Source organism: Toxorhynchites rutilus, chromosome 1 (assembly GCF_029784135.1).
Source record: "Toxorhynchites rutilus septentrionalis strain SRP chromosome 1, ASM2978413v1, whole genome shotgun sequence".
NCBI classification, from domain to species: Eukaryota; Metazoa; Arthropoda; class Insecta; order Diptera; family Culicidae; genus Toxorhynchites; species Toxorhynchites rutilus.
In genome coordinates, this window is record NC_073744.1 from 76,627,620 (window position 1) to 76,733,437 (window position 105,818).

At 42.0% G+C, this 105,818-nt stretch overlaps 2 protein-coding genes and 1 non-coding gene across 14 annotated transcripts; 2 read left to right on the forward strand and 1 right to left on the reverse strand.

Moving 5' to 3' along the window:
- The first annotated feature begins 6,513 nt into the window (after nucleotides 1–6,513).
- LOC129763898 (U4 spliceosomal RNA) lies at nucleotides 6,514–6,648 on the forward strand. The gene has a single exon (XR_008741067.1). It is a non-coding gene; the product is annotated as a U4 spliceosomal RNA (small nuclear RNA).
- Nucleotides 6,649–7,175: 527 nt separating this feature from the next.
- On the forward strand, nucleotides 7,176–87,030 carry LOC129762887 (soluble guanylate cyclase 89Db-like). Of its 12 annotated transcripts, XM_055761466.1 has the most exons (9): nucleotides 7,176–7,858; nucleotides 46,496–46,971; nucleotides 60,873–61,119; nucleotides 84,640–84,717; nucleotides 84,840–85,322; nucleotides 85,396–85,653; nucleotides 85,712–85,926; nucleotides 85,979–86,750; nucleotides 86,809–87,030. In XM_055761466.1, exons 3-9 carry the CDS (start codon nucleotides 61,078–61,080, stop codon nucleotides 86,884–86,886), a joined length of 1,926 nt encoding a protein of 641 aa, XP_055617441.1. In that variant the 5' UTR covers nucleotides 7,176–7,858; nucleotides 46,496–46,971; nucleotides 60,873–61,077; the 3' UTR covers nucleotides 86,887–87,030. The 12 variants fall into 12 exon arrangements, with proteins under 12 accessions (XP_055617441.1, XP_055617436.1, XP_055617448.1 ...); XM_055761461.1 differs by lacking the exon at nucleotides 60,873–61,119; XM_055761473.1 differs by lacking the exon at nucleotides 46,496–46,971.
- A 46-nt stretch (nucleotides 87,031–87,076) lies between these two features.
- Nucleotides 87,077–105,402, reverse strand: LOC129761083 (mucin-2-like). The gene is made up of 7 exons (XM_055758786.1): nucleotides 104,989–105,402; nucleotides 97,392–97,521; nucleotides 96,574–97,329; nucleotides 91,807–91,981; nucleotides 91,488–91,734; nucleotides 87,323–91,429; nucleotides 87,077–87,260 (listed from the first exon to the last, which is right to left on the reverse strand). Exons 1-7 carry the CDS (start codon nucleotides 105,070–105,072, stop codon nucleotides 87,078–87,080), a joined length of 5,682 nt encoding a protein of 1,893 aa, XP_055614761.1. The 5' UTR covers nucleotides 105,073–105,402; the 3' UTR covers nucleotide 87,077.
- Nucleotides 105,403–105,818: the final 416 nt, after the last annotated feature.

The following is a 105,818-nucleotide window of genomic DNA, read 5'->3' on the forward strand; positions in this document are numbered from 1 at the left end:
AAAAAACAAAAGAACAAACTAATTATACTAGAAAACCTTTTCGCAGCACATGGCTTACATTCAGAAGCACACCGCGACGCGACAAACAAAATACGCGCACTCTTGCCTCTTCCACGAATCAGGTCGGAATGGACGAGCAAAAGTCCTCAGTTCCTCAGAACACAATCATTGCCCGATCTTTGCCCCCGGGAGAACAATATTTGCTAAAGCAAATAATGTTCTTTTCAAATCCGCGAACTTTCCCCAGCCCACGGTTCGAAATAGAGCAAAGAAACGATTGTCCGCTCTCATGAGTCAGGTTGAGTCAGCCTTCTCGCGAGTTTCAGAATCGCCTCTCGAAACCTGACTCGGAACTCTCGCTAAGCCGCGCATAAGTGACCCAATTGCGAGGCACTTCGTCCACTCAACCTTGAAAGGTGTATGTGTGACGGAACATGATTGCTGCGCTTGCGTCCAACCACACAACGATTGCGTACAACTTATGCACATCGTGGTGTGCAAGATGTGCTAGATAGCAGTCCGTTATATTTGGACTGCTACCCTCCGAAAATATTTCTAACTTGTAGCACGACTGCTACACTCCTTCGCTGTGGGGTGGAGCTTACAATATGAAAAAATCATCAAGTTGCTTGACAGTGCTGCTGCTGTGAATCAACAGTCTTGAATCATTTTTGTTGTAGACTTAATAAACGTAAGATTTAAAGGAAATTTGTTCCTATAAATTATCTTTCATCGCCATCCGAAATTAGTCCATTTTTTGAATACGCCAAATGGCATACGTTAACACTAAAATCGATGAAAAATGAATTGGAATTTTCGAGCAATCGAGCATTCGGTAATTTGAAGAAAATTGTAGAATTTGAATCGCGCTTGCCAGGCGTAAATGCTCTGATTGAGCGAATGATTTTCGGGCGTAAACAAAATCTAAACCACCGAAAAATCACAACTGACATACATACATACTTTAACTTTTCACGTCAAGTACACAAGTTTTAATGTCAAATCACGACGCCGGCGGTTATGAATTGGCTACCTGAGAAGGTAACCAAACAGACTCCGAGAGAGAGAACTAAAGAATTGAAGAATTAAAGTATCAAACATTTATGAATTCAAGAATTTAAAATTGAACAATTATAGACTGTCAATAATGCGTGTTTGAGAAAGATTAATAAAAATAAAACATATCTAACGCCACTGCACGCTCGGCCCATCCATGTTATAATTTTTTGGTTGATTCATTCACGCCAATTATCTACGCCCTCCACCCGGCAACATTTATAGGTTCTCTTACGCTCTCGTCCACTTCCTCTGTCTAGACTCGAAAACAACTATATTGTTCAGGCTTTCGAACATCTGCAATCCCTACATGGAAAAGTTGACAAACACACAATGACGATTGAGGAATGCAAGCCCGTTGGGAACAGATCTGTTGCACTTCTATCTCAGGTCAATGCAAAGCTAGATATTCTGGCTAATCAAGTCAACATTAAACTTGACGCCTTTGTCTTGCAGCATTCACAGCAAGTTGAAGTGATGTAGGGTAACACGGGGTGAGTTGGACATACGGGGTGATTTGGACCACCCCATTATCTCAAAAAGTACGACTCAACTTGGATTTCTTATAATGTCATTTTCTCTTATTATTGAACCGTTATAACTAATGTAAAAAAACTTTGGTAAAATTCGGCAGATGGAAGAAAACGGTAGCATGAACACACTTCACTTTGATTGTCAAAAAATGTGAGTTTTCCGTTCGTGGTTTTAAGGTTTTTCCCGCTGATTAAACAAACTTTTCGTGTATTGTGTAGTAAAGTTCTGTTCGCCTACAGAAGAGGAGCAATTTGATACAACGAAACTGTATGTTTGATAACAATAGATGAAATTAATTGCATTTTAATTTTTGCATGTTGTGTGGGGTGACATGGACACGTTTCTGTGGGGTCAATTGGTCCTACAGGTTTGAGGCTTTTCTTTGATCTAATTAATTCCAGATGTCACGGAATTACAAAAAGAGAATGGGCAGACAACGTTGGAAGAAGGAGGAGCTTGAAAGAACCGATTTTCTTTGACCAACAACGAAAGTGTTTGAAAATGCTCGAACAACAATGAAAGATTCATGCAGAATTGGTGTCAATCCAATTTTTCTGGTCTGGAATCTGGCCAAGACACCTGCTATCTATCCCCAAACACTGTTACTGGTTGTAACATTATCCCAAAATACTTTACATAAACATAAGTATGTTTTTTTTCGATGAAACAAACACTGGACCAAATCACCCCACAGACGGTCCAAATCACCCTGAATCAAATTTCAATTGGTTGCGCGTTCGCTTAGTAAGCGATCGATCGTGAGTTCAAAACTCAGGGCCCTCATTGACCATCTTTGTGTTGTTACAGAATAGCTACGTCCACGCAACAATTATCAGCGATGTAGATCGATCCACGGTCGAATAAAGATCGATTCGTCCATACAATTGCTCTGCTCTGCAAGAAACATCGGGCTGCTGTTCTATAAATAACTCAACAATGATCAACAACTGTCTCCGCTGTCCGGTCTAACTGGATAATGGAAGAACAGATAGAAAACTCTTACGCCTAAATGGCTACTGTGTAAATGTGTACCATATGCAATGGTATAGTAGGGAATAGTCTAACGCCGAAAAATGGCAACTGTGCAATGTGCTAATTATAGATATGATAAACATGTGACATGTACACGATTAAAATTCGGCTCTGTTACAGTTAAAATGCTAATGAGCCTAAAAATAAACAAAAGGGATAAAAAAAAATAATTTCAATGTCCAATAATCATCTCTTTTATTTTATGATATATTTGGTAGTTTCAAGCTTGTTATAATGATTAAACATTTTTGATTGAGAGAAAACAAGTGTACCTCAGTATACAATGTGACATTTTTGATTTAGACCGTATTGGGTTGGAAATATTAGGTGATTTGCTTAGGTGGTCCAAATTCCCCCTTTTCCCCTACATGAAAACAAAAAGCGTTCCGTTGAAAAAGTGCAATGACTGGAGTATGAAGAACCGGATGAGATGGACATTACTCAGAGTGAAACTGTTAGTGTTATTGTTGTTATTGTTGATCTTCTCGAGTGATTTCTTATGTCTAATAGCTCTACTGAGTCCGTATTCTCACGGATATTTAATGCAAAACTCTGTGTTTCCATATAATGATATATTTTATTTCAATGAAATCACGAATTTTTGCAGTAAATTTCAAATAGCAATTTCTCAAGCTTGTGGAACAAGATTCAGATATTTCTGGCAGCACTGGATAGCTTATACTGTTAAGTGTCAGATGTAAACAAACAGTGTTGAGTAAACGTAAAGATGTCGAAACAAGAGAGTAATTGGTCAGCCGTCGTCGTTTTATTGCGCTCCGGGGCAAGCGTCGTTGAAAGTGTCGGAAAGAACAGTTTATTATATAAAGAAGGCTTGGGAAAGTAATAAACTATCATACGCACCTACCCGGAAGAAGTACAAGTGCCGTTTCAATACCACAGAACGAAGCAGGGTAAAAAAGTAGAAAAAATGACTAAAAAGAATCCTGCGAGATCAATGAGGTCCATGGCTCGGGACCTATGAGTCGGCTGTGAGTCGTATGCGTTACGCAGAGGTCAATTCATGAACGCTACGACCTAATCACGACGGTTGGAGAAAGTTAAAAAACTCTTGAGTCCTGAATCGAAAGATCAACAGGTGACTTGCATCAAATCGTAGTCAGGTTCATGTCAACGAAGTTTCTGACCTATGTGATGGTTTTAGGCGTAGTCTCCAGCGAGGGGGTGTAATGCCCCCGTATTTAATTGATCAAGGACTAAAGGTAACATCCGATGTATAGTTGAAGGTTCTGCAGGATGTTGTTGTCCCGTGGATGAAGAAGAACGGCAACTGGCCGTCATTTCATCTTTCAACAAGACAGAGCACCTGCTTTGGCCCCCTAGCAGTTCCGATATAATTCCTTTGGATTATTTTGTGTGGGGTGTGTGGGGTCGAGCGGGATACCAATAGAACGCCTGACACCACACATAGGTCGCTGAAAGCTAATATCATGGAGGTGATGACATCTATGGATCGACATATGGTAAAACGTGCATGCGGCAGTTTCCGGAAGCGTCTATCAACATTCATCGAAAAGGGAGGAGTTTTTTTTTAATGAAATAATTTACAATTCTCATATGTTACGAAAAAAACCACGAAACATTCATCGCATATGTCAAAGACTGGTGTAAATTTTATAAAACATGTCGTTTACTGCAAAAATTCGTCATGCACCCTGTATGGTAACCAGTCCCAGATAAACATGTCCACACTGCTGTTCGCAGTTTTGTGTTTGAATACAAACATGATTTTTTCGTACCTATGTTTGAAAATGTGACATGTTTGTATTCGTAGTATGTTTGGACATACGATGTTTAATCCTAATGTTTCACATGATGTCCGAACATGGCCTACAGTTTCTCTTGCATTTTCACTCCATGCACCGGCAGTGCAAAGAGTAGAAGAATCGAATTGGACACCACACCACCACCACTCAACATGTGGTGTGTTGGTATGTTGACATGGAAAAAATGCTTTCCTATCATGACAAAGGTTGCTTCGACTAAAATTTTGGGCTAATAAAATAAACCTCTTTATCTGTTCTGAACAAAATAAACGTCGATTAATATCAGAGTTCTTTACAATTGATATCATTATTAAGTGCACACATCAATTTATATATTGAATTCATGTAACATTCGCTATTATTAGCTTTTTGAACAAGTACTAAAATTGAATAGAGCGTGGCAGAGATGTTTAGTTACCCACAACAAATTTTGATTACAATATTTCTATAATTTTAATCGAATATGAAGTACTAGAATTATTCAGCAGTGACATGTAAGGCGTGACGCTAACCACTCGACCACGGGAACTACAATTTTGACTGGATTTTTGAATGTTTACAAATGGCTAACATTGCTTGTTCACGATGAACGCGACCCGAGCGAAGAAGAGGAGAAGAAAAGGTGATGCAATGGCATACACACATAGCATATGTGGTGTAGTATAAGTGTAGCTTTTAGTTTTTTCCTTCATTCAGTTTGTGGTAACATTGAGAAATTAATGGCTTGCTACGGTGACTGATATGTCTCTATGTGCAATATACCTGTCATTGAAGCTAATCTTTCCTCCAACAATGGTATAAATATATTAGGGAGAATATCGAGATACAGAACATAGATTAAAGGAGGGTTGATTGTAATTCTTTCACAAATCGTCATCGCAAAAGCAATTTTCCCATAATAATTTTGCAGGTGACAATTGGTTTCAACTCAACTAATTTTATGCTTTTGATACAGAATTTTTTCAGAAACATTACCCTGCAAAATGAATTGTTCGGAATTGGTTTTTTGAACGCCCTAACTTGGACCGCCCTAATCAAACTTTCATGAAAAAGGCTCCTTCTATTCAGAGAATGTTTTCTTTGCACGAAACCAAGGACTGTCTAATCAGACTTGTAAAATGTGTATGAACTCATAGCCTCTTAGTTCATGCCATTTTTATAATGCGAACTAAATTTCAAGTTCGTTTCTGTGAAAAAGTATTCTATGAAGAAATGTTTTAGGATGAATAATTTCTTTCCGTGCATGGAAAGAAACGAAACGAAAGCAATGAATACTGCGACATCGGGTGATATGTTTGTACATGATGTTCTTGAATTATAAGCATCGTGTTTGTTTACATGTTCAGGTTTGTGTATCATTGTTCGTGTTTCGGATAGACATCCAACACTAGCGAAAATCATGTTCGAGTTCAAACGAAAACATGGAATTTTCACATCGCGTGGACATGTGTAAGTGTTTTTCGGAAGACTGATGGTAACAATAAATGCGCATATAATGCTCACATTAAGAGGGTATTCAAGTCTAGAAATTTGAAAAAAATAAAAAAAATCTTATTATTTCTGTAGTTCAGACATTCAAGAATATATCCTAGAAAGGACTTGAAAGGATATGAATACAATCTGTATGTATCTCTCTATCGCATGAACCTATAAAAATTCTTAAATTCTCAACTTTAAATTTTTTTTAAATAGGCGAACTTGAAAAAATGTTTTGTACAGTATTTTTTTCCTTTAATCGGCCGCCATTTTTTCAAAAAATATGTTTTTGACCTGTCCGAGGCTCATACGATAGCAGCATCATCACAGAATCTGTTCGATTTTTTGTTTCAGATAACCTGAAGAACTGGAATAGTGTACGCCATGGCACAACCCCCTCACTTCATCAGCTTGTAACTATTCTAATTGTGAATATTTTTTTGCGTTATATTTTTGTTTTATTGTTCAAAGATTATGAACAAATAATGATATAATGGATAGTAAAAATATTCTTTGTTTTATTTTTTCGGAGCTCGAAAAAAACGTTAGAAATTTGTGTCTCTACACTAGACTACTCCCTTAATGCTCATTTTCATCAATGTTAATATGCATTAATAATGTTGAAATAATAAGCTTTGCGCAGTGGCGATATCGTAACCAATGAGGTTTTACCGAGGTGCGATTATTGCTAGTTGAAAAAAAAAATGTTGAAATAAGGCCTATAAGCGGAAATTCTGCCATTTGGCATTAGAGATGCTGAATTAGTGCTACAATAGATCTAAACGTGAATGCTTATGTTTCCATTTGAATAATGACACTATTTTATTCGAAAAGCTGTTTAGTTTAACCTTCGGTTAATCATTGTGGTTTCCGACTAGAGACACTACAAAAATAGTTAACGCTTGATATCGTGTCAATGGACAGCTCATCAGTTTGTGAACGAAACACAGGAGGCCAATTACCCCTATCAGTTAATCAATTTGATAGTTTTTCAAGAAAACGCAGGACTTATTCTCGAGCAGTATCCTGGGGCACCCATTCCTGTGTCCATTTAAAGCTCTCCGCCCAATGGTCAACCCATCATGTGCAATCAAGATAGAACCTCGGGATGGTGGAGAACGGAGAAGGACAAACTCATCCTCATCGTGCATGCACGGTGGAAGTGGGAGGGTTTCGTGCAGTCCTTCTGCTGCTGCTGCTGCTATCATCGGTGACCGAAACACGCACACCGAGTGCGATATGAAAGCAAACGGTCTCACCGAAGGATGCGAGTGCTTCAGTTGGCTGTGAGCGGCCGACGCGAACGGTCGTGAAGGGTTTTGCCTGCCAGAATTCGTGCTTATCGTGCGTTTTTTTTCTTTCGATTCTCGTTCGCGATTGTGGGTGGTGCTGCTGGTGATGAGAATATCTCTTCTATCCCCACGGGTGGTGCTATGTGTAGGGTGAAATGGTGCTTGAGCTTTATGGGAACGATGAATAGCCTACTGCTGCTGGTTGGTTTCGTTTCGGATGCTGTCGAAAGGTTTAGAATGTAGAGAGGTGTGGTAAACGACAGCTTTGTGCTGAGTGAGAAAAATCCATCACCAGATGAAATAGCTACCAAAGGTGGAAGGTGTTTGAGTTTCTCTTCTGTTTTGAAATCAAGCGCGAAGCTGGCGGTTGTTGCTGTGAAATCATTTGGCGAAACACATTCGCGAAGCAATTTTTTTACTCCAAATGGGAACCGGGCTGAGTAGGGAGAATTTATGACGTGTGATAAGGTTCTGCAGTGAAAATGCTTTTACTGGCTAATTTGGTTAAGTAAATCAGGATGTGGAAGTTGTTAGTTCAGCTCTCACAGTATAGTTGAACATCCCCTTCCGAATAAAAACCTGCATCCATTTTACCTTTGGTTCACACGTTTGCTTCGACAACGATTAACATTATTCTAATGTTATAGCATGTAGAATTCATGCATAACCGTAACTTCAGGAAAGGTAAGGCAACGATTTTCTAAAGTATTTTCAAGATCTCAATATGTTTTACAACAAGGTATCGATATCAAAAGAGCGATATCCGTTTCTGAATTTCTCAGATCTGGTACATTCTTGCACGGGAATGCTTGTCGCGTTCGATTCTACAATGATTGAATTCAAGGAAGAGAATATCTTAGATTTGGTTGTTTTATTTGCATTCTTGCATTCAGCTCCGTTTCAAGTTGATCCCCTAAGACACCATCCGTTTAGTCGATGAGCATGGCATACCATATTATACTGTGTGTAAGTGCAAACATTTCACATGACTAACTGGTTGCTGATCCATCCAACTTGTTGATGAACTGATATTATTTTGAAAATTATCCTTATAAATATAGAACTGCAGTAATTCAATATCTATAACTTCACATAGGTTCTCGTCGAGAACTAATGCGTACGCTTATCTCAACGTAAAGTTGACAAATAAAAAATCATTTGTTAAAAAAGTTGAAGTGTCTGAGCCCCTAGGCTCGGAAAAGTTGTTTTTTAACACGTTATTCTTTTCATTGCTCAGAAATCTGTTATTTTAATTCTTTTGAAACTCCAAATGGTGGTCCTGAAAAAAGGACGTTTGTTGTATGTAGTCATAACCAACGATAACAAATAAAATTAACCTCTGGCAGAAGGTTTAACTCTCTGTCTGAAAATGATCAATGAATAGCAGTGTGACACATAACAGAGTGGAACGGTAGACGAAATATATGAGAACCAGTAAACAAAAAAAAAATTCATTGAATACATTGAATATGAAGTTTATGGGGAAGATACAAAGAGACATTGAAAATACTTACGATTTCGTGATATTTTGCGGAAAAATACACATGAAATCATGAAGCTTTTTAATGGATAGCTATGGTATTGTGATCTTTTTCCATTGTCTTATTCCTATTATTAGTCTTATTCTGAGTCATCGAGAGTAGTAGCTTTATCGGTAAACTAGAACGAAGATTGCAGGTTCGGGTCCTGTCACGGGCGCTATATGGTGATATCTTGTAATGAATATGCGAGCAATGTGGTCTTGAGATTGACTAACAAGAGTCCTATGACTATTCTTTGTTTATTCTAAAGGCGTGGTCAGACGCATTCTTCAAAAAGAAAAGAGAAGGAACATCTTCTTCAGATGTAGAAGTAAATAGGAAAAGGAAGTAAGAGCTAGCATGTTGCCGAAGCGCAACATGTGTTTAACATTCATTGCCGCTAGCCAAACTAACACACAACTTCACTTGGTGGGCATCGGGTTACGCAACCATAAATAATAAGCAGACACTTGGTCCAGTTCGGGGCTTCGGTGTCGTATGGCACTTTATGATTGTGTTGCCCGGTGCCCTCGTGGGAGAAATATTGCCTTAGGGGCATTGACTATTGGAGAGCTAAGCCATGTGTGCGATCTCGAGTAATCATATTACTGTATGTTCGTTTGCAGACTATATTTAACGTCACACACACTGACACTGTGGGCCATGACAATATCGTTGAAATAATGATTTGCTGAAATAATGATTTTCTATGGTATTGCAGCCATTTTACTATCTACCAATGCTACCAATCTATAGTCATTTTCTACCGTACAAATTATTGGTATATTCTTGTATTCGTCCGACATTCATTTTACATACGGATGGTAATATAGGGTTGGAGAAAAAGAAATGTCGTATTTCTGATCGAAATTTGACGCTTTATTTAACATACTTAAAATTATCCAATTCAAGTCAAAAATGCGCCGTTTTGTTCGCAAACTTGTTGCCATTTAGGAGGCAACTTCATTATCCTCCCCTTATAACCCCCCTCCCCTCTCCTTATTCCAAACGGTTTTATGGTCTATACCCAGTTCCTGGCCAATCGAGCGAGTGCTCACAGCCGGTCTACTTGGATGATTTCAACGATTTTATCGGTTTCCACGACGATTGGCCTACCAGTACGGGGTGTATCTTCGACAGCCACTACACTTGATTTGGTAAACAATCTGACCAGTCCAAAATCTTAAGCTCCTATTCATTGAACCTTGCCATGACCTTCCAGAGTTTTTGAATTTATGCCAAATTTCCCAATTATCACATTGTTTTTGATGCAAAAACAGGAAAAACAGTAAATGATTCTGACGTACTTCGTTGCACTGTTCATTCGTGTTGATGGTAAGATATCTAAACCAGGCCCTTTTGCGAAAATTCTTCCCAAATTATAAAAATCCTATCTCCAAAGTTGCGGATCCAAAAATTAATGTGGAAGCTAATCCCATGGACACCGCTATTTCAGGAGAACTTCTCTGACTGAGAAAATTCAACTTGAATAGAATTTCTTCATACTGGAAGGATTCACCGAACATGTCATTTGATTTTTCAATTCGTAACTTTGCAGGCGACAGTTGATGGTTTGGGGAGAATTTTCTCAAAAGGGTATAATTGGGTAATTTGGCATCAATTCAAAAAATCTGGAAGGTCATGGCATGGTTTAATGAATAGGAGCTTCAGATTTTGGACTGGTCAGCTTGTTTACCAAATCAAAATCCTGTCAGGAACTTATGAGGATTGATCGGACGAATAGTAGATGCAGGTTACAAGCAGTATGAGTGATTTGAAGAGCTTAAACGAGTAGTATCCTCTGCGTAGAACGAAATACCCACTATAACATGGCGCAGCTTTGTCGCCACAACAACAATAAAGTTCAAATGATGCTTAAAAGGAGGAGGTTTTATGCCCATTTAAGAAAAAATGAGCCATGAGCCACACTCAAATGGGCTTTTCCCTCACTCCAAATAAATAAATAAAATAAACCACCCCGAATGGGTTATTCGAATTGATTGTGAACTAAAGATGACCTACGAATTAAAAACTCATGGTAATTTATGTTAAATTGGCGTTTATTTTGTAAAGAAGTGAAAGTTTTTCCATCTGGTTTTTTTAGCACTGGAATTTTAGTTTTTTAAATGTTTCGCGCCTGAACACAACAATAAAGTTCAAATGGCCAGTCTTATAAATGAAGATAGTTATTGTACTCTACATTATATACTTCAATTCATCCGACTTCTTACATATCTCTGGAAACTCAGAAAAAATGAGTGGTTTTATAGTTGTGAAACGCAGTGTATTCTGACAAACACTCAATTGTGCCTGATTTTTCAGAAATGATCCTTATTTCACCTGATTTTTGTACTTTTTACTTTATCAGAAGAAAACATATTAGTAAAAAACTATACGGAACACCAGTGAAAGTTTTCCCGGTTGGGAATGGGAACTGCCATTATAGCTTTCCGGTCCGCACGTGTATTAATGACATTAAATTAAATTCTCCTGATACAAAGCTGTAGCAAACATTCTTTATGTATAATCGTTGTAAATCGACTGAATGAGCTTTTCCAGAGTGAAAATCTCGAATTATTCTCAATGCGCACAAATATTTCGGCTTTCCAAAACAGTGCTAGATTATTAATATGTATGTATGAGTAGCCGCAGAGTTATTAATGAAGAAATACGTTCCAGGGTGTAATATTACTCATGAGAAACTTCAAAACTCAAAGCCAATATAATAAGATATTCTATAACAATTGCGCGACAAATTCAAATTAGAATCATCTTTAATAGAGAAACTATAATAAATATTTCTATAATCGAATCAAATAACATCAAAATAAAAAAAAAATGAAAAAATCATCCATCATGCTTGCCTCATTCAATGAGTAAAAATTCATTCCAAACTGTGGACGAACAATTCAAATAAATTTTGAATATTAATTTCTCTGCAATTTAATGTAATGATGTTGCTCACTTGTTTTACCTAATTCCACTGTTGATGTTTGTGAGAAAAAACTGCTGTAGAAATTTGTCGTTTCATAGTATATATTGTAACATATATCGTAAGAACGTAATATGCATTTGAATTCTCTTAATTGTTCTTTACATTTCTCATAGAGCAACCCCTCATCTTTCATTTTTTCGGCGAAGGCTAGCTAATTGGCTTTACTTTGATATCTCGATCATCTGAATCGGTCGAGCGGTTGAAAAGTTATGAATTTTTGAAAAAAGTCATTTTGGAAAAGAACGGGGAAAAGTTGTTTTTTCGGGCAACCCGAAAATGGGAATGCGTTGCCTAATAAAAAAATTAAAAAAATACGAGTCTAATATTTTACGATAAAGAGCAAAACTAGTCCTACGTCAAAATTTATTCCACATTAAACAAATCCGAATCGTTTTGGCTCTCAGTTCCATTTAAATCCATCGCTGTTATCTAGAGTTGTTCCAAATTGAAAAAAACAGCATTAATCAAGTTTTTTTTTGTTGTTATTAATCTGGGAGTCACTGATTCCGTTTAAATTCACAAGCTCTATTCCGGAGTGAGAGTTTTTCGCGCTCGTCAGTTATGAAAGTTTATGGTGATGGAGCTGTTGGAAATGACATAAGGCCGATAGCGATAGAAAGCCATCCTTCACTGCCACTGGAACCAGACTGTCCAAAAAATTTATAAGCGTGTTCAAGTGCTAGCGAGAAAACTTCAAAGACCACGGTAATACCCGGAAAATTACTTTCCAGATTAGTTTTCACGGTGGCTGCTGTAGCGCTTGGCGGTGTGAAGGAAATGGTCCAAACATAATCTATAAGTTTGTTCATCAAATTTATCGTTTTGTGACACCAAGAGAGCTGAAGAGTGGCGTGATTTCGATGCATCTAGTTTGTAAGATGGATGTTTTTCAGAACGGACATAACAAATTTTCAGTTCTAATGTTTCCCTAAAAATAAAAAAAAACAAGCTCCATGTGGGTGTTGTTTTTCTATGAATATGAATACATAGTATAAAAAATCCCCCGGTCGTATCTCCATCCCCTTTAAAGACAATCCTGAGTGTTGTTCCGGATAAGGCACTTTTGGATTGTTTGTCAACCAAAACTTTGGCTTGAGTGAGGTCGGACTAGGCGGCAGTAAATCAGTTCGTTAGCGGAATGGGAAAACGCGGGAATCTGTGAAAGTTTCAAGCGCCCAACTTGTTGCTTGTTTGTTCAAACTCGAGACTCGCTGCAGCTGTAAAATGCTTGTTTTCCTTCGCGGAAGTGTGAACTCGTGCTTGGGAATATAAGTTGGGTGTTTTCGGAGGCGAATAGCGAATTTCAACGGTGAGCGTCAGACACCAAGAAGCTAGCAACTTATTTGTCATAAAATTTATTGAAATACAACGTGAGAAGACACCACCTCCCTAGCGCTCGTGCTGCATACATCCCATATCCGATCACTGGTGTTTGTCTGCTGTGTTTTGATCGCATTTCCTGTCATCGGCGTACTTCCAATCATGCTTTGTAACACGACGGAAAACAGACGACACTCGGGGGAATGGAACTTGATATAAGTAGGTCTCCGCATTTGCATTCGTGGGGCACCATAGAATCGTATCTAAGAAGGCCAAAGACTGGGGGTGGGGAAAATATGTCAATTGAAACGTTCATGCAGAAGAATTGGCCATACAGTAAATAATGCTTGTCAGTTAGTCGTCGGTCGAGGTTAGACGAAGTCAGAACTTTTTTTGAGGTTGTTTAATTTCTAATAAAGAGTCGAATTTAATTTTTTTTTTCTCGATTTGCCTTTTAGGTTCACTGACCTCCAAGAAAGATCTGATTCTTCTGGAATAATAGTTAAGTTAACCTTCTCTGTGGAGCCTGTAGGTTATGTAGTTTTTTGTTGATTCTTCTCATTCCCAATAAGCTTAAGAACACGGAGTCCCAAATGTTAAAAGTCTACGTAGCGCCTCTTATAAATGACGGCTCTATATTTTTTATCCGAATAACATTCACTCAAAACTCATATACTCAAATGCTGTTCATCCGAATATTTGCCCGAATATAATATAAATCTGAGAGTAAAGGGTGTGTCACATCAAATAGCATCACGGAAAAAACGTTGTAGAAATTCGCCCAGTAGACCGATCCTTTTGAAAATTTTAGACAGTAAAATAAAAACTATTAAACAACTTTTGGCATTTTCTTTTTATTCATACTTCGAGCCCAAGCCTGTATGCTCGCACCTTCCTCTTTACCCCGTCCATAAGGTTTTGTACAACGTCAGGTTGTAGTTTTTTTTGAACAGAAATCCATTTTCTCTTGAAGTCCGCCTCCGATTTGACAACTTTTGGGTTCTTCCGGAGGGCCTGCTTCATAATCGCCCAATATTTCTCTATTGGGCGAAGCTCCGGCGCGTTCATTTCTTTTGGCACGAAGGTGACCCCGTTGGCTTCGTACCACTCCAACACGTCCTTCGAATAGTGGCAGGAACGAGATCCGGCCAGAAGATGGTCGGGCCCTCGTGCTGCTTCAATAGTGGTAGTAAGCGCTACTGTAGGCACTCCTTAAGGTAAACCTGCCCGTTTACCGTGCCGGTCGTTACGAAGGGGGCGCTCCGCTTTCCGCAAGAGCAGATCGCTTGCCACACCATGTACTTTTTGGCAAACTTGGATAGTTTCTGCTTGCGAATCTCCTCCGGAACGCTGAATTTGTCCTCTGCGGAGAAGAAGAACAGGCCCGGCAGCTGACGAAAGTCCGCTTTGACGTAGGTTTCGTCGTCCATTACCAGGCAATGCGGCTTCGTCAGCATTTCGGTGTACAGCTTCCGGGCTCGCGTCTTCCCCACCATTTTTTGCCTTTCGTCGCGGTTAGGAGCCTTCTGAACCTTGTATGTACGCAGGCCCTCCCGCTGCTTGGTCCGCTGGACGAATGAACTTGACAAATTCAGCTTATTGGCGACATCCCGGACCGAACTTCTCGGATCACGTCTAAACTGCTTAACTACGCGCTTGTGATCTTTTTCACTGACGGAGCATCCATTTTTGCCGTTCTTCACCTTCCGGTCGATGGTTAGGTGCTCGAAGTATTGTTTTAGTACTCTGCTGACCGTGGATTGGACGATTCCCAGCATCTTACCAATGTCCCGATGTGACAACTCCGGATTCTCGAAATGAGTGCGCAGGATTAATTCACGACGCTCTTTTTCGTTCGACGACATTTTTCTAAATTTACGAAAAATTGACAGTGAAGCATGGCTGATCTATACACTCTTATCTGATTATAAGCGAAAGCTGAAGATATAATTCCTAAAAATTAAATTTCTACAGAGTTTTTTCCGTGATGCAATTTGATGTGACACACCCTTTAATGCCAACAATAAACATTGGATTCAAATTTTTGTCAAATCTTTCGATAATAAATATGAATAATTCAATACAATGTCAAAGAACTACAAGCATACGAAGTAAAATAAAAAAATGTACTGAAGAAATTCAAAGGTAATTGTTCCTGTAAGAGAATGAAACGGAACAAATAGTACACTTTTCATTCTTTTCTTTGAATTTCTCGAGACACTTATGGACGCGATTTATACATTATCGTCGCCGAAAAATTTCATTGTGAACAACAAAAAAAATAATTAAATGATGAATATTGAGGCAGGAAATTTGAAAAAAAAGTCAGATTTTGTTTGAAATCATTCCACATAAGCTGCTTTTTCACGTGGCATAGAATTGTTTTTTAAACGGTTTTATTTAGCTTGTTTGTATGTTTGTATGTTTGTATGTTTGTATGTTTGTATGTTTGTATGTTTGTATGTTTGTATATTTGTATGTTTGTATGTTTGTATGTTTGTATGTTTGTATGTTTGTATGTTTGTATGTTTGTATGTTTGTATGTTTGTATGTTTGTATGTTTGTATGTTTGTATGTTTGTATGTTTGTATGTTTGTATGTTTGTATGTTTGTATGTTTGTATGTTTGTATGTTTGTATGTTTGTATGTTTGTTTTTTTTTTTTTTTTTTTTTTTGTAGAAGGTGGAAATCTTGCATAGACACCCAGTCGCCATGTTGACCAGATAGTGTGAGATTCCTACTCACCAAAAACCACCTCCTTCTTCATGCCGTTTCTCTCCCGGAACCACCGTTTGGTATTACTTCGGGAGGAGGCTGTGCTTATGCACTCATTGCTCTGTGTTTCCTACGCTCATTCTTTGGTCTGCTCTCCATTTTCGTTGGAGTTCCGTCATTATTGTGACTATGACACAATTCACTGCGTTCCACGAGTTCTCGCTTTTACACATTTCGTGTACGATGTTATCGGCATTCAAATTGAGTCCGCATGCAGCGATCAACTCTCTTCTCTGCTGGACAAATCGAGGACATTCGAAGACCACGTGTTCCGCTGTTTCTTCTACTTGACCACACTCAGGACAGGATGGTGAGTTCGCGTGTCCGAACCTGTTCAAGTACCGCCTAAAACATCCATGACCAGACAGAAATTGCGTCAAGTGGAAATTTACTTCTCCATGCTTGCGCCCAATCCACTTCGTGATATTCGGAATTAGTCGGTGGGTCCATCGACCGTTAGGTGTGTTGTTCCACACCTGTTGCCACTTCCGTATTGACTCTAGTCGTGATCTTTTTCGCAGTTCTCTGTTATTTTGCACGTCCGTTGTTTTTTCCTCGTAGCGTACGCTATCTTCAACCAGGATAATGTCGATGGGAATCATTCCCGCTATCACGCATACCGCTTCTGCAGATATCGTTCGATATGCACTCGATACTCTCATCGCCATTACTCTGAGCGTTCTGTTTAGCAGCGTCCGATTTTGTCTTACTTCGAGCGCTGCCACCCAGACCGGACCACCGTAACGGAGTATCGATGTGGATACGCTGGCCAGAAGGCGCCTCTTGCTACTACATGACCCTGCGTTGTTCGGCATAATTCTAGCCATCCCTGTTGCGACCTTTGCTGCTTTCTCACATGCATATCTCACGTGGCTCTTGAAATTGAGTCGATCGTCAAGGATAACACCCAGGTACTTCAGTTCCCGTTTGGAACAGATACTGTGTTCCCCAACGGTGATTTTCGCTTGCTCCACAACTTTGCAGTTGCTGACCAACACCATCTCGGTTTTCTGGTGTGCTATCTGCAATTTAGAGTCGTTCATCCATTCTTCAACGGTTTTGATTGCCTCTGTACCCAACATTTCGACTTCTTCTCGGGATTCTCCGATCACCGTCAATAAAACATCATCAGCAAAACCAGTGATTTGTACGCCCCTGGGAAGCTTCAACAACAACACACCATCGTACATCGCGTTCCACAGTGTTGGGCCCAGAATGGAGCCTTGTGGAACCCCCGCTGTAATTTTATACGATTTCTGCCCTGTCACTGTATCATAAACTAAGACTCGGTTCTGGAAGTAGCTTTTCAGAATTTTACATACGTAGTCCGGGACTAGTAACCTATGTAGCGCTATCGCGATAGCTTCCCAACTGGCACTGTTGAATGCGTTTTTCACATCGATCGTGATTACGGCACAATAACGATTTCCGCGTCTTTTTTGCTTCAATGCTTTGCCGGCTGTCTCGGTTACTGACATGATAGCATCCATTGTCGATCTTTTTTTCCGGAACCCAAACTGCATTTTAGAGAGTCCGTATTCACCTTCACGTTCTGTGCACTTCATCAATCTGTTGAGAATGATCTTTTCCAGCAGCTTCCCGAGTGTGTCCAGAAGGCAGATGGGACGGTACGACGATGGATCCCCTGGAGGTTTCCCTGGTTTTGGTAGCAGTACCAGTCTTTGTCTTTTCCAGGTATCCGGAAAGTATCCATCATCGAGGCATTTCTGCAGCGTTGCCCTAAATATATCCGGGTACGCTTGAACCGCAGCTTTGACAGCCACGTTGGGGATTCCGTCTGGGCCTGGCGCTTTTTTAATTTTTAATTTTTTAACTGCCGCTATCAGCTCCTCTGTAGTAACTCTCTCGACAGAATCTTCGTTATGGTCGTATGGTGTAGGTGGCCAGCTCATAGGATCATGCTGCGGGAAAAGCCCTTCAATAATACTGTTCAGCTTGTCCGGGCAGGTCTCTTGGGGCGTCGAGGGACCTTTAAGTTTTGACATCACCACTCTATAGGCATTGCCCCAAGGATTCGCATCAACGTCGCGGCACAGTTCTTTGAAGCAGTTCTTTCTGCTGATTCTTATTTCGCTCTTGAGCGCGGATCTCGCCGCTCTGAACACTTCCCTGCACTCTGTTCTTTCGGTGTCAATCCTAGCCCTTTGCATTCTCCGTCTGGCTCGGAGACAGCTTATCCGCAGTGTGTTAATTGTCTCGTTCCACCAATATACTGGACGGCGTTCGTTTTTTGGCGTTGATTTCCGCGTCATGGTGACGTCACATGCTCTCGTTACAACCTCTGTCAGTTCGACTGCATTTAAAGTAGAAGTTGTTCGATCCACCTGGAGTGCTTCGATGAAGAGGTTCTTGTCAAACTCCTTCAGCTTCCACTTCTTACACTTTGTTCTCGTCCCTCTCCTTGTTAATGGCGACTGAGTACTGACGGTGTAGCGAATCGCTTGGTGATCACTGTTGGTATAATCCTCGCACACTCTCCAGTTTATGTTCGATGCTAACGACGGGCTGCAGAAGGTTACATCAATAATTGACTCTCTCCCATCCCTGCGAAAAGTGCTAGTAGAGCCCTCATTAACTAGTCTTATATTCAGCTTTGACAGTCCTTCGAGCAGACTAAACCCCCTCGCATTGGTAAATCTGCTCCCCCACTCTACTGCCCAGGCGTTGAAGTCCCCGCCGATGACTATGGGATGCCGTCCGATGAGCTCTTCCGTTATATTGTGGAGCATCTGGTCGAACTGCTCAATCGTCCATCTCGGGGGTGCATAGCAGCTGCATACAAAGATGTCGTTAATTTTGACAATCACGAACCCTTCATATTCACTGGATACAACTTCCTGGAAGGGGTATTTTCCCAACGTCGTAATTGCGGCTATTTTAGCTTTATCGGTTACCCAATTTCCGTTGTCTGGGGGTACCTGATACGGCTCTGCTATGATCGCCACATCGCATTTGATTTCATATGCGGCTTGCCATAGCAATTGTTGTGCCGTGTCGCAGTGGTTGAGATTTATTTGTGTTACCTCCATTTACTTGTTGCTGCCAGCGCTCTTTTAAAGAATGGGCATCTCGAGCCTCCGGTGACGTGATCGTTATCTACCTCCGTCGTACAGAGCATGCATCTTGGAGGCTTAGTACACATTTTCGCTAAGTGCCCCTTATTACCGCATCTTAAGCAAGAGTCCGATCTATCAGGTCCATTGCAGTTTCTAGATTGGTGGCCAAAGTCCATGCATTTAAAGCATCTCATCATTTGCTGAATAGCCCTTAGAGGGCACACCGTCCATCCAACTTTTATCTTGCCAGTCTCTAGCAGTTTTCTTGCTGCGATTCTTGGCAGTTTTATCACTGCTGTTTGTGTACCTCCAAATGCTTTCCTCAGTCGAATTGTTAAGGAGACATCGCTAAGTTCGAACTGTTCGTTCAGGGCTTCTCTCAGCTCGTCGTCTGTTGTGATCTCATCCAGATTTCTACATTCGATCGCTATCTCTTGGGAAAGAGCCCTAACTTTCGCCGTTTCTCCCAGAGATTTTTCGACTAGCTCTCTATATGTCGAACTTTTAATCGTTGGGTTCTTCTTCAATTCAAACAACATTTCTCCATTCTGTGTTCGTCTTATCCTGGCCACGTTTTCCCCAAGATTCTGTAAGGACGGATCTTCTTTTACCTTCCGCAGGATCTCGGCATAGGTCGCAACCCCCGCTGCGCTCACAATAAGAGCTTCTGGTTTCTGCCTCTCCATCTTAGGCTTAGTTTTTCCTTTCTTTTTGTTTTCTTTTTTCTTCCTTTCGACTGTATGCCACCCGTTCGGATCTTCATTGTTTTGCTTATTTTCACCCCTAGCACCTTCACTGCCATCTTTGTGTTTTTTCGTTTCCTTCTTTTCTTCTGGAGTTTGTCTTCTCCTCTTTGCGGTTAGTGGGGTAGAGTCTACCGTCGGTGTCAAGATCACTTCCTTTGCCTTACTCTGCACAGCTTCTTTCAGAGCATTCTCCGCTTTTTCTGCTCTTGCCCGCCAGGTCTGCTGTTCACGTTCAGCTATCGCAAGCGCGGATCTTATTTTTACGGTAAGAGTTCTTATCACCGCATGAACATTACTACGAGGTTTGATGTATTCGTAGAGTTCTTCACTTGCCTTCATGGCTTCGCTCAGCTTAGTTCTCACATGCAGGCTTGGCTGCTCGTCCGCGGTTTTGCTGTTGTTGGATTTTGGTACCTGATATTGGTTCAAAATCGGTGATCTCATCACCTGTCCCCTTCTTGCGAAGATGTTTACGTCTTCTTGTTCGCTCTCGATTTCGATTGTATTTTGTGTGTATTCCATATGTAAGTGGGTCCCACCTTCAGGCCGCTATCTCCACTCGGAATGTGCAGTCGCTTAAGTGATCCCATGGTTGTCTATGCAAGCAGGGAGGCCATGCAAAGGGTTGGCACGATCCTTCATGGGGTACCGTGCTCAGAGCCGGATCAGCGCAAGACAGGAATGCAACATCTGAGCCCACACGATCAACGAGTTTTGAACGTACCTGAAGGCCTGCCAGGTTTTTAACGGGACGGAGGCAGTCACGCCATTAACCCGCTAGCCGTTTCAAGAAGGTGTCACCCTGCTCTACTAAAGTAACGGAATAGCGCGGCTGTCAGCCCTATAGCGTCTCTTCCAAATCATTCCAAATCAGTCATGCGTCGTTATTACCAGTATGCCGTAATTAGAATCTCACTGGCGTCGATCCTAATATGCCCGTTGGCATTCCTTCCTTCACTGTGTGTCGCGGTATTTCCCCCGCGCTAGCTCCCTAGGGCTTTACCGCGCCCTTACTCGCGTTGTCACCCGATTAGTCGCCTCTTACGACAGGGACAGGGACCAAAAACCCGGAACGCTATTCTAGGCCGGCAGCTCCACGGCCATGTTTGTATGTTTGTATGTTTGTATGTTTGTATGTTTGTATGTTTGTATGTTTGTATGTTTCTATGTTTCTATGTTTGTATGTTTGTATGTTTGTATGTTTGTATGTTTGTATGTTTGTATGTTTGTATGTTTGTATGTTTGTATGTTTGTATGTTTGTATGTTTGTATGTTTGTATGTTTGTATGTTTGTATGTTTCTATGTTTGTATGTTTGTATGTTTGTATGTTTGTATGTTTGTTTTTTTTTTTTTTTTTTTTTTTTTTTTTTTTTTTTTATAGAGGTGAGGAACGCTCTTCCAGCCTTATCTGGGAAGGGATAACCCAGACGTCGAGTGGGGATCGCACCCACAAAAACCAAGCCCTCTACTCGTAGCCTCATTCCCCCCGGGACCACATCTAGGCGACTACTTCAGGGGGCGGCTGTGCTCATGCACTTCACGAGTTTTCAACGCTAACTAGCGTTGATCCTTCCCTTTTTCTCTATACATCTCATTTACGTTTCCGTTGTACTCCGCCACGCACATCCGCAGCACAGGCTTCCTTTTACCCGTCGAGACGTGTACCGATTAGGAATTGCCCTCCAACTTGACGCGCAACCCGTCACAGTCACCCTCGCGGGGTTTCTCACCTGTCGAGACGTGAACCGATTAGGAAGCGCCCTCCATCTTGACGCGCGCCCCGTCACAGCCACCCTCGCAGGATTTCTCTTCCCAACGGAGCGCCGATTAGGCAGTGCCCTCCAACATAACGCGCACTCCGTCACAGCAACTCTCGTGGGGGTACCCACCGATTTGATGATGCTCTCCTAGGCTCTCGCTCCGCCGAAACGACCCTCGCAATGTTCCTCTCTCAATCCACCAACAGGCATTGCCAGCATTTTCTTGACCCTGCTCTCCAGATTCCGCTTATCCGTCGAGACGTGTACCGATTAGGAATTGCCCTCCAGCTTGACGCGCAACCCGTCACAGTCACCCTCGCGGGGTTTCTCACCTGTCGAGACGTGAACCGATTAGGAAGCGCCCTCCAACTTGACGCGCGCCCCGTCACAGCCACCCTCGCAGGATTTCTCTTCCCAACGGAGCGCCGATTAGGCAGTGCCCTCCAACATAACGCGCACTCCGTCACAACGATTCTCGTGGGGTACTACACTTTGCAACAGCCCTCGCATTTGTTCCTCTTCTATGGTCAGGGGTTATTACTACGCTGGTCGGCCCTCCACTTCCGCTGTAGCTCGGACATGATGTGTATGATTACACTGTTCACAGCGTTCCAGGTGCCCTCGTCGCGACACATTTTCTCTACTATGTTCCCGGCATGAAGGGCAGGCAGCCCCTCGCGTCTTGCGGTGAACCTGGGACACACAAATACCACGTGTTCTGGTGTTTCCTCCACATCTTCACACTCCGGACAGAGTGGCGACGTTGCGTGCCCGAACCGGTGCAAATATTGCCTGAAGCAGCCATGTCCAGACAGGAACTGTGTCAGATGAAAATTCACCTCCCCGTGCTTCCTGTTCAGCCAGGTCGATAGTACCGGTATGAGCCCATACGTCCACCTGCCTTTCTCCGCCGTGTCCCATTCCTGCTGCCACTTCAAGAGTGATTCTACTCTCGCTGTTTTCCGGATACCCCTGATTTCCTTTCGTCTGTAGCACTCTCTGTCTTCCGCCAGAGTGATGCCAATAGGGATCATGCCGGCGATAACGCAGACTGCCTCCAACGAGATCGTCCTATACGCGCTCGCAACTCTCATCGCCATGAGCCGAAACGTACGGTCCAGTTTTCTACGATTCCGGTGGGTTTCGAGAGCCGCCGACCAGGCTGGTGCTCCGTACCGCAGTATGGACGAGGATACAGCAGCCAGGAGACGCCTTTTGCTACTGCAAGGTCCTGCGTTATTCGGCATTATTCTCGCTATCGCGCTAATGGACTTCTCTGCTTTCTCGCAGACGTAGTCGACGTGGTTGTTGAAATTCAGCCGGTCGTCGATCATAACTCCCAAGTATTTCAACCTACGCTTAGAAGTTATCACGTGTTCCCCGACTGTGATTTCCGCTCGCTGCACGGCTTTGCAGTTACTCACCAACAATACTTCCGTTTTATTATGAGCAATCTGCAGTTTCGCTGCTTGCATCCAGTTCTCTACTGAGACGATGGACTCGATTGCAAGCATCTTCACCTCTTCGAGTGTCTCGCCTGCCACTGTGAGAGCGATATCATCCGCGAAGCCCACGATCTCCACGCCTTTGGGAAGCTTCAGATTCAGTACTCCGTTATACATTACGTTCCAGAGCGTTGGGCCCAGGATAGAGCCTTGTGGTACTCCGGCCGTTATATTCAACGTTGTCTGCCCCGTGCTCGTCTCGTAGACTAGGACGCGGTTCTGGAAGTAGCTTCCTAGAATTCTGCACAGGTACCCAGGAACCTTCATACGGTGTAGGGACTCGGCAATGGCTTCCCAGCTAGCGCTGTTGAAAGCATTCCTCACGTCGATCGTTACTATAGCACAATGTCGGTCGCCCCTCCGCTTTTGCTGTGACGCCTTCTCTGCCTTTTCAACCACTGTCCGGATAGCATCAACGGTGGACCTACCTTTCCGGAATCCAAACTGCATCTTTGACAGACCATGGTCACTCTCCGTACATTTCGTCAGTCTGTTGAGGATAATCCTTTCCAAGAGTTTCCCAAGAGTATCCAGCAGGCATATAGGCCTATAGGATGTTGGTACCCCCGGGGGCTTTCCTGGTTTTGGCAGCAACACTAACTTTTGGATCTTCCATTTCTTAGGAAAGTGACCATCATCCAAGCATTTCTGTAGCACTATCCTGAAAATGTCCGGGAACGCCTGAATCGCCGTTTTCAAGGCCGCGTTGGGGATTCCGTCGGGGCCGGGCGCTTTGTTTACCTGCAGTCTCTTCGCCACTGCTACCAGTTCTTCACTGGAAACTTGAGAACGTTCGGTAGCTATTTCGGCGTACGGTGTCGGTGGCCATATCGTAGGATCATGCATCGGAAATAAACCCTCCACAATGACCTTCAGCTTCTCGGGACACGATTCGACGGGCGTCACAGGTCCTCTGATCTTCGCCATCACGACTCGATACGCGTTGCCCCATGGGTTGGCATCTGCATCTCGGCACAGCTTCTTGAAACAGTTCTCTTTGCTCAGTGTAATTCCCCGTTTCAAGGCGGCTCTAGCTGCTCGGTACACCGTATTTCGTTCCTCTCTATCAGCGCTATTTCGTGCTCTCTGAACGCGTCTTCTGGCTTGAAGACAGCTAGCGCGAAGGTTGCGAAGAGAGTCGTTCCACCAGTAAGCTGGGCGTCTTCCATTTTTTGGTACAACTTTCCTCGGCATGGTAGTGTCGCATGCTCTCACCAGTAGATCTGTCAACTTTTCTGCGTTCCAATCTGAAGCTCCGCCAGCTAGACGAAGTGCTTCGACGAAAAGGTCATTGTCGAAAGCATTCGTCTTCCACTTCCGCTCACCGCTTGTTGTCCTCCGAACTAGCACGTGGTTTCGTTGACCGATTCTGTACCGGATCGCCTGGTGATCACTGTGCGTATACGACTCGCACACTTTCCACTCCGTACTCGCCAACAGCGACGGACTGCAAAAAGTAACGTCGATGATGGATTCGCGCCCATCTTTCCGGAAAGTGCTAGTGGTACCTTCGTTTAGTAACGTTACTTCCAGCTTTGCTAGAGCTTCCAGTAGACTGTACCCTCTGATGTTGGTGCATCTACTTCCCCACTCCACCGCCCACGCGTTGAAGTCGCCTCCAATGACGATCGGTGTTCTACCGATTAGTTCCTCGGTCATTGCGTCTAGCATCTGGTGGAATTGCTCAGTTGTCCATCTCGGGGGTGCGTAGCAACTACACATGAAGATTCCATTAATTTTGGCGATTACGAAACCTTCATGTGAACCTCCAACCACTTCCTGGATAGGATATCTGCCCATCACCTGTATTGCAGCAATCCCTAAGCTATCCGTCGCCCAGCTGCCATTATCACGGGGTACTCGGTACGGCTCCGCTATGATTGCAACGTCGCATTTTGTCTCTGTTGTCGACTGCCACAACAGTTGCTGAGCTGTGTTGCAATGGTTCAGATTGATCTGAATTATCTCCGTTACTGCGATTCTGCTAACGCCTTCTTATACGAGGGACACTTGAAGCTTCCTGTCGCATGGTCGCTGCCGTTCTCTGGTTTGCAGAGCAAGCATTTCGGTTGCTTCGTGCAGTCTCTCGCAACATGCCCTTTCTCACCGCATCTCCTGCACAGTTCAGACCTGTCGGGGCCTGTGCAGCTTCTTGCCTGATGTCCAAAGCCCATGCACTGGAAGCATCTCTCCATCCGCTTGGCCACCCGGGGCACCATCTTCAGCGAGCAAACCGACCAGCCAACTTTTATTTTGGTCGTTTCTACCATCTTATTGGCTGCGACTGTTGAGAGCCGTATCGACGCCGTCTGCGTGCCACCATACGCCTTCCTCATACGGATCGTCATTGGTGTATTGTCCAGCTTACACTGTTCTATTAACTCGCGCCTTAACTCCTCGTCTGTCGTGATTTCGTCGAGATTTCTGCATTCGACCACTGATTCCTGGGATAGAGCCCTCACCTTCGCCTCCTCACCGAGCGACTTCGCAACCAGTTCCTTGAAGGCTGAACTTTTGACCGCCGGATCCCTCTTGAGCTCGAAGAGCATCTCTCCTTTCTGGGTGCGCCTGGTTTTCACCACATTCTCTCCCAGTTCTTTCAACTCCGGATCGTCTCTCACTTTCCGCAGGAGTGATGCGTAAGTCACTCCTTCCTTCACCTCGACGATCAGAGCATCTCCCTTACTTCGCTCGCGTCTGGGCCTGGTTTTTTTTGTCTCCTGCACACCTTTCTTCTTTTCTTCTTTCTTCTTCCGTTTCTCCGTCTGTTTTTCGACAGTTCGCCATCCACTGCCTTCACCTTCCTTTTTGTTTTCCAGGTTGTCATTTTTAACCTTCTTCAGGTCTTCTTCATCCCCTGGGGTATCCCTCTTCCTTTTGTCCGATCGTGGGTTTCGTGGCGTCTTAGGCGTCTCCTGTATCTCGACGGACATCTTCTCCCTTGCTTCAGCGAGTGCTTTTTCAACAACCTCTGCTCGCGTGATCATCTCCTTCTGTTCGCGGTCAGCAGCCGTAACGGCGGATTTGATGCTTGTGACTAAATGTTTGATCTTAGTATGGACATTGTTTTTGTCCTTAATGAACTCGTAGAGCTCGTTCACTTTTTTCTTGACCTCCATCAAGCTTGACCTCCCGACCTGCAGCCCTTCTAAAGAAGTGGTGGTGTTGGCTTTATGCACTTGTATCAGGCTAGTCTCTCCTTGTTGTGGATGCTGTTGGTGTCCTATAGGATTCGCTATGGTTGTCTGGTTGCGAATTGGTGATCTCTGGAGCTTACCGCTCCTTGCGAACACGCTCGCCTCTCCCGTTGGTGTGTCTTCATTACCGTCGTTTCGTCTGTTGAATTGTTCGATGATATTCATGTCTGTTGGGTCCCAACTTCGGGCCGCTATCTCCGCTCGTTGTACATAGTCGCTATCAGTGATCCCATGGTTGTCTATGCAAGCAGTGAGGCCATGCAGGGGTTGACACGGTCCTTCATAGGGACCGTGTTCAGAGCCAGATCAGCGCAAGTCAGGAATGTGACATCTGACGCCTAGTACCTAGTGCCTGAGCCTAGACGAGCATTGAACGTACCCGAAGACTTGCCAAGTTATTACCGGGACGGGGGCAATCGCACTATTAGCCTACACGCCGTTTCAGGAAGGTGTCACCCTTCCTTACTCAGGGAACAGGATAGCATGACTGTCAGCCTTTAGCGTCGTGTTGAAATCGTTTCCGTATCGTGTCCGTTTTCTATGTCGTAGCCAGTATGTCGTAATCAGGATCTTACTGGCGTCAATCCTGATGTGCTTGGCACTCCTTTCGTGGCTCCTGTACACGGTATTTCCCCCGTGCAATCTCCAATAGGCTTTACCGCGCCCTTACTCGCGTTGTCACCCGATTAGTCGCCTCATACGACAGGGACAGGGACCAAGACCCGAAGTGCTATTCTAGGCCGGCAACTCCACGGTGTATGTTTGTATGTTTGTATGTTTGTATGTTTGTATGTTTGTATGTTTGTATGTTTGTATGTTTGTTTTTTCTTTTTTTTTTTATAGAGGTGAGGAACGCTCTTCCAGCCTTATCTGGGAAGGGATAACCCAGACGTCGAGTGGGGATCGCACCCACAAAAACCAAGCCCTCTACTCGTAGCCTCATTCCCCCCGGGACCACATCTAGGCGACTACTTCAGGGGGCGGCTGTGGTCATGCACTTCACGAGTTTTCAACGCTAACTAGCGTTGATCCTTCCCTTTTTCTCTATACATCTCATTTACGTTTCCGTTGTACTCCGCCACGCAAATCCGCAGCACAGGCTTCCTTTTACCCGTCGAGACGTGTACCGATTAGGAATTGCCCTCCAACATGACGCGCAACCCGTCACAGTCACCCTCGCGGGGTTTCTCACCTGTCGAGACGTGAACCGATTAGGAAGCGCCCTCCATCTTGACGTGCGCCCCGTCACAGCCACCCTCGCAGGATTTCTCTTCCCAACGGAGCGCCGATTAGGCAGTGCCCTCCAACATAACGCGCACTCCGTCACAGACCCTCTCCTAGGCTCTCGCTTCGCCGAAACGACCCTCGCAATGTTCCTCTCTCAATCCACCAACAGGCATTGCCAGCATTTTCTTGACCCTGCTCTCCAGATACCGCTTACCCGTCGAGACGTGTACCGATTAGGAATTGCCCTCCAGCTTGACGCGCAACCCGTCACAGTCACCCTCGCGGGGTTTCTCACCTGTCGAGACGTGAACCGATTAGGAAGCGCCCTCCAACTTGACGCGCGCCCCGTCACAGCCACCCTCGCAGGATTTCTCTTCCCAACGGAGCGCCGATTAGGCAGTGCCCTCCAACATAACGCGCACTCCGTCACAACGACTCTCGTGGGGTACTACACTTTGCAACAGCCCTCGCATTAGTTCCTCTTCTATGGTCAGGGGTTATTACTACGCTGGTCGGCCCTCCACTTCCGCTGTAGCTCGGACATGATGTGTATGATTACACTGTTCACAGCGTTCCAGGTGCCCTCGTCGCGACACATTTTCTCTACTATGTTCCCGGCATGAAGGGGAGGCAGCCCCTCGCGTCTTGCGGTGAACCTGGGACACTCGAATACCACGTGTTCTGGTGTTTCCTCCACATCTTCACACTCCGGACAGAGTGGCGACGTTGCGTGCCCGAACCGGTGCAAATATTGCCTGAAGCAGCCATGTCCAGACAGGAACTGTGTCAGATGAAAATTCACCTCCCCGTGCTTCCTGTTCAGCCAGGTCGATAGTACCGGTATGAGCCCATACGTCCACCTGCCTTTCTCCGCCATGTCCCATTCCTGCTGCCACTTCAAGAGTGATTCTACTCTCGCTGTTTTCCGGATACCCCTGATTTCCTTTCGTCTGTAGCACTCTCTGTCTTCCGCCAGAGTGATGCCAATAGGGATCATGCCGGCGATAACGCAGACTGCCTCCAACGAGATCGTCCTATACGCGCTCGCAACTCGCATCGCCATGAGCCGAAACGTACGGTCCAGTTTTCTACGATTCCGGTGGGTTTCGAGAGCCGCCGACCAGGCTGGTGCTCCGTACCGCAGTATGGACGAGGATACAGCAGCCAGGAGACGCCTTTTGCTACTGCAAGGTCCTGCGTTATTCGGCATTATTCGCGCTATCGCGCTAATGGACTTCTCTGCTTTCTCGAAGACGTAGTCGACGTGGTTGTTGAAATTCAGCCGGTCGTCGATCATAACTCCCAAGTATTTCAACCTACGCTTAGAAGTTATCACGTGTTCCCCGACTGTGATTTCCGCTCGCTGCACGGCTTTGCAGTTACTCACCAACAATACTTCCGTTTTATTATGAGTAATCTGCAGTTTCGCTGCTTGCATCCAGTTCCCTACTGAGACGATGGACTCGGTTGCAAGCATCTTCACCTCTTCGAGTGTCTCGCCTGCCACTGTGAGAGCGATATCATCCGCGAAGCCCACGATCTCCACGCCTTTGGGAAGCTTCAGATTCAGTACTCCGTTATACATTACGTTCCAGAGCGTTGGGCCCAGGATAGAGCCTTGTGGTACTCCGGCCGTTATATTCAACGTTGTCTGCCCCGTGCTCGTCTCGTAGACTAGGACGCGGTTCTGGAAGTAGCTTCCTAGAATTCTGCACAGGTACCCAGGAACCTTCATACGATGTAGGGACTCGGCAATGGCTTCCCAGCTAGCGCTGTTGAAAGCATTCCTCACGTCGATCGTTACTACAGCACAGTGTCGGTCGCCCCTCCGCTTTTGCTGTGATGCCTTCTCTGCTTTTTCAACCACTGTCCGGATAGCATCAACGGTGGACCTGCCTTTCCGGAATCCAAACTGCATCTTTGACAGACCATGGTCACTCTCCGTACATTTCGTCAGTCTGTTGAGGATAATCCTTTCCAAGAGTTTCCCAAGAGTATCCAGCAGGCATATAGGCCTATAGGATGTTGGTACTCCCGGGGGCTTTCCTGGTTTTGGCAGCAGCACTAACTTTTGGATCTTCCATTTCTTAGGAAAGTGACCATCATCCAGGCATTTCTGTAGCACTATTCTGAAAATGTCCGGGAACGCCTGAATCGCCGTTTTCAAGGCCGCGTTGGGGATTCCGTCGGGGCCGGGCGCTTTGTTTACCTGCAGTCTCTTCGCCACTGCTACCAGTTCTTCACTGGAAACTTGAGAACGTTCGGTAGCTATTTCGGCGTACGGCATCGGAAATAAACCCTCCACAATGACCTTCAGCTTCTCGGGACACGATTCGACGGGCGTCACAGGTCCTCTGATCTTCGCCATCACGACTCGATACGCGTTGCCCCATGGGTTGGCATCTGCATCTCGGCACAGCTCCTTGAAACAGTTCGCTTTGCTCAGTGTAATTCCCCGTTTCAAGGCGGCTCTAGCTGCTCGGTACACCGTTTTACGTTCCTCTCTATCAGCGCTATTTCGTGCTCTCTGAACGCGTCTTCTGGCTTGAAGACAACTAGCGCGAAGGTTGCGAAGAGAGTCGTTCCACCAGTAAGCTGGGCGTCTTCCATTTTTTGGTACAACTTTCCTCGGCATGGTAGTGTCGCATGCTCTCACCAGTAGATCTGTCAACTTTTCTGCGTTCCAATCTGAAGCTCCGCTAGCTAGACGAAGTGCTTCGACGAAAAGGTCATTGTCGAAAGCATTCGTCTTCCACTTCCGCTCACCGCTTGTTGTCCTCCGAACTAGCACGTGGTTTCGTTGACCGATTCTGTACCGGATCGCCTGGTGATCACTGTGCGTATACGACTCGCACACTTTCCACTCCGTACTCGTCAACAGCGACGGACTGCAAAAAGTAACGTCGATGATGGATTCGCGCCCATCTTTCCGGAAAGTGCTGGTGGTACCTTCGTTCAGTAACGTTACATCTAGCTTTACTAGAGCTTCCAGTAGACTGTACCCTCTGATGTTGGTGCATCTACTTCCCCACTCCACCGCCCAGGCGTTGAAGTCTCCTCCAATGACGATCGGTGTTCTACCGATTAGTTCCTCGGTCATTGCGTCTAGCATCTGGTGGAATTGCTCAGTTGTCCATCTCGGGGGTGCGTAGCAACTACACATGAAGATTCCATTAATTTTGGCGATTACGAAACCTTCATGTGAACCTCCAACCACTTCCTGGATAGGATATCTGCCCATCACCTGTATTGCAGCAATCCCTAAGCTATCCGTCGCCCAGCTGCCATTATCACGGGGTACTCGGTACGGCTCCGCTATGATTGCAACGTCGCATTTTGTCTCTGTTGTCGACTGCCACAACAGTTGCTGAGCTGTGTTGCAATGGTTCAGATTGATCTGATCCACTGCCTTCACCTTCCTTTTTGTTTCCCAGGTTGTCATTTTTAACCTTCTTCAGGTCTTCTTCATCCCCTGGGGTATCCTTCTTCCTTTTGTCCGATCGTGGGTTTCGTGGCGTCTTAGGCGTCTCCTGTATCTCGACGGACATCTTCTCCCTTGCTTCAGCGAGTGCTTTTTCAACAACCTCTGCTCGCGTGATCATCTCCTTCTGTTCGCGGTCAGCAGCCGTAACGGCGGATTTGATGCTTGTGACTAAATGTTTGATCTTAGTATGGACATTGTTTTTGTCCTTAATGAACTCGTAGAGCTCGTTCACTTTTTTCTTGACCTCCATCAAGCTTGACCTCCCGACCTGCAGCCCTTCTAAAGAAGTGGTGGTGTTGGCTTTATGCGTTAGCACTTGTATCAGGCTAGTCTCTCCTTGTTGTGGATGCTGTTGGTGTCCTATAGGATTCGCTATGGCTGTCTGGTTGCGAATTGGTGATCTCTGGAGCTTACCGCTCCTTGCGAACACGCTCGCCGCTCCCGTTGGTGTGTCTTCATTACCGTCGTTTCGTCTGTTAAATTGTTCGATGGTATTCATGTCTGTTGGGTCCCAACTTCGGACCGCTATCTCCGCTCGTTGTACATAGTCGCTATCAGTGATCCCATGGTTGTCTATGCAAGCAGTGAGGCCATGCAGGGGTTGACACGGTCCTTCATAGGGACCGTGTTCAGAGCCAGATCAGCGCAAGTCAGGAATGTGACATCTGACGCCTAGTACCTAGTGCCTGAGCCTAGACGAGCATCGAACGTACCCGAAGACTTGCCAAGTTATTACCGGGGCGGGGGCAATCGCACTATTAGCCTACACGCCGTTTCAGGAAGGTGTCACCCTTCCTTACTCAGGGAACAGGATAGTACGACTGTCAGCCTTTAGCGTCGTGTTGAAATCGTTTCCGTATCGTGTCCGTTTTCTATGTCGTAACCAGTATGTCGTAATCAGGATCTTACTGGCGTCAATCCTGATGTGCTTGGCACTCCTTTCGTGGCTCATGTACACGGTATTTCCCCCGTGCAATCTCCAATAGGCTTTACCGCGCCCTTACTCGCGTTGTCACCCGATTAGTCGCCTCATACGACAGGGACAGGGACCAAGACCCGAAGTGCTATTCTAGGCCGGCAACTCCACGGTGTATGTTTGTATGTTTGTATGTTTGTATGTTTGTATGTTTGTATGTTTGTATGTTTGTATGTTTGTATGTTTGTATGTTTGTATGTTTGTTTTGGCAGACTTATCTCACTTCTTAACTAGGCGAACCTAGCCAGAATTTTCACCTGCCCCCGGGCTTCTGAATGCCAAAGGGGGACTAGGCTCTGCGGAATGCACGTATCTGCATGCTCGTGCTGTTTTAGTCCTGACCGAGGAATTGTCGGACAATCGCGCAGGTGCTAAGGATGACCGACTTTTGGATGCCGGCCAATTCCTTCTCGATGTTCAACACCTTTAGCGCTTCCAGAAGTGTCTTCGGGATAATTCCAGTTCCAGAGAGAACGACTGGAACAATTCTTGGGACCTCCCTTAGCCCCCACAGTTCCTTGAGCTCCACGGCCAATGGTCGGTACTTGCAGATTTTGCGACCGTGGGTCTCCTCCAGATTCTGGTTCAGTGGAATAGCGACATCGATGATGGTGACTTTGCGGTCGCTCTTGTCGTAAACCATTATATCTGGGCGGTTGTGGTGGATCGAGAGGTCGGTCAGAACAGTGCGATCCCAGTACAGCTTGAAACGGTCATTTTCCAGGACAGGTGCAGGCAGGTACCGGTAGTTTGGTACGTTGTCTTCCAGTAGAGTACATTGGAGCGCCAGTTGTCGATGAACAATACGGGCCACGTTGTTGTGGCGCTCGGTGTAGGCTGCGTTGGCCAAAACGGGACAGCCTCCCATAATGTGCTCTATGTTTTCACCTGGTTGATGGCACATCCGGCAAATGTCATCAACGTCTTGATGCCAGACGTACCGCCTGCAGTTTCTCTCCCGGATAGTGTGAGATTCCTACTCACCAAAAACCACCTCCTTCTTCATGCCGTTTCTCTCCCGGAACCACCGTTTGGTATTACTTCGGGAGGAGGCTGTGCTTATGCACTCATTGCTCTGTGTTTCCTACGCTCATTCTTTGGTCTGCTCTCCATTTTCGTTGGAGTTCCGTCATTATTGTGACTATGACACAATTCACTGCGTTCCACGAGTTCTCGCTTTTACACATTTCGTGTACGATGTTATCGGCATTCAAATTGAGTCCGCATGCAGCGATCAACTCTCTTCTCTGCTGGACAAATCGAGGACATTCGAAGACCACGTGTTCCGCTGTTTCTTCTACTTGACCACACTCAGGACAGGATGGTGAGTTCGCGTGTCCGAACCTGTTCAAGTACCGCCTAAAACATCCATGACCAGACAGAAATTGGGTCAAGTGGAAATTTACTTCTCCATGCTTGCGCCCAATCCACTTCGTGATATTCGGAATTAGTCGGTGGGTCCATCGACCGTTAGGTGTGTTGTTCCACACCTGTTGCCACTTCCGTATTGACTCTAGTCGTGATCTTTTTCGCAGTTCTCTGTTATTTTGCACGTCCGTTGTTTTTTCCTCGTAGCGTACGCTGTCTTCAACCAGGATAATGTCGATGGGAATCATTCCCGCTATCACGCATACCGCTTCTGCAGATATCGTTCGATATGCACTCGATACTCTCATCGCCATTACTCTGAGCGTTCTGTTTAGCAGCGTCCGATTTTGTCTTACTTCGAGCGCTGCCACCCAGACCGGACCACCGTAACGGAGTATCGATGTGGATACGCTGGCCAGAAGGCGCCTCTTGCTACTACATGACCCTGCGTTGTTCGGCATAATTCTAGCCATCCCTGTTGCGACCTTTGCTGCTTTCTCACATGCATATCTCACGTGGCTCTTGAAATTGAGTCGATCGTCAAGGATAACACCCAGGTACTTCAGTTCCCGTTTGGAACAGATACTGTGTTCCCCAACGGTGATTTTCGCTTGCTCCACAACTTTGCAGTTGCTGACCAACACCATCTCGGTTTTCTGGTGTGCTATCTGCAATTTAGAGTCGTTCATCCATTCTTCAACGGTTTTGATTGCCTCTGTACCCAACATTTCGACTTCTTCTCGGGATTCTCCGATAACCGTCAATAAAGCATCATCAGCAAAACCAGTGATTTGTACGCCCCTGGGAAGCTTCAACAACAACACACCATCGTACATCGCGTTCCACAGTGTTGGGCCCAGAATGGAGCCTTGTGGAACCCCCGCTGTAATTTTATACGATTTCTGCCCTGTCACTGTATCATAAACTAAGACTCGGTTCTGGAAGTAGCTTTTCAGAATTTTACATACGTAGTCCGGGACTAGTAACCTATGTAGCGCTATCGCGATAGCTTCCCAACTGGCACTGTTGAATGCGTTTTTCACATCGATCGTGATTACGGCACAATAACGATTTCCGCGTCTTTTTTGCTTCAATGCTTTGCCGGCTGTCTCGGTTACTGACATGATAGCATCCATTGTCGATCTTTTTTTCCGGAACCCAAACTGCATTTTAGAGAGTCCGTATTCACCTTCACGTTCTGTGCACTTCATCAATCTGTTGAGAATGATCTTTTCCAACAGCTTCCCGAGTGTGTCCAGAAGGCAGATGGGACGGTACGACGATGGATCCCCTGGAGGTTTCCCTGGTTTTGGTAGCAGTACCAGTCTTTGTCTTTTCCAGGTATCCGGAAAGTATCCATCATCGAGGCATTTCTGCAGCGTTGCCCTAAATATATCCGGGTACGCTTGAACCGCAGCTTTGACAGCCACGTTGGGGATTCCGTCTGGGCCTGGCGCTTTTTTAATTTTTAATTTTTTAACTGCCGCTATCAGCTCCTCTGTAGTAACTCTCTCGACAGAATCTTCGTTATGGTCGTATGGTGTAGGTGGCCAGCTCATAGGATCATGCTGCGGGAAAAGCCCTTCAATAATACTGTTCAGCTTGTCCGGGCAGGTCTCTTGGGGCGTCGAGGGACCTTTAAGTTTTGACATCACCACTCTATAGGCATTGCCCCAAGGATTCGCATCAACGTCGCGGCACAGTTCTTTGAAGCAGTTCTTTCTGCTGATTCTTATTTCGCTCTTGAGCGCGGCTCTCGCCGCTCTAAACACTTCCCTGCACTCTGTTCTTTCGGTGTCAATCCTAGCCCTTTGCATTCTCCGTCTGGCTCGGAGACAGCTTATCCGCAGTGTGTTAATTGTCTCGTTCCACCAATATACTGGACGGCGATCGTTTTTTGGCGTTGATTTCCGCATCATGGTGACGTCACATGCTCTCGTTACAACCTCTGTCAGTTCGACTGCATTTAAAGTAGAAGTTGTTCGATCCACCTGGAGTGCTTCGATGAAGAGGTTCTTGTCAAACTCCTTCAGCTTCCACTTCTTACACTTTGTTCTCGTCCATCTCCTTGTTAATGGCGACTGAGTACTGACGGTGTAGCGAATCGCTTGGTGATCACTGTTGGTATAATCCTCGCACACTCTCCAGTTTATGTTCGATGCTAACGACGGGCTGCAGAAGGTTACATCAATAATTGACTCTCTCCCATCCCTGCGAAAAGTGCTAGTAGAGCCCTCATTAACTAGTCTTATATTCAGCTTTGACAGTCCTTCGAGCGACTAAACCCCCTCGCATTGGTAAATCTGCTCCCCCACTCTACTGCCCAGGCGTTGAAGTCCCCGCCGATGACTATGGGATGCCGTCCGATGAGCTCTTCCGTTATATTGTGGAGCATCTGGTCGAACTGCTCAATCGTCCATCTCGGGGGTGCATAGCAGCTGCATACAAAGATGTCGTTAATTTTGACTATCACGAACCCTTCATATTCACTGGATACAACTTCCTGGAAGGGGTATTTTCCCAACGTCGTAATTGCGGCTATTTTAGCTTTATCGGTTACCCAATTTCCGTTGTCTGGGGGTACCTGATACGGCTCTGCTATGATCGCCACATCGCATTTGATTTCATATGCGGCTTGCCATAGCAATTGTTGTGCCGTGTCGCAGTGGTTGAGATTTATTTGTGTTACCTCCATTTACTTGTTGCTGCCAGCGCTCTTTTAAAGAATGGGCATCTCGAGCCTCCGGTGACGTGATCGTTATCTACCTCCGTCGTACAGAGCATGCATCTTGGAGGCTTAGTACACATTTTCGCTAAGTGCCCCTTATTACCGCATCTTAAGCAAGAGTCCGATCTATCAGGTCCATTGCAGTTTCTAGATTGGTGGCCAAAGTCCATGCATTTAAAGCATCTCATCATTTGCTGAATAGCCCTTAGAGGGCACACCGTCCATCCAACTTTTATCTTGCCAGTCTCTAGCAGTTTTCTTGCTGCGATTCTTGGCAGTTTTATCACTGCTGTTTGTGTACCTCCAAATGCTTTCCTCAGTCGAATTGTTAAGGAGACATCGCTAAGTTCGAACTGTTCGTTCAGGGCTTCTCTCAGCTCGTCGTCTGTTGTGATCTCATCCAGATTTCTACATTCGATCGCTATCTCTTGGGAAAGAGCCCTAACTTTCGCCGTTTCTCCCAGAGATTTTTCGACTAGCTCTCTATATGTCGAACTTTTAATCGTTGGGTTCTTCTTCAATTCAAACAACATTTCTCCATTCTGTGTTCGTCTTATCCTGGCCACGTTTTCCCCAAGATTCTGTAAGGAGGGATCTTCTTTCACCTTCCGCAGGATCTCGGCATAGGTCGCAACCCCCGCTGCGCTCACAATAAGAGCTTCTGGTTTCTGCCTCTTATTTTCACCCCTAGCACCTTCACTGCCATCTTTGTGTTTTTTCGTCTCCTTCTTTTCTTCTGGAGTTTGTCTTCTCCTCTTTGCGGTTAGTGGGGTAGAGTCTACCGTCGGTGTCAAGATCACTTCCTTTGCCTTACTCTGCACAGCTTCTTTCAGAGCATTCTCCGCTTTTTCTGCTCTTGCCCGCCAGGTCTGCTGTTCACGTTCAGCTATCGCAAGCGCGGATCTTATTTTTACGGTAAGAGTTCTTATCACCGCATGAACATTACTACGAGGTTTGATGTATTCGTAGAGTTCTTCACTTGCCTTCATGGCTTCGCTCAGCTTAGTTCTCACATGCAGGCTTGGCTGCTCGTCCGCGGTTTTGCTGTTGTTGGATTTTGGTACCTGATATTGGTTCAAAATCGGTGATCTCATCACCTGTCCCCTTCTTGCGAAGATGTTTACGTCTTCTTGTTCGCTCTCGATTTCGATTGTATTTTGTGTGTACTCCATATGTAAGTGGGTCCCACCTTCAGGCCGCTATCTCCACTCGGAATGTGCAGTCGCTTAAGTGATCCCATGGTTGTCTATGCAAGCAGGGAGGCCATGCAAAGGGTTGGCACGATCCTTCATGGGGTACCGTGCTCAGAGCCGGATCAGCGCAAGACAGGAATGCAACATCTGAGCCCACACGATCAACGAGTTTTGAACGTACCTGAAGGCCTGCCAGGTTTTTAACGGGACGGAGGCAGTCACGCCATTAACCCGCTAGCCGTTTCAAGAAGGTGTCACCCTGCTCTACTAAAGTAACGGAATAGCGCGGCTGTCAGCCCTATAGCGTCTCTTCCAAATCATTCCAAATCAGTCATGCGTCGTTATTACCAGTATGCCGTAATTAGAATCTCACTGGCGTCGATCCTAATATGCCCGTTGGCATTCCTTCCTTCACTGTGTGTCGCGGTATTTCCCCCGCGCTAGCTCCCTAGGGCTTTACCGCGCCCTTACTCGCGTTGTCACCCGATTAGTCGCCTCTTACGACAGGGACAGGGACCAAAAACCCGGAACGCTATTCTAGGCCGGCAGCTCCACGGCAATGTTTGTATGTTTGTATGTTTGTATGTTTGTATGTTTGTATGTTTGTATGTTTGTATGTTTGTATGTTTGTATGTTTGTATGTTTGTATGTTTGTATGTTTGTATGTTTGTATGTTTGTATGTTTGTATGTTTGTATGTTTGTATGTTTGTATGTTTGTATGTTTGTATGTTTGTATGTTTGTATGTTTGTATGTTTGTATGTTTGTATGTTTGTATGTTTGTATGTTTGTATGTTTGTATGTTTGTATGTTTGTATGTTTGTATGTTTGTATGTTTGTATGTTTGTATGTTTGTATGTTTGTATGTTTGTATGTTTGTATGTTTGTAACATGTTTGTCTGTAGCGCTGACCCACATTAATAGAAATTTGACCCTCTTCCTGTTGACCGATTGATCTGAAATCTGGAACACACCTTTATCTTTGTAGTCATTAGAAAACTGCGTATTTCATGAACTTGAAAATCCAAGATGGCGGCCGGTATAAAATGGCGGATAACATATTTTCTCAAAACTTCATCGATATGGGGTTTCCAAAACCCCATCAATATGGGTGTCAAATGAAACGGCTTCACTAGTAGAACACAGTTATTTATGAAAAATGCAAATCCAAGATGGCTGCCACTACAAAATGGCGGTCTATATATTTTCTTAAACCTCATCAATATGGGTTTTCCAAAACCCCATCAATATGGGTATCAAATGAAAGGGATTGACTAGTAGAACGCGGTTATTTATGAAAAATGTAAATCCATCAAAATACTACCAAATGGCGGACTACATATTGTGTCAAAACCCCATTAATATGGGTATCAAATGAAATGGCTTGACTAGTAGAACACCGTTATTTATGAAAAATGCAAATCTATTTTTTTTTTTTTATTTAAATCGTTTATTTTTACAGGCTCAGTTACATAGGTTTAAAGGAGCCGAACTCCTTACTGTATTGTTACTAGTATATAAACATTTTTCCTTAATTCTAATGTTAATAATATAGGAAACCGATTACTCGCGGTCAACTCGAGTTTAGAAGGGTGACATATTTTCTTCAGGAAAAGGAGGGGATATGAGGATATGTTGACAATGATCACACTCACACTCTCAATCACACTCATCACACTCAATTCTTAAACCTATCTTATATCTAATATGTATTTACATTTCATCTTATTTTTAAGAAGGGATCCGATCTCTCACAAAGAAATGCAAATCTATGATGGCTGTCACTATCAAATAGCGGGCTGCATATTTTCTCAAAACCCGATTAATATGAGTAGCAGTTATCACACCTCTCCTTTATTAGTCTAGGGCATTGATAAGACTAAAATAAAATCGTGGGGCACGTTGGATTTCCATTATCCACAATTGGCGACTTCATCATATGCCCCACGATTTTATTTTAGTCTTATCAATGCCCTAGACTAATGAAGGAGAGGTGTGATAACTGCTAACTGCTACTTGCCTAATTATTTTCGAGCTTTTAGTACATTATTATGTTTAATCACAATTAAACCGTTTAACTTAAAAGTTTTTTTTAATCAGAATACCATACCAAGTCTCTATTATCCGCGGAATCGAGTGCGAAAGTCATCCCGTGGTGATAACGCACAAGACTAAAAATATTGCGGGCACGAAAAAAAAATTTTAACAAAAAAAATGTATTTTACATTTCCCACTGAAATTATTATTATTTTACGTAGTTCTCGAACAGCGAAAGTTCATTCACCCCTAGTATCTGAAATGAAGATTTTTCTAGGCTTCTCAGTTTAAAAGTACGTTTTAAGTAGAGATGGGCAAACCGTTCATGAAGTGATCAAAAGAACTAGTTCCCCAAAAAGAGTGAACGAACTGCCGTTCTTTTTTGCTGGGCAACAGTTCATATGAACTGTATACCCAGTTCAGAACGAACTATGTACGGTGAACGATGAACTGATAATACAGTTCAGAACGAACTGACCGCTGGCTGAACTGTGTATACAGTTCAGAACGAACTGTGTACGGTAAGCGGTGTATAAGAGGAAAGAAAACGAACGAGTGATAGATGAATGGTGCTGCAAGGTAAATAGTGCTCAAATTAACGAATGGAAACAAACGATAGCCCTATGAAACAACAAAAATAATATGTCGGTATTTTGACAAAGCGGATTCCCCAGGCACATTGATTTTGAAGTCCGTGTTAGGGAAACACAGCTTGGTGGGAACAAAAATACCCCCGACTTGCATGTACATTTGCAAAGCGGATTTCCACAGGTACATCGATTTTGGAGAAACCGTAAATCGGCCCAATCAACACTTGGCAGTTGGGGCTTTTAGATAATGCTTGACATTTTACAGTTATTCAATTGTTCATCTAATGAAAAATTATATTTTATTGTGATAGACGCGTAGAAATATTTCCTATCAATTGATGCACGCATCTTTCCGATCTGTTAAGAAATGTTCGAGTTATAAGCATTCGAAATACGGGTAGGGTTAGCACACAAATCTAATAAAGCTAATCATCAAACGGTATGCGTAGAAGTTCAGTGAGCTGACGATATGAAGGGATATAACGCAATTTCAATGCATGTTGAATAACGGAGCCAAAGCAACAAATCGTGTCATTGTTTTGAATGAGTTTTTTTTTATTATTTACTGAAAATGTCAACGAAGAAAGTAACAAAACGCGAAGATCAAAGAAAATTGAAGCTCTGCGTCCTCGATAGCATTTGCGAACAAAAAGGCATATTGTTTGGGCATTTTTTTCGCTACACAAACAAAAAAGGTACGTAACAAGGCGTGGTCGAGCACAGGTGGATATGCAAAATCAATTGTAGCTCATCCAAGCGGCAGAAAAAGCATTCATTGTTTTTGCAATAATTTTTTATATCAGGAAAATTCAATTGCAAAACATACTTCTACCTTCAGTTCTACGTCGTCTAACAATCCTAAAAATTTATGATTGAGCTCTAGCACGACCTTCAAAGATCTTTATGCCAAAGATTGGCGTAAATGACGGAGAAACGAATGATGATATTTAATGTTTGGACATGAATAATGAATTATAATGAAAATACATTTGAAATGCAAAAACTTGTAATTCCATTACATATATTTAGCTAATCATATTCCAATAAGATTTGACTGGCTATTATATTTTATATACCTGTATTAAACATATTAAAGAAGAATCTACAAGTTACAAGACTTATCTTATTAATGAAATTCCGACTATGCAATAGGCCTCAGGTGGCAGGGTAATTGCATGAAATATTACTATTAACAGTTTTGAACTTTATTTCTTATATATCTTCCATTGAGCCGTTCAAATGAACTGATTCGTTTTATCGAATACATGGCTGCTCAGGAGATTGAATCGTTTTGCATATTTCTAATTCAAAGATAGAAAGGAAGCCTAAAGCGAGGGACAGCCCTCGTAAAATGAAGGAGGAGATGGATGGATTTTGCTGTACAGGCTCTGCAAGGATATGTCACAAGATTCACAGATAATTCAATCACCAATCATCTCCCCAACCATCATGTTTAAAAAAAAAAAAAAAATTCTGAATTTTGGTTCGAATCCAGTCTTCGAAATGATTATTGGCTATGTCAACGCGGTCGATGTTTTGCATGGATATCACTAGCACCAGTGCTCTGTATTTTGTGGAATCGAATGAATGTCATGCAGTATGAACTGCGGATCCTGGGTCGTAATATCAATGGGGATTTTCAAAAACAATAAATGATTCTTTCGATAAACGTATACGAATATGTGACTGGATGCGAGGTCGTAATATTCTATCATGATAACGTTCAACTCCATGGTGCTAGATCAGATCTGCTCTTGAACTTCGTTCACGAATATTTAGGACGTAGAGTATAATAGAAAATATCAATGAAAAAGTTTCGTTTTGTTAGATTCTTTATCACCACCACCTAGAAGAACACTTATTAAACATGTCATAAATATTTGAAATTTGTTCATTGTACTTTATTATCCGGATGCTCTTATTTACACTTCCTGCTTGTGTATTCCCTAGACTCACGCTATACCCAGGAGGAATATGAAATCAAATCAAACCACGGTATGGTTCTAAAATATCCGTTCAATCGTTGGAAGCAATATTAAAAATGCAAACTAGCTAGCCGCTAGTTTGCACATTGCCAGCCGCTCATTAACCAAGTCAGCTTCTATCTTTTTTTCCAAAATTAATTTTTTTATTTAGTTAGGAAAATATGTTTTGAAAAATAGATCGTTTTTCATTAGGAAAAATCGGCTTCTGGGCTATTTTTTCCCATCTTCAAAAAATCCTGACAAAACATCAACGTTCGTGTGCCACAACCCTCTGTCATTCTAATATAAACGACTGAGATGCTATGAAATTTAAAACGCAACCTCTAAAGGGTGGTTCTTAATGATGACATGCACAATTTTATCATGTAGTAAATTCCAAGGAGTTCAACAGGATTTCGCGAAGCTTGTTCTCGAAAAAGAACAACTCAAACAAGCATGGGTGTGGGAGGAAAAAAGACGGGTGGGTAATGTCGGGGACATAACCGGAGTGACGTAGGACTATACAAAGGGGACAGCTTTTGTTAAATATATATTTTAAATATATTGTTTTATTTTGAATTCGTGAATACCTACCTGTCTACCTGAAAAATGGATTAGTTTACTGTTTACTCTTTATGAATATGTTGATGGTTCTGAAAAGAACCTTTGGTGTTGTGTTTTTGTTATCACTCGATATTCCCATCTTGTTCGGTTAAACCTTCCTGTTTAGCTATTGCGTTTGCCACTCGCCACAGCTTTCACAGTTGGAAAATTTCTTCCCATCCAGCTTGTGACATGTTGTTCAGTAAATTACATTTAATGCGACGTGCCGGAGAAACACTTTGCCACTCACTGAAACTAATTGTTGCCTTGATGAGCGCCGAACCGCTCTGCTCTGTTCTTGATGCGGGTTTTCTGATTGTCGTGAGCAGCTTTGCAAGCCAACTCGAGCACTCCGACGGCCGAAACTCTATAATCGCTGTTAGGTATACTGGTGCTCCGGCACCAATCCGTTCGGCCTAGTTACCCTTGCGGAGCAATCAGTGAATGTGACCAACAGGGAACTGGAGACCTGCACGGTTCGAGTGAGACTTTGCCTTTCCCTTAACTTGTCCTCCTTTGTTACGTCCACGATGCCGATGCCGTACAACCACACGGGTTTACGGTTTGAAAGAAAATAAGATATTTTTTTGGGGTCCGCGTGTTTTATACTCTAGCGGTACACACTCACAGGATAGAGACAAATCGGCAGACTCAGCCAAAGGGGCGAGTCCAACGAGACGAACGAATGAGCGTTAAAAGGGAGCGATGGCAAAAAAATACAATAGAGGCGAATGAACTGCAAAGTTTAAAGCCTCTTAAAAACAAAGAAAGAAGAAGAAAAATACAATCATTACGATTTGTTCGCTCGTTGGATTCACATGCAGGCTAAAAAGGGTCCTTTTCAGGATCACAAAATTATCTTCAATCTAAAGAGTTTATTGTTTTGTTATCACTCGATATCCCCATATTGTTCGGCTAAACCTTTCTGTTTAGCGATTGCATTTGCCACTCGCCACAGCTTTCACAGTTGGAAAATTTCTTCCCATCCAGCTTGTGACATATTTTACAGTAAATTACATTCAATGCGACGTGCCGAAGCGCCACTCAGTGTCGCATTGGAGGCGATTTCAACCTGTAATTGAACATTTACGATGACAGTGGTACAGTGTCGACTTTCAATGTGGGGTCATAATTTGGATCTCTATGTTTACAAAAATGTCCAACTAAATAAGTCCGTCCAATTAGCTAAATGTCGAACTAATTGTAAATTACTGTACTTTCAATCTGGAAACAATTTAAGAATTGGTGAAAATTGAATAATCAGGAAAGTCCCCAACTATCAATAAGCTCAGAACAACTGCCTAATTCACATACTCATCAGATCCTGGGAAACAAATTATGAAAAAATCAATTTGTGTTTTATTATTATTTTGGATAATGTTTTAGAAAGCATTGAACTGTATCTCCTAAACTCTTTTTTGGAAGGTTTAATGGCCCTGAAAAGCGCCTTGTTTTATGGAATGGCTCCAATTTAGAAAACTTAGTACTCGTGGTTTTGAAAAAAAACCATTTCGAACGCCCTCGATGCCGCCTTGTTCTGGATTTGCCACCAAAGCAGTTTGTATAAAGAACAAACTTTTTTCTTCTGCTACCTGATGCCGTTTTGCGATTGCGTTTGCCACTCGCCACTCGCTGCAACTGCCTGTTGTTGTCTTGATGTGTTCTGTTCTGAATGCGGTTTTTCTTATCGTCGCGAGCAGCTCTACCAGCCAACTCGATCACTTCGGCGGCCGAAACTATATAACGCCGGCTAGGTGGACTGGTGCACTGGTACTAACGCACTCGGCCTAGCTACCCTTGCGAGGAACTCCAGATCAACACGGTTCGAGCGGGATTTTGCCTTTCCCTTCACTTTTCCTCCTTTGCCATATCCAACCATGGCTGCTTGTGTTGGTTTGTTGATGTGAGGTGATGCGAAACGATGTGGTGTACGGTTCGGATGAGAATGATCGTTACGGCAGCGGAGAGGGGATTTTTAAGCTGACTGGCTGGCTCGAGAATTACGCATGTGTGAGACTGCGACCAATGTTTCGTTCATTTTTTTCTTTTTCCTTTCCAATCGTGCTTCATTCTATTTCGCTGCTGCTCTGGTTGCCCGTTTTGGTCGGTACGATTTGAGGAGCACAAAATGGACCAATCAAAAATGGGCACATAGTGCATTTTGACAAGGCTTGATATTTCACAATTATTTAATTATTTATCTCAAGAAAAATGAAATGTTATTCGTTATGATAGATGCGTAGATATATTTCCTATCAATTGATGCAAAAACCTTTGCGATCTATTGAGAAATGCTCTAGTTATAAGCGTTCCAAATCTTGCATTTTTTCCTACTTGTTCAGTGCCTGGATTTCCATTTCACCCCCTATATCTTCCGGTTAGACGTAGTCCTACGTCAAAAGGAATGCTACAACAGAGTTTCAATGCACAGAACAATAACAAACAACGTTATTCAACATCTGCAGATACCATTCTTATAGAGGCGAATGAACTGCAAAGTTTAAAGCCTCTTAAAAACAAAGAAAGGAAGAAAGATACCATTCTAAACCTACGTTTGTCGGTTTTATTTGTGCGCAAACTTGAAGCACCGCCGATACACCTCTCTACATGGTTTTCCGCTCGAATAAAGTCTGGAATGTTTATATCCGCTTCGCACTTCAAGTGGGGATGCTCCCAAAGGGGTGGTAAATTCAGGCAGCCCTGCGAGCGTCTTGACTGTGAGTAGGGGGATTTATTCCTCGGTTTCGAAAATGAGAACTGCTTCTGAACAGGAATGTTATGTTTTAGAAGCTCACTCGCCGCCCTCATTGAAGATGTATAAATATTTTCTCAACATCTCATGTAAACGAGTTTTACTGTTTATACTGCAAATATGGGATTTTACTGGTGGAAAATATGTTGTTCCTACTAAATGTTTATTTCGCTCACCGAATTTGCAATATTTCTCCGATTGACATTTCTGAGAACTTCACATTTAGCTTGATTTCATGAACATTGATGGATTCGGTTACGATTGGTTTCAACGTTTAGCAATCCTCATCCTGAAGTCAACAAAACTCGCTTCAGCGAAATTTAATCTCTTTCTTCAGCGATACTGTATTTCCCAATCGTATCCTGAGGCATACAAAGACGGCACAATTGTTGGGGGAGGGATGAAGGATCTTACTCAATGCTAATCATTCTCATTCAGTCGGTGGATGATGAATAGCTGAGTAAAATCCATCTACTGTTGCCCATGCTTACTTCTACTTTTCTTCTACCTTGATACGTGGAGTAATTATTTTTTGCTTGACTCTAAACCACTCGTGGGTGGCAACAAACAGCAAATGGAATGATAGGCAATAACCTGCGATAATTGATTATCGTCAAGGGATACACACAAGATGGATGAAATACAATGGTATTGTGAAACCCCAAAATCACCCCCTCCACCCCCCCCTCCCCCCCCAATAGCTGTTCTTTATCAAAACAGGTAGAGTTCAACTCTGGTTCAAACTGTCTCACGTTTCGAGAAATTCGAAGATTAAAGCTGACTGGGTCAGCAAGCGGCCAACAATGTAAATAGAAGTTTGCACCCCAAACGGTTGGGTGGATATTTTGGATTCATACTGTGGGGCGACAAATTCAATGACATCCTCCTTCTGAGTGTAATGTGAGTCTAGAGAATACACAGACAGGAAGTGTAAGTAAGATCATCCGGAAAATATAAAATAGAGAACAAACTGTAAGTTTTTATGACTTGTTTAGTCAGTTTTTTTTCTCTAGGTGGTTATAAAAAATCTGATATAACGGAACTTGTTTCGTTCATAATTTATATAATATTATATTCCACTATCTACTGAAAATATTGAGAACAAGTTTAGGAAAACAAGTCTCATGAAAACACTAGAACATTTTCATGAATGGTTTGTCATATGCTTATTATATTCGATGCTTAGAAACAATTTAGCATTTTTTAAAGACTTTATCTTAGGAAGAAACTATCGTCAATGTTTACAGAATGGGAAACCTGGTTTTACCATCGAGCTGAATTACATATATTCTTATTCAAATACTAAAGCAGGAAAATCAAAATTTTCCATTTGATATTCAAATTTCAATAATTTTCTGAGTAATTTGAATATACTTTCTTTTTATTACTTCCAAAATTTATGTTTAAGTTTTACAAAATTTCCATCCTGTTTTCCGACAATACTCATCTTTCGCAATTAGAGTGATGGGTTTTTTATCATTCTACATTCTACGCAAACGACCAGCAAAGCATAGTAAAACGTAAAAGTGATATTCTCTAGAGAAAAAAAAAAAAAAACAAACACACGGTGACCGCGAGAGAGGTCAAAATAATGCTAATTAGAATGTCACAGATGCTCGGATGTGAAGGGACAGATGTGGGGTACCAAATCTGATAGACTGCCGCGTATGGAGTATCAATTCGAGAAGAAAAGAGTGGCGACGACGCGTTGCTAAAAATAAATTCTATTCGGACAGACGGACATCTCGTGAGAAAGCCAGCCGTGGGGCCTAAGCCCGGGAAGAGTGTACGGAGTGATGACACAGTCTAAGGCTAGTGAAATGTGAATGTTGTGTGAAATACAATCGAGAGCAGTAGGCAAAAAAAATCATATTGTCGCCTATACACTGAGGAAGATCGACCCAAGCTGGGGCCGCATCGATAAGAAATATTGGCAAGATGTACGGTATGCTGCTGGAGAGTGTCCAACACTTTGTACAGGTGAGATTTCTAACCTTCGGTAGCTAGACAGTGTTCTTTGTGTTGTTCTGTGTATTGAGGCGGTTTTTTTATTAAATTGATTGGCTTAATCAGACATCATTAGGGTCGTGTAATTGGCTCATCTGTGCTGACACATAATGGTATAAAAATATCACACGATATTATTATTAGTGCATTTGAAAAGTGCCGGAAAAATAAGTAACTGTTAGTGTTCGGTTAGAGGACTAGAGTTGATTTGGAACATTCAATGTTTGGATACATTATTACTAAAATTATTAAGAAATCAAATAACTACAACATAACGACATAGGAATGGGACATATAATTCAGGCCATAAATTTGCCTTACAATTAATTATAATAGATCAATTATCGCTTCCAATAACTTTTGTTTATTTTATTTTCCTTCTCATCCCAAACGCCCAAACGCCCAAACGTTATTCCAGATTGCATCAATCCATTTATGTACTTCATCCATTTCTTCTCTTATTTTTTTTTCCTTTATTGATTTAATTAGGCTCAAGTGGATAAAGAGCCACCATCAAGCAATACATTTTAAAACTATTTGAATATATTATAACTACATAATTATTAACTTAAGTCTAATTAGCTAAAACTACAGTGCAATATATAAAAAAAAATTATTCCTTCGTTGCCTCGTCGGTATTATCCTTGTCTTGAACAGTGCCTGTGGTGGGTCGTAACAACTACATCGCCAGTTGATGTAGCAACGGTATCCTTTGGTAGTGAGTGCCTCCTTGTTATGTTAATAGCTCCTGTAATGATCTTATCTCAACGGGTACTAAGTTCTGCTTGTGTAATAGGAAAGGAAGGGAGAATGGACAGGAGATGTGACCTAAATAATAACATTAGCGCTTCTTAGGAAGACATATATGGGGAACATAAAATTAGGGTCGCGAGTAGCTATGATATTGCGAACTGTTAGGCGTGAGTGTACTCCTTGAGCCTCTAAATCGGCAACCAGTTTAATTCTTTCATTGCAAAATTCATTACATGACCAAACAACGTGCTCGATGTCATGATATCCTTGACCACAATTGCATAAATTGTTAGTAGCAAGACCTATGCGGATGAGATGCGCATTTAGCGCGGAATGATTGGACATCAATCTGGACATATTTCTAATAAAATTTCTGTCAAGATCTAACCCTTTAAACCAGGCCTTCGTTGAAACTTTGGGGATAATAGAGTATAGCCATCTCCCAAGGTCATCTCTGTTCCATTGGTTTTGCCAACTGGTGAGTGACTGCTGTCGGGAAATGGAGAATAATTCCTGATACGCTATTTGTCTTTCAAAAACTGTGCCCTGCATACTACCCATCTTTGCGAGTGTATTCGCTTTCTCATTACCAGGAATAGAGCAATGGGAAGGAATCCAAATGAAAGTGATTCGAATACTTTTATCAACAAGAGAGTTCAATACATTCCTAATTTCGATAAGAAAATATGATGCTTTCGTCTGTTGTTTAAAGGATTGAATGGCTTGTATACTGCTAAGACTATCCGAGAAAATAAAATAGTGATCAGGTGGTAAGGACTCAATGGTCTTAATTGCATGATATATTGCAGCCAGTTCGGCAACATACACTGAACAAGGGTCTTCAAGTTTATGAAAGCTAGTGTAATGTTCATTAAAGATACCAAAACCAGTGGATCCGTTGATTCTTGAACCATCAGTGAAAAACATTCTTGAAGAATTGATATGGTTATATTTTGAAGCGAAAATATTAGGGATTAATGATGATCGAAGATGATCTGAAATGTCTCGAGTTTCGTCCTTCATAGAAAGATCGAAATCAACGGAAGATCTGCAAAAGTTCGGAAAGCTTACATTATTGACTGCTGAAGGTTTTATTTCTTGAGAAATGTAATGAGAGTACAGATCCATGGATCTCGACCGTTGGTTCAACTCGAGAAGCTTCTTACAATTCTCAATTACTAATGGGTTCATGATTTCGCTTCGGATTAAGAAGCGATAGGACAGTTCCCAAAACCGAACCTGCAATGGTAAAACACCTGCCAAGACTTCAAGGCTCATGTTGTGTGTTGATTGCATGCACCCTAAGGCTAAACGCAAGCAACGATACTGTATCCTCCCCAGTTTAATGATGTGGGTTTTAGCAGCCGAACGGAAACAAAACGAACCATATTCCATGACTGACAGAATTGTAGTTTTGTACAGCCGTATTAGGTCTTCTGGATGAGCACCCCACCATGTTCTAATAACTGTCCGGAGAAAATTTGTTCTCTGTTGACATTTTTTATTCAGATACGCAATATGTTTTCCCCATGTACATTTAGCATCAAACCAAACTCGAAGATATTTGAAGCTTGTGGATTGAACGATGGTTTTGTTGAACAATTGAAGCAGAAGTTCGGGAGGTTGGTGCTTCCTAGAAAATACAACCATTTCTGTTTTCTCAGTTGAGAATTCAATACCTAGATTCACAGCCCATGTAGATAAATTATTTAAGGAAATTTGCAGCGGTCTTTGCAAATCAATAGTTCTAGTACCTGATATGGATACAACACTAACATCTGCCAGTTGCCTCAAAGAACATCCATCTGCAAGATGATCATCTATATCATTAATATAGAAATTATACAGAAGAGGACTTAAGCAAGAACCTTGAGGGAGACCTATGTAGCTAGTCCTAGAAACGGCACAATTTCCATGAGAAAAGTGCATGTGCTTTACGGATAACAGATTAAACAAAAAGGTGTTTAAAATTGGTGAAAATCCATGGTTGTGAAGTTTATCGGATAAAATTCTTATTGATACTGAGTCAAACGCCCCTTTAATGTCTAAGCCATCAGTTTTTTATTACCAAAGGTCGTCTGAATTTCCGAAGCAAGTAACGCAAGACATTCATTTGTCCCTTTGCCCTTGCGGAAACCGAACTGCGTATCTGATAAAAAGTTATTCTCTTCAACCCATTCGTCTAAACGTCGGAGTATCATTTTTTCCAATAACTTACGGATGCAAGATAGCATGGCAATTGGTCTGTATGAGTTATGGTGGGAAGCTGGCTTATTCGGTTTTTGAATGGCTATTACTCTCACTTGTTTCCACTCGATAGGGACAATATTTTGCTCAATAAACTTATTAAATAACCTTAATAAACGTTTCTTAGCGACGTTTGGAAGGTTCTTCAAAAGATTAAATTTGATTCCATCGGAACCAGGAGCTGAATTATTGCACGAAAAAAGTGCAAGTGAGAATTCAGTCATAGAAAACAATGTCTCGTTATTACTATTGGAAGACGATGTATTACGAGATATGTCTTCTGCAGGAACAAAATCTGGACATACTTTTTTGGCAAAATCAAGAATCCATCGGTCTGAATACTCTTTGTTTTCGTTTGTATGGTTTTTGTTTCGCAAACACCTGGCTGTGTTCCACAGGGTACTCATAGATGTTTCCCTTGACAAACCATTGACATATCGTCGCCAATAACTGCGTTTCTTCGCTCCAATAAGATTTTCGAATTTGGTCTCCAAAAGTTCATACTTATCAAAATTTTCCATTGAGCCATTTTTACGAAAAATTTTGAAAGCAGAGGATTTATTGAAATAAGCATCCGAGCACTCTTTGTCCCACCAAGGAGCACCAGGGCGTCGGCGAAGTTTTGCACCAGGGAAACGTTTCGTTTGAGCTTGAATGGCAGTGTGGTAAATCAAACTAGCAATGAAATCATATTCTTCTAGAGGTGGAAGTTCAGGAGTCGAATTGATGCTCTCTGATATAATACTAGCAAATTTCTCCCAGTCAATATTATGGGTAAGATCGTATACAACTTCGACCAATTTCTGTGGACACATCTCATTGGCAATAGAAACAAGGATTGGTAAGTGATCGCTACCATGAGGATCTTGGATTACTTCCCACATACAATCTAACGATAAAGTAGACGTTTTGGAGTTTTATCACTTCCAGAGGATTTCTCAATTGGTTTAACGTTTTCTTGCTTCTTACGAGGAGTCGGAGGAGTAAGAGGAGCAGAATTTTTTCTTTTCGTTGAGCCTCCCGGTATTGACATGAATGCTTCTTCAATGGAAGCAAAATTTTCACAATCATTGGTTGGCAGAATTGCATAAGGGTTCTCTTGTGCTCCAGAATTAGGGGTCTCTTTTGCAACAGCCCTTTTGAGCATTTCAGCATCATCATCGTTTAGGTCGACTTGGATCGTTGTTTGAGAGAGTTCTTAACTTTTGCTTCCCGCGATTTAAACGCTGGACACGCAGAAAGATCGTGAACTTCTCCTTTGCAGAAAATGCAGTTATCGACATCTTCAGAGCATGATTTATCCTCATGCATCCCCCCACATTTTGCACAACGTATCTTGTTTCTGCAGTGGGAGTCTGTATGCCCCAATTGCTTGCATTTTATACAGCTCATCACTTTGGGTACGTAAAGGCGCACCGGAAGCAAAACCTTTTCAATTTCCACAAATTGTGGAAGAGCTTTTCCGGGAAAGGTTACTCGAAACGAATCTGATTCGAAGTACTCTTTCCCTTTTTCGGAATGAGATACCGAATGCAATTTCTTGCAAGCAAGTATCTTCAGATGATCAATACTGGCATTCTTGAATCGACCTTTTCTTTCGTGTAATATTTCATCACACGTTAGACTAGGGTCGGTGATGACACCATCAATTTCAACGTCTTTTGAAGGAATATAAACAAAATATTCCTCCGTAAAAAGTTTGCATTGCGTAATCTCAGTGGCTTGCTTGCGGTCTTTGACAACCACGCGAAGCTTGTTCTGTCTAATAAGTTTTATCGAATCGACCGTGCTGAAATTCTTTTTGAGTTCTCTGGCTATTGTCAAAATTCGCAGAGCTTTCTGGCGGAGGCGAAAATAAACATGGTAAGGTCCATCGGAATCTTCAGGATAGGATTAATCCGAGGAGCTGTTTTTGATGGTGGATCGTGGTTCCCCGGCTCCGGGGTAGTTGATTCATTATTAGGAATAGGAGGGGCGGGGGGACTGTGGTGTTTAGTAACATCCACTTCCATTGTGAAAGCAAGATATTAATTTCTTGTTAATGAGGACGATAACAACAGGAAGGAAAAGCAAATAGCAGAACTTAGCCTACCTGTTTTCGAAGAGTAACTCCAACAAGCTGGGTAGCTGACTGCTAGCCGGTGACGAAGTTAGTCCAGGTAGTCAATGGGTGCACGGTTTAGATCCTAGGTGCTGGCGAGTATGTATGCCTGTAAAAACACTTTTTTTTAAACAGGTAGCAAAAGAGTTATAGAAAAAAAAAACTTGATACTTCATTTCCACTTTGCAGCGAAAGAAAAACACGTCCTTCTCCGAAGAGATCAGGGAAGGAACCAAATATTTGTACATGTTAGAATAGCTTGTATTTCTGCTTGAAAAACTGTAGGCCACTGCCCCATTGGAATTGACATATCGATTCCTGGTCCAGTAAAACCAGCTCCCGTAGATTTACCGATTTTAGATCCATCGGTATAAAACACGAGTGATCCTGGACGAGTTTTGAGGCCACCTTCTTCCCATTCGTTGCGATTGAATTCAATCACTTTGGAGGGAACACTGAAGTTAGTCTTTGTTTCCATCTAGTCTTCATTCATGCTTACTATAGTGTTCAGTTGAAAATCTTTCAGGATTTGTGAATGCCCTGTGAGATCTCCTTCTAGAAAATGTTTTATACGTTTCAGCCTAAGAGCACCTTTTTCCGCTTCAAGTTGCACATATTGGTGCAAGGGTAGAAGGTATAAAAGAGCATCTAGGGCTTTGGAAGGTGCGCTAGGCATTGCTCCAGTTATTGATAGGCATGCCAGACGTTGTAGTTTATCGAACTTTTTCTGAGCTGATATTTGTGTAGTTTTAGGCCACCACACTAGCGAAGCATATGTTAGTCTGGGTCTCACAATTGCCGAGTAAATCCAGTGAATCATTCTCGGTTTTAGTCCCCACTTTTTCCCGAATATACTACTACAACTCCAGAGAGCAGTCTGGGCTTTAGATATTGCATACTCCAGTTGGTCGTTCCAATTTAGGTTTTGGTCGAGTATGACACCTAAATATTTGGTTCGTTTTGAAAGCTCCAATTGTACACCTCCCAATCTAAGAGGTGGAATCTTATACTTTTTTTTCTGGTAAATGGAATTATGACTGTTTTTGAAGGATTAATACTCAGTCCTTCCAAGTTGCACCATTTGAGTGTGTAGTTAAGGGCTGTTTGCATTCTATTGGAAATAGTATACTCACATTTACCCCTCACTAAGATGATTATGTCATCAGCAAAACCAATGACTTCGTATCCTAAATTAGCTAGGTTATTAAGAAGATCGTCGACAACTAGGGACCACAACAGAGGAGACAGAACTCCTCCTTGAGGTCAACCTCTAGTTGGTTTCGTTGTTAGAGTAGATCCTCCTAATTTAGCTGTTATTAGTCGGTTGGTTAGCATGGCATGTATCCAGTTGGAGATGCACATGTCAAAACTACATTTTTTCATAGCTTTATTTATAGAGTTGTAGGATGCATTGTCAAATGCTCCCTCAATATCAAGAAAAACTGTAAGTGAGATTTCTTTAGCATCAAAAGACTTCTCTATTTTTGAAATTAACGTGTGAAGCGCTGTTTCAGTTGATTTATATGCTTGGTAGGCAAATTGAAATTTGTTCAATGGTCTCCTGTTCAAATATGATGATTTGATATGGGGATCAATGACCTTTTCCATCATTTTTAAGATTACAGATGTTAGACTAATTGGTCTATACTATACGCTTTGGAAGTCGTCCTGTCACGTTTGCCAGCCTTGGGAATATATATAACCCGGACTTCTCGCCATTTACTAGGAATGAAGCTTAGTACCATACTAGCTCTAAACATCTCCGTTAGAAGAGGGACAGTGATATCCTTGCTTTTTTGTAACAGCACCGGATGAATCTCGTCTGGTCCTGGAGATTTAAAGAGCTTCAAGGAATCCACTGCCCATTCAACCCTTGACTTCGTGAAGACCGCCCTAGCCAATTCATTAGCTCTATTCTCGTCTCTGATTAGACAAGATTGAGCTGTGCTGAAGACCTGTGCGTGTCCGGAAATCAATTGGATTGAGCCTGGGAAGTGTGTTTCCATCATGATACTAAGTGTTTCCTGGGAATCGGTTGTATATTGACCATTTCCTTTTTTCAGACTACCAAGTCCGTTGGTATGATCCTTAGAAAGGGCTTTATGAAGTCTTGCTACAACAGGTAAACTTTCTACCTGTTCACATGTGAACTTACAATCCCTTCTCTTAGATTTACGGATTTCTTTGTTATATTCTGTTAGACAGTTTTTGTAATCTGTCCAATCAGAGGTAATTTTTGCTCCGTTGAAAAGATTTCTAGACAATTTTCTAAGCCTTTCAAGTTTTTTGTTCCACCAAGATGCATCCTTACTTGAAGTTTTTTGCTTCAGTGGACAGTTTTCTTCGAAGGTGGATTTAATATTGGTTTCAAATTCTGATGAAACTATTTCAAGCTGTTCAGTGGAAGTAATACTTTCCACTGATATCAAAATTTTCTCCTGAAGTTTGGAATGATAACTATCCCATTTTGTTTTTCTTGGATCTCTGAATTGTTCGATCAAACGATCACCAGAATTATAATTAAACATTATATGTTTATGATCAGATAGAGATTCTTCATTTGACACATGCCAATTTTTATCTTATCTGATAGTTTAGAACTGCAGAGTGTTAGATCAAGAACTTTTTGTCTAATAGAGTTAACAAATGTTGGGTCGTTTCCTTGGTTACAAATGTTAATATAATTTGACATTAAATATTCGAGCAAACATTCACCTCTAACATTGATGTCGCTACTGCCCCAGACCGTATGGTGGGCATTGGCGTCACATCCTATGATGAATTGTTTGTTATTTAATTTACAATGTTGTATCAGCATACCAATTTCAAATGGAGGACGTTGTCTCCTGGGAAATAAGCCGAAGCGACGATGATAACAGTTTTTCCTCGGGTCGTTGGGACCTCCAATTGAATTGTCACGATGTCACGGTTGATAAATTCTGTGATCGGTACATACCTAATGTTATCCCGTATAAGAATTGCTGCTCTTGATGCAGTTTGTGTGCTGTCATAGAGAAGCTTACATTTTTGTGTAGAGATTCCTCGAATCCTAGAATAATAGAACCAAGGCTCTTGAATAAGAGCCACATCCAAAGTTTCGTGAATGAACCTTCTGCATAGGACGCTGCTTGCTCCCTTGGCGTGATGAAGGTTCACCTGAATAAACTTTATTCTGTCCAGCATTTTGTTCGTCTCCATTATTCAGGGAGAGGCTGCCGGAACCCGAAAAGCTTGTTAGGATTGTTCATGTGAGTCCCACGAGTTGCGCGGTAAAGAAGGTCAGCTACATCAGTAACCCGCTTAATTCAGTAAGGGAGGAAAATACTGTGAAGGGCGCCCCGGTGCTCCACAGGCTCCGTTATAGGCAAGGTATTTGATGAAACCCTCCATACCATTCAACCCTCGGCACGGGTCGCGTAACACCTTGGCTTAGGGGTTTATCCATTACTTTCTTTCTATAATAACCATGGATAACAGCTATTACAACCATCCTCCTTTTTTGGGGCTTTGGACCCACTGCTCTGGTTCTCAATAGTTTCAGGTTCTTTTTCGGACATGCTACTATAGAGATCCGCCATTCACAGGCGGAGTTTTGACAAGTCGTACTGTTGATACAATTATTGAGGGTTTTGAATCCAGGATTAAATTACATATTTCGCATTACAACTGAGAGAAAACTCCTATGGCATGATCGAACCAACAAACGTTAACTTTCCTCGTTTTATATTTGGAATTAAACTCAACAATTCTCTACTTTACGGAATAAAGCGCATCAAAAATATTCATCTGATGATACCGGATTACAATACGAGCAAAGACACGATAAAGTTATTTTGCAGCACGACAATGCTCGGCCGCATGTTGCGAATCCGGTCAAAACATACTTGGAAACGCTGAAATGGGAGGTCCTATCCCACCCGCCGTATTCTCCAGACATTGCCTCGTCCGATTGCTACCTTTTTCGATCGATGAAACATGCCCTGGTTGACCAGCACTTCTCCAATGTTGATGATCAAAAATTGAATCGATTCGTGGTTAGTCGACAAACTGGTCGATTATTTCCACAAAGGGATCCGTGAATTGCCAGAAAGATGGGAAAAAGTTGTGACTGGCGATGGGCAATACTTTGAATAATAAATTTGCAACCGTTTTTGCAGAACAAACCATTAATTTTTGTGAAAAAACGAAGAAACTTACCGGTAACTTCTCGGGAAATGTTAGTGTAAAAATCAAGAAATTGAAAACAACTACTACTGCTAATAATTTGGATTAATATTTGTTTTTCAAGAAATATTATTTGTGGACCACTCTATCCTATTCCATTGAGCATTTCCATAGCCATAGCCGAATTTGCTTCAGCGCTACGAAGGGATTTTTCTAGAGATAGGCAATACGCGAAAATCGTAGATGAACCACGTGTAAGAAAAGCAGTTGTCAAAAATTATCTGAACATTCAAAATAGCCGTATTTGTCAGCATAAGTGAGAGACATGAGTACCAACATAATGCCACAAAAAAAATAGAATCGAATATACGTAGCCCGCGTAAATTCGAAAGTCGCGATACTTTTTGAACAGATCTCGTACGATACCCGAGGATATCGGATATCGATAGGATCAGTTGTAATAAGTGTTAAAATGTTCGCATGCAGCACTCCTACTTGTGTAGGGAGTACATTATGTTCCCAAACGAAACCGAATCAATCTCTGCTATGAAAGGATGCTATTCTCTGTTATGTTTCAGTTCACCATATTTCGTTCTGCATTCTTGGAATTGTACATGTCAATAAGGACACATCATGGGACGGTTTTTTCTTTCGGCTAATTAGATATTTTTCCACACGCTATACATTCTTAGCTTTCCGAAGCCTTTCTGTCTCAACTGATACACTGTTTATCACTGGATTGTTTTGCAGAGCCCGAAACCGAAATAAGCTCAACGCTGCAAGAACAGCTGTGACATCCAGGAACCTAGCCAGGAATAGTATACTCACATTTACCCCTCACTAAGATGATTATGTCATCAGCAAAACCAATGACTTCGTATCCTAAATTAGCTAGGTTATTAAGAAGATCGTCGACAACTAGGGACCACAACAGAGGAGACAGAACTCCTCCTTGAGGTCAACCTCTAGTTGGTTTCGTTGTTAGAGTAGATCCTCCTAATTTAGCTGTTATTAGTCGGTTGGTTAGCATGGCATGTATCCAGTTGGAGATGCACATGTCAAAACTACATTTTTTCATAGCTTTATTTATAGAGTTGTAGGATGCATTGTCAAATGCTCCCTCAATATCAAGAAAAACTGTAAGTGAGATTTCTTTAGCATCAAAAGACTTCTCTATTTTTGAAATTAACGTGTGAAGCGCTGTTTCAGTTGATTTATATGCTTGGTAGGCAAATTGAAATTTGTTCAATGGTCTCCTGTTCAAATATGATGATTTGATATGGGGATCAATGACCTTTTCCATCATTTTTAAGATTACAGATGTTAGACTAATTGGTCTATACTATACGCTTTGGAAGTCGTCCTGTCACGTTTGCCAGCCTTGGGAATATATATAACCCGGACTTCTCGCCATTTACTAGGAATGAAGCTTAGTACCATACTAGCTCTAAACATCTCCGTTAGAAGAGGGACAGTGATATCCTTGCTTTTTTGTAACAGCACCGGATGAATCTCGTCTGGTCCTGGAGATTTAAAGAGCTTCAAGGAATCCACTGCCCATTCAACCCTTGACTTCGTGAAGACCGCCCTAGCCAATTCATTAGCTCTATTCTCGTCTCTGATTAGACAAGATTGAGCTGTGCTGAAGACCTGTGCGTGTCCGGAAATCAATTGGATTGAGCCTGGGAAGTGTGTTTCCATCATGATACTAAGTGTTTCCTGGGAATCGGTTGTATATTGACCATTTCCTTTTTTCAGACTACCAAGTCCGTTGGTATGATCCTTAGAAAGGGCTTTATGAAGTCTTGCTACAACAGGTAAACTTTCTACCTGTTCACATGTGAACTTACAATCCCTTCTCTTAGATTTACGGATTTCTTTGTTATATTCTGTTAGACAGTTTTTGTAATCTGTCCAATCAGAGGTAATTTTTGCTCCGTTGAAAAGATTTCTAGACAATTTTCTAAGCCTTTCAAGTTTTTTGTTCCACCAAGATGCATCCTTACTTGAAGTTTTTTGCTTCAGTGGACAGTTTTCTTCGAAGGTGGATTTAATATTGGTTTCAAATTCTGATGAAACTATTTCAAGCTGTTCAGTGGAAGTAATACTTTCCACTGATATCAAAATTTTCTCCTGAAGTTTGGAATGATAACTATCCCATTTTGTTTTTCTTGGATCTCTGAATTGTTCGATCAAACGATCACCAGAATTATAATTAAACATTATATGTTTATGATCAGATAGAGATTCTTCATTTGACACATGCCAATTTTTATCTTATCTGATAGTTTAGAACTGCAGAGTGTTAGATCAAGAACTTTTTGTCTAATAGAGTTAACAAATGTTGGGTCGTTTCCTTGGTTACAAATGTTAATATAATTTGACATTAAATATTCGAGCAAACATTCACCTCTAACATTGATGTCGCTACTGCCCCAGACCGTATGGTGGGCATTGGCGTCACATCCTATGATGAATTGTTTGTTATTTAATTTACAATGTTGTATCAGCATACCAATTTCAAATGGAGGACGTTGTCTCCTGGGAAATAAGCCGAAGCGACGATGATAACAGTTTTTCCTCGGGTCGTTGGGACCTCCAATTGAATTGTCACGATGTCACGGTTGATAAATTCTGTGATCGGTACATACCTAATGTTATCCCGTATAAGAATTGCTGCTCTTGATGCAGTTTGTGTGCTGTCATAGAGAAGCTTACATTTTTGTGTAGAGATTCCTCGAATCCTAGAATAATAGAACCAAGGCTCTTGAATAAGAGCCACATCCAAAGTTTCGTGAATGAACCTTCTGCATAGGACGCTGCTTGCTCCCTTGGCGTGATGAAGGTTCACCTGAATAAACTTTATTCTGTCCAGCATTTTGTTCGTCTCCATTATTCAGGGAGAGGCTGCCGGAACCCGAAAAGCTTGTTAGGATTGTTCATGTGAGTCCCACGAGTTGCGCGGTAAAGAAGGTCAGCTACATCAGTAACCCGCTTAATTCAGTAAGGGAGGAAAATACTGTGAAGGGCGCCCCGGTGCTCCACAGGCTCCGTTATAGGCAAGGTATTTGATGAAACCCTCCATACCATTCAACCCTCGGCACGGGTCGCGTAACACCTTGGCTTAGGGGTTTATCCATTACTTTCTTTCTATAATAACCATGGATAACAGCTATTACAACCATCCTCCTTTTTTGGGGCTTTGGACCCACTGCTCTGGTTCTCAATAGTTTCAGGTTCTTTTTCGGACATGCTACTATAGAGATCCGCCATTCGCAGGCGGAGTTTTGACAAGTCGTACTGTTGATACAATTATTGAGGGTTTTGAATCCAGGATTAAATTACATATTTCGCATTACAACTGAGAGAAAACTCCTATGGCATGATCGAACCAACAAACGTTAACTTTCCTCGTTTTATATTTGGAATTAAACTCAACAATTCTCTACTTTACGGAATAAAGCGCATCAAAAATATTCATCTGATGATACCGGATTACAATACGAGCAAAGACACGATAAAGTTATTTTGCAGCACGACAATGCTCGGCCGCATGTTGCGAATCCGGTCAAAACATACTTGGAAACGCTGAAATGGGAGGTCCTATCCCACCCGCCGTATTCTCCAGACATTGCCTCGTCCGATTGCTACCTTTTTCGATCGATGAAACATGCCCTGGTTGACCAGCACTTCTCCAATGTTGATGATCAAAAATTGAATCGATTCGTGGTTAGTCGACAAACTGGTCGATTATTTCCACAAAGGGATCCGTGAATTGCCAGAAAGATGGGAAAAAGTTGTGACTGGCGATGGGCAATACTTTGAATAATAAATTTGCAACCGTTTTTGCAGAACAAACCATTAATTTTTGTGAAAAAACGAAGAAACTTACCGGTAACTTCTCGGGAAATGTTAGTGTAAAAATCAAGAAATTGAAAACAACTACTACTGCTAATAATTTGGATTAATATTTGTTTTTCAAGAAATATTATTTGTGGACCACTCTATCCTATTCCATTGAGCATTTCCATAGCCATAGCCGAATTTGCTTCAGCGCTACGAAGGGATTTTTCTAGAGATAGGCAATACGCGAAAATCGTAGATGAACCACGTGTAAGAAAAGCAGTTGTCAAAAATTAACTGAACATTCAAAATAGCCGTATTTGTCAGCATAAGTGAGAGACATGAGTACCAACATAATGCCACAAAAAAAATAGAATCGAATATACGTAGCCCGCGTAAATTCGAAAGTCGCGATACTTTTTGAACAGATCTCGTACGATACCCGAGGATATCGGATATCGATAGGATCAGTTGTAATAAGTGTTAAAATGTTCGCATGCAGCACTCCTACTTGTGTAGGGAGTACATTATGTTCCCAAACGAAACCGAATCAATCTCTGCTATGAAAGGATGCTATTCTCTGTTATGTTTCAGTTCACCATATTTCGTTCTGCATTCTTGGAATTGTACATGTCAATAAGGACACATCATGGGACGGTTTTTTCTTTCGGCTAATTAGATATTTTTCCACACGCTATACATTCTTAGCTTTCCGAAGCCTTTCTGTCTCAACTGATACACTGTTTATCACTGGATTGTTTTGCAGAGCCCGAAACCGAAATAAGCTCAACGCTGCAAGAACAGCTGTGACATCCAGGAACCTATACATGGACTAGCGTTCAAACGTGCTCAAATAGCTAGTGCAAATTTGAAATAGCTTTTGCTAATAATTGGAATTTATGCGGCCTTTATTCTAATTGCCTTCAACCAGCAACACGAAACCAAAAAGAATACAAGCGATAGTTAACAGAATGTATGGCCTTATCCTGCAAGGTGTAAAACAAGCTGTCCTGGTAAGTAAAGGCTCAGCGAGAGTGTGCGTGTGTAATGGTGTTTTTTGTGCCATCCGTTGGCATCTGCCAAAGTGTGTTTCGTTTGGAAAGTGTTTCGAAATAAATTGTCACTATTCACATTGAAGAGAATGATCTGAAGTTTATCACATGCACGTGTTTGTTTGTTTTTATCACTCCATTTGGAAGGGTTCCATCACAGCGTGTGTGTTTTTGTTTGTTTTGCTGTGCCACGAAACAAGCTGTTGCCGTCGACAGGAGGGTTATTCCTGAGACAGAATCGTCTTCGAGGATACCGAGATTGTTTTCCTATACTATGAATGGAAATTATTGTAATTTGCAATAACAACCCTGGAATGCCTGCTGCTAATGTCTGTACGCTCTATTTAGCAAAGGCTATATATTCCGCACCGAACAAATTCTTCCGTTCGGTGCGGATTTTATAGGCTTAAAAGGTCTAAGCGTGGGCTAATAGCTTCCATAGGGTGGCAGCGAACATGGTCATGTCAAATTTCAAAAACCGACCATGTACATTTTGTTTATTTTTGTATTGTATATTTGTACAAGGGTCGTTCAAAAAATAAATTTCAGTGCCTCAGAAATTTCGGAAAAAAAAGTTAGGACAAAAAACAAGGTGATTTTCGTAATCTACGTTTTATTTTATTTTCTTCTACATAATCGCCGTAACGTTCGAGGCATTTTTCATAGCATGGCACGAGTTTTCCTATTCTGAGCGCGAAGTGCGTAGCGTCCAACTTTTTGAAGTACGATGTAACTTGCACCCCACAATAAATGAAAGTGCAAAGGATGTCGCTCACATAGTCACATAGGTTAGTCGCCACGAGAGCCAGAGTAGTTAATGCGGTGAGATCCTTTCTACCTTACACATCTCCAGGTGCAGATGGAATTTTTCCAGTCCTGATTCAAAATGGAGAATCAAAACTAATTCCACCTCTAATCGAGATTTTTAAGGCATCTCTGCCTGATACTAGAGCACATTCCTTCGATATGGAGACTTGTTGAAGTAGTGTAAACCCACATAACCATTTTGGTTTAAGGCCCCATGTTCTTCCTATCATTTTAGAGCATGCCCATAGAGCTGAGTTGCCCTTGCTGATTATTGAATCTCACTTGTATGGTGGCCAAAGACTAAGGAGACTGTAGCTACAAAAAAGCTAAACAAACTCTAACGACTAGCATGCGTTACTTTTACTGGAGCAATGCGAAGTACACCCTCAAAGGTATTGGAGGCTATCCTTCATCTGGTACCTTTGAACCAATATGTTCAGCTAGAGGCTAAAAAAGCTATCTAAAGCATAAAATATGGAAAAAAAATACTAGACGGGGACAAACCTGGTCACTTGAGCATCTTGAATCTTTTACCCATTGGACCAGCCTCAGAGATGAAGAATGATTGGATGGAGCCTAGGACAAATTACGTTATTCCATACAGAGGGATCGAACATTCTCGCTCAGTATGGGATGAAGGTGGCCCCAACGTTCGTAATGGTTCAATCATGTTCTACACTGATGGGTCGAAAATGGGTATCAGAACAGGTGCTGGAGTATATGGTCCCAGAACAAAAATCTCTGTGGCTATGGGAAACTGGCCAACAGTTTTTCAGGAAAGAATAGCTGCAATAATAGAACGTCTAAATGTCTGCCTCAAAAGAAAATATAGACATGCTAACATCTGCATATTCTCTGACAGTCAAGCGGCACTTAAAGCTCTAAATGCCTTCAAGTGCTCTTCAAAAATGCATTTCCCTTTTACGGCAATAAAGTCAGATAAGTTCGGTACGATTGTACTGCATTCCTGGCCATTGCGGTATAGAGGGCAACGAGTGAGCAGATGAACTTGCCAGGAACGGCTCAAACTCACCATTCACTGGTCCAGAACCATTCTGTGGACTCTCCGACTTTGTGTTGAAAAGTGAGCTGGAAAAATGGGAAGACCGGGAAGTGACAGCCAATTGGATGGCTGCAAAACTTAAACAGGCGAAAAAATTCATTACGCCGAGTATTAAAATTACTCAACAGCTGCTAAGCCTTAGTAAGATAGACTTCAGCACATTCACTGGTCTTGTAACAGGACACTGCCCGAGTAAATACCATATTAAGAACATAGGTTTTACACAAGATGATATATGTCGCTTTTGTAATGCCGAAAGCGAAACCTCGGAACATTTGCTCTGTAAATGCGGAGCTCTAACTAGACGCAGACTTCAACACCTTGATAAGGCTATTCTGGAGTCCAAGGAAATTTGGTTTGCGTCGCCGATCAGGATTATAAATTTTATCAAACAGATTATTCCTGATTGGCACCTATCACGCTATAGCTTTCAGTCTACTCTTTCATCAATAAGTAGTAGATAAGCTTGAAGTGAAGTATAAAAAAGGGGTATACCACAATAGTTCAAAATAATGGACGCAGTGGTTCACACCCAACAGGGGGGGAAAAAAACTGCGTCACGAATTTCTTCAGTGTTATCGAATCGTTGACCGCCGAACGCCTGTTTCATCACCGGGAATAAGTGATAGTCGCTAGGGGCGAGGTCTGGGGAGTAAGGAGGATGCTCGAACACAGTCCATTTGAATTTTTTCATTTGCTCTTGAGTTACGCGAGCAGAATGGGGTCGCGCCTTATCGTGGATGAGGAACACTCCTTTCGTCAATAAACCTGGCCTTTTGTTCTTAATCGGTCCAAAACTTCACAATAGTACGGTGATGAAACAGGCGTTCGGCGGTCAACGATTCGATAACACTGAAGAAATTCGTGACGCAGTTACATTGTACTTCAAAAAGTTGGACGCTACGCACTTCGCGCTCGGAATAGAAAAACTCGTGCCACGCTATGAAAAATGTCTCGAACGTTATGGCGATTATGTAGAAAAATTCTTGTTTTTTGTCCCAACTTTATTTTTCCGCGATTTCTGAGGCACTGAAACTTATTTTTTGAACGACCCTCGTATATTTGTATATTTGTCGATTTTCTGCCAAAAATTTTATTTTCAGGATTACACCAGATCTCGACGTTTCATGCAACATTTGGATTCGACAAAAAAAATTGGATTTTTCAAATTTCTTTCAGTCCCCCTTTGGAAGATTTTCGAGGATCAAAAAATCAAAACTTTCAGATCTTTGAGACACCCCTAAATCATGTCCGATTGAGCTGAAATTTTGCACAGGTCATTTTTTTGGGCCAAAAACAAATTGTACATGGTCGGTTTTTGAAATTCGACGATGATTTTTTTTCCATACATCCATTGCCACCCTAAGCTTCCAGTATCGATTAAATATATGTACATAAGGGAGACGGAGATGCTGTGAAGCCACTAACAAACAAAGCTAAATGATCGAGAGCTCCTGTTGACAATCAGTGCTAACATCTTGACTCGAACGACAGCATCCGTTGGGAGTTGAACACACGCAAGTTGCTTGTGGTTTGAACAGTCCATTATTAAAATCCCTTTGTTTTGCCTGCTGCCAAACAGCTTGTGGTTGTCAGCCACTAAAGGATCCCTCACGAAGGTAATGAAATTTAGTCGTTTCTCCTGCTGGTGGGCAGCATGAACGTAATTTGGAACTATGGCATCTTCGCACTAACAACATTCCTCCGGGAGGAAGATGAAACTCAGGCTTAGCAGTTTCCTTACGAAAAGGGTCGGCAGATAGAATGAAGCTGTGTGAAAATGGAGGCGCAACATATTAGTTACCAACGGAGAGCAGTTTTTTTCATGGACTAAAAATATGTGCTGTTGTTAAGCAACATATAGCCATTTGCATTTGATTGCATAGTATCCGACCTATTTCAAAAGTTTCGTACTGAACGAACTGGTTATATCTACAATTCCACTCAATATTCGATTGTTTTGCACTCCACGAAAGCTTGTTGCTTAGATATAGTTTCCTTCGCCAGTTGACAGACGGTAACCCACTAAACAAGTGCTTATATGTCTTCATTTCGTGTACGTTATTTGCGGAGGAGCATTTGGTCCAATTTGTGCGCCCATATATCGCCCGATGGATCGTTTGGACAATAATAAAGCGTTTAGGAGTTACCCCATATGTGTGGTCAAACGAATAACGATATCCGCAAATGGTAAGCCAGCAATTGAACAGAAGAAAAAAATGATTCCGAATGAAATAAATGGTCTCCTGGTGGTGGTGTCCCGATTGAGGGAGGGGATTTCGTGCCAATCTGTCGATAACGGATGTCACTGCGAGCATTTTTTGTTGATTGACGTTTGATTAGCTATCAATTGGGGGTGTACTAGAGCTAATGTAATGATAGCTTGAATGGAAGTTTGAAAGTCTAACACACAACTTTTGGGGGGCCTTAAGTGAGATGGTATTCAGAAAGGCCTAACAGAAATTCATTATTTCTTGTTGTTTGTCTTGTATAACGAGAATGAGATGATATAAATTAAAAGTCAGTACAATGAAAAGGTTCCTCTGTTACTTAACCCGTTTTATGCCAAGCGTTCGAAAAATCGAACAGCAACTTCGATAATTTTTCATGGCTTTGGAAAGCAACCATATGGTAAGGTTTTAGCATCAAAATATAGCTTAGTCTATTAGTTACCACCTACTATCAATTTCATTCAAATTTGTATTACTTTATTGAGCATAAAAATTGGTCTAAAGCAACTATGTGCAAAAAGTACATAACCTCACATAACCTAACAAAAAACAAAACCTTACAAAATTTAAAAATGTGTAAACTTTTCTACAATATTACTTTGATATAAAATCACACATTGTGATGTAGGAAGAAAACCATTGGATTGAACCTCCTACAGGAACAAATATGTTGATTCCGGCCAATGTTTTTGTTTGGCGCCTTTTTGATTTTTTGTCATTTTCCGGAATACGGAATAACGGAAAAAAATAATTCTTGAAGATTGGGGTTTCTGAAACGCCAATAATCAACATAACACCAATGGCTATTGTTAGAAAAATATTTTTTACAGCTTGGTCGTTAATGGGTTAACGTCTGCGGACTAACAGCAGTTCATGCCTGTTCTAGTAACAAATACCACTTCCAATGGAATCCAAATAACTATAATTGAAGCTAATAAAATTATGAGAGCTTTTGACTGGGAATTTATTCATGGTTCGTGATAAAAAAAAATGCTAACGCGAATGAACTCTCGAGCTACAACTAACCCTTCGAATAATGTATTCTTCGATACCTCGGGGAAAATCGGCCCATGACTATAATCAAATACGACAATCACGAGAACTAATTTTAAATAGAATAGAGAATTCCTGTCGTATTCGAGCAGTAATAACACTTCACGAAATATCATCATGAAAGTGTAAGCATGCAAGTTCAAGTACCAAATGATGGTCTCAGTAAGGGAAGTTAAAAGGTTTTTTTTTCATTTATCTTCGACCAATTATGGTGCCAGATGGTCTCGCATGTTCGTGATCAAACGAAAATGGATAGCTTAATGGTACTACTTGGCCGATTAGTATATTGATAAGATATCTATATTGGAAATTATCATCAAAAGGACACAATTCGGCGACAATTAATAGCAATGTTTCCCTTTCGAAGCATACCTTCGAAAGTGAGCGTGTTTATTGAAACCATTCGTGATAGATGTTAATGAGAAAATTTATGAGTGGCAATGAGATGTTGATTAGATATGCTATCATGAATAATCATAAAAATTAAATAATAAATAATAAATAATTAAATAATAAAGCACTCAATCCTATATTGACATACCACTTTCAATTGTCGTGCTTAGGTAAGGAGTGCATTGAACATTTATGAAACAGCTAATCTGTGTATGAAATTTCATTAAACTAATTCAATATCCAGACGGGAGACAAAATGATATCTTGAAAAGAGAATTGATGTTAAAAAAATCGAACATATTTTTACGAAATACTTTGGAAACATAAACTTTTTTTTTTTTTTTTTATTAAATCGTTTATTTTTACAGGCTCAGTTACATAAGTTTAAAGGAGCCAAACTCCTATCTGTATTGTTACAAGTATATATAAACATTTTTCATTAATTCTAGTGTTAATGAATAGAGAACCGATTACTCGCGGTTTGCTCGAGTTTAGAAGGGTGACATTTTTTTCAGGAAAAGGAAGGGATATAAGGATATGTTGACAATGTTCACACTCACATTCGCACTCACATTCATCATACTCAATTCTTAAGCCTATCTTATATCTAATACGTATTTACATTTCACCTTATTCTATTGTTAGTAAGAAGGGATTTGCTTTCTCGCGAAGGAAAAGGAAAAGGAGAATATAAGGATATAAGGACAATCACACACGAAGATCGATAACTTTTAGGAAGACATATATTTGGGACATGTAATCAAGGTCTAACCGAGCCAACACATCTCTCACATTGGGCTGTCTTCCTCTGGCCCGAAGAGAGTTTTCTAAATTCGATCTGGCAACAAGATACACCTCGCACGACCAAACAACGTGTTCGATGTCGTGGTAACCTTGGCCACAAGCACAGATATTGCCATCGGCAAGATTAAAACGAAAGAGTAACGCGTCTAACGAACAGTGATTGGACATGAGTCGAGAGAAGGTGCGAATAAAGTCCCGACTCAAGTCCAGACTTTTGAACCATGGTTTGAGGCTAACCTTAGGGATAATCGAGTGAAGCCACCGACCCAATTCATTTTCGTTCCACTTACGTTGCCAGTTAGCGATGGTATTTTTACGGACTAAAGAATAAAATTCATTGAAGGCGATTTGACGCTGATAAATATCGCCTTCAATTGCACCTACCTTTGCCAATGAGTCAGCCCTATCATTACCCGGAATTGAGCAATGTGAAGGGACCCAGACAAAGGTAATGACATAACAGCGTCTGGTTAAAGCACTCAAAATTTCACGTATTCTCTCAAGGAAGTACGGCGAGTGCTTTTCCGGCCTCACTGAACGGATAGCTTCGACAGAGCTAAGACTATCCGTTACAATGTAATAGTGTTCAACAGGTCGTGAGGCGACGCTGTCCAGCGCCCAGTGTATTGCTACCAATTCAGCAATATACACTGAGCAAGGATTCTGAAGACTGTGGGAGGTGCTAAAAAATTCGTTGAACACTCCAAATCCTGTGGACTCATTCATAGAGGACCCATCAGTAAAGTACATATTATCACAATTGATACGCCCATACTTTGCATTGAAGATCGTAGGAACGATCCCCGATCGATGATAATCTGGAATTCCATGGATTTTCTCCTTCATGAACAGATCAAAATGTACAGAGGAATTGATGTAGTCAGGAAAACAAACACGGTTGGGAATATACGAAGAAGGATCAACCTGCATGGAGATGAATTCATGATATGAGCTCATGAATCCAGAATGAAAATTTAGCCCGATCAGCTGCTCAAAATTTCCGATCACCAATGGGTTCATAACCTTACACCGAATGAAGAACCGAAGAGATAATAAATTGAAGCGATCTTTTAGTGGGAGTACGCCTGCCAAAATCTCGAGACTCATGGTATGCGTTGAGGGCATACATCCCAACGCAATACGGAGACAAAGATACTGAATTCGCTCGAGTTTAATGAGATGTGTTTTGGCAGCTGATTGAAAACAGAAACTGCCATACTCCATCACTGAGAGAATAGTTGTTCGATACAACATTATAAGATCTTCGGGATGGGCTCCCCACCAGGTGCCGGTAATTGTACGGAGAAAGTTTATTCTTTGTTGGCATTTTTTACTCGGATACCTAATATGGGCCCCCCAAGTACATTTGGAGTCGAACCATACCCCAAGATACTTGAATGACATAGCATGAGTGATCGGTTTACCCAAAAGTTGAAGCTTTGGTTTTGCTGGTCTATGCTTCCTAGAAAAAACCACCATCTCTGTTTTCTCCGTGGAGAATTCGATCCCTAGCCCAATGGCCCAGGTTGAAAAATTGTTCAAAGTATCTTGTAAGGGTTCTTGCAGGTCGGATTCGTTTGATCCTACGACAGACACTACTCCATCATCTGCAAGTTGTCTTAAGCTGCAATTTTGTGTAAGGCAATTGTCAATGTCGCTTACATAGAAGTTGTACAAAAGGGGGCTTAAACAAGAGCCCTGAGGGAGGCCCATATAAGAGACCCGACTCACTGCCGAATCTCCGTGAGAAAAATTCAAATGTTTCTCACAAAGCAAGTTATATAACATATTATTCAATAGAGGCGGTAGACCCCGAGAGTGTAATTTGTCTGACAAAACCTCTATTGAAACAGAATCAAAGGCCCCCTTTATGTCCAAGAATACTGAAGCCATTTGTTTTTTTTCGGCGTAAGCCATTTGAATTTCTGAAGAAAGCAACGCAAGACAATCATTCGTCCCCTTGCCCCTGCGGAACCCATATTGTGTATCTGAGAGTAGGCCATTCGTTTCAACCCATCGATCAAGGCGAAACAAGATCATTTTCTCCAACAATTTCCGTATACAAGACAGCATTGCTATTGGGCGGTACGAATTGAAGTCGGACGCGGGTTTTCCGGGTTTTTGAATAGCTATAATTCTCACTTGTCTCCAATCATCTGGAACAATATTATGCTCCAGAAACCGATTGAATAAATTCAACAAGCGATGTTTCGCCACATCAGGGAGGTGTTTCAACAAGTTGAACTTAATTCTATCCGTTCCTGGAGCCGAATTGTTACAAGAAAGAAGAGCAAGAGAGAATTCTACCATCGAAAACTCGGAATCAAGATCGCACCTATCTTGTGGTATATCTCGAACAATTTTTTGCACAGGAACGGAATCGGGACAAATCTTCCGTGCAAAATTAAAAATCCATCGATGTGAATATTCTTCGCTTTCATTCGATGAAGAGCGATTTCTCATGTTTCGAGCCACTTTCCATAATTTTTTCATTGACGTTTCTCGTGACAAACCTCCCACGAAATTTCGCCAATAAGCACGTTTTTTCCCTTTGATCAAGTTTTTAAATTGATTTTCAAGGTCCAAATACGTTTGAAAATTCTCAATGGTTCCACGTTTTCGAAAAGCTTTAAATGCGTTCGATTTATCCTGATAAAGCTTGGAACATTGGCTATCCCACCACAGATTGGGAGGCCTTCGACGAATAGTGGAACCTGGGATGGGTTTCGTTTGAGCGCGAACCGCGCTGTCATAGATCAAACGAGAAAGGAAGTTATACTCCTCCAATGAAGGCAAACCATCTCTGGAATTGATGGCTAGAGCAATCGCGTCCGCATATTTTTTCCAGTCTATGTGTCTTGTGAGGTCATATGCCATGTTTATAGATTCAGAAGAATTCGACCCAATGGTGATGGAAATTTTGATTGGCAAGTGATCACTACCGTTGGGGTCCTGGATTACATTCCACTTGCAATCTAACGATAGTGAATTCGAGCAAAGCGAGAGGTCAAGAGCACTTGGGTTAGCAGGAGGTTTAGGTACACGTGTTGTTTCCCCAGTATTCAAAACGGTCATATTGAAGCTGTTACAAAGGTCATATATCAACGATGAACGATTGTCGTCGTACTGTTCCCCCCAGGCAGTTCCGTGAGAGTTGAAGTCTCCCAAGATCAATCGTGGCTCAGGAAGGAGTGAGCACATGTCAACAAGTTGTTTGCGGCTAACCGCAGCTCTCGGAGGCCAATACAAGCTGACAATACAGAGGTCTTTGCCTCTGATGGTTGCATGACAAGCAACAGCTTCGATCCCTCCAATAGGTGGAAGTTCAATTCTAAAAAATGGGTGGCACTTATTAATCCCCAATAGTACCCCTCCGTATCTGTCATCGCGGTCCAAGCGTATTATATTAAAATCGTGGAAAGAGAGATCATTTTGAGAAGAGAGCCAGGTTTCGGACAGAGCAAAAACATCACAATTGAATTTATGAATTAGAAATTTGAAAGTATCCAATTTAGGGATAAGACTACGACAATTCCACTGTAAAACAGTGATATCTCCGACCTCTCTATTTAAATTAGACATCAAGAGAGATAATCATTGCAAGGAGGGGCCATGTTTGCATCAATTGCTGCAAAATTGTCTTTAGTACTGGAAGCATTGCGGTGACAATGGTTCTGATGGAGTCGGAAACATTAAAACACGTGAAGATTTGATCCACAAGGTCAGACAACTTTATAAATCCCGATTGGGAAGTTGAACTTGACGGAAAAACAGGGACAGTTGGGGTTTTTGATGTCCCCTCGAGTGCTGGGCCGTTCAAAGGTGAACTATTCCCACGGAATCCAGGAGGAACCTGATTTTGCTTGTCCGCTGCACTCGATTTTTTAGGCATGCTAACAGGGGGTATCACCGGAGGGGCTTGTCCTTGAACTTTGGGAGTGGTCACATTTTTGCGCCGGGGATTCCCTTGGAAAATGAACGGTGTGCCCCCGTTAGCTGTGTCCGCTTCCATTTCGTCAACGGGCAACGTGGCGAAGACATTTTGAGTGTTGATTGATTGTTGTTGGGCCAGTGGAGAAGCGCCCTTTAAAATATCCGCAAAAGTGCGTTTTGAGCGTTCCTTCAAAGAGCGCTTCTGTTTCTCCCAGCGACTCTTGTAAGTTTCACAAGCTGAGAGCACGTGTGGGGATCCCCCGCAGTATGGACACTTATGCTCAGTCGCACTACAGGATTCCCCCACATGTTGCTCTCCGCAAGTTGCACAGCGCTCCTTGTTGGCACAATAATCTGAAGTGTGACCAACTGACTTGCATTTGTTGCAAGTCATGGGCTTTGGCACGAAGAGTCGCACAGGCAGTCTCAATTTGTCCACCATGACGTAGTCAGGGAGGGCCGAACCAGCAAAAGTTACACGAAACGAGTCTGACGGCGTGAATTTCGTTTTTCCCTCTTCTTGGGATACTTTACCTAGTTGGCGACTGTCCAAAATTTTAACGCCCACCAAAGGGAGTCTTTTGAATTTACCAACTCCTTCTTTTATCAATTGGCACGTCAGACCCGTTTCAGTTACCACCCCTGAGATTTCTACGTCATGGGAGGGCACGTAGACACAATACTCTAGGGTGAACCTCTCGTCGATCACAATTGCATTTGCGTGTTTCCGATCACTCACGACAACACGCAGTTTGTTCGGCCTAACCTTAGAGATTTCGACCACGGAGGAATAATATCTTGCCAGATCTTTCGAAACCTGAATGACATTAAAAGACTTTCCTTTTGGTTTGGGCCGGAAAAAAACAACCCATGGACCAGCTCCAGATGCGCCGTCTGGATAGACCTTGACACGAGGAGAGGAAAGAACTGAGGGGGAGGACGAGGTCGATTGTTGAGCGGGAGCGGGATCAGTAGGACTGGGAGGCAAGTTCGGGAGTTGAGCGGAAGCGGGAGCGGGAGATTGAGGGGGCGAAGAGGAAAAGTTTGCTAATTTTCTTGAGGGGGGCTTGTTGAGGTTAATCAACTCTTTCTCTGAAGAAACATCTTCTGAGGGGGGAACGCGTTTGAGCGACTTCCCAGCCCCCGTTGTAGCTAGTGAGGAGGAAACAGTAGTTTCAATCTCCATTTCAACATGACCTTCTGCCATTACGGCAGATATAAAATAATACAATTTTGAATTCTTCTATCTTCCTAAACCTAATATATATATATATATATATTATACCTAAATCGCACACCAATGCGAAGGAAATGAAACGGTGTCCCAATCGAACCGCGTGGCAATCGTACAGCTGCAACGGTAAATCGCACCACGACACGATGATGGAATCGATGACGATGATAAAGCACACACAGCGATGATACGGCACACGCACTGCGCTCGCTGTGGAGGACTTCTTCCTCACGCTGGTTGTGATTGCTCTTCTCACTCGCGCAATAAAGAGAACCCCGTTAGGGCGAAATAACTTCACCAGCCACGAACTGATAACGGTATAATCTCCACTATATGATAGACGCGAACAAATTTGCGACCGATGTCTTCGGACTGCGCGAGCTGAATGGACATAAACTTGATGGAGTTATAAGTGGCTGACGAGTTCTGTATTTGAGTCTTATGAGTGGAAACTAAGAACAACCATATGTTCAAATCGTCAAAGAAACAATATTTTAGGAATTCTATGTCCCTTACAATTGAGGGTTCAGCAAAACGGATTCCACACAGCCGTTTTAACCCTTTGAGGACCATAAAATGTTGAAGACTAAATATGCTAATACAACACAATATTTTAGCTATTGTGGGTGTAAAGTAAGAGAACATCACCAGAAAAACAGAGCAGGGTGTATAGGTTTTCTATAATTCCATGGGAAATATTCTTCCCTATGGATCATAAAAGTAAGTAAAGGAAGAGTTAGGTTTATTATATCGGTATTTTATTGATGGGTTTGTAATACAAAAAACATAGTAAAAAATTATCAGTAAAGTAAAATAAATAGTTAGCTATGGTATTCTATGAAACAATTTCGTTTATATGTGAAACACAAGTGGACATTGTACATGACACATTTATTATGTGGTCTTTGTTAAGTCAGACCATGTTTGAGAGTTCTTTTTTTTATTCGTTCAAAAACACATTTGCTGCCTTGGACATATATTTTATTTTGACATTCTGTAGAAAAAATATCGATTCAATAATAATTGAGCAATCGATAACAATTTTTGTAGAAGGGAAAAATATTTCCCCTGAGCGTGAAAGGGTTGATATCGGCAAATTTCATCTCTCTTTTTTGTTTGTATAGAAGAGAGTTCGAATAAAAAATGCCAAGTGAACCTTGAACAAGTTTTTTTTAATCACAAAGAGATGCATGCTACTTAATTTACTGTAATATGTAAAGTCCAGACTGACCGAACGGTTCAGGAATAAAAACGGGACACGTAAGCAAACAAATAATAAAAAGGTCATTTTTTTAACAAAAATTTACAGTATTCAACCTAAATCAAATAGTTTTGATGCAGGATCGCTTTTTTCAGTAAGGGTATCAAATCAGAAAACATGTCACGTTTTTATAAAATTGTTTTATAGTTAACAACTATGTTTGTTGCAAACCGATAGAATTGGAAATTCTCTAGGAATTGTTTCATATGTTATACATTGCGATTCCTTAATCCGTAAACCGTTTAAATTAACAAGAATTGAAAGCACACTAATTTTACCATAAATGTGTTCTGTTTATTTCTGTCCTTATCTAACCGTACTTTCGAGGAATGAATGTAACCGTGAGGCATAATTTTGATATACCATTGCGAATCGTTCGCTAGGAATGTAAATACCGCGTTCGTTCGTACGGACACCGTGGAGAGAGAGGAGATATTTTAAATTAACCCCGTCCGGTTATAGCTTATAGGGTATAAATAAATTATTCGCTATTCATAATACTCAGTCTCGCTCCAACTAGCGAGCAGTCAGATGTCTCTTCTAATGCTGATGTCACATACAATGGTTGTCGACACAAACTTCAAAAGCGAAATCCTTCCACACGCTGAATCGCTCTCAAATGCTTCAACGGTTCATAATCTGTATACTGTAACCTTTGGAGAGTGTAGATATGGTACATTGGGTTCCCTTGGACCCAATATAGAAAACTCTGCTTGTTTGTAATCTCTCCTCAAGTGGAAGTGATCCTGTAACATTTCTTCTCAAAGCGACTGGCATGATCACGTCCATTCAATTCTTACGTAGTAAGATTTTGTAGAGGTGGAACTCAAAGCGTAGTCACAACATATTTGCGCACAGACCAATGACTGCTCAATTGAGACTCTTACTCGTTCTACATTTTCAGGTGTTCTTCTATGCCTTTCATTTGTGTCATCAAAACTGTGCTTCCTGTAACAATCACATAGTTTAACTTATTTTGGTTGTGCTAACGTAAGGACATTTATCACTATTCACTCACGAGACGCGACACGGAACTAGGACACAACACTTATAATCCTTACAAACATCAAAAGGGGTTTCGAGCCCGAAACCGATCGACGAAAAAGGTAATTTAATGTTTGTAAGGATTATAAGTGTTGTGTCCTAGTTCCGTGTCGCGTCTCGTGAGTGAATAGTGGCACATAGTTTAAACCTTTCGAATTACTTTAAGAATCGGGAACCGGTTTGGAGCGGGGAATGTTACAATGGCGATTGGAGCCACATTTTTTTTTTTTATCTTCCCTTTTTTTTCGTCGGCCTATTTCCGCCACTTTTAGTGCCAATCACCGACATCAGGGAGGCGACTCCACCTGTTCCTACCTATCAGACTCAACAACTCATGAGCCGGGCCAACTTCTTTTACTTCCGCTCCGAAGGAAGACGTAACCAGAGATTTTTCGCCTCAGAAAATCCCAACGACGCCAGCTGGGATTGAACCCAGGCCGATCGGATTGTGAGGCTGTTACGCTAACCATACAACCACTGGCGCCGTCTGGAGCCACATTGTTTCGCAATAATTTATTGTTTTCATGAAGGCGGATAAACGGCGTCCTGGTGTTCATCCGACCAAACTATTATAGTGATAGAAAAGAGACTCTCAAGGCGGTATGGCACCGGTGTGGTAAACAAGTGAATTGAATAAAATAATTCTGTAGTCCTGTGTCAACAACGCGGTCTTTCCTTGAATACTCTATATTTTTAAATATACTTCGAAACTCACTAGTTTAAAAATACTTCTTCTTTTTTATGTTGAGGAATTCTAATACAATCATCAAAATTTACGGCCACACAACGGCAATTACCGGTGTACCGGTAAGTTTCTTCAGTTTTACAACAGATGACGTAACTTTATTATTATTCCAGTGAATTAAATTTCCAGACATTCATTGGAAAGCTACTGTCATTGCGCGTCTCTTTCAGTATTTGTCAAAAAGCTGAAGCGTAAACAACATAGTTTTTTGCCACTTCGAATATGTCGAATTTCGTACCAACCAGATGGTTTTTGCGAGGAGTGTTACTTCATTACTTCAGTATCAAGAAAAAAGCTGCGGAAAGTCATCGTATTTTGATGGAAGTTTATGGTGATCATGCTCCAACCGAGTGAACGTGTCAGACGTGGTTTGCGCGGATTAAAAATAGTAATTTTGACTTGGAAAACGAAGAACGTTTCGGACCGTCAAAAAAGTTTGAAGATGAAGAGTTGGAGGTTTTACACGATCAAGATCCGTTATAAACACAACAAGAACTTGCAGATACATTTGGAGTAGCTCACAAAACACAAAACTTCAAAATCGAACAACAGACCTAAATACGAGGATCTTATAAAATGCTTCGACGTCCTGCTGGTCGGTCTTACCGCAGTTGGCCGGACCCTTCGCCATGGTCGATGAAAAGATGGATGCTTCTCCATTTTGGCTTAAACTTTTTCAGAGTAGATCCTCTGTTTGAGGTTCACCTAACATTTTTTTTATCGATTGCAGCTGGGGTACGTTGGGAGGGTTGACGATCTTCAAAACCACGTTTATCTTCAGCCGGTCCATGTCCTCCAGTGATCTCTTGACACATCGGGCCGAAACCATGTCCGACCAAAAGACCACATCGTCCTTCGCGTGATACTTATAGATGAATGAAAAAGGAAAGACCAGCGACTTAGATATTCCCTTCTCTGTGATCGTCAGCTACAGAAGTACTTTCTTCGTGAACATGGTGTGGGAGATATATTTGACGTCATCACTTACCTCTTGCCCCTGCCAGTCGTTGCCGTCCAGCGTCAAGTAGGTCTCGTCATCCATTATGACTAATATGGCGCGCTACGCCGGAAAGATGTTTTTCACCAGCATCTTAAGCCGTTCCTTCTGTGTTACTCCTGCTGCTCAAACACGATCTTCTGGGTACTTCGTTTGTCGTTTTTCTCGGCCTCCCGGCCCAAGGGAAGGAACGTTGAGGGCACCTTACTCTCGGTCTTCATCTTCAGCTTCTGCTGAACTTAGCCGTTGCGCAGCACCGTCGGGAACCTGGTTTCCATTCGACACTCTCGCCTCTCTCTAGAAGGAGCAGGGTGTAAATGCTGGGTCGGCGATATTTTCGGCAGACACGAAGTGCCTCACGGTGCCATGGCTGCTGAAAATCAACTGATAAGGGCATCGAAGCATTTTTGTAGAACACTTCTAGTTTGCTGCCTTGCAGAGCTTCCGAAGAAACTTCAAACGGAAGTGATGAAGTGTGAGAAGCTTGGTAAAGAGCGTTCATCCAGAAAGGTGTGCTACAGCCATTTTATGACGGGATAGTTTTTTCAGTTAATTGCGGTAATAGTTAGTCGCGTTGAGCTTGTCTCCTTTCTTGAAGACGGTAAACATAGATAAGTGCTTCCACATGTCAGGAAAGAATACTTGATCCAGCGAAACTGTGTTGACACGGGAGAATGGTACAACCAAAGTCGTTGCACCAATTGCGTGGGTAGACTGTACAATTCGTAGTTGCTCTCCGTGATTGACCTGAACCAGCGAAATTGCACAAAGAACAAACCGAATGACGCTTGAGACTAGCAATCATTCTAATCGTGCAAGTTTCGGTGAATCAAGCTTTAAATAGGCAATAACGACGCCAGCCACGCTCTTACAGTCACCAAGGGAAGGGAAAAAATGTTAGTATGATATTCGCCGCCCGAAGGCCGGTAGGGTCGCCTCTATAGCGTGATTCAAGAAGGGGCAGTTATTTGTGAGGGAAGGTAAGAATCAAGATTCACTGTAGTGAGTGATGTGTGTGAAGCATTCATATATTTACTGTACAGGTTCCTCAATGTAGTCGGTATAAACCTACAGTGAAATCACCCGACACAGAGAATAAATATTGAGTATGACTTACCGGTTCGACAGTTGTCTGTTGTGAGAGGAAATGATGCCCAATGTGTGGCTAACTAGTGTTGCCAGTATATAATATCAACCTCACTGTTATACTGTCAACTGCGAGGGATAGGACGTTGTGTCTTTCACGCACCTCACAATGTGATAAGGGGTTTATCCTTTTTTTTCTTTGCATAATAACCATGGATAACAGCTATTACAACCTCCTTAGGGGCTCTCAATAGTTTCGGGTTCTTTTTCGGACATACTGCTATAGAACCCTGTCATTTACAGGCGGAGTTGTAAAACCAAAGTCGTAGCACAGTTGCAAAAACTATTGCTGAAACGCCATCTGGGCCAGGAACTGTTGAATGTTTTAAAGTTTTTACGCACTTCTTAATCATGTTGTGGAGTAACAACGAAAGGGTCGTCATGTCATTAAGTCCTGAACAAGCGCTTTCCAATTTTCGCTACTCAGAAACTCATTGGAAATCAATTTCAATATAATTCAGCGGTATCTGTTGATCATCTTCGCTGGTATCCTCAGTAATCGGTACTGCTCCACCAGTAGCTAATAATGACAGTACTAACGGGGGAAGATGCAGATTCACCGTTAGCAGTGGCGAGACGGATTATGAGATAGTTACCATAACTATTTGAGAATCCAATGCCCAAAAAAGGGTGACTCCATCCACTCAAAGGTAAAAGATCAATGAGGGATCTAGGTCATCAACTGAATCGTCATGAGGTCCCGCAACAGCAATGAAGCGACTAGCTACTGCGATGAGGACTCCTCCATAATCTAGACTTGGATCTGTTGGCTACGGTCACAGCGAGGGTGGTTGGGGACAGGTTATGGGCTTCCATGATGTTGTTATTCGTGGGTCTCAGTGGTCGAAGATCATCTTTCGTTAGGTGTGTATATTCCGGTTCGGTGTGTATCTTGATGATATCAGATGCATCGGCGAACTCATGGCGTACATCAGGGAGTGACGGAATGTAATTGCTTGAGAAGGATGTTTGGAAGACCCCTCATCCATTCTTGACCACAGAATTAGGACGACGAAGACAAGCGATTGACAGTTGTAGCAGACTGAATCCATCAACCTGATCGGTCCATGTAGAATTAAACTGGCTGGAAAAACGAACGAAGCGATCACAAAATGCAAACTGCGCAGGCTGTAATAAATGCGAGTGTCGAGGGGATTTAGGATTTCCATATTGTTACAGACAGTGCGTTTGGGATCTGGAGGGGGTTGATTTTTTTCACTTGTCTCCTGGTTTCACCACAATTTTGTCCTGGTTTTTCGGGCGGTCATCAAAAAAGTTACATTTTATGGCCATGATTCGTGGGAAAGAGTTTTTTGGGTGAACATGAATGGTACCTTTCAAGGAGATGAAATTCATGTTGTCTGTCTCTGCACCTTTCGGGACCAGTGTGACGACTTTCGCCTCTGGCTCTAGGCATTCACGTACCAGTACTGGGACTTCACTATCGGTGGTTTGGGCGTTAAAAGCAGAGAGGTAGATCCAGGCCCAATTGTCGTTCAGTTGTACGAATTTGAGCTGTTTATTCATAGGTCTAGTTCCACAAACCCTCGTTGGCTTCGATAGAGTAGTGCCAAGGCTACTACTATCCTCATCTCTACGTTTAGACGAATTTGCTGTGACAGACGATCGCTTAGCATCAATCCACGGACCACGGACTACAGTCTGATGAAGCTTGCTTTTCCAATGAAATAAATGCTGATTCAGCCCTTTTTCATGGAATTGCTGTATATTGATCAATGGTTTCTCATCAAAAGAAGAGGAAATATTGCATCTTAAGTTCCGCCCGTTTTGAACTTATTGTATATAATAGAAGGCAGTCTCGATTTCAATCGCACGCAGAGATGAATGAATGCTCCGAGTTTAAAGCCTCCATAGTTCAACACATCATCATCATCATCATTCTATTACACATTATCGCTCTAGCCAGCTTTTTTATCCCATCTTTTCATTTTATTAAGCTCATTTAGCAATTAAGCTGTAACAGAGCTGAATTTATTCGTGTACATTTTTATCTGACGAGAATTTTTGTTTCATATAACACAGAGTATCCATTTTAGCCGCAAGAGTATTCCTATCTTATCGATACGCATTTTTATCTATTACACAGTAGCCATTTAGGCGTAAGAGAATTCCTATTCTATCGATATACATGTCGCCTTTTTCGGCGTAAGAATATTCCTATTGTTCGAATGTTTACAGTTGGACTGTTCACAGCGGGACTGTTGATGAGACTTTCACTGTTGTGTTGTAAATAGCACCAATTAACGATGCAGCGGACCGTAATGTGAGCGGTAAGGGACTGGGATTACCGTCACATGATGATTGTTGCGTGTACGTAGTAGCTAGAATAACACACAAAGATGGTCAATTGAGGGTTCTGAGTTATGAGCTCATGATCGTTCGCTCAGTAGCGGACACGGAACCAATTAGGCTTCGAAGACCCCCAGTCAAGACTGTTGACTCAACCGTTTTTGTTATAACCGCTTAGCCTATGATTTAATTTCCAAAAGAGCAAATCAAATGCAAACGCTTCGATGGGTGTCACATCAAATTATTTCACTACTCTGCTAAGCGTCCTCTGATATGAAAGTGAACCACGAGTGAGAATCGAGGTTGTATTTTCTGGCACTGTCATTTCACATCGAGCGAGACTCGTTGTTGCAGGTGAAAGGGTTAATGTATATATTACACACAGCGGTTTGCATGCGTAAATTACTCGTTCGAAATGCAAGTGTAGTGTTCGTTCTATAGACTCTGAGGAGAGTGGAAATGTTGCAATTTAAGCTTTGACTGTTTGCTGTTTATGGGTGCATACATGAAGTAACTCCTGTAACTCTAAGTAATTCTATTGCATCGCTAATCGCTCCAGCTAGCAAGCAGTCAACATTCAACATTATATCTGAGTTCGAGCTTTGTTCGCAATCTTAAATCCGAGCTGGAGACTATGTTTTCACCGCAACGTGGCGCAGCTGGGTGACATCCACATTGCTGAGTGCTTGCGACTTAACTTTACTTCATCTTTTTCCTGCGATTATGCTATATCTCTTGTGCTCCTGGATATAAACAGTTCTCCAAACAATGGGGAAAAAAACGCCAGAACCTCGCATACGTCACGTCGATGCATTGTCAAAACATCGTGTTTACACAATCAATTGTTTACACAATCAACGCGTGAAGCACGCTGCTCTGACGCCACGGTGCAGTGAGAACAGAGCCTGGATTTTTCAATTCATTCGTCTTCAGCTGATTCACCGCGTCGGGTCTTTTAAAGTTATTTATTTATTTATTTATTTATTTATTATTGCTATATTCATCTAACTGGGTTGTCTTAATGAATAATATCACAGTACATCATGGAAGTATTCAGATCTAGCCACACTTCTCGAAAAAAACAGTTGGAACGCTCGTCAAACGCGAATAAATCCTCAACATGAGTAAAAGAGCGAATCATCGATGATATGGGCTCATTATATCCAAAAACTGTGCGATGAAATCTTGGTTGGAGCAGAGCGGAGTTTCGTAGAACTCGAGACAGTAGCGACAGCAGTCGGGGCAGTCGACTTCATTGTAAAGTCGACTTCATTGTAAAGCAGCTTCGTCATGAATGTTACCTGCTGAATCTTCCTACGTCTGCCCAGGGTGTCAAGGTTTATGACATTGCAACGGTCACGATATGGCGCTAAGTTTGCAGGGTCTCGCCAAGGCGCCTCTCGATTCTCAAGCGCCAGTTCAGTTGGTGCGGGACCCAAATTAGAGATGCATTCTCTGGGATAGGGTGGATCAATGAACAGAGCAGCGATTTTAGGCAATAAGGTTTCTTTCAAATATTTCGCTATTTTGGTTATAAAACCTAATTGTCGGTTGGCTTTATCAATAATGGCATTTCGATGATTAGCGAATGAAACTTTTTATCTAATAAGACGCCTAAATCGCTTATTTGTTTAACTCTATTGAGCACATCTCCAATATGGTAGTCGAAAACTACGGGCACTACGGGTTATTAGATGTAATACTGACAGCAAATGTTGTAGACGATGACAGTCTTCGATGCTCTTTATCGCACAGTACAATTTCAGATCATCAGAGATCCCAAGTTGCTACCTTGAGGTACTCCACTCAAGTTTACGAACGGATCTGAAGTACATGTCCCTAATTTGACACGAAGAACTCTACCACGCAGTTACGAGCTGAGGCATTCAACTAGTCTATTGGAGACACCAAACTGGCTTAGTTTGCGCAGTAATATTCGGTGGTCAATTTTATCGAACGCAGCTTTGAGATCGGTATACACTACGTCTACTTGAGCTCTAGCTTCCAGTGGTACAAAACAAGTAAACGAGAAATCCAGCAAATTAGTTGTAACCGAACGACCTGGCATGAACCCATGCTGGTCAGGAGAAATATAGCATCCAGTGAGTATGCTTTTCATACCTTCTGGTGAAAAGTGCTTGTACATTTCTGCGTCACACGCACACATTGATATTGCTTTCTTATGCGTTGCCAAAGATTTATTTTGGTACCATAGTGATGTGTTTTTTTAATTAGAGATGTGGAATGATGAAGGTGATGTCACAACTATATAATTGTTTGTGGCCGACATGTATCAGCTGCGGATAAGACCGCTGCGTTAGCTTGTTGGCTCTGCTATTCTAATTGACATTTTTTGAGGCTAGACGCGGTTAACATTAAGGTTTGAAGAACGTTCGCGATGCTTACTCAGTTGCTTCACTATCATCCTTTGAGTCATCAGCAGCACCAGACGTACCCGTTGTGTTCATTTGTTTGGGACGAGAAGCATGCTTGACAGAAACTCCACCAGCGATAGCCTCTTTTGCAAGGGTGAGGTTTTCCTGGAACCAATTCCCACGATTAGATTTCCTTTGGTAGTTGCGAGGCATCTGATATAGATGAAAAATATGTCTCAATAACCTTCAACTAACCGCAAACCATGCCGGGCTTACCCTACTCAAAAAGTGACGATCTTACCCCAAAAGCCCAAATTTTTAAAGAAGGCTATTTCTATCAATTCATTGCTTTAACTTACCTCAACTCGAGTCCTGATAGTGGATAACAATCCAGGGGACAAACTGTAGAGCTATGAAAAAGGGTTTGAAACCTGGTTCAAGAATGAAAGCTCTTAGCACTAACAATTTCCTTAGCACTACAGAAAAATTTCATCCGGTGGCACATCATCAGCACTCGCGTTTGTTTTGATTAATATTTTTACATTTGACGGATCACGGTGGTTTCGACGTGATTTAGAACGTCTAAAATAATAAATACTATATGTGTAGTATTCTTGTAGTATTTTTTTCGTCAAAGAAATTTCCTCCGACTTGCACTGTGATCACGCGTATTCTAGAGCTTGCCACTCAGAATGCATTCAAGGCGTGTTATTTGGCATAGAAATCTCAACTAAGTACTAATAAAAATGACGCAAGTAATACTACGTTGAGACGGCGAAGTTCCTCTAGGAACGTTAGTGCCATTGAAGAAGAAGAAGAATGTGTAGTATTCAAAAAGTTAGTTAATAAGATGTTTCTAGTAAAACTCAATGGGTGCCGATCTGGCTTCCCGATTCCTCTAGCACGAAACGATTCATATCATCTCCAACGTTTCAAGATATTACAGGGAAAGTAGAACTTAAAATAGAATCCAACTAGACTTCATATCATTTCTTCATTAAAATTGAACAGAATATCAGTAATAGAACTACGTATCCAAAATTGGCAATTAAAAAATTAAAAAAAAAGAAATGTTTTCTTCGAACCCAACCCATGTTTTGTTGAAAGAAAATTTTCAGGTACTGAGCTACCAGATCTTCTTGACCCATTGCAAATTTGGCATTAAACGATTTATACCTGTCATATACCTGAGTTTTGAACGTACAATCATTTTGGCTGCCCGGTTACATATTACTAACACAGATAATAAGAAAAATTGTCAAAGTATTGAACTCCCGGCCCCGTGAGGCTAACGCCATATGAGCCTTGATAAAAATATATATTTTGGAAAAAAAAATTTCATTTGCGACACAGGATACACTCTACTAACTCTTCAAACCGATCTTTTCATATTAGTATTTTTTGTGCAAGAGGTTAAAAGGTACTCGTTGTATAATTTTCATAGCAAAATCTAACCTTTAATCCTATTTTTTTCTCAAGAATCGGAAATGCTGCTTTTTCTATGTAAATGCTATCTTCCCTAAATCTTTTCCGTCCCCACCATTCCTCCCCTTTTTCATTTCAAGCGTTGAACAGAATCGGTGGCAGCACCCGTGCAATGTCAGAAAATTGTGCTCGACGAATTTGTGCGTCCATTTTTCCATTCGACAGTAAACCAAACAAATCATCTTCGAAGTGTAATGAAAGATACACATCTTAACATAAACGTTCTTCGTGTTTCCCCTCTAGAATTTACCCTTCAGAGGAAATATGTTTGCTTTATCATGCATATGAATTGTCCTTTGACCCGTTCCTCGCAATCAGAAAATGTAGCCGCTCCATGCTCTTTTACGGCCAAGCCGTAACAAAACGTCGATCCGCTCGTTTTAATCTGACCCTGGCCGGTGGATGAAGATGCCTTTGGGTGGAGACGAAAATTCGCGAAATCTGCCGAAAATATTATGTAGGTTGCATGATTGTTAAAATGAACATAACCTGTGTTGGCTTTCATACGAAATGTTTCCCCGCAGTAAATTGTATTGATCTGAAATTGTTTTTTTTTGTTACATTCCTTTTCCATATTCAATATCCGGCCTGTGGGGACAGCTCGAATATGGCGAGCATGTGTGGAAGCAAGCGCTACAAACGACCGGTTGCAAGTTCACCGTTTTCAACACGTACCAGGTGAGAGAGATGGAGCTTATTCAGCATTAGCCGCGTCGACTCGTTTGCATACACATTAGGCGGACGGAAACTTCATCGTTCGTTATTGCTAATCACACTTTTATCTCGCCTTCAATTTCAAGCTATACCCGGATAGTCTTATTCCGGATCTGGCCGCCGCTCTGTCGGCGATCACCGGAAGAAGCATCGACGAGTTTATGGTGTTCTTTGGAAGATGCTTCGTGCGGTTCTTCAGCAATTTTGGGTACGACGAGCTAATCAAGGCCACCGGGAGATACTTTTGTGATTTCTTGCACTCGGTGGACAACATACACCTGCAGATGCGATATACCTACCGGAAGATGAAAAGTCCCTCGATGCAGCTGATCGAGATGGATGAGAACGGAGCGGTGCTGGTCTACAGGAGCACACGGTCCGGATTTTCCAAGTACCTCCGGGGACAGCTGATGGAGATAGCTAAGCAGCTGTACAATATGGATCTCACCATCAAGGTGCTGGAGAGCCAAAACGACGTTCCTGGCGGGACAGCGGGACCGATTTCGATCCAGGGCGGGCTGAAAACGGTTATTGTTAAGTATCGGCTGGATTTTGACAATCGGGAGTATGTGAGTATCTTGCAGGGGGTATCTGACACTCTCTCAGAATGCCGAACGGCGTAGAATGACGATTTTGTTTCAGATGCGAAAACGCGTTCACCTGGAGGCCCATCCATCGCAACTTCAGCTACCCGATGTGGACAGTACCCTTCTGCTGGAACTGTTTCCGTTCGCCATCATTCTGAACGAGCAGATGCGAATAACGGCCGCTGGCGAGAAACTCATTGAATCGTGGATGTTGAATAATGTTAACCGTTCACCGACGGAGATTATGGGATCTAAAGTGACGGATCATTTTAAACTACGACGCCCAACGGGGATAACTTTTACCTGGGAGAATGTGAGTGGATTGATAGATTTTTTTATCGAGATATGTTTTCTCTACTTCTTTTTTTCAGATGAAGCGTCTGCAGAAGGTCAACTTTGAGATTCAATTGTTAAAAAGCTCGTGTAATGGAATTGATGAAACAGTTGTAGAACCAGAACCGGAAGATCCGACAAAGATGATGAATATCGCCCGCCGAGGATCGCAAGGGTTAAGGAGTATTCTGCTGAAGGGCGAAATGCGCTACATCAAGGACATCAATTCCCTTGTTTTTCTCTGTAGTCCTTTGTATGGGCGACAAAATAATCAGTGACGTTCTCTCATTCACCTGATGTTTCAGAATAAACAACCTAGAAGAGCTGCGGGAAGTGGGATTGTACCTGAACGATCTCAACACCCATGGACTCAGCCGAGAGATGGTGTTCTCCGGATTTTCACACAATTCCCGGTTAGATCTGATGTGTGAGCGTGAGGAAAAGCGAGCTGAAGAGCTGGAAACGTCACTAGCCTTGGCCGATTCGTGGAAGCGGCAGGGTGACGAGCTTCTGTACTCGATGATCCCTAGGTCGATAGCTGAACGGCTGCGAGAGGGCCAGAATCCTTTGGAAACTTGCCAAAGCTTCGAGGAAGTGACAGTTCTGTTTGCAGATATTCAGGAATCGCTTATGTCCGATGACTCCATCAAGTACGCGATGACGACTGTGAACACACTGAACGCGGCGTTTTCCGCATTCGATGAGTTAATCCAGTCGCCAATGGCGTACAAGGTGGAGACGGTTGGCAAGGTCTACATGGCGGTGAGCGGCGCGCCAGACGTTAATCCTTGCCACGTACAGCACACAGCCGATCTGGCGTTGCAAATGCTGCAAAGCATTCATAACCTCAAACTGCCGGGAGTTGGAGTGAAAATCGGATTCCATACCGGACCAATCGTTGCGGGTATCGTAGGACTGAAGGTGCCACGGTACTGCTTGTTCGGGGACACGGTCAATACCGCTTCGAGGATGTGCAGTAGTAGCGACACTGATAGAATCCAGTGCTCGGGGCATACTGCCAGTAAGCTGAGGAAATACGGCTTTAAGCTGACATTCCGTGGGAAGGTTGCAGTAAAGGTAATCCGGATAACATTGGGTCGACTTCATTCGCGATTGTATTGATTTTTTTCCGCAGGGAAAAGGAGAAATGGAGACCTTTTGGTTAGATTCTGGTCCTAGCGATTTAACTAGCAAGAAAGCGGCGATAAAATAAACCTTCGGGTCCACTTGACCACTCAAGACAGCTTTACATGTGCCTTCACATCTGCAATTACTTTTTCAAGGTTCAATTAAATAACTCACAAAATATGCGCACTCTATAACAACTAATACAATACATATTTATAGTTACTGTGGACAGATCATCGTATATGTGTTTTTATTGAGAAAGAATTCTAAATTTCCTTAGCACCCACAACCTATTCCGTGATAAATAATAAAGTCAATATAGTTCTGTACGTTGGTGAATACCGCCGGCTGGTTGGTTCCTCCGCAGCCTCCGTCGGGGATGTCGATGGCAACACCAATGAGTGTCAACTGGGTAGCGTTAATTCTTGAAGGCGTCATAAGTCCAGCACCTGCATCACCCTGTTCAATGAAAATGAAAAATCAGAAGATTTATAAATCTCTTCATAGTGCGAGTGACTCACCTCGCATGTTGACTTCAAGGAATCGGTAGGAGCCGGCTTTATGATACCACCGCACAGATTGTTACCGGTAATGTTAGGACTAGTCATTCTGCATTCTCCATCCGTGTAGAGAGGGATCGTTACTTCCAGTGGGATCGGTGACTGGAGCCCCTCGGCCATATCTGAACCCCAGCCGGCTAGGGTAGCTTCGGTACCACCGTAGGATTCGAAATATGTTGGGAGACATATTGGAACAAGAGTTTTGGACAGCGGGACAGGACTATCGGTAATCACTATTCCAATATTGTTTTCAAATATATTGCTCTGATCGTACTGAGGATGGGGAATCACTTTCGCAATTTTCTTGATCAGTCGATTCTCGGTGGTGGACATCCGATCGTAGACGTTGAACAATACGGCTCCTTGGGAGTATAGGGGCATGTTGTTGACAATTGTCGCTGTCGTGATTATTGCCCGATCATTTATAAGCGATCCTTGCCCAGCATCGGAGTTGAAATAAATGAACCGAGTCATCCACGAGTATTTATTCGCGGATTCCAAAACATTTCCGCCTATTACACGCAATCTTTTCGCTGGAGCTGAGTTCACTGTGCCACAAATCTGATGGCAACTTGGGCAGCTGAGCGTTGGGCGGGCGGTTACTTCTTTTGGGTTCATATTGCTGTTTGATCCAATCCAGTTGCCAATAACGGGAACTTGGTTCACCGTGTTCCAATCGAGCGCGCCGTTCAAGATGTTGGAGCCAATAACCTGAAGTTGCCCAGGAAGACTACTTAATCCCACGTCATGCGAAGGAGAAAGCTGGTCTGATTGTAGTTGTGTTATGATTCCTTCCAATTGGTTAGTATTGGGGTTTTGTGTTACTGCTTGTGAAACCGTATTCAGTTGATCGAGCACATCCATAACTGCTGATTTGTTGATCCTTGTGTTACCAGTCGTTATGTTACCCCATGGACTGGTTAGATTTAGCGGCTGTATTTGAACTTCGTTGATCGCGCTGGTTGCATTGGCGATTACTGCTGCGATTTGAGATCCAACATTTGGAAACTGAGAAGCTATACCACTCATTGTTGGGCTACCCGAGCTATTATTGGAACTCGAGCCCCCAAGTTGTGTTATCTGTGTTCCGATCTCTTGCAATGATCCGAAAAAACTCGTGTCTTGTAAGGCACCGGTGTCACTGCTGTTCGTATTATTTCCCGATGGAGCTTCAGTAGTGGTCTCATTTGTGGTTGAACTATTACCGGAACCGGCAATGACATTTATCACGTTGGATATTCCTCCCGCAATCTGGGACCCAATATTGCTGCTTCCGAATGGGTTTGTAATTTGGGTACTAATTTCTTGTAGAGTACCGATGAAGCTCGTGTCCTGGGAAACTCCAGCTGGAGGCTTTGGATCGCTGATATTTGTTTGGGGTATAGTCGCAAGGGATGCTACGTTAATTGGCACTTCGTCAGACTGTTGATCCTGGAATACAGTCAAAGGATTGTTGTTTATAATTTGCTGCAGTTGATTTGGAATGCCACCTAAAGCCGTACTGCTGTCGGTACCAGCTCCCACCAGAGCGCTGGTTACATTGGTGGTCCCTTCCGATATCTGTGATCCAACGTTTCCAAACTGCGAAACTACGCCCCCTAGGGCGGATGCTCCAGAGCTGTTGACAAAGGGATTGGTGATCTGAGTTCCCAGCTCTTGGAACGTTCCCAGAAAAGGGGTGTCTTGTGAAACACCCGTTGGAGGATGACCTTCCGATTGCTGATCTTGCAGGGGATTCGGAACACCTATCGTGGAAGATACATTGTTGATTTGGGACGTGATGGACTGGGAGATGGAGGAAATGTTCGGTAGATTCTGAACAACAGTGTTGTCGATGATTGGATTGAGTGGGTTGCTAGTGGCAATTTGATTACTAATGTTTTGGACTTGATTCCATCCCGTTAGGAAAGGATTGTCATGGTGAACAGGCTGAGATCCTTGTGCTGGCAGATTTAGTAGCGAGTTGTTGAGTTGAGCTGCGATACCACCAGGTAGACCGAATGTGACGCTGCTGCCCTGCGTTTGGCTTGTATTGGTATCAACAGGAACATCACTGGCCACACTGGACAACAAGGTAGATCCAAGACTACCGATGAAATTTGGAGGAGCTGGTCCATTGCTTCCTCCGGGTTTCTCAGTGTGTAAGTTGGAGAGAAGATCGAATGCATTCTGCTGACTAGCCGTTGGTCTATTGACAATAAGAAAGGCATTTGGTTCTGTTGCTTCTGGTGCCCAGCCTCCAGATGGAGACGAAGTTGAATCGGGTGTAGTCTCCTCTGTTGATGTTGCTTCGGTCGCTGGTTCATCTGTTGCTGGTGCTAAGTCACTTGTTACCGCGCTAGGTGAGATATCATCTGAATTGGAAGTGGAAGATGCCTGAGATGGCTCAGTTATTATCTGTACTGTAGTTGATGACGTGGATTCGTCTACAGATGGGGTAGAGTCACTCGCGGCTGAGCTAGATGTTTCTTCAGTCGAAGCCGAAATGTCCTCTGTATTGATGGTGTTGTTAGTGTCTACACTAGAAGATGCATTACTCGTTGCTGGTGAACCTCCAATTGATATCGATGTGGCGTCGGTGGTTGGTTCGTCTGTCACTGGAGTCAAATCACTTGTTACAGCATCATCTGTCTCGGTCATCGTCGTCGATTTCTTCGTCGTAGATGATGTATCTTCTGAAGTGGCAACGGTTGATGTCGTAGTGGAGTCGGTAACGATCTGTTCGGTGGTTGTTGTTATGACATTGGTAGATTCATCCGTCGATGGAGGAATAGAGTTACTCGAGGCTAAGCTAGATGTTCCTTCAGTCGAAGCCGAAGGGTCCTCTGTACTGATGGTGATGTTAGAGTCTACACTAGATGATGCATCACTCGTTGCAGGTGGTCCTTCAGTTGAAATCGAAGTAGCGTTGGATGTTGCTTTGTCTGTCACTGGAGTGAAGTCACTTGTTACAGCACTATCTGTCTCGGTTATTGTCGTCGATCCCTCCGTCGTAGATGAAGTATCTTCTGAAGTGGCAGTGGTGGATGTCGGAGTTGAGTCGTTAACGATCTGTTCTGAAGCTGTGGTTGCCGCAGTGGTAGATTCATCAGTCGATGGAGGAGCATCCGAGCTATGTGTATCTATTGTAGTCGAAGATCCTTCTGTCGTAGCTGAAACATCTTCTGTGGTGATGGTGGTATCCGTACTTGAGATTGCATCTGTCGGTTTTGGAGATTCATCAGTAGATGTCGGAGTTGAGTCGGTTGTTTTTGGTTCTGTACTTGATGTTGACTCAGTTGCCGGTTCATCTGTTGATGGAGTAGCGTTACTTGTAGTAGAACTAGATGTTTCTATTGTAATCGTGTTCACTTCCGTCGTAGATGAGGTATCTTCTGATGTATTCGAAGCTGTATCGGTTGGTTTAGGAGATTTATCAGTTGATTCGGTTGTTTTTGGTTCTGTTGTTGCTACAACTGTTGTTGATGTTGACTCAGTTGGCAATTCGTCTGTCGTTGAAGTAGCGTCACTTGTGACAGAACTAGTTGTCTCTATTGCAGTCGGGTTTCCTGCCGTCGTAGATGTGATATCTTCTAGTGTACTTGAAGCTGCATCAGTTGTTTTAGGTGATTCTTCAGTTGTTGTTGAAGATAAGTCGGCTGTTGGAGAAGCTGTCGATTCATCCGTTGCTGGCGTTGATTCGCTAGTTGCAGTTTCAGTTGCTGTCTCCGACCACGTCGAACATCTTGAACAGTCCGATGAATTATCTTCAGTTGTTGGCTTGGTTTCCACACTCGTGTCTGAAGTTGACTCAGATGTAGATGTTTGCGTTTCTGGAACCGTTGCATTATTTTTATCCATGCCTTGCAGACTTGATGCAATGGATATAATTTGTTCTATAATTGGTTTGTTAGCACTCGGGGAAACCTGACTGAATGGGGATTGTGTTGGCGCATTTCCAACTACTCCATTGTTATGAACGTCGTTCAAACTTTGCAACCCCAATGGCGGTGTTTTTGCTATAGTTTTTACTCTATGATATCTAAAGTTTGCAGGTTTCAGCGGCAAATTGAAACGTTCGATTCGGTTCTGTGAAGGTAATGCTCATATCACGAACGGTTGATCAACTGCACTTATCGATACTTACGAAGGCACCAATTGCACTGCTATAACAGTCATCAACAAGTACACACATCAAAATCACCTTCACTAATATAAAGTTCTCTTTGAACCACATTTTGTTGAAGTCGCGAAAAAACACTTCCGAACAACGCAACAGACACTTCGCAAATGATCTTACACTTTGGCTAATAGCAGAAAAGAAAAGTTCTGAACTAATCTTCTTCTTTTCACCATTCACTTCAAAAATGCATCCACGCAGCAAAAAAGGCCATCTCGTTGCAGCCAGAAAGGAAGAACGAAGGTTCGAAAGTTCTTCATTTGCAATGCATACCCGAAAATTTTACTTCAGTACCAGTTTGTGCCAAAAATAAACGATTCCGGTTTTTATCCCACCGATTGCAGCTTCCCTGTGGCTTCCTGACATGTCTAACGGTCCGTAGTGTTTTGCAACACAAAGGTTGTTGCAAGCGATGGACCAGCAGCAGGACACGTAAATTGATGTTGTGACGCTACGGGACGCTGTCGTTTTTGAATTTCGGTTGGAGGGCATTCACATGTGGCTGTGACTGATGCCCTGGGACGATGATGGGGAGAATGCATTGCGTGGGTTTGTTTCTTTTTTGCTGATTTGGTAAGGCAAAATTAAGTTGGGGCTTCCAGAGGATTCTGAGAAGTGCCGAATGAGCTAACTAATTACATTGAATACCGGTTTACACCAGAAATTTGATGATAATGAAACTAAGGACAATGGACAACGGAATTGTGTAAACTTATTTTATTGATTTTTTCTTTAATTATTTGCTCGATCTTTCGCATTTTAAGCGTTATGCCAAACGGTCAAATTGCTTCGGGAAGAAGGTGATACCTAAATAAACTCGTTTTAGATGAGAAAAAAGCTTTATCGTTTTTAAAATTTCCAGAATTCTACGGTAGTAACCTCAACAATTCGTTATCCTAGTGCAACTTGAGCAAAACTTCGTTTATGTCAGAGCTGCCAAATGTAAATAATTATTGCTTGCTTGCATTTAGCAAAAGTGGGTTGTACAAAATGTTTAAAAGAACATACTTTTATCGTTCGAAATAAATTTTATTGTTCGATATGATCTCCCTGAACTTCACTACACTTTGTTCCATAGATGTTATAATTCACGGATTCCGTTTCTGAAGTGAGCATGCGAACTCACGTCGAAATACGCTTCTACGGCTGTTATTCAATGAATGTTTCTCAAGCATGCAATTTATTCATATGTGAAAATAGTCAGAAGAGAGCTAAATCTGGCAAACAGAGTGACTATATTGCGCTGGTTTTCCTGATGTTTTTTTTCGAGAGAGTGCGATATTTTCTACTCCGGTAAATAAGGTCTTTTTATTTTATTTTGCATATTTGAATCCATTAAATTACTACAGATATTTGAGTTTATTGTTCTATATTTGCATCTCAAAAAGTACTCTATTGTTCGATTTCTACAATTTCTGATGCTGATAAACTTTTCGGATGACTTCACGTATATCGATCTCCAGACTTGAACGACCACGTCCAGTTAATTTGTCTAAATTGCGTTGAAATGATAGCTACTTTCATACATTTGTGCAAATGGCAAGGCATATCCTTATTTCGGACTAAAAAATCAGACAAAGAGCGAAACCGTATCTAATGAAAATAGTGTCTCCGTAGCTTTTAAGGTCGTGCGTCCACTTATACCGAGGGTTTAATCCCAGGATCCTCCATAGCCATTTTCGAGGTTAGAGGCGAATGAACTTTGTAGTTTAAACTCTTTGTAATCGAAAAAAAAATCAATCATCTGATTTTCTAGAATGGCCTTTTTCAAGACTCGAGGCAAACAAATTTTCAAATTTAAAGTTTCTTCAACTTCTTCAGGTAACGCAAGTAACTGCTGATAGAAGCATGCTACGGGAGCTTTCGTATCCGCATGCATTTGTTCAGACTGCAACGTGTTTTGCTAGCAGGGACTGCAAAATTCAGCAGCCTAATGAGATCGTAACTGATGATGTAAGCAAACTGTGAGGGTACTGAGCACAGCACATATCCACTAGTAAACATACCATAGACATGTAGGATAATTGATGATGGTTTGTCCGAATTAGGATGTTTTCATGCAAATCTATTTTTGTTTATGAAAATGGCATATAATCAAGTTTGGATTTGTTGAAAAGCCTCAAATCACTAGTTGCTAATAATACCATAAGGCATTTAAATTGCTCAATTTTCTATGTTTTTCCTAGCGATTTTCATCGAAGAGAAATTATGATCATGGTTTGTCCATCTCTGATCATGATTTGTTCGGTTTTAGAAATCATCATTTTTGAATGAAGGAATCCGAATTTTCAAAAAGATGTTGCATTTATCATTGCTTGAGTTTACTGTCATCATATTGATCCGTTCATAACTCAGGCTTCCTTCAGAATATTGCGTTTTCTTGGGCATTTCAAAGGTGAACAGCACTCAACACAGAGAAACTCATTTCTGCTACACGCGAAGGACAACATAAATAAATTGTAGCGCGCCAAGCGACTGCCATAGTAGTCATGTGGAAAAACCAACATCAGTGTATCGGACAAACCATGATCAGAATTGAGGCCATCGAGATGCATCTTCTACATGATTTATATAAAACAGCCATTCCATGCGAAACCGATCTAGTGGTTCTCAGATTTTCGCCAAAAGTGGTAATTAACCGATTTAGATTAACCACTTAACCGATTTAGATGATCGGCATATCGATTTAAATCCAATGAGCTAGTTTATTAAAAAATATCGAACTTGCGAAAATGAATGAATTTTATTTTAAATAGTAATTATTAGTTGTAGTTTTTTTTATTGTTTTCATGGCTTTGAACTAGAGGGCGCTATATTTTTTCATATTTTTTTTCTTATTGCTTATATTTCTTATTTTTTCTTATTTATATTATTATTTTTTTATTGTTTTCGTGGTATTGGACTAGAGAGCGCTATATTTTTTATATTTTTTTTCTTGTGGATTGCGTGCATTCTAGTCGGACTTGGTTCGATCCCCGCTGATATCTTTTGGACTTTATTCTGACACCCTTCAGCACACGAAACAGCATTTTTTCCGCCCAAGACGAAATGTTTTCTGCCAACGCTAGTTTGGGTTAGGAAATACTAGTATCTATCGAGACGTCAAGCAATATTCATCACGCCGAATACTCGACGGACAAGAAAGTTGTATAGTTTCAATCTTCAAATCAAAGGCACTGAATCCAATGGTCCGAAAAGTGATCCCAGCAACAATAGCTTTAATAGTTTTCTTTAACGCTCAGGCGGTAAATAGATAACATTGAGTCTTGTGATGTTTGGGAAAACTAATTCGTCGGAAAAGGCTAAATTTGTTGAACTGAAACTCATGGATTTTGCACCATGCATTTACCAAAAATTGACGAAGAACCACCATTTCTACCCTATGTGGTTCAGCTTGGCTGTTTTTTTGAAGCTCAAATTACCACTGCGAAATTACTGTAAACTCCAGCCAACATTTATCTATTCATTTATTTATTTATTTATTTATTTATTTATTTATTTATTTATTTATTCACAACACGCCAAAAGGCTTAACGTAAGTGCCAGAATTATCTTAAACTAAATACATTAAGCATAAAAGAAATATCGGATAATGGGTTTGAAATTTTTTATGGATAATTCGTTGACTACATGATAGAAGATACAATAACACTAACCAATTCCTGAAATTTTGCCGACAGAATGTATCAACAATCAACATAGAAATAAATCGGAGCGAACATGAGAAACAAACGTTACTGCATTTACGGTAAAATACATACTGTAGTATTGTGGATTGTGCTCCCTTGGCCGAGTGGTTAGCGTCATAACTAACATGCCGGGTGTTCGGGTTCGATTCCCGTTCTGGTCGGGGGAATTTTTCGTCAAAGAAATTTCCTCCGACTTGCACTGTGATCACGCGTATTCTAGAGCTTGCCACTCAGAATGCATTCAAGGCGTGTTGTGTTATTTGGCATAGAAATCTCAACTAAGTACTAATAAAAATGACGCAAGTAATACTACGTTGAGACGGCGAAGTTCCTCTAGGAACGTTAGTGCCATTGAAGAAGAAGAAGAAGTATTGTGGATTCTATAAAAAGTGAAAAGAGCGAATGTGATGATGTTATTGAACACTCTTCCAATTTATTCAGTTTTAAAAATAATCGTTGGTTCATATTGATTGCTATATATTATATTTATATATATAACAATGGATTTCTGTCTGTCTCTCTGTCTGTTTCTTATCGACTCGGAAACTACTGAACCGATCAACATGGAAATTGGTATGTATGAGTTTTTGGGGTCGGGGGAGGTTCTTATGATAGTTCGAGACCCCTCCCTCCTCTCTAATGGGGGGCTGCCATACAAATGAAACACAAATTTCTACATTACTCGAGAATTAATCAAGGAAATGAAATCAAATTAGGCATATGGAGGTTTTAGGGTGCAATAAATGTTTTTACGGTGGTTAGACACTCCACCCCCTCTCTAAGGAAGAGCTGCCATACAAATGAAAGACAAATTTCTGCATAACTCGAGAACTAATCAACTGTGCAATGCGCATGTGTTCTATAATTACATATTGACAAGCGTTGTTAGTCCATTTGATGTTTGCAGTAGCGAAATTGATCTTTGTTCGAAAGAGGAAATGGAGTTTAATATGATAAAACGCACTCCTATATCGTCTGCCATCTATATAAATAAAAATGCATCGCCGAATGTGTTGATTAGAAGATTAATCAATGAACGGTTCTGCGATTGGACCCATGAACGTGAGCTTAGTAAGAAAACGTGGATGTGATAACGAAAAATAAATTTTGGCGGGACGGGGTTTGCCGGGTCAGCTGGTAGAATATATATTTCGTTTCATTTTTATTTTTATTGTATTTTTTGTATATTATAAATAATAATAAATACACGTTTTTGTTCAAATTTCCAATGATTTGACATCGATGAAGTTCGTTATAGAAACTCTTTGACATTCCCTAATTTCGATAGCAGTAAAATAAATATGAGTTTTTACAAACATCTACATGTAAAACCGCGTTGGCATTTGAAGAAGACTATGGTGTGCAAGAACATCCGTCGATTGTGTTGCTCCGAATCCACTCTTCGTATCGATTGACTCGACTGTACACCCCCGGATGGTTCGGCTTGGCACATCCTTCACCCCAAGAAACTACACCCGCGATTCGGTGAATATTTTCCGACTCCATTTCCTTGTCGATCACATGCAGAGGACCACCGCTGTCACCCTGGCAGGAATCTTTCTTTCCCTCTTCATATCCGGCACACATCATATTATCGGTAATTCGTCTCTCTCCGTACGCCGATTTTCTACACTGCTCGTTCGACATGATTGGCACCACGACTTCCTGAAGCGTGGACGATACCTGACCACCCTCCGAGGTAGTGCCCCAGCCGGTTACGATACCGTCGTAACCGGCGTAGGTTTCTTCGGGACTTGGCTGACAAACGGGTCGCAATTTGTCGTTCATCTCCAACGGCTTGTCCAATCGTAAGATGGCGATGTCGTTGTCATAATTGATTTGGCTATACGCGCTGTTTTTGATAATCCTTTCCACCTTCGCCGTTATCGTTTCTGATTCATCCTCGGTGGACCGGTCGTGATCCAGAAAGATGGCACTGATTCTTGCTTTGTTGAAGCCGTGCACACAATGGGCGGCGGTCAGCACATGCCGGTCCGTTATCAATGTTCCACCGCAATAGAACGATCTACCGTACTTGAGAGCTGTCATCCAAGGGTATTGAACCACACTAGTCTCCATTCCGCCGACGATTCGATTTACCTGATTCGTCCGACCACATTCTGCCGAAATATGAATGTTAATGAGTATAACTTAGCTTAAACGAGGAATGATTATCGCATACTACACTCGGTACAGTTTTCCGCTGGCATGAGAGGCGGTGATGGTCGTTGAATTCCGGTAAGTAACTCAAACCACTCCAGAAAAGGGTTGTCTTTTTTCACGACACCTTCTGCTGTCGGTTCTGGGGTTACCTGGAAAATAAGGAAAGAAAGTGTGCAAAAGCTAAGCGAAAGGAAGCAATGATGATGCGAAAAAGAGTAATGAAAAATGGTTCAATACATATACAATGATTATAATGTGGTATGAATGTTGCGAAGCCACCAAGCCGTTAAGCCAATTTCCACTATTAAGAGTTTTAATTTTGTTCTTGTAATAAACGAAAAACAACACTGTCAATTAGTTATCAAGCAACGTTTATTTTCAGTCCTCTGAACAATAACAAGCATCCGCGGTGTTAGTCTTGATCCAAGTTCGATATCGATTAACCCTCGTGTAGACCCCAGGGTAATTCGGCTTGGCACAGCCCTCGCCCCAGGATACGACTCCGGCAATCTGGTGAATATTCTCCGATTCACGCTCCTTCTTTATCACATGCAGTGGTCCTCCGCTGTCACCTTGGCAGGAGTCTTTCATTCCTTTGTCATATCCGGCACAAAGCATATTGTCGGTGATCCGTTTCTCACCGTAACCAGATTTCTTACATTCCGCATTCGATTTGATTGGTACCGTGACTTCCTGGAGGTTTAGAGAGATTTCACCGTTTTCCTTCGTGGCGCCCCAACCGGTCACAATTCCCTGCAATGATATGAGCTAACTTGATTCTCGAATCTTACTTGGAATCGACCCAACGTACATCATAACCGGTGAAGGATTTATTGCTGCTGGGTAAGCAAACTGGCCGCAGCTTTTCGTTAAATTCAACCACCATGTCCAGTTTTAAAATGGCTATATCGCTGTTGTAGTTGTTCGAATTGTAGCCACTGTGTTTGATGACACGCTCAACCTTGGCAGTGATCGTTTTAGTCTCGATCGAACGAAGGTCTGAACGATCGTGGGCCAAAAGTACCACGCTTATCTTGGCCGGATTGAACCCGTGCACACAGTGTGCTGCGGTTAGGGCGTGTCGATCGGTAATCAGCGTTGCTCCGCAGTAAAATGTACCCCCATACTGCATCATTACCATCCATGGGTACTGATTGACACGGGTTTCCGTTCCTCCCACGATACGGGTAGCCTGATTGATTCTGCCGCACTCTACAAAGGGGATGCTGCCATGGTAGAGGCTCTGTGACGGCTGATTGTAACAACAAATACTTACTACACTCGGTACAGTTCGCCGGTGGAACTAACATTGGGGCTTGGGTGGTCGTGGTGCTACCGATCAACGCTGCCAGCCATTGGAGAAAAGGATTGCGGTCGTTGGGCTGCTGTTTCGACGAGTTTTGGAGTGGTGTGTCGTGGACGACCTGGAAGCGATTTTAAGTTCAAGGAGTGTAAAATCTTCAATTATACCTAATAGGTTTACAATGGTTAATTGAGAAATGTCAGTAAAACAAGATTGATTGACGATTACACGATTTATGTTATATACCTGGTTTAAGAGTCTATGGCAGATATCAAAAATATATTGTTGAGGTTTCCAACCGAAACCAAGCTGAGAAACTTGTTGAGGTTGATTAGTTTATTGAAAATACGGAGGTGAAATGCTCATGATGCGACGTATATGAGTGAGGTGGACTTGAATTGGGACATCGACGGCCATAGACAGGGTTAAGAAACACTTTTTTTTTATTCCATTTATTTATTTAAGGCTCATTAGCATTTTAGCTGTAACAGAGCTGAATTTTAATCGTGTACATGTCACATGGTTATCATATATATAATTAGCACATTACACAGTTGCCATTCGCCAGTATTCCTTCTATACCATTACATATGGTACATTCACACAGTAGCCATTTAGGCGTAAGAGTATTTTCTTTCTGTTATTCCGTTATCCAGTTGGACCACCGGACAGCGGAGACAGTTGATTGATCATTGTTGAGTTATTTATAGAACAGTAGCCCGATGTGTCTGGCAGAGCAGAGCAGTTGTATGGGTGAATCGATCTTATTTCGACCGTGGATCGATCTCCATCGCTGATGATTGTTGCGTGGACGTAGCTATTCTGTAACAACACAAAGATGGTCAATGAGGGCCCTGAGCTTTGAACTCACGATCGATCGCTTACTAAGCGAACGCGCAACCAATGTGGCTACGGAGACCCCCTGAGAAACACTTGAAGCTGGTCAAAAAGAAAAAAAAATATATTCCGGAACATCCATGAAAATTAATACAAATGTAATTAAACGGATTACTTTAACAAAAATGATTTTTTCTTCTTTTAGTGTAATAAGATCGTGAAACCGCGTTAATTCGATTAATTCGAAATCCGCGTAAAAAAACACGTTAATTAGAAAATCCACGTGAAAAAAACCCACGTTAACTGGAAAATCCGCGTAAAAAACCCGTAAAAAACCGCGTAGAAAAAAACTGGGTGTAAATCAAAAAACCTGACTGTAGAGTTTCATTTAATAAAACCTCAACTTTCTTCTGATCACTTTGATGTGCAACTGAAAGGATTTTAAGTCTTGAAGACGACTTTATATAAAAAGGAACAATCAATTCATGCTTTTGTCTCACTATAAATAAAAGCGCTTAAAAAATTCGTGTCCAAAAGCACGGTGTAAATAAACAGAGAGCATGTTTGTTAACACACGAAATGAAAGAGCAGTGAACAGCTTGCTTTGTGTTGCATGTCAATGAAGAAAATCAGCTGAATATCAGCAAATGCATGAGTAGCCAATACGTAAATCGATCAAAGTGAACAGTGACAAAATTCAACTTATGTCACAATTCTAATCGACAAAAATGTCCTCCTTCGACTTCGGAGGTACTCAGAAGAGTAAATACGCGAACATGCGGTTTGTGAGTTCCCCGAGGAGGTCATATTCCGCCCATTAGGCATGTACTGCTAGGAAGATCGCTCCACGACATGCCATTGTGGTTCAAGTGTGAGCGCATCGACAAACAGCAATACTGTTGCCCGGACAACCGGACCAAACCTATCAGGCTGTTGGTACGCCGGTACGAGTTGTCGGAACTGACCGATTGGTTCCACCAGGTGATGCGCAAGGATGATGGGGCTATTGGCGTTGGCGAACCCGTCGAGTGCGAATATGTGACCGATGGTGTCAAAAATGGTGTCCCAACCCTGAAAGATATGGGCGTGAATTTGACACTGATCAGTATACAATGATTAAGTTTTATTTGGTGACTTTTCGTGTCTTCTATCACATTGATTCCACTATAGTATGTGAAACTTTAATTCATTAACTTACAAAAATAAAAAGTTCTGACGGTAGGTCACACGGGTTCTGAATATTTGCTGCAGGTATTATATAGCGTTAAATCAATGAAACAAAAGTTGAAAATCGAGGTTACTAATTTTCTACTATTTCGTTCGCCGGATTAGATTAGTTCGCTAAAGTACCGTCGATGGGAATGAGACCCATTCAAAAGTTTTATGTGAAAATACATGTGCAAATACATAAAACTTTGATAAATTATTAAACAATAACTATTTGTACTACAGTGAAGTATTATGCACTGGAAGTAGTGAAAATATGTCTCCTACTAAGCGATTAACAGCTTTCAAAAATATTTGCAATACTTGTCTAGATATTACTAATAGCATTTTTTTTCGATTTGACCCGGTACTGAAATGAAACCCTACACAAATTTACAAATAATTAGATGCTTCCCAGACATGGCAATATTATATTCACTTCTGTGATCACTGGTGGACAATGTTCTACTAATATACTACTACTGGGCGTTATTATTTATAATTTTGTGAGGTATACAGACCACGCAGATCATATCTGATATAATATGTAATTAAAATACAACATTTATGGATTTATCATCAGCTCCGTAGTAATTTGTATCGGTTCTTTCTTGAAACAGAAGAACAGATACTTATTTCCGCCTAAAAAATAGGAGGTAAATAGTTAATAATTGTCGATAAAAAATTGAAGTTGACATTGTGTTGAAGAAGCAACGATATCATTCTATGTGCTCCGTGAGCTATTTAACAAACTCTGAAATCTCAAACTGATATCTACCTTTTGACCATGTACAAGCATTGTTCGGTCAAAAGCATTTTCAATCTCAATCTGAATTAAGGGGGGACCCCTGTCTGAAAGGTCGTAGCATCTTTACTTCTTCTGGATGTGTTTGTTGCTGAAGCTGTCAGAAATGTTCTGCTTCTGCTTGTGTGACGTACCAAGTTGTAAAAGTCGTGTGAATTGATGATGCAAAACATTCGAACGTAGCTCTTCTGTCGTCGTTTCATTGTCTTTTTTCTCTTTTGACCATTCGTTTTCGTGTAGTCACAGAAATTTTGAACCATGGAATCATCGACTAGATGGAGAAAATTCCGGAAGTTTTTGCCATTTCGTACCTTTATCAGCCATATTCAATTTTGTTGAGATCAATCTCCAATTATTAATCGAAGTGTACTCAAGTTACTCGCTTATCCTGGTCAGATCTAAGGCAACATATAACGTCTCGCGAATCAGTCCAAAAATATAGCTCTGAGATTTTTATTTTATGTGATTCGATTGTGCTATTCGAAAGTCGTGTTCCAACTACTGCTGCCTGTAATTCCAGACGTGGGATGCACAAGTATTTGAGAGGTGTTAAATGAGTCTTGGATCCTACTAGCGCGCACTCTACAATATAATTTTGTTTAAATCTAGAGTACGCCACTGCTGATATATCATTCTCGCTTGCATCTACGAAAACATGGATCTGGATGTTGGAATTGTGAATTTGATTAATTATCATTACATCAATATCATATTTGAGTAGCCAATTAGATAGCCAATTTCGTTTCTTAAAGCCAGCTTGAGAGTGTATAAAGCGTACACAGGTAGAAAGGTAATCAACATAATGTTCTTTTATGATGCATTCGGATATCGGAGTTGGACCTTCTAAGAATTAATATTTTTTTATAAATTGCGTGGAGCTAGACGAGCACGTCGCTCCAAAAGTCATTATTCTCATGACGTATTCATTTGGATTGCGAGTTTAATTGGTGAGAACCTGGTGAAACATTTCTCGAATGTCGCCTATTAGGGCGATACGAAACTCTCTAAATTTATACAGTACTGACAGCAGTGAGTTAAGATGATCCGGACCGGTTAATAGTAATGAGTTGAGCGAAACTCCTCTATGAGATGGTGCAGCATCCCAAACAGTATTTTTCCCGGCTTGTTCGGGTTCACCACGGGGAAAATCGGCAAATGCCAGATTCGCGGATGATTTATTCTAATTTCATGCGGACCTAGTTTACGAATGCAACCCTTTTGTTCATTCTCATACTTTTGTTCACGTTTCATTGTTCTTCCAGGCAATTCAGTCTCTTCAACGCCATTGCTTTGTTAGTTGGTAGTTTTGCACCGTTATATCGCCACAGAAGACCAGTCTCGTAACGATAGTCCTTTCACTGTGTTCGAGATGAGAGTAGTTCTAGAGCTCGTTCATTGTCTTTTGATAGAATCGGACAGTTGCATTTGGAAATCTCGATAGTATCAATAGAAAAATACATTTTTGGTTCTTCAACTATGTTTTCATCTGTTTCTCTGGTGCACTCACATACTTGAACTCCGTGGTATGTTGTATAATGGGCTTTAGGTGGTCAGCCGATTGCACATGGACCGTAGATGTATCACCCAAGTCGTGTTTTCATTTGTAACAGGTTCATTTGTGCTACCCTTTCGGCTGTTGATTGTATGTCCCAAATGACAATTATTGATGCCGATGACAGTGTGAACTTCAGGAAGCGTGAATTCTCATTGATTATTCACTCCAGATGGTTGTGAATGGGACCACCCGAAACATGTAACATATACCCGAATGACATTCACCCGAATGTAACAAATACCCGAATGCAACATATACCCGAATGCAACAAATACCCGAATATATACCCGAATACAACGAATACCCGAATATGTACTTACCCGAATGTAACAAATACCCGAATGCGACATTTATCCGAATGCAACATTTACACGAATGAAATGTTTACCCGAATGAAGACGGAAAAATTCCGACAAATCAGATTATGAATTTTGTCGAATCTCCTGTTGACAAATAAGATTAAATCAAAACAACATGAAAAAGCAGCAAAAATACGAAGTAAAATAAGAAATTGTAATGAGTAAATCCGAAAAATATATTGAAGACATCGCTGTGTCATTTTTAGAAATTAGTGTAGGCACAATTGACATTCCGTCTTCTTTCCTTTCCGTATTCCTCTTTAAGGCGAAGAGATCATTCATAAATGAGCATGGGTTATGGAATATTCCGAAAATTAGGCAGATTATTTTAACATACAAAATGTAAATGAAAATGTCGGAAGCGGCGGCCTTACGCAAGGAATTCTGTGGAATTTTGCAAATGACGCCATATTTTTTTCCTCTTTCTTGAAATTTCTCTTCAGTAAGGTTTGCCATTTAATAATGGAATGATATACGATCCAACAACAAGTCGAGATTATTCAAATTTACCACCGAAATTCGGAGTCAATTGCCTCAACTTTAAGAGCGCTTGCTGCCGCTGGCGCATCAATTGAAGAAGATCCAAATCAGTCTATCACACGTCGTTCTCAAGCGTTGGGCATCTCTGTGACGTTGCGGAGAATTTTGCGAAATTATATTGGTCTACATCCTTACAAGATCAAATTGACGCAAGAACTGATCCGCTTGACCGTGGTATGTTCGTGAATTGGGCTAAACAACAACTTGAAAATGATCCGGATTTTCAAAGGTGATCGTATTGTTTTTTTCGAAATGAATTCAGTGCGATTCGTAAACGTTGTTGTGTTCATGAATAACCATCTTAAATAAACTAATATAAATACCTTCGATTCTAGTCTGTGCCTATCTTCATCCAAATTACGGTCTTTTACTCTGAGTCATTTAGCATGTTATTCGTACATCAGGATAAATTTCCAATACTCACGATAAATATTCATACATTTTCTGTTTCATCCAACCGATACAGATGAACTAGTTGTGAATTTCTGTTGTAACGGGATATTCTACTAATGCCAAAAATATGTTAATTGATTATAATGTATCAAGGCAGCTCGGCTTCGTAACGAATAAACTGTTTCTGTTCCGCGTTATGCATCTAGATTTTGCTGTTTTGACTTTCACCCGCCATTTACTGAGTCTTGTCGTTGATTTCTTGCCTTGTTTTAAATTTAAGTTGGTTCCATCATTGGAATTATTTAGAAAAGGAAATCTTTGGAATACCCTTATAATACATGAAAATTGTATGGAATGAATAATAGTTTTGTCGATATTGACATAAAAGCGAAAAGTCTAGCAATGAAGGGCAATCCAGTGCCATGACGGGTTCCGTCCTTCAAACCAGTTCTTTCCAGAAAGCACAACATCTCGCGAAGAAAGAAGAAAGAGGATAATGCGTGCGGATCGTCGAACGAATGACAACCATTCCCAGAAAAGTGAACTGGTTTGTTGGTTTGTTGAACTTTATCTTGTTAGAATCGTTTCGCCGTTTTGTTAAGATCCCAATCTACTTACATTGGCACTTATGGTTCCAAAAGCAGTACAGATCACCACCAGACAGGTTACAATGGTTGGCAAATCTCGCAGCGGAAATTTCATCTTATGTCGTTGATTTTCTAGTGTCACACGTATTAATGAATGAGCTGTTCCTTCAACGAAGCTTACTTGACACTTTGGGACACTTGAGACACTTGGGACGTTTGAGCCGAAAACGGTGGCCGTTTCGATAACACCTGACCAGAATACTGAATCGTTTTCATTCGCTTTTTTAACGGACGGTGCGCACGGAAACAAAACAACTGTCACGATTTCGCCACGAAAGGGCCCCGCAAGTAAAATTCTCCGGGTAGACGGGTATACCAAAGGAGCGCTCCTACCGAAAGCCCGGTCTAATCTCGACGCAAGGTTAGCTACTACTAAGCCCCCACGGCTGATTCTGAACGCATTGAACCGTGTGCCGCTTGTTCGTTCCAATGTCGTACCCAGCGAGCGCGCAGAAAGAAAGTGGGCTCATCTTCCTCCGCTCCGCCCACCACGGTGTTCCTCTGATGGGAAGGCGAAACCAAACAGCTTCACTGCCACCCAAGCGCCAAAGCATCGTTCTCTATTCGTTAATGTGGACAACCGGGACATAGTCATCGCAATCTTATCCAGGCTAATGATAGGTAATAATTGAAGACACATTAGGCGAGGAAAAGGGAAACTGTGTTCGGAGCATAATTTACGATTGAATTAGCTTCCGATACGGACTGTTGATGTCAGACAGTTACGAATTCTAAAAGGGTGGTCGTGAACAGAAATTTTGACTCATTTTCGGAAATTTTTGGAGGCTCTGATAAAGATCT

Coding starts and splice junctions, on each gene's coding strand:
- LOC129762887 (XM_055761466.1), top strand. CDS start 61,078: ATGTATGGCCTTATCCTGCAAGGTGTAAAACAAGCTGTCCTG. Junction 85,654..85,711: donor TAACTTTTACCTGGGAGAAT/GTGAGTGGATTG, acceptor TCTTTTTTTCAG/ATGAAGCGTCTGCAGAAGGT. Junction 85,927..85,978: donor GTTTTTCTCTGTAGTCCTTT/GTATGGGCGACA, acceptor CTGATGTTTCAG/AATAAACAACCTAGAAGAGC.
- LOC129761083 (XM_055758786.1), bottom strand. CDS start 105,072: ATGAAATTTCCGCTGCGAGATTTGCCAACCATTGTAACCTGTCTGGTG. Junction 91,982..96,573: donor CACAATCGACGGATGTTCTT/GCACACCATAGT, acceptor CAAAAACGACAG/CGTCCCGTAGCGTCACAACA. Junction 87,261..87,322: donor CCTTGAAGTCAACATGCGAG/GTGAGTCACTCG, acceptor TTCATTGAACAG/GGTGATGCAGGTGCTGGACT.